The following is a 137146-nucleotide window of genomic DNA, read 5'->3' as shown; positions in this document are numbered from 1 at the left end:
CACCCCTACCCCCAGCCCACCTTGGGCCCCACCTGAGCGCCCGGCCGAAGGCAGAGAAGAGTGGGAAGGCAGGCAGGTCATCCGGCTTGTTCAGGGCCCAGTAGTAGGAGGCGAAGGCGCCAGCTAGCGTGACCTGGCCCAGCGCCAGCACGAAGTTGGCCAGCCAGAAGAACATGAAAGCATTGAAGATCTGCAGGCCCAGCAGGGCCCGGTGGTAAGTCGACTCACCACCGTAGAAGGCGAACTGGCAGTGGGCTCCAGGGCACAGGCGGGATTCATTGGAGGAGGGGAAGGTCTGTGGGAGGGACGCAGAGCCTGGTCACATCATAGGGGCTAGGGGTTCAGAGTGGGCTCTGGGCATCAGGTCAGACCTGTCAGGTAGACCACGAGATGGGACAGGAGTCATGGGGAACAGAGTTAAGTCAAGGAATTGGGGGGTTAGGATAGGGGCTCTCAAAAGGCCTTCTAGAAACAAGATTAGGGATCATCATCCCAATGGGTGTCAGAGAGGCGGGATAAGCTATCTTGGGGATCAATGGAGTGGCCATGTGGACAGATCACAAGTGGCAGAGATCAGTATGAGGACCATGGAAGGCAGGTTAGGGGCTTGTGAAAGGCAAGACGGGGCTCTAAAGGAAGAACTGACCACCACTGGGTTAAGAGAGGGGTGTCGGGGCAGGAAATGAAGTCAAGGGGTGGGGGAAGGTGGGTAGATCAGCACTTAGTGGGTGGGGGGGAGTAGGTGCCAGGCTAGATCTCTTCCTCTCCCTGCCACCCACATCTGGCACAGGACATATGGCAGGCACCAAATGTTTGCTGAATGGTCCCCAAGTGGGGATGAGAGGCCTTCAGATCAACTGTGGGCTGCTAGGGAAAGAGCCACCCCGCCACTTCCGGACACCCACCTCAGGGTTGCAGGTTTTCCCAGCAACTGAGCAAGCGGTGTCATTGAAGATCTTATAGACAGCTTCGTTGGAAGTGGACAGAAAGCTAGAGGCTCATTAAGGAACCCAACGTCTGGGATTAGGGACCACAGGGGCATGTGGAAAAGAATCCATTCCCACACCAGGTTCAGGCTTTGCCCCCAAGATGTAGGTCACCTCCAGGCAAGTGTGGCACTTAGCCCCCAGCCCCGGGGTCGGAGATCGGGGTCTGACGGTGGATACATAGCGGTGCTAGCCCAGTAGGCGATGCAAAGGCACAGCAGGAAGAAGGTGACCAGTGGGTACAGCAAGGAGCACATCACGTATCCCACAGCCCTGGGAGGAGTAGAAACACAGACATCAAGGCCCGAGCAGGCCTGGGACCACCCCAGCCTGACCCCCTGGCACCCCGGCACCCACCTGCTGGCTTCTTTAATGAGTGCAATGGCGATGAGAATTCTCTTCCGTAGAAAGACGAGCAGTAAGATGATAATAACCTCGAGGATGCTCAGAATGATCACTGCGTGGGGGGGTGGGGTGGGGCAGAGAGTGATCAAGTCTGCCACCTGCCTGAGCTCCCCACTCCCACCCAGGCCTCACTGAATGGGGAGCTGGGACTCACTGAAGGCCATCCAGGTCTGCCGCAAGTGCAGGTACACGCGGAGGTCCGTCTGGAAGCCAAGGTCCACCAGGGAGATGTCAGAGCCGGCCTCGCCACGCAGTCGAGCGTACTCCATGTAGCAATGAAATATTCCTGCATGGGGAACCACCGTGCTACGACTGACCTCAGCCCTCCGACGGCTCCCGCAACATTACAAAGCATGTACAACCACACCCATGTAACAGAAACAAAAACCAAGGCTGAGAGGGGCTGCCATCGCTTGCTGCTCCCTCAGGGCCTTTACCTGCTGTTCCTGCTGCCTGGTTCAGTCTCTCCCCAACTGGATCCTCACATCCTCTAGTCCCTGCTCAAATGTCACCTTCTCATGAGACCTTCTGGGATCTCTTCCCCCATTTAGAATCATACCCTCTTACATTCCAATTTCTTAAGGGATCTCTTCCCCCATTTAGAATCATACCCTCTTACATTCCAATTTCTTATTCCCCTTCACAGCTTTGACATCCCAGAGGTTTTCTGGTTTGTTTCTTGCCCATCTTGCCCATACCCTCTGGAATATAAGCTCCACCAAAAGTAAGGATTTGTCCTGTTTTATTCACTGCTGTAAGCCCAGGACCTAGAAGACTGCCCAGAACATAGCAGCCACTCAGTACATGATGGATGAATGAATGAGTGAATAGAAGTCAGGATGCTGTGTGGCCTGAAGCTTTCCTGACCCCTCTGCCATCCTGGAACAATGATTCATGGGTGGGGAGGGAGGACACGGGTGCTAACGTCCAGTGGGGTAGCATTAGGGATTTTCACCATTCCCCTTAGCTCTGGTAGAAGAAAGTCATAAAGTACAGGTAAAGTACAAAAAGCTAGGCACCAAAACGGCCAGCACCCAGCTAGAAACGACTATTAACGAATATTTTGGGAATTCCCTGGCAGTCCACTGGTTAGGACTCCACACTTTTACTGCAGGAGGCATGGGTTCAATCCCTGGTCGGGGAACTAAGATCCCACGTGCTGTGCGGCATGGCCAAAAAAAAAAAAAAAAAAATTTTTTTTTTCTAAATGAATATTTTAACATCTTTGTCTCCAGTGTAGGTTGCACATCCAGCATCTTTCCTCTTGGAAAGTTTAAATGAATAAACAGAACGTGAAGCATTGGCTTCTGAGCACTGCCTCTGAGTTCCACAGGCCTCAGGCCCTCCCGCATCTCATCCGCAGACTGTCTTCTTCTCATTAAGTCTCCTAACTAGTAAATACTAATTATCCCCAATTTATAGAGAAGGAAATTGAGGCATGGGGAGGTGGAGTCACTTGCCCAAGGTCACAGAGCAAGGAATTGGCAGAGCCAGCATTTGAACCCTAGGCTTTCTGGTGCCAGAGGATGTGGCCCTAGCCACTGTGCAAAACGGTATACTTTAGAATGCATTTGCTGTCGATGAAATACAGATCCAGTCCTGCTTGGGAAGATTATGATGTAATGGTTGTTTCCAAGTACCTGCTCTCATAAACAATGTTGAGATGAATATCTTCACAAATATTCCAAATAAAAGATGGAGGATGTCGGATGGCTCAGGAGAAGTTTTGTTTTGTTTTTTTTCGGCTGTGCCACACGGCTTGGAGGATCTTAGTTCTCCAACCAGGGGTCAAACCCAGGCCCCATCAGTGGAAGCGCCAAGTCCTAACCACTGGACCGCCAGGGACAGAAGATCCTTGATAGGCCGATGACAGCTCAAAGGGCATAGGCATTTTGCCGACTGTGGGGAGGGGAGGACACAGGGAGGGAGAGACATACCATAGCCTAGGACCAAAATCACCATGACAATCATCACCCAGACCATAATGCCAGCCAAGAAGCGGAGCAGGACGATGAACAGGAGGCTCAATACCATGGCGATGACCAGGCCTCTGGGGGATAAAATGGGTGCATGAGCGGACCCCACCCGCTCACCAGTCTCAGACAGGGCAGCCCAATGAGGGCTACCTTCCCTCTCAACTTACATGATAATCCAGTACCAGGAGACTGTATAATCTTCGAATATCCGCATGGCCAGCTGCCGGGCCTCCAGGACTCCATTGGCCTTCCTGGGGGAAGGCAGACAGGCTTTAGGTCGGACCCCGCTCCCTGATTGGGCCAGCCCCAGGGGATACCCTGTCCCACCCAGGAAAATGTGATGTCAGCATGGTGGGTCACAGTCCTCACTTGGCGCCTTCCACCAGCTCTGTGATGTTTTTCCGAAAGCCATGCCCATCCTCATAGGTTGTCTCGTTGCCCACCATGAGGACCCCCTTGTGGCTGTGGATGTCTGGGAAGCACCGCTGGGCCACTGCACAGAGCAGGGGATAGGACCAGTCAGGCTGAGCCCCTGAAACCTCCCCATGCCCCTCCCAAGCTCATGGGACCCCAGACTCACGGGGTTTGCTGGGGGTGAGGACGGCGGGGCAGTCGCCATCTCGGAGGACCTCAGCCACACCCTGCCAAGAGACAGGGAGGGGGTCAATCCTGTGGGCCAGCACTCTCGACCTGCCCCTGCCTGGGCAGTTACCTGCTTACCTTGTTGTTCTGGAAGCCAGGCACACAGAACTGCTTGTAGTACTCAAAGTCCTGGGATCTGTGAGCGTTCAGGTAGGTGAGGTAACGGTCAGGACATTTCTCCACGCAGATCTTGGGGGGGCAGGAGGCAGGGTTTGAGTGGGATCTGGACAGACACCTGATCGCCTCTCAAGACAGAGGTCCCGCCCCCTTCCCCCTATTCACCAGGGAGAGAGAAAGGGCTGGGAGAGAAGCTGCCACTACAGAGGGAAAAAGGACCTGATGGTGGAAGTGGGGGAAAGGAAAGAGGTGGGGAGGGGACAAGTTACCTGGGGGGTGGGACACTGGAATTCCAGCAGGACCAGGGGGCTGGCACAGTTCACAATGTTGAAATAAAACAGGAAGGGTTTGTTCCTGGGGTTGGGGAAGGGAGATGGAAACTGTCAAGACTTCTCAATCAGCCTATATAGACTATCTTAACGAAAACAACAACAACAGTAATAACCACAGCAGCAGCAACTCCATGCCAGGTGCTCTTCTAAGCACTGGACATGTGCTGGCTCATCTAACCGTCACAACAGCCCCATGAGAGTGGGACTGTCATGATCCCCATTTCAGAGATAAGGAAAATGAGACCCAGAGAGGTTGAGACACTTGCCGTAGGTCACACAGCCAGGGAATGGCACAGCTTGGATTGAACTTGCTCTTTTACCTCACCTATTCATCACCTGCGGACATCAGATCTGGGACTGTCTCCTCTCTGTCTCTCCCCTAAAATGTGGGCCACCAGAGGACAAGACTTTGAATGTCTCATTTAGTGCTGTGTCCCCAAGGCCTAGAACAGAGGCTGGGGATGGCGGGAGTTTTATAAATACTTGTTGACTGGACTAGTGGATGGATGGAGGCGAGGAAAGCCTAGAACCTTCTCCCCAGTGCTCATGAAGCTCTCCCGCACACTCCTCACCAGACCCAGCAGGCCCCAAGGAGCCAGACTCACTCATTTTTCGTGCCCTTCTGCCCGCAGAACTCTCCTCGGCTATCAGTGGGGTAGATCACTTTTCGAGGGTCCCCGTGAGTCCAAGCTGTGGAGGGATCCAGAGATGCCGAGGGGCTGCCACTCCTTAGCACCAGCCCCACTTCTGCCCCAGAGGCGGTGGCTTGCCCTTCCACCCTGGAACCCCAGTCCCATCCCCTCCTTTGCTCACCTATGATGCCTACAGCCACATAGCCCACAATGGCCAGGAGGAGGAACACACAGCAAATGACGTCTGTGCAGCCTCTGGGGAGCAAGAGACCGTGTCAGGGTGGGAGTACTGGTGCCCTGGATATCATGGACCCATCCTGCCTTGTACACATATATAGGTATGTGTTATTTGGACACATGTTCCTGAGCGGTACCAATGCTGTGCCAAAGGGCACGTGCATTTTAAATATTAATACCTTTCATTGCAGCACTATTTACAAAAGCCAAGATATGGAAGCAACCTAAGTGCCATCCATAGATCAATGGGTAAAGATGGGGTGTGTATGCATACAATAGAATATTACTCAGCCCCCCATAAAGGATGAAATCTTGCCATTTGCGGCAGCAGGGAATAGATCTGGAGGATATTCTGCTACGTGAAATAAGTCAGACAGAGAAACAAATAACGTACGCTTTCACTTATATGTGGAATCTAAAAAAATGAAACAAATGAACCAACAAACAGAAACAGACTCATAGATGCAGAGAACAAACTGGCAGTTGTCAGACTAGAGGTGGGGGGGGGATGGACGAAACAGGTAGAGGGGATTAAGAGGTACAAACTTCCAACTACAAAATAAATAAGTCATAGGGATGTAATATACACATAGGGGATACAGTCAGTAATACTGTAACAACTTTGGGGACTTCCCTTGTGGTGCAGTGGATAAGACTCCATGCTCCCAATACAGGGGCCCCGGGTTCGATCCCTGGTCAGGAAACTAGATCTCACATGCATGCCACAACTAAGAGTTTGCATGCCACAACTAAGGAACCCTGGAGCCACAACTAAGGAGCCCACATGCTGCAACTAAGGAGCCGACGAGCTGCAACTAAGGAGCCCACCTGCCATAACTAAGACCTAGCACAACCAAATAAATAAATAAATATTTTAAAAAAATATATTGTAACAACTTTGTATGGTGATGGGTGGTAACTGGTCTGATTGCAGTGATCATTTCATGATGTATAAAAATACCAAATTACTATGTTGCACACCTGAAACTAATATAACATTGTATATTAATTATAACTCAATAAAAAAAACTAAAAAATAAATTTTAATACCTCATGCTACACTGTCCTCAAAGCAGGTTGCAGCAATGTTCAGCTCTCTTTTGATTAAGTGCCCATTTCCCTACATCCTTACCAGCATAGCATATTAATGTTTTTTTTTCATATTAATGTTTTTTAAAAGTGAAGCTATTTTGTGGTGATCAGTTTGTAATTTATAGAAATACTGAATCACTATGCTGTGCACCAGGAACTAACATAGTGATGTAGGTCAATTATACTTCAAAAACTAACTGGGAAGAGATATGGGAATATATGTATAACTGATTCACTTTGTTATAAAGCAGAAACTAACACACCATTGTAAAGCAATTATACTCCAATAAAGATGTAAAAAAAATAAATAACTAACTCATAGAAAAAGATATCAGATTTGTGGCTACCAGAGGTGGCAGTTGGGGAGTGGAAGGGGGCATTGGATGAAGGTATTCAAAAGGTACAAACTTCCAATTATAAGGTAAATAAGTGATGTAATGTACACACGGTAAATATAATGTTGTATGATATACGTGAAAGTTGTTAAGAGAGGAAATTTTAAGAGTTCTCATCACAAGGAAAAGTTATTTTTTTCTTCTTTTCTTTCATATCTATATGAGATCATGGATGTTCACTAAACTTTTTGTGGTAATCATTTCATGATATATGTAAATCAAATCATTAGGCTGGGGCTTCCCTGGTGGCGCAGTGGTTGAGAATCTGCCTGCCAATGCAGGGACACAGGTTCAAGCCCCGGTCTGGGAAGATCCCACATGCTGCTGAGCAAGTAAGCCCATGCGCCACGACTACTGAGCCTGTGCTCTAGAGCCCGCGAGCCACAACTACTGAGCCCACATGCCACAACTACTGAAGCCTGTGCGCCTAGAGCCCGTGCTCCACAAGAGAAGCCCTCGCAATGAGAAGCCCGCGTGCCACAACGAAGAGTAGCCCCCACTCCGCAACCAAGAGTAGCCCCCGCTCGAGGGAACTAGAGAAAGTCCGCGCACAGCAACACAGACCCAACGCAGCCAAAAATTTTTTAAATTAAAAAATCATTATGCTGTACACCTTAAACTTATTCAGTACTGTATATCAATTATATCTCAATAAAACTGGAAGAAAAAACGAAAACAAAAACCCATAAGTTTCACCAACCATGTTAGCACTTACTAAAAAGAAAAAATTAAACTATTATCATAAGATTAAATATGAACATGATAAAATTTAAACCACACAGGAATGTACATAACCAAGAACTGTCTCCCACATAACCCTCCTCTCCAGGAGTAACCTGTGTTAATGATTTCTAGTGAGTTCTTTATTCACTGGTACAAATGTTTTCCAAAAAAACTTTTTTTGGTTAACTCAAGTATGATTATGATACACCCACTATTTGTGTCTTGTTTTTTTCACTAATATATTGAGAGGGATCCAAGTGACTATTTATAAAGGCTCTTGTACATTTTAACAGCTGTGTAATAAAATAACCTAAGGATGCACTGTAATGTATCTAACTAGTTCCAAGAGATGCAACTCAGATTGTTGGTTTTTGCCATTTTCAAAAAGGCAGCATTATCATACAATTTTGCCCATCTATGCACGGTGTACTGGGAGAATTTTTTTCATAGAATTTTAATCTCTGGAACAAACAACGGTACATCAAAAAAAAAGAAAAAGTCGTATTTCCAAATTCCCTTCAAAAAAGACTGTATCAATTAGTTTCAGAGCAGAATATGTGTCAATCTTTTTTTTTTAAATTGAGGTAACATTGATTTATAACATTATGTAAGTTTCATGTGTACAACATTATATTTCTACTTCTGTATACCCTAGTGTGTCAATCTTTTTAGCCTCTGCCAATCTGTGATGGGGAAATTCTGTTTGGTTACTGTTTTAAATTACATTCCTTTACTTTCCAGTGAGTTTGAGCATTTCTCCATAACTCCACTGTTTACAGTATTTCTTGTTCTATAAATGATCTGTTCCAGTCTTTTGCCTGAATTTTAAAAATTCATTTGTAAAGACTTTGTATATTAAGGAAATTCCTTTATCGTTCTTTTATCATTCTTTTAAGTTCTTTTATCGTTAAGTTGCAAATATTTATCACCAGGTTGTTGGAGTACAAATGTGGAGGTGTGTAAAGAAACAGGGGTGGAGGCAGTGTTAGTAGAGACCCCTCCCCTCTCAGGAACCCAGACGGCTTACCTGTTGTAAATGGGTCCTTTGAAGGTGGGGTCATACTTCTGTGGTGTTCCTGAAATTCAGCAAGATTGAGCTGAGTGATCCAAGATGAGGGTGGCAGGCCACCCTTCCCCAGATGTTCCTAGGGGTGTCTTGGCCACGGAGAAGTAAGATTCAGAGATCCTGAGGATTTTCTGTGAACAGCCCGATTTATCACCTGACGACCACTCACTGGGAGGGGGCTGGAAAAAAGGCTACCAGCGAGCCCGGTGGAGAGGGGAGAGTCCAAGGTGGGATCTGGAGATGGTTCTCACAGGAGTCCTGGGGAGGCTGCGAGGACAGACCCTTCGGATGAGGGAGTTTGGAGGGACCTCTGGGCGGGCGTTGGGGTGAAGGGTGCTGCCAGGTGACGATGGGGGGTTGGGGGGGTACAGGCAGAGATCTGCAATTCCGCTCCTCCCTCATCCCCCCATCCCGGGTCCTCCCGCTGCCCCCTCCCCCTCCAAGTTGCCAGGCCCGGGCGCGGGAGCGGGGCACTGCCTACCGTGCTTCCCGTAGTAATGCTGCCGCTCGCCCCCCATCCCTGCGGGCGCCCTGCCCCGACGACCCACTGACGGCTCGCGCTCCCTCTCTGCCCTCGGGTCCAGACGCGCAGGAGTCCCGAGGGAGGGACCGAGGGACCGACGGACGGCGGCCCCTCCCAGCAGAGCCAGGCGGGGCGGCCCAAACCGGTCAGACCGGCCCTAGCAGAGCTGCTGCCTCGGACGGACTGGACCACGGAACGGAGGGAGGGAGGAGAGGACGGGGCGGGGCGGCAGCTGCTCCAGTCACTCACCCGCAGCCCGATTTAGCCCTCTCCGCACCCCCCCCCACGCCGCCCAGCCCCCACCCGGGGAACTCTGTGGCTTCACTCTGTGGCTTCACCCTGCGGCCTGGGCTAGCCCCCTGCCCCCAACCAGGCGACACCGCCCTAGAACATCTCTCAACCCTGGAAAGCGTCTAATTACTGTCCCATTCTCCAGGTATGGAAACGGAGGCATAGGGAGGTCAGTGTCTAGCCAGGCACAGCAAAACGGGCAGCTGGCTTAACCCGAACAACCAATGACAGAGTATTTGGGCTGAAAACTCTCCAACCCGTGGATGCATTTTTTTAAAAAGTAAATGCCAACAGTTAAATATTGGGACAGTCCATATAAAAATCCACATCCCTGTCTCTGGAAAACTGCCAAATTAGGACTGACAGCCCCCAGTGCCACATCCCTTTCTGGCATTGCCCCCAGCTGGTCCCTTTGTGGCCCCCAAGGCTACACACCTCAGCTCACCACCCTTGCACACTTTCACTGTAGATAATCCTGAAGCCACTGTTTTGAAGAACACGTATTTATTGAGCGCCTATTGGGTACAGTGGCATGTGAGAGACCCAGTCTTGTGGGTCTGCTCTTGTGGAGCTGATATCCTACCAGGTGGCCCTGGATTTGAATGTTCCTGCCCCATCTGAGCCTGAGGATACTCAGGCCAGGGCCTTACCTTCTCTGAGCCTCGGCTTCCTCAACTGTGAAATGGGTCTAAAGCATAAAACCAAAACCAGCCAAAGACCAGGCATGGGATACCAAGAAGTATACAGTTGGCATGGATGCAGTATATTGTCAGTGTAGAAATACTCAGTTGATATGGATGTATACAGTAGGTATGGGGGTACTGCCAGCATGGGGTATATGGCCCACATGGAGGTATACAATTCGGGGTGTTTAATCAGTGTGGGGTGTACAGTAGGGGTAGCGGTATACAGCTGGTGTGAGGGTACACAGCATAGCATTCCCAGTCAGCTGGCTACACCCCCTACACCAACCATCCACCCCTGCGCCAGCTGTATACTCTCTTGATCACGTGCCTGTTCAAACTGCTATCTCCCAACAGCCCTTGGGGCCAGTTGTATACTTCATAGTACAACCAGCTCTACAGGTGACATGGCATGATACAGTCGGTGTCAGGGTGTAGTCAGCAGGAAGAGATATCCAGTGTGAAGCATACAGCCAGCATGGGGTTATAAGAGAACAGTTGGTGCTCAAGACTCGTACCTGCTGCCTCAGAGTCAGGCACCCCCTGATGGGACTCTGGTCACCAACTCAGCTTGTGCCTAGAGAAATGTCACACCACCCCCACAGTGGCGTCTAGCTGTGGAGGCCCCACCTACCCCCTGGCCCACAGGCTTCAGCAAACAGGCGAGGCCCAAGGCTCCAAGCCATGCCCTTGGGTGACCAGGCCTCCCAAAGTAGCCCTGTAGTTGTCACAGTCCCTGCCAGCCCAAAGGCTGGCTGGTCCCACCCCGCCCAGTGCAAGCAGTGCCCAGGCCACAGCCTCTCTCTTCCCAGATACGCTAGGTCCCCTGGGAACACTCTTGCAAACTCCGGCCTTCAGCCACCAGCTCCGCCCTGATGATGCTCAAATATGGGTCCCTGGGGAGGGCCTCACTCCTGAGCAGCTCGACCCTGTGACACCTGCCCCCCAGCACCCTACATGGGGGTCTCATGGGCACCTCCCACTCAGCATGACCCCATTGTCCCCCCAAGCTGCTCTGTCCTCCTGAGTGCTCAGGCTGGAAACCTGGGACACGTCTCTCTTTGCTTCACATCAGCTTTGCCTTCAGAATCTATTCAGGATCCAACCACTCTCACCCCATTTGGCTCCCACCCTTGTCACACAGCTGTCGTCTCCTGCCTGGACAGTGCAGGTGCCTCCACCCTGGTGTCTCAGCTCCCACACTTGTCCCCCACTGTCCACTCCCCCACAGGGACCAGAGGAGCCTGTGGACACCTGAGTCAGGGCACTCCCTCCTCTGCCCCGAACACTCTATGGCTCCCATAAGCCCAAATCCTCACCATTCCCACAAGGCCCTGCCTGCTCTACCCTGTCCCCTCCTCCCTGCCTTCACGCCTCCCACTCTCCCCTTTCCTTGCTCTGTTCCAGCCTCACTGGCACCCTGGTTATACTGTAGGTTATACTGGTTACACTGTATACTGTTTTTTAAACTTTTTCACATTTATTAAAGGTTTTGACCATGAGGGCTTCATAAAATGTCAAGAAATTCTATTTGCCATCTAACCATCTACTTCTAAATAGGGGACAAACACTAGTATAGTGACTGTTTTAACGTGGAAAACTTTTTAAATTTTTTGAGAAAAGAATGATGCATATATATATTTATTTCAACCCCCAAAATATTCCAGCAAAAAAATCGGGGGAGTTTGGGCTGGGTCTCCTTCAATGGGCATCTGTTGCCCAGGAGGATGGTGGACTTGCCCTCACCCAGGCCACCACCGGCCCATGTCCCCCCTGATTAGACTATAAACTCACCAGACACAGTCTCACCTCAGGACCTTTGCTCTGGCTGTTCCCTCTCCCCGGAAAGCTCTTCCCTGAGACAGCCACTTGGCTCCACCTCCTGCAAGCTCAAACATCACCTCCTCAGAGAGGCTTTCTCTGACCATCCTGTCTAAAACAGCACCCTTGAGGGGAAGAGGTTAAGAATCCTCCTGCCAATGAAGGGACACGGGCTCGAGCCCTGGTCTGGGAAGATCCCACATGCTGTGGAGCAACTAAGCCCGTGCGCTACAACTACTGAGCCTGTGCTCTAGAGCCCATGTGCCACATCTACTGAGCCCGCGAGCTACAACTACTGAGCCCGCAAGCCTGGAGCCCGTGCTCGGCAACGAGAGAAGCCACCACAATAAGAAGCCTGCGCACCACAACAAAGAGTAGCCCCCGCTCGCCGCAACTAGAGAAAGCCTGCGCACAGCAGCGAAGACCCAGTGCAGGCAAAAATAAAAATAAATAAAATAAATAATTTTAAAAAATAAAATAAAACAGCACCCTTTCCCCCTTCTCTCCTGTTACCCTATTTTATTTTGTTTCTGACTCATTTACACATTGACTATTGTCTGCCCCCATGTCTGTTTGCTGCACAAGGGCAGGGATTTATGTCTGTTTTGTTCATAACTTTGCCCCCAGCGCCCAGCATAGCATCTGGCACAAGACAGGCACTCAGTCAGAGTTTGTTAAATGAATAACCATGATATATAATCCATGTATAATACAGCTAAAACTGAAAATAAAAATGCAGCTTTGAGTTTTCCAGGTGCACGTATTTAAAAAATTAATTTTCGAATTTTATACATATAAGAATTGAATACATGATAAATGTGGAATTTCCAGTTGGCAGGGAAAGGATAAATCAGTCAGTAGCCTTCACTGTTCATTTGGAAGAAGATAAAGTTAACTCCACTCCCACCACATAGCAAAACAAATTCCACGTGGATTAATCATGCAAATATATAAAACTCAAAACTATGACAAGTAGGATGGGAAAACACAAGAGCATATTTCTACCATCTGATAGCAGGTGAGACAGATAAGGTGGGTGGGGGAAGAGAGAAAGGAGTGCCGGAAGTTTCTTACGTCGGCCAAACTGGCAGTGGGAACCATCAGATAAGAACAGCTGGGGCTGGGACTTCCCTGGCAGTCCAGCGGTTAAGAACCAAGGAATATCTTTCAGACACCGGCGCCGAGCTCTTTACAATACAGGTGATCCTATCAACAACCCATTTTAGGGAATTGCCTGGCGGTCCAGTGGTTAGGACTCAGCGCTTTCACTGCCGAGGGTCCAGGTTCAATCCCTGGTCGGGGATCTAAGATCCCACAAGCCGCACGGTGCAGCCAAAACACATCAATTTTACAGCGGAGGAAACCGAGGCTCACGGAGAGGAAGTGGCTCCCCCAGTCACCAAGCAACAAGTGGTCAGTCCCTACTCCAGTTTTGATGAATTAGTGGGAGCCACTGAGGGTGTCTGAACAGGAGCATGATGAGGCCGGGCTGGGGAGGGGAAGACACATGGGGAAGTTTCAGACAGCTCTCAGGGAAATTGGTGGCCGTGGATGGGACAGATGGGCTATGGCCTTCCTGTGTGAACTTGAGTTATCCCTCTTTGAGATGGAACTAAAGAAGCAGAGAGGCACCTGGTGTAGCCTTGGCTCAGGGCATTGCCTTGTGGGTGGCTCAGGAAATATAAGAGGGAACAATGGTACTGTCATCTGATGGGTTCCATTAACTCATTTTAACATTAGCCAAGTGGGGACGGAGGGAGGGGCAAGGCAAATACTAATGGTTTGATAATTGAGCCTGAGGATGGAAACTTGCTGAATCTTTGCAAAAATGCTGCAAAATAATAACAGTGGAATGCCCCAGTGCCTCCATATTTCTGACCCGTTTACTGTGTGCCAGGCACTTTTCTAAAACGTTACACGGTTTACCTCAGCTCACCCTTATAGCAACTTTGTGAGGTTGATCCCATCATTACCCCCATTTGACAGATGCAGAAACTGAGGCCCAGAGAGAAACACATGCTGGTGGCCACAAAGATGGTGAGCAACAGAGCTGGGCCACCCAGCTCCTGAGTTAGTGTTTTCTATGGCTGCTGTAAGTAATTAACACCAACTTGGTGGTTCAAAACACAAATTTATTATCTTATGGTTCTAGAGATCAGATGTCCAAAGTGAATCTCACTAGGCTAAAATCAGGGTGCTGGCCGGGCTGCGTTTCCTTGCCTATTCCAGCTTCTAGAAGCCTCCCTCATTCCTCGGCTCGTGGCCTCCTCCTCCATCCTCAAAGCCAGCATTCTCATTAAGCCCACATCCGCTTCCATTGCTACATCTTCTCCTGACTCCCCTGCCTCCCTCTTTTCTTCTTTGTGGCCACACCGCGTGGCATGCAGGATCTTAGTTCCCTGACCAAGGATCGAACACACGCCCCCTGCAGTGGAAGCGCAGAGACTTAACCACTGGACAGCCAGGGAAGTCCCCCTCTTTTCTTTATAAGGACCCTTGTCCTTGGGGCCACCTGGATAATCCAGAATAATCTCCCCACCTCATGATCCTAAATTTAGTCCCATCTGCAAAGTGCCTTATGCGTGTATGGTAACATATTCATAGGTTCCAGGAACTAGGACATGGACGTCTTTTGGGGGGACCATTATCCTGCCTACCACAGCGTCTTTTTTTTTTAAGATTTTTTTTTTCTTTTGACGTGGACCATTTTTAAAGTCTTTATTGAACTTGTTACAATATTGCTTCTGTTTTATGTTTTGGTTTTCTGGCTGCAAAGCATGTGGGATCTTAGCTCCCCGACCAGGGATCGAACCCACACCCCCTGCACTGGAAGGTGAAGTCTTAACCACTGGACAGCCAGGGAAGTCCCTACCACGGTGTCTTAACCATTTAGGCCAGGGGTTGACAAACCATCCGTCCCCTGTGGGGCAAATCCATCCACCATGCTTTCATATGGCTCAGCACTAGGAATGGTCTTTCCATTAAGTGGCTGAAAAACATCAAAGGAAGACTATTTTGTCATGTGAAACTCAAATGTCAGTGGCTATAAATCAAGCTTGCTTGGCACACAGCCAGCTCATTCGTTTTCATATTGTTTTTTTTTTTTAACAAATTTATTTTGTTTATTTTTGGCTGCATTGGGTCTTCATTGCTGTGCCCGGGCTTTCTCTAATTGTGGCAAGCAGGGGCTACTCTTCATTGCCGTGCACGTGCTTCTCATTGCGGTGGCTTCTCTTGTTGCAGAGCACGGGCTCTAAGCACGCGGGCTTCAGTAGCTGTGGCACGAGGGCTCAGTAATTGTGGCTCGCGGGCTCTAGAGAGCAGGCTCAATGGTTGTGGCGCACGGGTTTAGTTGCTCCGTGGTTTGTGGGATCTTCTCAGACCAGGGCTCGAACCCGTGTCCCCTGCATTGGCAGGCGGATTCTTAACCACTGCACCACCAGGGAAGTCCCCGTTTTCGTATTGTTGACGGCTGCTTGCTTTCATGTTGTCTGTGGTCTATGGCAGACTCGAGTAGCAGGCATAGATTGTATGTGAAAATATTGACTCTCTGGCCCTTTACAGAAGTTCGCTGCCCCCTGGTCTCTAAGCCATCAACCCACACGTGTTGAGCCCAAGTCTGTGCCAGCATGTTTCATGTGCTCTGCTTATAACAACCGGCAGTGGTAAAGGCATGTCATCCATTCCCGGTAATGTGGGTGGGGAAATTGACAAGCCCTTTCCCTCTCCAGGCTAACGTTTTCCTGTGTGGAGAATGGGACTCATCCTTGCATTTACTGGTAGCTGTTGCCAGGGCTTGGTGCTCAAAAAGCACTTAGCACAGGTCTGGGGTACAAGGCTTTAAGGAATGGTAACCAGGGGAATTCCCTGGTGGTCCAGTGGTTGGGACTCGCTTTCACTGCCGAGGGCTCGGGTTTGATCCCTGGTCAGGGAACTAAGATCCCGCAAGCCACGGCACAGCCAAAAGAAAACAAAAAAATAAGAAAAAAGAAATGCTAACCAGGAGCACGGTACCATTTGACAGAGGGGGCAAACTGAGGCCACGTGCTCAGACCACATAGCTGGTGAGGGATGGAGCTCTGAATCAAACCAAGGTCCCTCTGGCTCCAACCCAGGCCTTTTGTGGGCAGATACTGGCAGAGGCAGAGCTGAAGATGTGACAGTGGTGGGGGAGAAGGCATGGGAAAGTCGGACCGTTAGACCAGGATCGGGGAGGGGAGGCGGCCGTTGGGTCCCAGCCTTGCTGAGTACGAAGGCCGGCCCACCGGGTTCAGTGGGTGTAGGAGATAAGGAAACAGATACAAGCTACCCAGTCACAATGCTCGTGCCAGGACATCAAGTGCCACCCAGTCTGAGGCTTCTGGATACAGGCCAAGTCCCCAAAGCCTACAACAGCCAAAGGCCTCGCCCATGCAGCCAGGCCAGCTCACCACTGCCTTCCCAGAAATCTCTGCCTGGGTAATAGGCATCCCAGCTGCCCAGAAAAATCCCTTTGACAAAAGGTTGGGGTAGGAAAGCTAGAAGTGATTCTACTGGCCACCATGATAGGACCAAAGATAGAGCACCTGCTGTGTGCCGGGCACCAAAGCAGTTATTTCCTTCTAGGAATCCATTTTATCCTTTCAACGAGGCTCTGAGGACAGATGGCACAATGAAGAAATGGAGGCACAGAGATGCTTTGTGACTTGTCTGAAATCACACAGCTGGCAGGAGCTGAGATTTTGAACTCTGGTCCTGACACCATGCTCTTTTTTTTTTTTTTTTTTCCAAAAATTTTTTCAATTGTTTTTGGTCGCACTGCGAGGCTTGTGGGATCTTAGTTCCCTGACCAGGGATCGAACCCAGGCCCTCCCTTGGCAGTGAAAGCGCAGAGTCCTAACCACTGGACTGCCAGGGAATTCTCTCAATTTTTATTTTATATTGGAGTATAGTTGATTAACAATGTTGTGTTAGTTTCAGGTGTACAGCGGAATGATTCCATTATACATATACACCTATCTATTCTTTTTCAAATTCTTTTCCCATTTAGGTTATTACACAGTATTGAGCAGAGTTCCTTGTTGGTTATCTATACCATGCTCTTGAAATGTGTGCTCTGTGAATAACTCCGATTAACTAAGCATTTACTGTAGACCCAGCTCTGAGCTAAGTGCTATACCCACATGAGTTCACTGAACCCTTGAGGCAGCCCCGAGAGGGAGCTGATACTGTCATTAACCCCATTTTCTGGATGGAGAAATTGAGGCTCAGATATGCAAAAGGTACAGATATGAAAGGTTCAGGGATACTAAAGGTCTCTGCAAGTACAGAGCTAGAAGAACGGAGCTGGGACTGGAACGGAGCCAATCCTGGGTTCCAGGACCTGGCTGAGAGTCAGAACTCTGCTTAACTTTTTTGTAGATGTGTTCATTTATTTAGCACCTTGCTACAAGGCGATTCATGTCCCTTGACTAGCGCTATCACCTCTGGTCTGGTTTCCTGGCTTCTGCCATTGCACCCCAGAAAGGCCAGGGGGTACCTGTGAACCCCTGAGTCAGGCTAGGTCCCTCCTCTGCTCAGAACTCGATGACTCCCACCTCTCTCAGAACGGAAGCCCAGGGAATTCCCTGGCAGTCCAGTGGTCCAGTGGTTAGGACTTTGCGCTTTCACTGCCCAGGTTCAATCCCTGGTGGGGGAACAAAGATTCTGTAAGCCACGTGGCACGGCCAAAAAAAAAAAAGAACAGAAGCCCAAGTCCTCCCATGATCCACAAAGCCCTGTACACTCTGCCCATCCCCTCTCCGCCCCCGCCTCCTCCCATTCTACCCCCTTGATCTCTCCACTCCAGCCACACGCGCCTCTTGGCTGCTCCTCAAACACACCAGACACGCTCCAGCCCCAGGGCCTTTGCACATGCCTTGCCCACTGCCTGAAACATTCTATCCAGCTCCCTCTCTCACTCCTCTGGTCACCTCAGGATGACCTTCTCTGATCCTGTTTGAAATTTTAAACCCTGCTTCCAGGCCCTATAGATCACGCCTATCCCTCCCTGCTGCTAAACTTTTCTCCAGAGCACCTTCTCTGACATTGTGAGAATCTTCCCCATTCATCTTAGTATCTTGTCTGGGTTCCTTTCTACAATTTCAGCTTGACAAGTGCTGGATCTCCAGGGTCTAGGACAGAACCTGGCACATGGTACCTGCACAATAAATGTTTGCTGAAGGAAGTTATGAATGAACTTGCTTATGTTAAGTAAACTGTATGCTTATCAAGACTAAAACAAAAAAAAACTTCAGGCAGAACAAGCCTTTGGACTAAGAAAAATTCCTCTCCCTCTCACCCCTGGCCCAGAGCCCTCACTTCCTCTCCCTGGGGGCAGTTCCTCTCACTGGTTTCCCTTCTAGACACTGTCCACAGGGCACATACCTAAGCAGATTTCTAGATGTTTATCCCTCATCCCCCCTGTTTTGTTACCTGTTCCTCACTTTGCTATTTCACAAACTAACATAATTAGACATTGTTTTGCAACTGCAAGGCTCTTCATCTCACAAGGGAACATAGTAGCCCACCCTAGGAACAGTACCCTTTCTCATTAAACCAGCCTGAGGAGCTTTAAAAAGATACAGATGCCACACATACACACAGAAATAAATAGTCTAAGCTCTGGAAAGAGTCTTCTTGGCTGTCTTACCTCTGGGGTGAGGACAGCTAGCTGAGGGTATGTGAAGGGTTCTTTCACTTGGAAAGCTAAAATCTATGCGGTTGAGGGCTTATTTTTAATTTTCAGCCCTTACCCCCAGCCCAGCAGAGAGAATATATTACTTTTGTTATAAAAGAACTTCAAATCCTGTTTTAAAATAATCCTCCCTGGGAAATCCCTGGTTGTCCAGTGGTTAGGACTTGGCACTTTCACTGCCGTGGCCCAGGTTCAATCCCTGGTGGGGGAACTAAGATCCCGCAAGCTGCGTGGTGTGGTCAAAATAATAATAATAATTATAATTATTATTATTATTCTCCCATTGGGGATTGACTGGGAAGGGGCAGGAGGGAACTTTCTGGAGTGATGAGAAGGTTCTTACAACAGATCTACAAATTTTTTCTAAGGGCCAGGTATCAAAAATTTTAAGCTTTCTGGTTCAAATGTCATCTCTATCACATATTCTTCTAAGAACGCTTTAAAAATACAAGAGCCATTCTTAGTCCATTGGCTTTACAAAAACAGGCCACAGTGCAACAATGTAATAACAATACCTTATACTACTGAGCTATACCCTTAAAAATGGTTTAGATGGTAAATTTTATGTTATGTATTTTACCACAAAAATTTAAAAAAATATATTAATAACGATAGGCGCTCGGGCTTCCCTGGTGGCACAGTGGTTAAGAATCCGCCTGCCAATGCAGGAGATACGGGTTCGAGCCCTGGTCGGGTAAGATCCCACATGCCGCTGAGCAATGAAGCCCGTGCGCCACAACTACTGAGCCTGCACTCTAGAGCCTGCGAGCCACAACTACTGAACCTGCATGCCTAGAGCCCGTGCTCCGCAACAAGAAAAGCCACCGCAATGAGAAGCCCATGCACTGCAAGGAAGAGTAGCCCCCGCTCGCTACAACTAAAGAAAGCCCGAGTGCAGCAACGAAGACCAAACGCAGCCAAAAAGAGAAAAACAAATACCGTATGCAGCCAAAAATAAAATTAAAAAAATAAAAAAAAAATAATGATAGGCCCTCCTTGGGCATGAGGGGATTCAGGAAGCTGGTAATATTTTTTACCTGATCTAGATGCTGGTTACCTCATACATTTAGAATCTATACCCTTTTACGTATGAATTTTCTACTTCAATAAAAACTTTAGGGAGTTCTCTGGTGGCCTAGTGGTTAGGATTTGGTGCTGTCACTGCTATGGCCCAGATTTGATCCCTGGTCGGGGAACTGAGATCCTGCAAGCTACACGGCAGGGCCAAAATATATTAAATAAATAAAATGAAATTTCATCTTAAAAAAAATGTTTAAAATATTCCGCTTGATTGGTTCAATATAAGAGGGTCCACCCACAAATGCACAGCTTAATGCAACCATCAGCAAAGATTGAGGAGGGTTTCCAGGTGCTGATGTGAGAAAGGGATCATCTCTGACATATATTAAGAAAAAGGAAAAAAAAAGCAACATGATGTGAAACACCTTTTCATTCAACAAACATTTGTTGAGCACCTACTATGTGCTATGTGCCAGGCACTGTGGATACACCTTCAAACCAAACAGACATGCCTTCTTGCCTCATGAAGCTAGTACTCTAGGGATTTGCTGACATTTTTGTAAAAGGGGAAAAAAGCCACTAAATAAAGAATATGTATATAATTGCATGCAAAGGTCTAAGGCCTAGACTTTGGAAGAAAACACAAGATGTTGTAATACTGATGCATCCCAAGAATGAAGTGTGATGTTGGGAGAGGGAGCAAGAGGGAGAGTTTTCATGATAAAGCTTGTTATCTTTTGTTTTTTGAAGCATGTGAATGTATTATCTCTTCCCCTGCAAAAGTTACAATTAACAATACCCTCTTCCACAATATTTTTAACAATTCAGATGCCAGAGCCCTACTGCTGGCTGAGTTGAACTCTCTAGCGAATGAGCCATGGAATCTGCTTTTAAAACAAGCACCATGACTTTTTTCCCAGTCCCCGAACCCCATCAGAGTCTATTGTTTTAGGTTCTAGAATCTTTTTCCATACTGCTCATGCCAAGAGTGGGCTGGGAAGGATGGCAGTGCCCCTTGCTGACATCCGTCGGGGCCGGGAGCCATTTCCTGGCTTCCTCAGAGACGCTGCCTTCCTCTAGATATGGTGTCTGATAGGGAAGGAGCTTTCTGTCCTGCCCAGTCTTGTCCAAGTATGTGCCTCAACAGATAGGGCTGCTTCTCCAGCAGCTCATGGAAAAATCCATGTCCCCAGTATCACCAGTCCCAGAGCCCTCCTGAGCACATACAGCTTACCAGGCACTGTGCAAAACACTTCCCACCAGCCAGTACAGTCTGCCCAGCCCTACAGATGAGGATACAGAGTCTCAGAGAGGTCACCAACTCACACATGGCCACACAGCTTGTATGTATCAGAACCAACCAGGATTTGAGCCTATGTCTGTCTGATATCACCCACTAAATTCACAATGACTGATGGGAAGGCACTGGGGTACAGGGGAGGATTTGTGAGCCACTCTTTCCAAACCACACTGTTCCCAAAGGAAATCTTGTTATCTGATTTCACAGGGCAGAGCAAGGGCCCTAGGTTTTTGGTTCTAATGAGAATGGACTACTTACAAACTAAGCAAGACACCATCACCCCCCGCCCACTCTGAGGATTCAAGCCATGTGGCCCCTCTGGAGGAGGTGAGGGCCTGGCTGCAAGACCCAGCTGAAGTCTCCATCTCACACTCTCCAGCCTCACAGAGAGAAATAATTAAGCAACTGTGTGGTTTGTTTGCTGTTCCCTCTGCCACATTTTGCTTAAATCTTCCCATGGCTGGCTCAACCTCCAGCCCTTGGTCACCTAAAATAATCCCAGATGATCCTCCCCCCACCACACATACACACACACTCCTACCTAAAATTACGTATTTAGTCAAGAATTTTTCCACTCTGTTGACTGCTGTGTTCTCCGTGTCTAGACACTACCTGAAGGATGCTCAATACATATTTGTCGATGGAATGTGCTTCTAGTGCCCAGCACAAGGTCTGTTGGGCACATAGGTCCCCTGCCTCCTGTGTGTTCCTGGCAAGACCATGCATGGCTGGCTCCCTCTGGCCAAATTCAAGGCTGGGTGAATCATATCATTGTCCACTCTGCCCCCAGGCTTGCCTCAGGGAGACCAAAGATCCCTCAGGTGCTGCCCACAGGCAGGGAGGACCCCAGGCAGAGAATCCCAGATCAGAGACAGCCAGCCACACCGAAGGGACGCACAGCACGGGCAGCCACAGGGTCTGGGGCTTGGGCCAAAACCAAGAGCAAGGGGGTTCCCTCAGGAGGTCTGGGCTGGCAGCTTCAAGCAGAGAGGGGAGAGACTGTGCAGTTGCCAGGCCCTTGGCTGGGCTGGGCAGGGAGAACCCAGCCTCCCCTATCTGTCTCTCTTTGCAGCCTCTGAAGGCCACAGTCCCTGGGGGGAGGGAGGCACAGCTCTAACCAGCTCGTTTTTCTTGATTATTTTTGAGCGGTTTCCGGCCCCCTCCCCAAGGCCCTTCGGTCTCACAGTTTCCAGGAAGTTTCAGACACACAAGGAGGGGTGGCAGAGCGCCTTTAGCTCAAGGCAGTGCCACGTGGGCCGTGTGCCCACCTGAGCCCTGGGGACCCAAAATGGAGGAGAAAAGAGAAACTGAGGACCGCACACCCCTCCGTGGAACCCTGGGAAGGGAAGCTCTGCAGGGCGTGGGTGGGGAGGAAGCCTCATCTTTGCCCCATCCCATAGGCCCAGAGGCCGCCCTCAGAGGTTCGCGGGAGGGGGTCCCGTCGCTGGGACCCCTCGAAATGGGAGCGAGCGCCCCCGGCTCCTTGCACAGGGCGGGGAAAGTTTCTCAATTGTTTCCTGTTTCCTTCCTGTCCCTTCGCCGGTGGCGCCCTTGTTTCCGCCCTTCCCAGACGGCGGGCGAGACCCGATCGCCTCCCACCCCAGCACTGGGTCTGCCTAGTCTTGCCTCAGTTTCCCCATGTGGCCGAAAGCCCGGAACGGCTACTTCTAAGGGAGTGTGAGCAGGAGGAAGAAGTGGATAAAGGGAATTGGAAGAGGAGGATTTGGGGAGGTTGGGGCCCTGGTCCTTTTCCGAGCCCCGGTCGCCGTGCCTCCCCTCCCCCACCCTGCATCGAGCTGCCCAGATAACGGGACCTCCCCGGGCGGAGCATGCGCCGTGTGTCCCGGCCCATCAGCTGGAGGGGGAGCAGGGGCTCCCGAGAGGGGATGCAGGGCGACCTGGCGGGAGCAGGTGGGTGTGGGCTCGGCGCAGAGCAGGATGCAAGGCCGGGAAGCAGGAGGCCCCCAGCTGCAGCGCGGCTGTTTAAGATCTCGGATGTCTCCCCCCACCAAGGCCCCCGAACTCAGCAGAGGCGGCCGCGGGCCAGAGGCGGCTCCTACCGTAGGCTCCGTCCTTCCGCTCGTCCACCATGGCCGCGGCGGGCGGGGAGGGGAGTCTGAGCCAGCGCGACCCCAGCCCGGCAGGGCGAGAGGCTCCGCGGGCTGCAGCGCCCCGCCCCGGGTCCGGGCCCGCCCCTCGCACCTGGTCATCCCCTCGCGACCCCACCAATGGGAGTCCCGAGCGGGTGGGGGCGGGACCCATGGGCGGGGTCGAGCTCGGGAAGGGGTGGAGCCCCAACCTTTGTTTCCTATCTGGGTTCTCGAGAGACCCTCTAGGTTCGTTTAGTGGGCAAGGAGCAGTCGTCATTCATTCAGTCTATCCATCCACTCATTCGCTAGATAGATATTGAGTGTCGACTGTGTGCGAGTGAACAGACAAAAAGATGCTATTTTTCATTCATCAGATTGGCAAGAATTTTAGAGTTTGGTAACATCAAGCGGGGTGAGCTGATGCTGTGGGTCAGGATGTTCTCTGACAGAAAGATTAAATCCAAACCGTGTTCACCCTATACGATTCCTCTCTGCCACTGATCCTGGAGAAACCATATGCACGGCGAGTACGTGCCAAAAGGTGTTACCTGCAGTTTTGGGAGTTCTTGTAAAAAATGGTGGAGAACATGTATGTCCACCAATTGAGGGGTGCATACAACACAACACAACAAGAGAACACCATACAATGGATGAATAGAATGAAATCATTAGGGAAATGCAAATTAAAACTTGATAATAACACCACTACATACTCATTGGAATAGCTAAAACTCAAAATACTGAGGGTACCGAGTGTTAGTATCTGGACCAAATGGGGCTCTCCTACACTGCTGGTGGGAATGTAAAATGGTACAACTACTTGGAAAAAAGATCTGGTAGTTTCTTATAAACGGGCATCAACCATATGACCCAGACATTCTACTCCTATTTACCCAAGAAAAATAAAACCAAAACCACTAAAAAAAGAAAGAATAGAAAAGAAACCCGCAAAATGTGTATGCAAATGTTCATAGCAGCTCTGTAATAGCTTTATTCATAATGGCTCCTAGCTTGAAGCAACCCAAGTGTCCAGTGTCCATCAACGGGTGAATGGTTCGTCAAACTATGGTCCATCCATACCATGGAATACTCCTCGGCAAGAAGAAGGAATGAACTATTATTGGTAACTGCCACAGCATGGATGAATCTAAAAAAAAAAAAAAAAGACATTATGCCCAGTGAAAAAGGCCAGAGACTTTGATATGAAGTTCTAGAACAGGCATAGCTAATCAACCCATGGAACATGGAGCAGAGGTGGCCTTTGCTGTTGGTAGTGATTGGCAGGAAAGGCCATAGGGTGACTTCCTGCGGGGGCAGAAACAGAAACAGGGGATGTGGTTAAACAGATGGGTTCAGTTTGTCACAGTTACTTGACTTCTGCCCTTTCTTAATATGTGTTACATTTTAATAGTGGGAAATATCTCAATAGTTTAAGAAAGAAGGAGGTGGCCCTGCAGGTTAGTGCAAGAGTAAATGTTTAGGGAGATTAGTCAGCATCAGGTGAGGTATTAAGTGCTTTTCATTAAATCTTTATCACCTGTTTCCCATTGGGGAAAATGACACAGGGAGATTAAGCAATTTATTAAGTATTTTGTGTTACTCCTTGCAACCATTTTCCAGCTGCAGAAAGTGACACAGAGAGGGTGACTAATTTACCCACAAACACACAGTTAGTGAGCACTGAGCTGAACAAGAATTTGAACACGTGAAGGCTAACTTCACATTCCACATACATTCCACACCCCTCAGCCATAACCCTGCAGAGTAGCTCAGCTAGGCTTTCAGGTCCTATTGGTGAGTAATTATAGCAAGTTGTTTTTAGTCGGTTACCTTTGGTATGAGAAAGAGAAAGAAAGAGAGATACATCAAACAGACACACAGGCACACATCTGCACATAACAACAGAAAAAGATTTCAACTTTATAGGGGATGTCAGAAGGACCAGGTTGGGGGAGGGGAGGCAAAGGGGACTTTTTCCTAATCTATCATGTTCTATCGATCTTTCTCTCTGTCTCTTTAGTGGAAGAAAGTATTCATGCGTTTCTTGGGTAATGAAAACTCTATTTCAAAAAATAGATTCCAGGGGGCTTCCCTGGTGGCGCAGTGGTTGAGAGTCTGCCTGCCGATGCAGGGGACACGAGTTCGTGCCCTGGTCCGGGAAGATCCCACGTGCCGCGGAGCGGCTGGGCCCGTGAGCCATGGCCGCTGAGCCTGCGCATCCAGAGCCTGTGCTCCGCAACGGGAGAGGCCACAACAGTGAGAGGCCCGCGTACCGCAAAAACAAACAAAAACAGATTCTGGGGCTTACCTGGTGGCCCAGTGGTTAAGAATCTACCTGCCAATGCAGGGGGCACGAGTTCGAGCCCTGGTCCGGGAAGATCCCACATGCCGCGGAGCAACTAAGCCCGTGCGCCACAACTACTGAGCCTGCGCTCTAGAGCCCGCGAGCCACAACTGCTGAAGCCTGGGCGCCTAGAGCCCGTGCTCCGCAACAAGAGAAGCCACCGCAATGAGAAGCCCGCTCACCGCAACTAGAGAAAGCCCGCACACAGCAACAAAGACCCAACGCAGCCAAAAATAGATAAATAAAATTAAATTAAAAAAAGCAAAAAATAGATTCCGTGGAAATTCCCTGGCGGTCCAGCGGTGAGGACTCTGCCTTTGCACTGCAGGGGGTGAAGTTTCGATCCCTGGTTGGAGAACTAAGACCCCGCATGCCGCGGGGGATGGAGGGAGCGGGATGGGGAGTTATTGCTTACTGGGGACAGAGTTTCCGTTTCAAAAGAGAAAAAGAGTTCAGGAAATGGGTGGCAGTGTTGGTTGTGCAACAATGCGAATGTACTTAATGCTACTGGACTGGCACTTAAAATGGATAAAATGGCAGATTTTATGTGGTAAATATATATTAGCACAATAAAAGTTTTTAAAATAGCTTTTTAAAAATACGGTGCAACACAGTTGTGATGGGGGCACAGGAGACTTGGGAAAGCAAAGAGGAGGGATCTGACCAAGACAGGGGGTGGGAGGTCAGAAAGGACTTCTGAAGAGGAGGCCTGAGAGCTGAGTGAGAACCAGGTGGAGTCAGTGTGTCTGAGTCAATGGGTTCAAGCGTGCCTCCTGGGAGAGGTCATCAGGGGTCAAACTTTGTCAAGCAGGGCAGCTTGAGGGCATTGGGGAGCCCTGGGCTATGTGAGGGTGAGGGAGGGCCATAGGACTGTGAGTTTCAGGGAGATGCCTTTAGTGGTGTGGAGAAGAGATTAAGGGGGGTGTCTAGAGGCAAGGTCCCTGTAGGCATCTAGGAGGAACTGGGGCAGGGCCTCAGCCTCTAGGGACGGGGGAGGTTGCAGCTGCAGTAGGGCAGCTGGGCACACAGAGCTGCTCTGTTCTCTGATCCCACTGAAGCTTTTGGGCTCATGAATTTTTCAGCCAAACAGACCTTGAGTTTCAGATTCCAGGGCGCTGGGCCCAGGCTTTTAGGTTCTGTTTACTGCCTGAAAACATGAGGGCCCCAGGAGAAGGGCCCTTGCAATGTTCAATGATGCTGGGGCTGGGGCGAGGGACTGGCAGTGTCCTCAATCCACCCAGTTTACCTTCTGAGCAAGGGGCTGGTCGAGGCACGAAGGACACCCCTCTTTTGGGCAGAGGCAACCTAAAACCTTAGGCTTTGCAGGGCTAGAATTTCCAGCTCTGCCTCCGCTGGCTGGGTGATTTTTGTACAAATCATTCACTCTTTCTGAGCCTCAGTTTTCCTATCTGTCAAATGGAGATAACAGGTTTCCTAACTCAGAACATTGTCTCCCACATTGGAGACTTTTAGGGGAGCCCCTGAGTGTAGTGAGCACCAAATAGGGGTTAGCTATTGTTAGTAATAGTAATGCTTGTATCCTGCAATGAGACAGAAGAGGGCTGGGACCTAGCTCTCAAACTCCACAACTCAGGTTCAAATTCTGGCTCAATTGCTGTGTGGTCTTGGGCAAGTGGCTTCACCTCTCTGTGCTTCTGTTTCTTTCTCTGTAAGAGGACATGAAGGTAAGTGCTCAGCGAATGATATTAGAAGCAGTGGGTGGTTCTGATAGATGCTGTACTCTCTCCTTCCTTCCTCAGGTCCCCTGTGGGGATGCCCATCCCCCCTTCAGAGGCTGATAAAGACCTGGGGCTGGGTTTGGTGAAGGAGGGACTAAGCATGGGAGAGCTGAGTGTCTCCCCCTAGAGGCCCTGCAGGACCCTCCCTCCCTCTGTGGAGCACGATCATTCTCAGGCAGGCTGAGATTTATTTTCCCTTTCCTTTCCCCTCCCCACCACAAACTTCCCTGCCAACAATCTTGGGGTGTAACCCAGGGTCCACGGTAGCTGATGAGCTGGGAGGCTCCATCCCAGGCACAGTTCCAAGCATCGTGTTGCATGTCATAACTCAGTTGAGCTGCGCTGTAACCTAATTAGGAAAGAGCAGTGGATTTTTTTACTGTGTTTGTTTTTATTTTGTTCTGGGTTTTTTTCCTTTTTTTTCCTCTTTTCTTTTTTCATTTTGCAAGGTTTTTTAAAAAAATTTATTGGAGTATAGTTGATTTACAATGTTGTGTTAGTTTCAGGTGTACAGCAAAGTGATTCAGTTATACATATGCATACATTCATTCTTTTTCAGATTCATTTCTCATACAGGTTATCACAGAATATTGAGTAGAGTTCCCTGTGCTATACAGTAGGTCCTTGTTGGTTATCTACCTTATTATATATAGTAGTGTGTGTATGTAATCCCAAGTTCCTGATTGATCCCTCCCTATTTTTTTTTTTTTTTTTTTTTTGCGGTACACGGGCCTCTCACTGTCGTGCCCTCTCCCGTTGCGGAGCACAGGCTCCGGACGCGCAGGCTCAGCGGCCATGGCTCACGGGCCCAGCCGCTCCGCGGCATGTGGGATCCTCCCAGACCGGGACATGAACCCGTGTCCCCTGCATCGGCAGGCGGACTCTCAACCACTGCGCCACCAGGGAAGCCCCCCTATTTCTTTTTATTTTATTTGTGTGTGTGTTTTAATTGAAGTATAGTTGATTTACAATATCATATTAGTTTAAGGTGTACAGCACAGTGGTTCAGTTATGATATATATATACACACACACACACACACACACACATTATTCTTCAGATTCTTTTCCCTTATAGGTTACTACATAATATTGAATATATTCTCTGTGTTATACAGTAGGTCCTTGTTGGTTATAGTAAAGTGCAGTTTTAACTGTATCTCATAGATGTGCAAACCGAGATCCAGGGAGGGGAAGCCAGGTGCCCAAGGCCATCCAGCTGGCTGCTTGCATACCCAGGACTTGAGCCCAAGCCGTAGGGTCCAGAGCCCATGCACTCAACCAGCACACACACGAACAACAACAGAAACAATACTGTTACCAGCTTTGTGCCAGGCTCTGCAGTGGGACTTTCCCTTGGGTTGCCCCTGCTCTGAAGATCATGGTGGAAATTCAGGGATGGGAAGCCCATGAACCTCAGCACAGTTAAGGGATCGGCAAATAGTCCCTGGCAGTAATGGGATCTCATCACATTACCATTTACACTCAGGACTTTCTCAAATGTCAGCTCCTTCTCTGATCTCCCTGCCTCACAGCCCCCCATTTATTCTCCAACACACACACACACACACACACACACACACACACACACACACACGCCTCACAGCTTGTGGGATCCTAGTTCCCTGACCAAGGATGGAACCTGGGCCCTCAGCAGTGAAAGCGTGGAGTCCTAACCACTGGACCGCCAGGGAATTCTCAAGGGTCACCTTATTTTTTTTGGTTTTCAAGTTGCATACCTCTCGCCCTCCCTAGGAGGAGAGCAGTGGAGTGGCTTTGTCTGCGTCACCATCCATAGTGTCCCAGGAGCGCTCAATAAATATTCACTCACTGAATGAACCATCATCACCATAATGAAAACGGCTTCCATATATCCAGTCTAGCACACAGTAAGTGCTCAATAAGTGTTGGTTGAGTGAATAATATAATAATTATAGTCATACTAATGATGACCATTTATCTTTTCAACATTCTATCAACATCCTAATGTCACATAGTAGGACCTTATAAATACGTTGGGAATGAATAAGAGTAACATCAGGGGAGGGAATTCCCTGGTGGTCCAGTGGTTAGGACTCCACACTGTCACTGCTGAGGGCCCGGATTCGATCCCTGGTCAGGGAACTAAGATCCCACAAGCTGCGTGGCGCAGCCAAAAAAAACAAAAAAAAAGAGCTAACATTAGGGGATAAAGATGTGGTACATATATGCAATGGAATACCACTCAGCTATAAAAAAAGAATGAAATAATGCCATTTGCAGCAACATGGATGAATCTAGAGATTATCATACTAAGTGAAATAAGTCAGACAAAGACAAATATCATATGATATCACATGTGGAATCTAAAATATGACACAAATGAATTTATCTACAAAACAGAAACAGACTCACAGACACATAGAACAGACTTGTGGTTGCAAGGGGAAGGGGGGTGGGAGAGGGATGGACTGGGAGTTTGGGATTAGCAGAAGCAAACTATTATATATAGTATGGATAAACAACAAGGTCCTGGCCTTCCCTGGTGGTGCAGTGGTTAAGAATCTGCCTGCCAATGCAGGGGACATGGGTTCAGAGCCCTGGTCCAGGAAGATCCCACATGCCGCGAAGCAACTAAGCCCATGTGCCACAACTACTGAGGCTGCGCTCTAGAGCCCGTAAGCCACAACTACTGAAGCCTGCGCGCCTAGAGCCCAAGTTCTGCAACAAGAGAAGCCACCGCAATGAGAAGCCCACGCACCGCAACGAAGAGTAGCCCTGGCTCACTGCAACTAGAGAAAGCCTGCGCCCAGCAATGAAGACCCAATGCAGCCAAAAATACAATTAATTAATTAAAGAAAACCAAGGTCCTACTGTATAGCACAGGGAACTATATTCAATATCCTGTGATAAACCCATAATGGAAAAGAATATGAAAAAGAATGTATATATATGTATAACTGAATCACTTTGCTGTACAGCAGAAATTAACACATTGTAAATCAACTATACTTCAATAAAATAAATTTTATTTTATTTATGTATTTATTTATTTTTGGCCACGCCCTGTGACTTGTGGGATCTTAGTTCCCTGACTAAGGATCGAACCCACACCCTTGGCAGTGAAAGCATGGAGTCTTAACCACTGGACTTCCAGGGAATTCCCTAATAAAATAAATTAAAAAAAAAAAAGAGTAACATTAGAGTGTTGGTCAACAGATGAATGGATAAAGAAGATGTAGTATATATACACAATGGAATACTACTCAGCTGTAAAAAAGAACAAAATTTTGCTATTTGCAGCAACATGGATGGACTTGGAGGGCATTATGTTAAGTGAAATAAGTCAGACAGAGAATGACAAATACTGTATTATATCACTTATATGTGGAATCTAAAAATTACGACAAACCAGTGAACACAACAAAAAAGAACCAGACTCACAGATATAGAGGATAAACTAATGGTTACCAGTGGCAGGGGGAGGGGCAATATAGGGATGGGGGGTGAGGCACAAACTATTAGGTGTCAGATAGGCTACAGCATGTATTGTACAACACGGGGAATATAGCCAATATTTTGTAACAATTGCCAATGGAGTGTGACCTTTAAAAACGGTACAAAAAATTTTTTAATTAAAAAAAATTGAAAGAGTAACATTAGGAATAACAATAAAAGCAGCTACTTGGGGAATTCCCTGGTGGTCCAGTGATTAAGGCTCTGCGCTTCAAGAGTAGCCCCCGCTCACCACAACTAGAGAAAGCCCGCGCGCAGCAACAAAGACCCAACGCAGCCAAAAATAAATAAAAATAAAATAAATTTAAAAAAAAAAAGACTCTGAGCTTCCACGGCAGGGGCCACACTTGTTTGATCCCTGGTCGGGGAAGTAAGATCCCACATGGCTGTGGCCAAAAAAAAAAAAAAAAAAGGCAGCTACATTTGTCCTGCTAAGAGTGTAACTCATAGTTCCTGTCACTGAGTGAAAGAATAAATTATTTAGTAAATATTTATGGTAATAATTAATTAATTAGACACATATTGAGCACCCAGCACTGGGCCCTGGGGACACAGACATGAAAAGGACAAAGTCCCTGCTCTATTCGGGTGCACATGCATGTGGAAGTGACAAAAGAAACAAGATGAGTGGATGGGGACTTCCCTGGTGGCACAATGGTCAAGAATCCGCCTGCCAGTGCAGGGGACATGGGTTCAGAGCCCTGGTCCAGGAAGATCCCACATGCCGCGGAGCAACTAAGCCCGTGCGCCACAACTACTGAGCCTGCACTCGAGAGCCCGCGTGCCACAACTACTGAAGCCCACGCGCCTAGAGCCCATGCTCCGCAACAAGAGAAGCCACCGCAACGAGAAGCCCGTGCACCGCACTGAAGAGTAGCCCCTGCTCACCGCAACTAGAGAAAGCTTGCGCACAGCAACGAACGAAGACTCAACGCAGCCAAAACAATAAAATAAAATTAAAAATTAATCAATTAATTAAAAAAAAAGATGAGTGGATGGGTGGATGGATGAATGGTTGATTGGTTGGATGGATAGATGAATAGATGGATGAATGGATGGGTGGATGGTTGGTTGGATGCATAGTTGGTTGGTCTGGGGTCCCCACCCATCAGCCCTCCAGGGCGCAAAGGGAAAGTGAGGCGGGGCAGCTGTCCCATCCGAAGCTCCGCCCCTCCCCGCCCCCGCAGCGTCTTCTCGTCGGCAGACTGCGCCGCTCACCTGGTGGCCTCCCCTTTAAGACGCGCTCACCTGGGTGCTCACCTGCGCGCGGGCGCTTCCGCAGGAAGAAGGAAGCGGCGCCACCGTCGCCTCCCGGCCCTCCCTCCCCACCAGCCAGGTCCGCCGGCCGCCACCATGTCCGCCTCAGCTGTCTTCATCCTCGATGTCAAGGGCAAGGTGAGTCTGGGCGCAGGGAGTGGGGAACGGACAGGTGAGGCTGCACCCTCCCGGACCCCGAGGCGGCCCCTCCTTGCAGGCAGCGAGGCCCCGGAAAGCTCTGGGGGCGTGGGGACACCCCTCCCCCAATCCCTGGGAGTCCCGCGTCGAATCCCACCTCCACTGTTCACTAGCCGCGTGTCTGAGGCAAGGGGCTTCTCCTCTCTGAGCCTCAGTCTCCCTGTCCGTACAAATGGGAATAACAGAAGTCCCCACCCAAGAAGAACGAATACAACCTTATGCGTGTATACCACCTAGCGCAGTAGCCCTGCTGCAAACATTAGGCGTTCAGCCAATTGAAATTATTATTTCTGTCGCCATCATCATCCACAGTACTAATATTTGGGAAAGACAGCAGGGGCCGGAGAGCCTAATTCCCCTTTGGGGCTGTCTTGTCCCTTTCTGGTGCCCCCTCCCATTCATCTTGTCATTCGGTAGCCATAATAACAGTGGCGGTGAAAATAATATTTCTGATAATAATCATAGTGGGAGCTAAGGTGTGTGAGGACCTGCGGGTGCCCTCTCTGTTCTAAACACTGGACTAAACAACCTCACCAAGTAGGTATTGTTATTGCTGCTTGCCAGGCAGAGCTATATGGACTATGAGAGATGTATGAGAGATATATGGATATAATTGTTTCTTTTCTTTTTTTCTCTCTTTCTTTCCTTTCATCGTCCCTACCTCACCGATTTGGTACCTATGGAGCCTGGCTTGAGAGCAGGAATTCTGGAGCTGGGGCATCTTCGTTCAATTCCCAGCTTCCTCACTGACTATGGGCGTGGTTCATACCTCAGTTTCCTCATCTGTAAAATGGAGATACCACCTACCTCATAGGGTTGTGGTGACAGCAGAATAAATTAGCAAACAACCAGGCTTTAGTAGATGTCAGTGAGGGCTCTAGACGCTCTAGCTGTCATTATCCCGTGCCCATTTTGCAGAGGAGGAAACTGAGATGCAGAGAGGCAGAGCCTTGCCCATGCCCCCTCAGCCAGCAAGTAGGGTCAGAGCTCGGCACTCTGATGCCCCCGGGCGGACAGTCCCTGGATCCCAGCAGTGACCAGACCTTCTCTTCCCACCCTTAGCCCTTGATCAGCCGCAACTACAAGGGCGATGTGGCCATGAGTGAGATTGAGCACTTCATGCCTCTGCTCATGCAGCGGGAGGAGGAGGGCGCCCTGGCCCCACTGATGAGTCACGGCCGGGTCCACTTCCTGTGGATCAAATACAGCAACCTCTACTGTATCCGGGGCCACGGGAGGATCCCTGGGGGCCCGGAGTGGTGGGCAGGGACAAGAGGTGCACAAGACAGCAGTGGCTCAGGCTGGAGGGTGAGGGTTCAGGGTCTGTGCTCCATTGGAACCCTTCAAAACGGCACATTTTCCTTAACCTCGCTGCCTGCAGTGGTGGCCACCACACTGAAGAACGCCAACGCCTCCCTCGTGTACTCGTTCCTCTACAAGACAGTGGAGGTAGGTCCTGGCCTTCCATTGGCCGGCTGGTCTGTCTGTCTACCTGTCTTGCCCACCTCTTTCGGAATCCATCTCTCCTAGGAAGATTTCCCTGGGGGTGTCACCATCAAAGCCCCATCGCTCTGTGTTCTCATTAGCTGCTGTGGGATCATCTCTCCCTATAGGGTAGGAACCAAGGAGGTCTCCGGTGCTCAAAACTGAACCAGAGGGAACTGGGTTCCAGACCCAGCTCCCCCACTTCCCGGCTGTGTGACCTTGAACAAGTCACTTCTCTCTGTGCCTCTCAACTGGGTTTAGTCCTGCCGCAGGGTTGTTGTACAAATTAATCAAATTTGTACCTCTAAAGTGCCTAAAACAGTGCTCAGTATACAGTAAGTGCTCAATAAAGGGTTGGTATTATTGTTAGCATTACCACTAATGTTGTATCATACTATCATATGGTAATTTATTGAGCCCTTACTATATGCCATTCTCAATGACTGAGAAAGTGCTCAGTAAATACTTTTTTTTTTCCTTTGGCCGCCGTGTGGCTTATGGGATCTTAGTTCCCGACCAGGGATCAAACCCACACCCTCAGCAGTGAAAGCACAGAGTCCTGGACTTCCCTGGCCATCCAGTGGTTAAGACTCCATGCTTCCACTGCAGGGCACACGGGTTCGATCCCTGGTCAGGGACCTAAGATCCTGCATACCGCACGGTGCAGCCAAAAAAAATTCCTAGTAAATATACTATACTTCGACAAACAAGAGATCTGTATTGATTTGTCTCCTCTCTGCCAGGCAGAGGTGGGGACACAGCTGTGCATAAGACAGGCACTGTCCCTGCCTATGCTGAGGAGTTAAAGAGCAAGAAGGAGGGACTTCCCTGGTGGCGCAGTGGTTAAGAATCTGCCTGCCAATGCAGGGGACACAGGTTCAAGCCCTGGTCCGGGAATATCCCACATGCCACAGAGCAACTAAGGCTGTGCGCCACAACTACTGAAGCCCTCACGTTCTAGGGCCCATGCTCCGCAACAAGAGAAGCCACTACAAAGAGAAGCCCATGCACCACAACAAAGAATAGCCCCCGCTCCTACTCGCCGCAACTGGAGAAAGCCCATGTGCAGCAACAAAGACCCCCCCCCAAAAAATAAATAAATATGTATATAAAAAAATAAAGGGCAAGAAGGAGATTCAAAGGGACATTGTGATAACCAGTCACTGGGGTGCTAGTCTCACCCTGATACTCACAGGGGTCAAGGGATAGTGGTGGCTTCACTGAGGAGCTGAGGCCTGTCACAAGGAGGCTGCCGTGAGGAGAGTGTCCTAAGCAGTGGGCATAGCATGTGCAAAGGCCCTGAGATGGGAACAGAAAAAAGGCCAGAGAGGCTGGAGCAGGATGAAGGATGAGGTTTCCAATGCTGGGTGACTGACAGGTTCTCTGCTGTGGTGATACCTATTAATCCCAGGGACTCCCATCTTGGGGTCCCCCAAGTCCCAAGGGCCCCTGGATAGAATTCAGGGAGTCCATAAACTGAGACGTATTCCTGTGTAACAGTTTTCCTTTGCCATCTTGTGTTTCTTTTTGTTTGTTTTTTTTGTTTTTTGCTGCGCGTTGCATCTTGGCTTGTGAGATCTTAGTTCCCTAACCAGGGATGAAACCTGGGCCCTTGGCAGTGAAAGTGCAGAGTCCTAACCACTGGACCACCAGGGAATTCCCATCTTGTGTATTTTATTTCATGCATTTACAAACCTTGTTCTGAGGTGGGTCCATTCCAGGAGGGCAGAGACCCTGTTGGCTTTGTTCACCATTAATATACTGACAGTATATTGTCAGTATATATAAGCAACTAACAGTAGTTGCTTGTTGGGTGGCTGGCTGGGTGAGTGGGGACTCAGCCCACAGCTACACCAGCCACACCTCTGTGGATGTCGGTCTCCCTGCACCCGCAGGTATTCTCTGAATACTTCAAGGAGCTGGAGGAGGAAAGCATTCGAGACAACTTTGTCATCGTCTACGAGCTGCTGGATGAGCTCATGGACTTCGGCTTCCCACAGACCACGGACAGCAAAATCCTGCAGGAGTGAGTGGGCCCTGGGTCAACCACAGGGTGGGCCATGGGTAGAAGAAAGTTGGGGAGGGCTGGGGAAGTGTCCCTGGGCCTACCTGCTCATCTCCCTGCCCTGCCAGATACATCACGCAGCAGGGCAACAAGCTGGAGACGGGCAAGTCACGAGTGCCACCCACTGTCACCAATGCTGTGTCCTGGCGCTCGGAGGGCATCAAATACAAGAAGAACGAAGTCTTCATCGATGTCATAGAGTCCGTCAACCTGCTGGTGAGCCCCCATACCTCTGCCCCACCCCTGCCATGGCCTTAGGGCAGGAGAGTGGGCCCTATGCCTGTTGAACCCCCCCCCCCCCCCGCCCCGTGTGTCCATCCTCAGGTCAACGCCAACGGCAGTGTCCTGCTGAGTGAGATCGTGGGCACCATCAAGCTCAAGGTGTTTCTGTCAGGAATGCCGGAGCTGAGGCTGGGCCTCAATGACCGCGTGCTCTTCGAGCTCACTGGCCGTAAGTTTCTGGAAGGGGACGCAAGCGGGAGCCTGAGACTTCGTCCCATCAGGGGTGGATGGTACCGAGAGACTTGCAGTCAGTTCTGAAATAGCACTCGCCCGCCCTCTTCTGGTTGTGCCCAGTACTGCATTTGCTGGTTCCTTGAGCAAACAACTGCTTCATTATTGAGTGCCAGGCTCAAGGAGACCGCAGTGAAGAAAAAAATCCCTGCCCTCATGGGTCTGACATTCTAGCGGGAGTAGGGGACAGAACAGCATCATATTTAACAACCTGGCAGCAAGAGCCTGATTCCCGGAGTTCAGATCCTAGCTCCGCTCCTGGCCAGCTGGGTGACCCTGGGCAAGTTACTCATCCACTCCGGGCCTCAGTTTCCTCATCTGTTAAATGGGGGTGATCGTAGCGGTAGAAAGGGAAGACAAGGATAGGGACCATGCCCCGGGCTCCAGGGTCGCCCCAGGCTTCAGGATCACGCTGCTAACTCGGCTCCGAGTTTCAGGGAGTAAGAACAAGTCCGTGGAACTGGAGGATGTGAAATTCCACCAGTGTGTGCGGCTGTCTCGCTTCGACAACGACCGTACCATCTCCTTCATTCCGCCCGACGGTGACTTCGAGCTCATGTCCTACCGCCTCAGCACCCAGGTAAGGCAGGGTCAAGCCCCTGGCAAGGGTTAAGAGTTGACCCCAGAGCCTCGGAGAACTCCCTCTTCCTCTGTCTGTAGGTCAAGCCGCTGATCTGGATTGAATCTGTCATTGAGAAATTCTCCCACAGCCGCGTGGAGATCATGGTCAAGGTGGGCCCTGGGGAATAATTACTCACAATGCTGGATCCGCCCCTTCATACCCGCCCCCCCTCCCCCATCAGTGTAACCTCATCTCCTACCTCCCTCCCTGCCCCTCACTTCCTTCCAGCCACCTGAGTCTTCTGGCTGGTTCTCAAACACGCCAGGCATGGTCCCCGGCTGTCCCCTGGATCATTCTGCCCCCAGCCACCCATATATACACATAGCTTGCTCCTTCACCTCCTTCAGTTCTTTGCTTAAATGTCACCTCCTCAGAGAAGCCCTCCCTGATTTTCCCACCTCCCTTCTTTGCTGTAGTTTTTCCCTTATTACTTACCACCATCTGACACATGATCTGTTTTACTTATTTACTTTCATACACGTATATAAACCATATAGTGTATTTATATGGTTTAAAGATTAATAATAAGCCACACAGCTTATCTGAACGTGTCTGGCTCCACCAGCTCTTCTGAACCCCCACCTGCCCCTCCCCCAATTACTGCTCCTCTTTTGCCTGCAGGTAGCCACAATTTTGAATTTCCTGTAAATAATTTCTTTGCTTTCCTTTATAGTTTTGCCACCTGCATTTATAACCACAAATATTTCATTCTTCTGGTTTCTGACCTTTATATCCATGGACTGGAGCTGTATGACTTTCTGTATAATTTGCTTTGTTCAGGTAACGTGGATTTTTAAGAGGAATCCCAGCAGCCAGAGCTTAGTGCATCCATTTCTGTGGCTGTAGAATATTCCACCGTGAGAATCTTCTGTCCCATCTCTTGCATGGGTTGTTTTCAGTTCCTGGCTACTCTGGTTCACCTTACCATGAATACCCCTGTGCTTGTCTCCCGGTGCCCCAAGCAAGAGCTTCTCCAGAGCATATAGTTAGCCCCATTTACAGATGGGGAAACTGAGGCCCAGAAGAATTAAGATGTCATTCATCTAGGAAGGGAGGGGGCACGTTGAACTTGGGTCTGCCTGGCTCAAGAGTCTGTGTTCTCAGATTTAACTTTGTTCCCCAGTCTTAGAGTCTTCGGGGAGCTGGGTTGTGGAGTGGACGGTCACGGGGCGGGGGTGTTGACATCCCCAGTGTCCCCGTCTCTACAGGCAGGGAAAGTGGAAAGGGCCTTAAAGCTGGTGCCTTCCAGACAGCACACCCCCTGCCTTGTTTTACCTCCAGGTCCTCTGCCCCCAATCCCACCTCTCATATATTCCCCCCCACCACCAAATTCATAAATAAGAGCAGTCATCATAATGCTAGCTACTGCACATGGACACTTAGAGTCCTTGTGTTAAAAGCCAGATCTTAAAAAAGATCTGGCTATAATGTTGTAACTTATCTGTAAGGAGAACATGTGAGGATTGAGAACACAGGCTTGGGTCAAATCCCTGCTGTGCCGGTTATCAACTACGTGACTCGGGCAAAATGCTCTTTCTCTCTGGGCCTCAGTCTCCTCATCTGTAAAATGGACCTTAGGAATGGCTCCTACTTTAGAGAATTAGTGAGAGGGCTAACTGCTTGGCACAGGGCCCAGAACATGGTAGGGGGTCAGTAAATTTCAGCTTTCAAATGAAAACTCTGTGACGGGCTGAGGACCCTTCAGGCTTTGCAGTCAGAATCTTCGGCTGTGAGTCTTGGCCAGGAGCCTTTACTTTCTTGTCTGTAAAGTGGGCTGAGAGCAGAACCTGCCTTAGGGGCTGCTCAAATGAGGGATCTTTTGAACCAGACAAAGGTGTATGACACTTTCCAAACGGAAGGCACCAAAAGCAGGGCCTCTGGGGGACCTCCCTGGCAGTCCAGTGGTTAAGACTTTGCGCTTCCACTGCAGGGGGCGTGGGTTCCATCCCTGGTCGGGGAACTAAGATCTTGCATGCTCTGCATACAGCCAAAAAACAAAACAAAAAAACAAAATCAGGACCTCTGGAGTCTCTCCTGGGTGTGGACCCCGGCTCTGCCACTTGTTGGCTGTGTGTCTCCAGGCAAATGCTTTAACTTCTCTGTGCCTGTTTCCTCATCTGGAAAATAGGCTGGATTATGGTCCCCACTTCAGGGCTTTTGATGAGCTGGCACATGAAAAGGCCTTGGTGAATATTTGCCTGAATTCCTCATGCCCCATGTTCTCTCCACTGACAGGCTAAGGGGCAGTTTAAGAAGCAGTCGGTGGCCAACAGCGTGGAGATATCTGTGCCGGTACCCAGCGATGCCGACTCCCCACGCTTCAAGACCAGCGTGGGCAGTGCCAAGTACATGCCAGAGAAGAACGTCGTTATCTGGAGTATCAAGTCTTTCCCGGTGAGCACCGGGGATGGGCGGGGGATCTGGGGGACCTACCCCTGCTTCTTGAGGGCAAGGCAGAGAATAAATCAGAGAGCCACCTACGTGTGCACACGGCTATCCTTCAGGGATGATAAAGCTGGAAACCAGACCAGCATAATAGTTAAATTCTCCCAATCCCAGACAGCCTTGGGAATCCCACTTCCTCTCATGGAGCCTCAGTTTGCCCATCTGTAAAATAGGCAATATCATGTTACCCACATCCTTGGGCTGCTGGAGGGAGGATTGGTCTGTCCCTGGGATATTGGTGGGGCTGTTCATCAGGGCCTGGAAAATGGGAGGTGATCATTAGAAGGTCCCTGACCAGGCTTTGCAGTCAGAAGCTTTGGCTGTGAGTCTTGGCCAGGAGCCTTTACTTTCTGGTCTGTAAAACAGGCTGAGAGCAGAGCCTACACCTAGGGGCTGCCATGAGGATTGTCTGGGGTATAGAGGGGCCCCTCAATGTGTCTGATACCTCCATGTGCCCTCAGGGGGGCAAGGAGTACCTGATGCGCGCCCACTTTGGCCTCCCCAGCGTGGAGAAGGAGGAGGTAGAGGGCCGGCCCCCCATCGGAGTCAAGTTTGAGATCCCCTATTTCACCGTCTCCGGGATCCAGGTGAGAGAAGTGGGCAGAGTGGCTCCTCTCCTTGACCTCAGTGGGTTCCCTGCTCTCCTATCTCTTAGCTTGGATCACCTCCGTTCCCTGGCCTGGCATATCTCTCCTTTGCAATCATCCTTGTCTTTTCCTGGAACAGTGTTGCCTTTTCTGCTCTCAGCCTGGGTCCCCTCCCCCTCCCCCTCTTACTTTGCCCTGTGCCTAAACTGTGTTGTGTCTATTCCCTTATACTGAGCCATCTTTCCCACTGTCCTGGACCACCTCTCCCCTAACCACCCCCCCACACTGTCCTTGCCATATCTTTGCCCTGAGCCATGTTACTTCATTTCTCCCAGCCTGTGCTTTTTTTTTTTTTTTTTTTTTAATATTTATTTATTTATTTGGTTGCACTGGGTCTTAGTTGCGGCAGGCGGGCTCCTTAGTTGTGGCATGCGAACTCTTAGTTGCAGCATGCATGTGGGATCAAGTTCCCTGACCAGGGATCGAACCCTGGGTCCCCTGCATTGGGAGCTCAGAGTCTTAACCACTGTGCCACCAGGGAAGTCCCCAAGCCTGTGATTTCTTATTCCCCGAAGTTGTGTTATATATTTTCCCCTGGCCCCAGCCAGCTCTCTCCCCCTAGCCTGGGCCACCTCCTTTCATCCCTTTTCAGGTCCGATACATGAAGATCATCGAGAAGAGTGGTTACCAGGCCCTGCCCTGGGTCCGCTATATCACCCAGAGTGGCGGTAAGGCAGCCCAGCTCCCTGGGATGACGGAGACAAGGAGATGAAAGGGGATGGTCTTAGGGCTTTAATACATCCTGTCTCAGAGGGCTCCAAAACTCAACAGGCCTGGCCCCAAGTCTACCCTGTCTTTGTCAGTGTGCCACCCTGGGCCTCGGTCTGCTTATCTTTAAAGTGGGGACAGTTGCCAGTTCCAGGTTAGTGGTGGTGGGGTTTGGATGAGGGGCCGAACACATAGCACCCTCATCTACTGCCTGGAAGCAGGCTTGTTGCTGTGGTTACGGTCCCCATGTTTGAGCCAGTCCTTAACCTTGTTACATACCTGTAGGGTTGACCATGAGCGCTGGGGAAGGGGCTGGACTTGGGTGGGGGGCCTGTCCCTTTGTCTCCTTTCCCCAGTTCTGAGATGGTCCCTGCTCATTGTTTCCCTGCAGATTATCAACTTCGTACCAGCTAGAAGGGAGAAGAAGTGGGGGCTTGAACATAGGCCGTCCTCTCCCCAGGCCCCGACTGCGAACTCTAGAGAGAGAGAGGGAAGATGGGATGCGTGTGTGTGTGTGGGACGGCAGTCCCTGAATTAGCAGTTTCTTAAGGGCTGGCTGGCTCCCAGCCTTTTCCTTTACCCATAGGCTGGGAGGGATGGTCTCCCTGTCTCCAGGCTCCCGCCCCTCCCCCCTCCCATTTTATATGAAGAAATAGAAAAGGGGCTTGAAGTCCCCCTCATGAGTGCCTTCTTGCAGTGACCTGCCTTAGGAGGTGTGCGGAGCCCAGAGACCCCGCTGGCCCATTCTGAGTTTTAGGATGGCATTAAAAATGAATCTAGCTGCTGTTATGTGTTTCTTGGCTGGCGGCTGGGGAGTGCCAGGGCTGTCCCCTGAAGTGCTGGGATAAGCGTGAGCAACACATATCCATTTCTCATCCCGATTGCCACTCATCTGGGCCCTCGCAGTTGCCCCCACTTTGGTTCCCGGGGCTCTGGGCTTCCCTCCCCCACGACAGCCAGTTACCATCATAGCCGCCAGAGGGCGCCCGTTAACTCCTAAATCAGATCATAGCTCCATTCTTTTTAAAAAGTAAAAGTCAAGCGCTCACAGCAGCCCACAGGCCTGATCAACATTACCCCTCCCCGTCCCCTACCTGCCCTCACCTCCTGCCCCCTCTCTCCCTCTCTCCCTCACTCTTCCTGGACTTACTAGGCGTGCCCCTACCTTAGGGCCTTTACATCTGCAGCGTCTTCACCTGGTATGCTTTCCCCCAGAGATCCCACATGGCTCCTTCCCTCACCTTCAGGTCTCAAATCAAATGTCACCTCCTCAGGGTGGCCCTCTCTGACCTCTCTCTTTCAACGGCCTTCTTTTCCCAAGAGACTATTACTTATCCCGATTTGTCAGCTCCACAGTGTATACCATTCTGAAAATATGTAATTATTGTCTTCTCCAGCCCTAAACGGTAGGCGTCCTGCAGCAGGAGGCACCCAGCTTGCTCTCCACTTGGCCGCCTAGTACACAGTAGGTGCTCCGTAAATGTTTGAAGGTCTCTGTTAAGAGCCTCCGACCGCGACTCTCGCCTCCCAGGCTTACCCACGTGGCACCTGCAGCGTGAACTTTCCTCCACGCCCTTGCACTTGCTGTGCCCCGGCTGGCCCCATCTGAGCCGAATGTGATTCCTTCCTCATCCACCCCATTTCCACGTTTTATTTTCTTCACCGTGCTTAAGACTATCTAAAATTATTTAGTTGCTTGAATGTGCGCTCCCCAGCGCCGGGTTCCTGCACACAGAGAACGGTTCCTGCACACAGAGAGTGAATGAATCAAAGCGCTCAGCACAGTAAGAGCTAATAAATACTTATCGCACGGTAGAACTCCGAACAGGGCGGCCCCAGCCCTGCCTCCCTTTCCCTCGGAGGTGCCGAGGTCCCGGAGCGGCCCGTGCTGCTCTGCTCCTGACCTTTCTCCCCTGGGTCAGTTAAACCGGCCCTCTTTCCCGCCCGCCCGGCGCATTTGAAAAACCGAAAACCCCGCCATTGCCGGCGGTCTACCGGTCGCCGCAGTTCGCCCAATCAGAAGCGGACCCGCCCACGCCCGTGTGCACAGCCTCCCTGGCGACGCGTGGCCATTGGCTGCGCTGGCCGAGTGGGCGGGGCACTATAGGGTCCAGAGCCGGGCAATGCAGCTGGGCTACAACCTAGCTAGTTCTTAAGAAAACGAATCCGCGGCGTTCGGGGGCGGGCCCCTGAGCGCGTTGGCTCCGCCCCCTGGCGGCCGGCTCGGCTGCGGCGTCGGCGTCTGCTCAGAATAGACCCCGCCCGTCGAGGAGGAGGGAGGGTGAGTTGGGGGAGACCCGGCCCCCAAGGGGCGGGCGCCGGGCCGGGCGCTGTGGGCCTCGGAGGGTTGGGCCCGGGCCCACCGGCCGACAGGGGGAGGAGCCGGCCGGGAGGGCGGGGGTCGCGCAGGAGCCCCGGACTGGCGAGTCGGACCAGGAGCCTCGCGCAGGCCGGGGACGCTGTGGGAGGGTTGTTCGGGCCAGCGCCGGTGGGCTCCCCCGCACTGACCGCGTCGGGGTGGGGCGGGGGGCTTCGCAGGCCGCAAATATCGACATGCTGCTGGAGGAGGTCCGCGCCGGCGACCGGCTGAGCGGGGCGGCGGCCCGGGGAGACGTGCAGGAGGTGCGCCGCCTTCTGCACCGCGAGCTGGTGCACCCCGACGCCCTGAACCGCTTTGGCAAGACGGCGCTGCAGGTGAGGCCCGGCCCTCCCGCAGCGAGGGCGAGGCGGGGAGCGGGGCGAGGATCGGGACCCCAGATACCTTCCCTCTTCTCTCCTTGTTCCCGTTGGTAGCCGACTGGGGTCTGTTCCTCCATCGCTGGGCAGACTTGGCTCCCTGATGTCCCCTTTCTTAGGTGGGTGGTGGATGGGGTTAGGTTGGGGGAGGGGAGAACTTTCCATCTTGGGAGTATTCCTCGTTCTATGATTGCGGAGGATTCAGTTTCCCTGGAGAAGTTCGTATTCCTTGGGTGAGGGTTCAGCTTCTTTGGATCCCGGTTTCATGAGGACGGCTCCGGTTTCTTGGAGCTTGCATGGAGGATCCGACCGCAGGAAAAAAGGATTCATGTTTCCAGGGTGTCCCCATTTTCTGGAGGGTTTCTCTGAGAGGCATCCAGTTTCTGGGGGGTCGGGGAATCTCCATTCCCGCGGGATTTTCATATTGGCATATTATTGGGGGGATCCCAATAAGGGAATAGTTACAGATTGCATGGGAGTCCCTCTTCCCTTGGGGACATTTACAAAAGGGGAACCCCATTTCTTGAGAGGGTCAGGTACCTTTGGGAGCATCCTCACTATATGGGAGGGGGAAATTCCTTGGAGATGGAGTTTCAAATTCCCTGGCCATCTCCTTTCCCTTGAGGGGGCTGTTCTCTGAGGTCTGTTTCCTGGCGGGGGTTTCATATTTCCTGATGATTTCCCATCTGTGGAGAGAAGTGTCTCTGGTTCCTTGGGGGAGGGTCTCAGGTTCCTTGAAAGTTTCCATGGGGCTATACCCTAGGGGGAGTGTATTATCCTTGGGGGGGGGGGGGGTGGCCAGTTTTTTGAGGGTCCTTATTCCCAGATCATCTTCTATGGGGTCTCAACAGCTGCCTGGGAGTTTATGTTCCCTGAAGTTTCTCGTTCGCTAGAGGACCTCGTCTCTGGCATTCTGTACTCCTGAATGCCCCTCTCTGCAGTCACCCATTTTCCTGGACCTCCTCCTTCGGAGACCCCCTGACCCTCTACCCCCCGAACAGGTCATGATGTTTGGCAGCCCCACCGTCGCCCTGGAGCTCCTGAAGCAAGGTGCCAGCCCCAACGTCCAGGATGCCTCCGGCACCACTCCAGCCCATGATGCAGCACGCACTGGATTCCTTGACACCCTGAAAGTGTTGGTGGAGCATGGCGCTGATGTCAATGCACCTGATGGCACCGGGGCCCTCCCCATCCATCTGGCAGTGAGAGAGGGCCACACGGCTGTGGTCGGCTTCCTGGCTGCCGAGTCCGATCTTCAACACAGGGACGTCAGGGGGCTCACACCTCTGGAGCTGGCAAGGGGGAGAGGCGCTAAGGATCTCATGGACATACTGCAGTGGCATACGGTGGCACCACTGTGACCTGGGGCCACCCACTCCGGCAGCAGTACCCGGCTGGGTTCTGTGTCAGAAGAGGAGGGAAGAAACACTTTCTCCCTTTCTTCCTCCTGCCCACTGCCGAGGGGCACCAGTTTGTGGCTTGTTGGTGTTTGTTTCTGGGGTGTGTGTGTTTGAGGTACATTTCTCATTTTTTTTTCTCACCCCTTTTGGTGTGTTGGGCAGAGAAGGGCTCCTGCAGGCAACAGCCACCTAAACGGTTCGGTTTCCTCCACGCCCCGACTGCTGGGGCTACAGACGAGTCCCAAGGGCAGAGCGTTTAAAGCCCCAGCCCTAGAGTGAGGTCATCGCTTCCAAGGCTCCTGGAACCTGTCGACCTTGGCTGGCTGTACCCAGAGAGAGACCTCAAGTGTGCACACTGCTTTCCGGCATGGGGGAGGGGGGAGTGTTCCAAATCAATAAAAGGGTAGTATGAGTTCATTCATATTTTGTTGAAAGCTTGGTTTCCAGTCCCTTGTACAGCGTTAAAGAAAAAAAAAAGTCTATTTATTATGATTTATGGAAGAAATTGTTGTGTGTGTAATTTAATGTTTTTACCCATTAAATTAAGACTTGTGCATGATCACAGCGCCGGTGGCTTCTGATTTTTGAGGCTGCGATGGAAAGTCGCGTGTTCAGGATGTTTGTGGGGGTGGGCACCGGGGTCGCGGATCCTGGATGCTTTGGGGGAGGGGAGAGAGTGGTAATTCCCAGGGCGCCACGGTGAGTGAGCTGGGTGGGGCAGCGGTTTGCGCTGTCGGAACGGAAGGGAGGCAGGAAACCGCGAGTGGAGAAAGGGCCCCCAGATGTCAGCTGGGTGCCGGGAGCCCCGGCGGGTGGGGGAGTCGGGTGGGCGGTGGCTGCAGCCTTCCCCGCAGAGGCGTGGCCCATGGGCGGGGACTGCGGTCACAGGGCTAGGGATCCCGGAAGGACCGGGGGCGGATTAGGTGCGGCCCATGAGGTTCCGCCCCATTTAAAGGTCGCTAGTGAGTAGCCCCGCCTCCTTGGGGGGGGTGGAGCCTCTTCACACGCGTGCGCAGTGGATCGTAGAGCCGCCATGTCGGAGCCGCGCGGGTCGTCACCCCTGCGGGTGAACGCGGCGTTCGCCGCGCGGTACGGCCGCTACCGGGAGCGCGAGGAGCTGCAGCGGCGTGAGTGCGGGGCGCATGTGCGCTGGGCGCCGGCGCGTGCAGGGCGGTCGGGAAGTGGGGGTTGATCTGATCCCATCTGTGCCCCACAGTGAAAGATCGCTATGGGGATAGGGACAGCTGCGGCGACTCCAGCTCCGAGTCTGACTCCGGCGACGAGCGCGTGGTGAGCTTCCCCGCCTCCCTCCCGGACTTGCAGGAGGTGTCCAAGCCCCACACCATATCCCGGCCCCGACTTATAGGGGGCGGCTAACCTCCAACCCCATCGCGCCGTACGGGAGCGCCCATCTCCCACCCCCCATTTCCATGAGGGACAGACAGCGCCCTTCCCATCCCCAGGGAGTGGGCAGATCTCCCCTACTTCCTCTCCCCTACCTCGGATCTACCTGCCCATCTTGATCTGTGAGGTGTGAACCCTCTGTCCACATTTTCGTCCCTAACAGTTTAACCGTTTCTCCGTGTCTGCCTCTGTCCCCAGAGTGGGGCATCCCTCTGCCACATGCGGCACCCAGCTTTTCCCCATATCAGCCCTGATCTTCCCAGCCTCACTGAGCGGTCCAGCCCTTCCTCTCTGTTCTGATGTGCCCTCTGCCCACTTGCCCCTAGGTTGTCCATCCCTTGTTGATACCAGAAAGTACCACCCACCCCCTTGCCTGCTACCTTCCTCTGTCTCATATCCCGTACCTATGTGTGGCCCACCCCCAAGAGGGCCCCTCTCCTTCCTCCACCTAATTGACCACTCCCCCCAATTCAGATCCAGCTCTCCACCCCCACCTGCCTCTACCCAGCCGGATTCCCCCGCTTCCTTCCTCCTAACATATACCCCTCTATGCACACTAATTCCCACACACTCTCAGCCCACCTGCCCCTGTTGCTTACTGCCCCCATCACAGCCCCTTTCTGAAGTCTGTCCCCACCCCTTTTCCTGCCCTAGGAATTTGACACTCAGCAGGAGCGTGACTTTTACAGGACCCTCTCCTTACTGAAGAAGAAGGATCCGCGCATCTATCAGAAAGATGCCACCTTCTATCAGAGAACAGGTCTGGGGCTACTTCTACTGAGGCCCAGATTCCTCATTGCTTTATAGGCGGTTGTGACTGTTTAATGGATCTCCACACACATCAAAACTGATTAGCAAAGGGACTTCCCTGGCAGTCCAGTGGTTAAGACTCCATTCTTCTACCGCAGGGGGCACGGGTTCAATCCCTGCTGGGGGAAACTAAGATCCGGCATGCCACGCGGCAAGGCAAAAAAACCAAAACCAAAACACCGCTTAGCAGAGTGTCTTAGGTTAAGACCTGTTGTCATTAATAACGGCTGTGTGCTTGGCCCTGTTCTGAGTGTGAATTATTCACTGAATGATCACTGCCAGGTACTTCCAGGTAGTAGCAAGTGTGATGCCTCTTTGATAGCTGGGAACTAGTGGCTCGGGGATTTGAAACCTCGGTCTGACTCTGGCCCAGCATAGTCTTACTCTCTGCCTGCGGGAGGAAGGGGTTTGTGGATGTGGATGATGGCAGGTGTCTTCTGGTGTCCCCGCAGCATCGTCCTCAGACAGTAAGGAGGAGCCAGCAGCTGAAGAGAAACAAAAGAAGGTGCAGCCCATGTACCTGAAGGACTACGAGAGGAAGGTTATCTTGGAGAAGGGAGGGTAAGGAGAAAGCCTGACTCCTCTGCTCCCACCTTCCCAGGGCAGGTGGACACATCAGGCACTTAGGGGCAGGGGTGGGAAGAAGCCAGTGACTCACCAGAGTTGAGGGAACCCTGGAGAGCAGGAGCCTGCCTGCACCCCACTGCCCCCTCCACCAGCTGTTGCTCTTAACAGCCCCCTACCCCATGGGGACAGACAGGCCATGGGGAGTCTATTCTGAAGCCTTCTTCCTTCTTCACACAGCAAATATATTGATGAGGAGAATTCAGATGGGGAGGCCTCCAATCAGAGACTTCAGGTGAGTGGGGTGGAGGCTGGGTGGGGGGCTTGGGGGCGCTTGAAGCCTCAGGGCTGGGCCTGAGGCCCATGTCACTCTCTCTGCAGCAGACCTCATTGAAAAGTTATGTGGAAGAACAGAAACAGCTGAAGGAAAGGTGAGCCCTGGGGCTGGCTGAGTGGCCAGATGGAAAGGAGTTGAGGCTCTGAGGTTGGGCGGGCCTGGGTTCAAATCCAGCTCTGTCACTTAATGGCTGTGTGCCCTTGGGCACATCGCTTGCTAGCTCCGGGCCTCAGTTTCTGCATCTGTGACACGGGGTTGGTCATGGGCTCTATGTCACAGCACAGCTCTGGGCTTGTCAGGACGAGCTCAGGGATTAGTAGACGGGGCTTGTCTTGGGGCAGCGGGCAGGGCCAGCCCACCCGTCCTGAGGCTTGTTCTCTCGCACGGGCAGCTTCCGGGCATTTGTGGAGGACAGTGAGGACGAGGACAGTGCCGGCGAAGGTAGCTCCGGGTTGCTGCAGAAACGTGCTAAAAGCAGAGAGGAGAAGGTGGGTGCTGGGGCCCAGCTAGATGGGGGCTGGTGGCAGAGAGGGCCCCAGGGCTCCCACAGACCCTCAGCGCTGGCTTCCCCCCAGGCCCAGGAGGATGCTGGTTACATCGAGTGGCTGAAGGGGCAGAAGGAGATTCAGAACCCCGACACCCTGAAAGAACTGGTGAGTTCGCATTCACGGTCACTGACCCACTAAACTACCTGGTCTGCTTCCATCCAACCTTTCCCTGGAAACCGGCCCTTGAGACGGTAGCCAGGAGCACATTCTCTAAAGATGGGGTGTGTCCCCCTCTGGGCCTCAGCTTCTACATCTATAAGATGAGGATTAGCCCACCTACTTCCTAGGCTGGCCGTGAAGCTGCAGTCACCAAATCCACTGGGTGCCCACATCTGTGCTCCTTCCCTGTCGCTGATCCGGGTCCTGTTACCCCCCCTTCACCCCTAGACTCACCTCAAGGAATATTGGAACAACCCAGAGCTAGATGAGGGGGAGCGCTTCCTGCGGGATTACATCCTCAACAAACGCTACGAGGAGGAAGGAGATGAGGAGGAAGAGGAGGAAGGAGAAGAAGGGTGAGTAGCCATGTCCCCCAGGGGCCTGGAGCCAGCACTGGCCAGAAAGGAAAAGGCACCAGGCGTTTACACTTTTTCACATAGATGGTAGCAGAGTTAGCCTTTTTCTTTTCTTTTTTTTTTCTTTTTTTTTTTTTGCGGTACGCGGACCTCTCACTGTTGTGGCCTCTCCTGTTGCGGAGCACAGGCTCCGGACGCGCAGGCTCAGCGGCCATGGCTTACGGGCCCAGCCGCTCTGCGGCATGTGGGATCTTCCCGGACCGGGGCACGAACCCGTGTCCCGTGCATCGGCAGGCGGACTCTCAACCACTGCGCCACCAGGGAAGCCCTTTTATTTTTCTTTTTGGCTGCGCTGTGTGGCATGCAGGATCTTAGTTCCCCAACCAGGGATTGAACCTGTGGCCCCTGCAGTGGAAGTGTGAGTCTTAACTACTGGACCACTAGGGAATTCCCTAGAGTTAGCCTTTCTTGAGGAAAAGCTGCAGAGTGTGGGCTCTGGAGCCAGGGGGCCCTGCCACTGGATTTCCATGCCTCGGTTTTCCCATCTGTAAGTGGGGGTAACGGTGGCACCCTAGCAGAGGGTTCTTGTGAGGATTAAATGAGTTAATATGCTGGTACACAGGAGTGCAGGAGCTCGGCTGACGCCCCCAGTCCCATCCCATCTCATCCCTCAGGGTCCCTGGCCCCCCAGTCCAGCTGGCCGTGGACGACTCCTCAGACGAGGGTGAGCTGTTTCTGAAGAAACAGGAGGACTTTGAGCACAAGTACAACTTCCGCTTCGAGGAGCCAGACTCTGCCTCGGTGGGTGGCCAGTGCCAGCTCCAGGGAGGACCTGGCCCGCAGGGTCCAGGCCGGGAGAGCCTGGAATCATCTCTGCTGCCCACAGGTCAAGACCTATCCTCGGAACATCACATCCTCCGTGCGCCAAAAGGACGAGCGCAGGAAGGAGAGGAGGGAAGAGACGCGGGAGCGGAAGAGGAGGGTGAGTGTCTGTTGGGGCGGTGCGCTGTGAGGAGGCGGGGCCCAGCCTGCAGGGGGCAGGGGGGAGCCCATACCCTCCCTCTCCTGTGAGCTGCCGCCTGCAGGAGAAAGCGAGGAAGCAGGAGGAACTCAAGCAGCTGAAGAACCTGAAGAGGAAGGAGATTCTGGCCAAGCTGGAGAGGCTGCGGCAGGTCACAGGCAACGAGACACTGGGCTTTGAGGAGCAGGACCTCGAGGACGACTTTGACCCCGCCCAGCATGACCAGCTCATGCAGGTGTGGCCCCAGAGCCCCAGCCCGGCTGTGCAGCCAAGTGCTCAGAGCGTGGCTCTGGAATCAGCAGTCCCTTCCTGGCTGTGTGGCCTCAGAAAAGTGACTTGACCTCTCTGACCCTGTGTCTCTGTCTATAAAGTGGGTCTAACTGCAGCATTTATGTCAGGGCTGTTGTAAAGATAGCCTGAGAGGAATACTAAATGTTAATTAACTTGGTAAATGCTCAAGGAACTGTGGGTCCTGGTATTTCCTTTAAACTCATTTATTGAGCCGTTAGTGTTTATTGTTGTATTTGGGGAAACACAGCTTCAGGCCACTGGAACAGGCGATGAGGGCTGGATGGGAGAACAGTGGGGACCACGGGCACCGCAAAGCTGCCCCTGACTAAGCCTGGGAGGTCAAGGAAGGAGACTAAGGATGCATAGGTGGGCCAGGTGAAAACTGGAGTGGGTGGGTGCTGTGTGGTCAGCGTTCAGCCTTCACTTTCTAGAAGCTTCTCAGTCCTGAGCTTCAGCTTCTCAATATTTGGCAGTAGTTTCTGTCTCTTGGGGAGCTTGTGAGAACACAGTGAGATGCAGCCCAGCGTCCAGCATGCAGTAGGTGCTTATAAATGGCACGGTTAGCAATATCTGCCTTTGCCAGCCAGTGGAACAGGGGGCAGAGAGCAGGGGGGTCAAGGGGGCAAGATGAGCCAAAAGTGGGTGTGGAGGAGCCCAGACACACAGGGTTCCCCCGACATTAGGAGCTGAGGGGGGTGCTGCGAGGCCATTTAAGGTGCAGGAGTGCTGCCATCTGGGGGGAGTGGGCCCTGCTCACCCTCCCGGCCCCGACCCTGCAGAAGTGCTTCGGGGACAAGTACTACGGAACCATGGAGGAGGAGAAGCCCCAGTTTGAGGAAGAGGAAGGGCTTGAAGGTGAGGTCACTTGGGGCAGTGGGCTGGGGGTGGGGGCTGCTTGGCCTGACATGACCCCCCGGCCCATCCCTGCCTGCCTGTCCTCTGGAATCAGACGACTGGAACTGGGACACGTGGGCTGGGCCGGAGCAGGGTGGAGCTTGGAGCCAGCAGGAGCCGCACTGCGAGGACCCCGACTTCAATGTAGGTGCCCTGGGCGCGGGGATCTGGGGGTCCTCAGAGGGTCCCGAGGACCGCAAGGGCAGGCCTGACCTGCGCATCCCGGCAGATGGATGCCGACTATGACCCCAGCCAGCCTCAGAAGAAGCAGCGCAAGGCTCCTTCGTTGGGCAAGAAGAAGCGAAAGTCGCCCTTCGCCACAGCCGTGGAGCAGGAGAAGCCTGTGTTTGACCCTGGTGAGGCCCGGGTGGGCGGCCGTGGGCAGGCAGGGGCTCCACAGGGCCCGGCACACCCCGGCAGCCTGGCTCTGTCCCCGCTCAGGGGACAAGACATTCGAGGAGTACCTGGACGAGTATTACCAGCTGGACTACGAGGACATCATCGATGACCTGCCCTGTCGCTTCAAGTACCGCATGGTGGTGCCCTGTGACTTCGGGCTCAGCACCGAGGAGGTGGGACCCTGGGGGCACCCGCTAGGCAAGGGGGAGCCTGGAGCCATCTGTGCTGTGGCGTGGCCTGTTTTCTCATCTCGAAAACAACAGGAATAATAGTGCTAATGACAGTACTAATAACATTACCTGCCTCAAAGGGTTTCTGTGAGGCCGGGGCTCAAACAGTGCTTTGCCCACGGCAGGCCCCAGTAAATATTAGTTTTAATTCTGTTACCGTATATCGGCAGCAGGGTGACCCTTAAGACTTGACACAGGTTCAAATCCTGGCTCAGCCGTTCACCAGTTGTATAACCTTGGACATGTGACTAGAGCCTCTGTGCCTGGGTTTCCCCGTCTGTAAAATGGGCCTCATAGCAGCCCCACCTCATGGATGTGGATGTGAAAAAAATATGCTTTGAATGTCACTTGCGCCTTAGCCACAATGGCTATGGATGCTTGACAGCAAAAATAGACGATGTTTATTGAGCTTATAACATCTGCATTCACTTCATCTTCCTGATGACCTTCCAGTAGGTTCTAAGGGGGTGCCCAACTCATAAGTGAGGAACCTGGGCCTCATCTGTAATTAGCAAACCCAGTCAGTGGCATGGAGACCCCTGCCCTGGTCTGAGGCTGCTGGGACCACAGTGCATGGGGTCAGGGCTCAAGGGCCCAAATTGTAATCTGAGAGTAGCCACTTCCTGGCCATGTGACTTGGGGCAAGGATCCCCTCTCTGAGCCTCAGTTTCCCCATCTGATGCCCCCAACAACAAAAAAATCAATTAGCCTCTGCAGAAATCAGTTCTTTCTCACCATCATGACATTTCTGCTGCGTGGAACTGGCATTACCCTGCTTTGACCCATGAGGTGACTAAGGCTTAAGAGTCAGGGCCCCCTGGGGCTCACGAGCAGGACCCCACTCTCCCTGCCCTTGCAGATCCTCACTGCCGATGACAAGGAGCTGAACCGATGGTGCTCCCTGAAGAAGACCTGCATGTACAGGTGACGGGGTGGGGCTGGGCCAGGTGCCCCGGGGGGGGGGGGGCGGGCAGGCTGAAGGCAAGCATGGGCAACTCCCAGAGCACCCAGCGGCCTGCAGGTCGGAGCAGGAGGAGCTGCAGGACAGGAGGGCGTACAGCCAGAAGGCCCAGAACGTATGGAAAAAGAGGCAGATCTTCAAGTCACTCTGCCCAGAGGAGTAAGTATTGTTGGTTGTAGGGGGTGGGTGGGCTTGGGAGCCTGCCAGGCCCAGGTTTGAGTCATGCTCTGTCAGCCATCTGTCACATGACCTTGGGAATGGGGTTTCCCTTCTCTGATACCTGGGTGTCAAGTCCTGGCTGGGCTGTAGCTGTGTGACATTGGGCAAGTCACTTTCCCTCTCTGGGCCTGCTTCCTTATTTATAAAACGGGGATAAAGATGGCTCACTTCTTGTTGGGTTTTTCTTTTTTTTTTTGAGGATTAAGTGAATTAATTCACACACAGTGCTTAAAACAATAAGTTCTAGATAGGTATTAGCTCTTGTTATTATGCCTGTTATTTCCTGATCTATAAATGAGGAGTGATAAAAGCTCACGGAGCTGATGGAAAGCTAAAATGAGTTAATTTGTGTGAAGAGCTTAGTGCAGGCCCAGGCTCAACATTCAAAATTATCAGTGACACAATCCAGCCTCAGAGTTCTGTAGAAAAATCCCAGCTTGGTATTGCATTAGACCCACATTTGAGTCCCAGGCAGGCCCCTGAATTGTTTTATTTTTTTTAATTTTTGGCCGCGCCACGCGGCATGTGGGATCTCAGTTCCCCGACGAGGGACTGAACCCCTGCCCCCTGCAGTGGAGGCACGGAGTCTTAACCACTGGACCGCCAAGGAAGTCCAGGCCCCCGAATTCTGAGCCTCTCCTTTTCACATCTGTAAAAATGGGGGATGGAAAGCCTAACTGTGACTGGCCTGGGCTGAGCCGCACCTTCCTCCTCCAGGACAGAGATGCCCACAGAAGCCACAGGGAAGCCACAGAGAGACAAAGCTGGCCCGCAGGGGCAGCTGCTGGCACCCGATGGGGCCTGTGGGAAGTGGCCCCAGCCTGAGAGCCCCCCAGTACAGGAAGAGGCAGCCCCTGCGACACCCACCAAGAAACCGGCCCCCCAGAGGCAGAGGAGGGGCAAGAAGGCACGTCTCCTGGGCCCCACAGTAACACTTGGTGGATGCGAGTTCAGCCGCCAGAGACTGCAGGCCTTTGGCCTCAACCCCAAACGGCTGCACTTCCGCCAGCTGGGCCGGCAACGGAGGAAGCGGCAGGGGCCTAAGAGCCACCCCTGAGCTCAAGGGAGCCTGCAGGGGCCTTGGGGCTCCTCCCCTTCAATCAAGCCCCCTCTTATCGACTGTATAGACCCTCACATCTACCTGTGGGCAAGGGAGTCTTCCCATCTTAAGAGATGTGAAAGCTGAGGCCTACTCAGTAAGCGTCCCCGGATGACTTGGAACCTCACCTCGAGACATACCCTGAGCCCCATCCCTCAAATGCTGGGCCCAGCCATAGCCAAGGTCAAGTCAAACGGCTTTATTAGCCCCCATTGGTCACAGCCCCGCCTCCCTCCCACCAGCCCTTGGCAGGATGGGGGCGTTGGGACCGGTGAGGGGCATGGACGGTCCAGTGCAAACTACAGTACTGAGTCAGGCCCTGAGTGGGTGCCCGGGGGCCCTCCCTCCCTGCCCGGTGAGGAGGGCCCAGCTGGTGGGAGGCAGGTGTGCGGGCTCTGTTCCTGGCTGAATGGCCCTGGCCCGGAGGCTTCCTGGACTGCTCTCAGCTGCACTTGTCAGGGAGGGGAGTTCAAGCTCCCACACCCAGAGTGACATAAATAAAAAAATAAATAGGGTCGTGTCTTCTCCCTCATCCCCTCCCTTTATAAAAACACAAAGTCCTCAGAGCTTGGGCGTTTAGCCTTGAGGAGCCGGCCTGTGCGAGGAAGCCGCAGTGTGGGTTGGGAGGGCTGGGAGCAGAGGTCGTCCAGGCTGTGGTCCTGAGCATGGCCCTCAACCAGGGTGAACATGGGGTATCGCTCTGTGGCTGAGGAGGAGCTGAGGACCTGGTGGGAGGAGAGAGAAGAGCTCAGCCCCCAAGCCATGTTAATTATCCTAGTAGGTATAATTATCTTAACAGGTATATTTATCAGGTGCTTCCTGAACTCAACTCCCATCCCTCCAGGGCAGTGATGCAGGCCAGCCAATCAGCACCTTCTGTGCCCTGGCTATAGTGATTGGCTCAGTGATGAGCACATGGCAGGGTCCTACCACTTGACCCCCTGGAAGCAGCTGTCCCCTTAAATTTTTCATTTCATGCCTCTTTTTGCTCTAATTAGAGCTGGGCTTTTGCAGCTTGTGGTCAGGATAATAATCTTAACAACATAGCCTGGACGTGGCCTTGCCAGGTCTGCTGGCCTCAAAGCCTCTGTTCCTCTTCTACCCTCGCCCTGCCCTTTGCCTCCCACCCTCCAGCATGCCTTGCTCACCCTGGTCAGCTCTGAGCAGAGCGTCTCAAACTCCTTCCTGTCTCCAGCATAGAACCCCACAGTACAGCTCGGGTCCATCTTGGCAAAGGCCATCTTGCGGGGTGAGGTGCAATGGAAGGACTGGGGCAGACAAACAAGGGAGGCTCGGGGGGAACCCTCCACAGGCCTCCAACCCCACCCTGGGGATCCCAGCTCACCTCTAGGGGGAAGTCGGCCTGGCTGACATCCACAGTGGGCTGGCAGTAGTGAGGGTCCAGGTAGAGGAGGAAGTCATCTGCAGGGGAGGAAGCGTGAGCAGGGGTAGAAGAGGGTAAGGTGGGATGGGATGAAGCAGGATGGGGTGGGCCTACCCTGATAGCCAATGAAGTACAGCGAGTGGCGTGGCTTGCCCCCCATGATGCCAAGGCACAGCTCTGAACGCAGGAGCTCCTGCAGGGAAGAAAGCGGGTGAAGGTAAGGACCCACAGCAGGTGCTGTCAGTGAGCACTGTAAGCACTGTCAACAAATGCATAGCAAAGGCCCAATGTGTGCAAACCCAAGCCTGTGCTGGGCCCTGGGGGGTAGCAGTGACCAAGACAGACAAAACCCTGCCCTTATGCAGCTGATCTAGTGCGGGAGAACAAGGAACAAGATGAGCAAGTTACGTCACGTGCCACAAGGCGGTAACACTGGAGAAAGAATAAAGGCGGGAAGAAGGCTTTGCAATTTTAAACAGGGGAATCAGGAAAAGGCCTCACTGAGAGATGATGTTTTAGCAAAGAGTTAAGAGAGTTAAGAGTGCATCTTGGGATACGTATAGCTGATTCACTTTGTTATAGACCAGAAACTAACACCATTGTAAAGCAATTATACTCCAATAGAGATGTTAAAAAAAAAAAAAAAAGTGCATCTTGGGAAAGAGTGCTCCAAGTGATGGGAACAGCAAGTGCAAAGGCTCTGAGGCAGGTGTCTTCTGAGAACAGTGAAGAGGCCTGTGTGGCTGGAGCAGAATGAAGTGAGTTGGAGAGTGTGGGCAGATGGTACAGGGCCCTGTGGGCTGTGAAGGGATCTTTGGCCTTTATTCCGGGTATAAACACATCAGGGTCTTTCCAGCCTTGCTGTTCCTTTTGCCCAGAACACTCCTCTGGCTTCTCTCTTGCTTCTGGCTAGAGAGGGGCTTTCCTAGGCTGTGCAGCCACCCGCATCTGCCCCTCATCGTGTTAATTCTGGTTCCTTTAGAGTCCGAGTTGTAACACCACAGCTGTCAATTTGGTTCCACATACACTGCCTGTTATTCCCCCATTAGAAAGTCTGTTCCCAGAGGGCATCAGTTGTTGCCTGTTCACCTCTGAATCCCCAGCAGCTGGGACAGTTCTTGGCACATAATTGGCGCTCCGTAACTACTGGATAAACCGATGAAGAGATGAAGGAAGCATAAACACCTAACCCAAGCTGAAAAAGTCTGCAGGGCTCCTGGGGGGAGGCATGGTAGAATCTGGTAGAACCTACCTTCATGCAGGGCACGTACACGGGGTTGAGAGTCTCACCACCCAGCCGCACTGGCACCAGGATGACCACGGATTTCCACTCAGCTGTGGGGTCTGGCCTGGCCACCAGGCGTGCCACATCCGCCTTGTACACTGGAAGGACAGGGTAGCAGGTCACATTCTCTCCGGCCCTTCGAGCCTCAGAGTATGGTCCTCCATCCTCAGGGGACCAACCCTGCCTGAGCAACCTCTTGGGATGACACTCCTGTCATCGGCAGAAAAACACCTTTCCCGTGTCCCCCCACCCCAAGCTCCCTCAGACAATCCCTGGGCCTCCAGGCAGGTGTGGAATCCCCATTTTACAGAGAGGGCAACTGACGTCCTGAGACTGAGACAAATAGTGTAAAGCTAGGAGGAGTTGGAGAGCCTTCCCCGCAGCCCAGAGTGCCTCTAGTCCTCCCCGACTCGGCGCCTGGGTTTCTAAGATGGAAATGGGAGCGCTGAGCAATCCGCCAGTCAGCTGCAAGTTCCTGTGTGTCCCTCCTCAAGTCCCGTCTGCTGGTTTCTCCTCTCCCGCCTCCTCCCTTGTGGCTATGTGAGCCCCCTCCTGGCTCCCAGAAAAGTGCCTCCCTTTCCGGAGGCAGCTGCTACGGTCTGAATGCTTGTGCCCCCCTCTAAATTCTTATGTTGAAATCTTACCCCGCAAGGTGATGGAATTAGGAAGTGGGGCCTTTGGGAGGGGATTAGGTCAGGAGTGAAATCACTGCCCTTATAAAAGGGACCCCAGAGAGCTCGCTTGCCCCTTTTGCTACCTGAAGACACAGCAAAATGAACCAGGAAGTGGGCTCCCAACAGACACGAAAACTGCCAGTGCCTTGTTCTTGGACTTCCCAGCCTCCAGAATTATGAAAAATAAATTCCTGTTGTTCACAAGCCACCCAGTCTATGGTTTTTTGTGTGCTGTTTTGGTTTTCTGGCCATGCCGCGCAGCTTGTGGGATAGTAGTCCCTGACCGGGGATCGACCAGGGCCCCGGCAGTGAAAGCGCCGAGTCCTAACCACTGGACCGCCAGGGAAGTCCCTGGTCTATGGTATTTTTGTTACAGCAGCCCTAACAGACTAAGAAAAAGGCTCTCCTGAACTGTTTTCGAGGGAATAATAACAAGAATAGCTAAGATTTAGTGAATACTTACTAAGTGAGAAGCGCTATCCTAAGGGTTTTACTTTTATCACTGACTCACTTAATCCTCATGACAACCCTGTGAGGCAGAGACCCAACTTTCGTACATGTTGGACCTGTTTACACAGTAAGAGCGAGTTGGACCTGCGAGAGGAATTCCTTATGTCTTTTATTCTATCACTCAGGGAGAAGCCCCTGAAGTCTCCTCTCCTGGTTCCAGAGGGAGGGAAGGAATCCTGAGCACCCCGACCCAGTGTGGGCCTCAAATCCTTTCCAAGGGTCCCTCTGCCGCAGAACTTGTTTCAGCATCTGAGGAATGTGGGTCCTAAGAGGCAGCTGAGGTAGTGACTGGCTCAGGGTGAGAACCCTGTGACCTCGGCTCCCAGCCCCTTACCTGTGCAGTCCTGAGAAACGTACACCACCAGGCGGGTGACCTCTGAGCAGCTCTCCACAGCTTTCCTGGGGGTGGGAGGAAAGGCCTGAGCTCCTGGGGGTACCCAGTAGCTCCCGTGTCCCCTGCAGCGGTCCTCACCTGAGTATGTGCGCCACCAGGGACGGCCCATACCAGTCACCCGCCTTCTTGCCCGAGCTCTGCCCAAGCTCCACCAGCCGGTGTAGGCCGAAGGGGGCCCGGGGATGGTCAGCGAACCAGGATACAATCTGCCGGTGCCGGCGCTCCTGCTCCGGCTCAGGGGCAGCCTGGGCCCAGCGCGGAGGCATCCAGTGGGCAGGCCCACGATACCGGTTGGGAGAGGCCAACCTCGATGGCTCAGGGGGACCCAGGCCTGCGCCCAGGGACCACGTCCAATCTGGTAGGGATGGAGTTAAGAGTCAAATGGCAATGGTGTAGGGGGGTGGGGCACAGTTCCCACTATCCATGATTTACACACAACTCTACTGCTCCAGAGATGCCGTGTTTAACTACAATTTTCACATTCCTTCAACTTATTTTCTAAACAACTCTCACTCCCCGCCCCCCCCCACAAGCTTACTTTACACACAATTCTAACACGACTTTAAACTCTTTGTTTACAAACAGTTCTAACCCTGCTGACCTGCGGTGGGCGCTATGCTCCTACCGTGCCCCTCCCCCTCCACCGCTCACCTCTGGGCAGGAAGTGCAGCAGCAGCCCCTGAGCTAGCATCATCTGCCCGCTCCGTAACATGCATCCCCAGCCACAGTCGGAGGTCAGGCAGCCCCCGGCGAGCGGTGGGAAGTCCCGGCGGTACGTAAACCATAGGCGAGATACAAAGTCCCGCTGGAAACGCTGGATGTCACCTACAAGAGCAGGCTTGTCAGTTGCCACCAGAAACACCCCTGGGCGACTCCTCCAACCCTAGCCAGGGGCCACCAGCTCACCCTCGCCCTCGAAGCGGTAGCGGCGGCCACAGAGATGGACGCTAGAGATCTTGCTAAAGCTGGTCCGGCTTTTGACTGCCCAACCTGGGGAGACATGGGGCAGTGTCCAGCAAGATGAAGCACTTGCTTGGCAGACACGCAACCTAACAGGGCAGCAACAGCGCTTAAATTCTCCCATCTGTGTGATGGGGGTATCCTAGTTCCTATCTCAGGGAAGGCTCCGGGGAATCCGTGCTACACTTCTCCTGGATGGAGGCGGAGCCCCTAGTAACAGCCACATTCATGTCTGCCGTTAATTCGGGATGAATCAAAGCACGTCTGATTACTGTACCCATTTTACAGAGAAGGAAAATGGAGGCACAGGGAAACAGAAAACCTTGCCCAAGGTCACACGGGGAATCGACTGAGGCTTGTAAACACATTCCCCTTTGGACCTGCCAGCCAGCGGCCCGCTCTGGGCAGGGCAGGGCGGGGGACCTACCCACAGGTGACTCACGGGAGGGGAACAAAGGGTGGAATACTTGACAGGCGCAGGGTCTGGTTCTCCTTGACTCCCACCGACCTCCAAGTCCCCACCCAGCCCGCCTGAACCCTCAGCTCGCTCCCACCTCAGAACCCAACCCCGGGGCCCGCCCCCTCCTCACCGTACTTGACGTTGTTCCAGGCTGTCAGGAACTTCGCTTTAAACTTGTCCACTTCGTCCGGCTCCCCCGGGCCGGTCCCGGACGACGCAAGAGCGGGGCCGCTGGCTCCGGAGGGTCCCAGGCCGTTGGGGTCCGGGGTTCGGGGGCGCCGTGGCCTGCGGCCCTCGGGGCTGCGCGCGTCCTCCTGGCTGCCGCTCCGGTACTGAGCTGCGGCCGGCGACACGGAGTTCATGGGCCTGCCGGGAGGGCTGACTGAGGGCCACAGGGGCCGCGCTCGAGCGCCCCAGGGGCCAGGACGCGGCCAGGACGCGGGCGCCCAAGAAGGCGCTAGTGGGCCCCCAACACGGCGACTAGGCCCCCGGGCCCTGTGCGGGACGGTGTCACCGCCGCCGCCGCCGCCATTTTAGCGGCCCTGGCCCCGGGAGGGAGGCGGGCGTGACACAGCCGGACGCCCCGCCCAAGCCCGGCCCCCAGCCTGGGTCCCCAGCCCCAGTCCCGTGTGGCTGCGCTGTGACCTCCTGACGCCGCGCCTCCCTGCGGCGCCCCGCGACCCCCTCCACCGCCCGCCTTATCGCAGAGCCAGGCGCGGCCGAGCCCCTAGAGGTCCTTATCGGAGGCCCCAGAGCCGGGAAGCCCGCGCCAGGCCCCGCCCCTCGCCGGTTCCGGCCCCGCCCCTCCCGGCCCCGCCCCCTCCGTGCGCAGGGGGACTGACCCCCAGGCGGGACCCCTACGCGGTTTGCACTTGCCCACGTCCGCCACAGGATCAGAGCGCTGCTCTGCGGGCTGCGCACCCGAGACCTGCCTCGGTCGGGGGCCCGACCTGTGCGTGACACCCACTCCCCCAAACTCCCCCTTCAAGCCACACCCCTACGTGCTTTAGTTTCCCCAGGAGCAGAAGGGCTCAAGTACACGCAACAACATACACGAATCTTCCTAATTTTGCTGAGGGAAAGAAGCCAGACAAAAAAGAAGAGTATATACTCGCTGGTTCCATTTATTTAAACTCCAGAAAATGCAACCTCATCTATAGTCATAGAAAGCAGATCAGTGGTTGCCTGGGGGTGGGGGGGGGAGAGGTGGGAGCGAGGGATAAAAAAGGGCTTGGGATGTGTTAAGTATCTTGATTGTGGTGATGGTTTCCAGCATGTGAAAGCTCAACGGATTGTACACATTAAAAGCGTGTGGTTTGTTCTATGTCAGTTATACGTCAAGAAAGCTGTAAAAATTTTTCAGTGCATCTAACTCAGGGGAATGTTAGGAGGACGAGCTGAGTTCATTCTGGTAAAGCGCTTAGCGAGGCATTTGAGGCACAGTTAGGGCTCAGAGAAAGCCAATCATGACCTCAAAGGCAGGATGAGTGCCCTGGGAACCACAGAGAGGGTGCCCTCTAGTGGCCAGCCCACGGGCTCTGTCCTCAGCAGGCAGAAGGAAGTTGGATGAAGGCTTTAGACGAGGGCATGCAATGTGAAGAAGACACAAAAGTACAGTCACCTCCCTGACTTTCTCACCTTGGGTTCTCCCCTCATTCACTTCCCTTCAACCACACACCTGCCTCCTTCCTCAAATTCAACAGGTACCAATCCACCTCACCTTTGCACTTGCTGTTGCCTCTGCCTAGACCTCTCTTCCCTGAGATATCTGCATGGCTGTCCCTCAACCTCTTTCAGGACTATTCAAATGTCACCCCTGCAGTGTGACCACCTTCAAAATTCCACCCCACCCCTACCCTTGGGATCCTTCCCCCTTCCCTGCTTTTTTTTTTTTTTCCAGAGCAGTTACCATAACCTGATTGTCTGAGTCAGCTTGGACTGCTATAACATTAGTGCATGGTGAGGGCCCTATTCCTAGCGAAGTCCTCACATGGCCTTTCCTTGGTGCATTATACAGAGAGAGAGAGATCTCGTGTCTCTTCCCTCTTTTTAATCCCATTGGGGGGGCTCCACCCTCATATCCTCATCTAAACCTAATCACCTCCCAAAGGCCCCTCCTCCTAATACCATCACACTAGCGGGTTTGATTTCAACCTGTGAATTTTTGGGGGGGGGACACAAATGTTCAGACCACAGCACTGATCTTATATTTATATGTATAATTTTTATGTTTATCACCTCTGTCCCCACCACATCACTAGAGCAGGCATCTCTGTCCATCTTGGTCACTGCTGCCTCCTCAACACTCAACGTGGGGCCTGGCATATGGTAGTTGTCAAACAACTTGTGGAGTGGGAGGAGAGCTGATAGCTTCACAGGGGACAGATGGACTGGGGTGGCCCCAGGTGACCCCTTCTGTTTGATTTGCTGGCTGAACCCCGCCCCAACCATGGTCACAGCTGTTGACCGAAATCCCCCGCCTTGGTCAGGCAGGACGCTAACCACTTGCATGAGTTGTCTCACAACAGGAGCTCCCAATAAAGAATATGGTGCTGCCGCCGAAACTAACTGGGAGAATTTGGGAGGGGCCAAAAGGAGGGAGGAGATGCCAGCCCATAATATTTTCCTACAGACCTCCCAGGATCCTTCGCGCTAGGGTCCGTCTTGGCTGAGATGCACGCACCACCAGAAAGGACCCTGAGTCAGACTATATATGGGCCAAGCAAGATGACTGGCCAGAGACAACCCGGAAACTAACTCCATTACCATAAAACCTAAGACTGCGAGCCACGTGGCAGAGCAGTTCTCCTGGGTTCCCTTACCCTGCTGCTCTCCACCTGGGCGCCCCTTTCCAATAAAGTCTTTTGCTTTGTCAGTACGTGTGTCCCCTAGGACAATTCATTTCCGTGTTAGACAAGAGCCCACTCTCAGGCACTGGAAGGGGTCCCCCTTCCTGCAACAGCTCCTTCCTGGAGGAGGGCAGTGATTCACAGTGTGACCTTCAATTTCTTCCCTTCACTCGCCTTCCATACAAGTACAGCCACAATGTCAGCTCCCCACCTGGGTCTCTGTCCCCACCCAGCATCCAGCTGCCACCTGTATCCCCCCTGGGATGTCCCCCAGTTTCCCCAGTTTTGGTTTTTCACCCCCACTGGCTTTTCCTCCCATGCCCTCGGCTTCTCCCCACCCAGCCTTCATTGCCTTCCTTCCTGGGGGTCTGTCAGTCCACTTACTAATCTGTCCCCAATTGTCCTCATGTCCCCAACGGAGCACAATAGTTATGGGCAGATGCTGCAGCCAGGTGTCTTAGACAGGTGACCTTGCTTCTCTATACCTCAGTTTCTTCATCTGCCAAATGGGATAGTAATAGTGCCTAGTTCCTAGGGTTTGGGAGAAGAATTAAAGGAATATGCAAAATGTTTAAAACACAGCAACCACCACTTCACTTTGAATTGTTACTGCCATTGTCTTTCTTATTCCCACCACTGCCCTCTGAGGTCTGGCCCCCACCACCACTGTTGCATCCTTCCTGGCCTCCTGAATGCCATCTCTGACCCCTCAAATCCACACAACAGCTGGAAGAACCTATTTATAAAATTATTTTCATGAACATTTCCAGCACACACAAAAAAATCTAGAGCAGCACTGTTTAATAGAAACATAACATGAGGTACATTTTTCAATATTCTAGTAGCCATGTAAAAAAAAAATACAGCTAGTTCAATTAAAAAGTGGGCATGGGGGGGCTTCCCTGGTGGCGCAGTGGTTGAGAGTCCGCCTGCCGATGCAGGGGACACGGGTTCGTGCCCCGGTCCGGGAGGATCCCACGTGCCGCAGAGTGGCTGGGCCCGTAAGCCATGGCCGCTGAGCCTGCGCGTCCGGAGCCTGTGCCCCGCAACGGGAGAAGCCACAATGGTGAGAGGCCCACATACAGCAAAAAAAAAAAAAAAAAAAAAGTGGGCATGGGGGACTTTCCTGGTGGTCCAGTGGTTAAGAATCTGCCTTCCAGTGCAGGGGACGTGGGTTCAATCCCTGGTCGGGGAACTAAGATCCCACACGCTGTGGGGCAACAAAGCCTGTGCACAACTACTGAGCCCACGCTCTAGAGCCTGTGTGCCACAACTAGAGAGAAGCCTGTGCGCGTAAGGAAGAGCCCACGTGCCAAAACGAAGACGCCGTGTGCCGCAACTAAGACCTGACGCAGCCAAATAAATAAATAAATTTTTTTTAAAAAGTGGGCATGTAAGCAGATAGGGTAAGGGTCCCTGGAAGAAAAGAACCAGATATACCTTTTTGACATAAGAGAAGCCATTTTTTACCTAAGCCATTTTGTGATCTAAGGCCGGCCCCAGGGCTTGCGCTTGAATGAGTCTCAGTAATTAATGATCTTAAGGGAACAAAAGAATGCAGGAATGAACCACTGTTATCAGGCAAGAGAAGTAACAGTAGCAAAGATAATAAATCCGTTGTAAAGACTTCCAGTTCTGTTTCAGTGGTAAAGAGTAGCTTGAAGCACTCCCTTGAGCTGTTTTGCACAATTCAAACTCCCCTCAAGTGCTCAGTCACCAGATCAACTAGAACCTAAGGAATGATGATGTTGACCTTTTCTGACCCTCTTGATTTCATCAACTTAAGCTTGGACTCTGTCAACCTTTGTCCAAATTCTATGCTGAATTCTCCTCTGCTCAAACCCCTTCATGGATATGCATATAATCTTAGCTTAAAACGTCCCCAATTTTACTGCCTGGGGAGATACTGCTTTGGGAGAGATCCCCGGGGTTCTCCTTACTTGCTGCAAGTAATAAATCCTTCCTTCACTCGATCTTATCTTATCTTCGGCTTGGTTGTGTCTTTTGGCTTGACACCCACAAAGAGGCGGGTTTTCTGGTAACAGGCAGAGGATCTGAATAGATATTCTTCCAAAGAAGACATACAGATGGCCAACTGGTACATGAAAAGGTGCTTGACATCACTAATCATCAGAGAAATGCAAATCAAAACCACAGTGACTATGATAATAGTCGTTCTAACAGGTGTTAGAACGACTATTATCAAAAAGACAAGAGATAACAAGTGTTGGTGAGGGTGTGGAGAAAAGGGAACCCTTCAACACTGTTGGTGGGAATGTAAAACCGGTGCAGCCACTATGGAAAACTGTATGGTGGTTCTTCAAAGAATTAAAAACAGGACTATCATTTATCCAGCAATTCTACTTCTGGGTATTTATCTGAAGGAAATGATATCACTATCTCAAAAAGATATGTGCACTCCCATGTTTATTACAGGGTTACTTACAATAGCCAGGATGTGGAAGCAAGCAACCTAAATGTCTACCAGTGGATGAATGGATAAAGAAAATGTGATATAGGGGAATTCCCTGGTGGTCCAGTGGTTAGGACTCTGTGCCTCCACCGCAGGGGGCACGGGTTCGAGCCCTGGTGGGGGAACTAAGATCGTGCATGCCAAGTGGCGTGGCAAAAAAAAAAAAAGTGTGTGTGTGTGTGTGTGTATATATATATATATATAAACGTTATATATATATATAAACGTTACTCAACCACAAAAAGAAGGAACTAAGTCAGACAGAGACAGATACTGCAGGATCTCACTTATATGTGGAATCTTAAAAAAAACAAACTTGCAGATACAGAGAACAGGTAGATGGTTGCCAGAGACGGTGAGTGGTGGATGAAATCAGTGAACAGAGTCAAAGGTACAAACTTCCAATTATAAGACAAATAAGTCATGGGAATGTCATGTACAGCACGGTGATTATAGTTAATAATACTGTATTTTGCATGTGAATGTTGCTAAGAGAGCAGATCTTGAAAATTCTCATCACAAGAAAAATAAATCGAACTATGTGTGGTGATGGATGTTAAATAAACTGATTGTGGCGAACATTTCAGAGCATATACATACAGCAAATCATTCTGTTGTATACTTAAAATGAATACAATGTTATATGTCAATTCTATCTCCATAAAAAAATTACAAGAAATAGGTGACTAATTTTAATAATACTTTGTACTTAACCCACTATACACAAAATACGATCATGTAACAAGTATAAAAAATTATTAATGAGCTATTTTACCTTTTTGGGGGGTACTGTTCTCAAAATCTGATATAGTTCATGTGTTTTTTTTACAACCATAGAACGCCTCAATTTGAATTGGACACATTTCAAGAGCCACATGTGGCCAGTGGCTACTGTATTAGTGCAGGCAATGTAACCATTGCCCAGGTGAAGACAGGAGACATCCCAGATGCAGCTGGAACCCTGGGTCCTTTGCTCCATGTTCCCAGATAGTCTCTGCCTGAATTGCGGCGGACTCCTTGGAGCCTGGTGTAGGGCTGGAGCCCAGTCTGTATCTCCAAAGGTACTGACTCTGCTCTTTGAACCCCTTCTCCTCTCTTCCCTCCTCCTCCTGCAAGGTCCCACTACCTTAAACAAACCAGATGCCAGGCACCCCCACAGGGCCACCCCAGGCTTGTCTGGATTGGCCTGGGGCCACCACCTCAGATTCCAAATAACAATGACTGTCACGGGCTGTCCTGCCTTGTGGGCTGTATTGTTTCTCCACAAAAGATATGTTGAAATCCAAACCCCAGGTCCTTGAGGTTGTGACCTTATTTGGAAATAGGGTACTTTGCAGATGTAATTAGTTAAGATGAGATCATACTGAATTAGGGTGGGTCCTGAATCCAATATGACTGATGTCTTTAGAGAAGAGAGATGCAGACAGACACAGAGGAAGAAAGTCATGTGACCATGGAGGCCAAGATTGGGGTGATGCAGCTTTGTGCAAAACCAAGAAGGCCAGGGCTTCCCTGGTGGCGCAGCGGTTGAGAGTCCGCCTGCCGATGCAGGGGACACGGGTTCGTGCCCCGGTCCGGGAAGATCCCACGTGCTGCAGAGCGGCTAGGCCCGTGAGCCATGGCCGCTGAGCCTGCGCGTCCGGAGCCTGTGCTCTGCAACGGGAGAGGCCACAACAGTGACAGGCCCGTGTACCGCAAAAAAAAAAAACAAAAAAACAAACAACAAAGAAGACCAGTAACCACCAGAAGCTAGGAAAGAGACAAGGCATGATTCTCCCCTCTCCCCTAGAGCCTTCAGAGAGAGCATAGCTCTGCTGATACCTTGATGTTGGACTTTTAACTTCCAGCACTGAGAGAGAATCCATTTCTGTCTCAAGGCACCCGCTCTGCAGTAATTTATTGCAGCAGCCTTAGGAAATGAGTGCAGCCTGTTTATCCCTTCTCTTCTTCAGGTCTTGGCTTGCCAATCACCTGCTCTAAGAGGCCTGCCCTGACCTCCAGCTTGGGCCAGGCTCTCTTTATTCTCAGGCTCCTCCTGACCACAAATGAATTATTACATCTTTACAATGGTGTCATTGCTTGTTAATCCCAGTGTCCCCTGTGAGAGTAAAAGCCCCACGAAGAGAAGAGCCACAACACTCCTAACTCCATTATTCCTTCAAGAGCATCCACGGTAAAGAATGAATTACTTTTTTTTTTTTTTTGGCTGCACCACGTGGCTTGTGGGATCTTAGTTCCCCAACCAGGGATCGAGCCTGTGCCCCCTGCAGCGGAAGCGCAGAGTCTTAATCACTGGACTGCCAGGGAATTCTCAAAAAGAATGAAATTCTGCTATTTGCAACACCATGGATGGGCCTCGGGGGCATTATGCTCAGTGAAATAAGTCAGACAGGGACTTCCCTGGTGGCGACTGTGGGACTTCCCTAGATCCCACATACATGCCGCAACTAAGAGTTCGCACGCCACAACTAAGGAGCCTGCCTGTCGCAACTAAGACCCGGCACAAGCAAATAAATTAATTAATTAATATTTTTTTAAAAAATAAATAAGTCAGACAAAGACAAATACTGTATGTTGACTTACGTGGAATCCAAAAATAATACAAATAAGTGAATATAACAAAACAGAAACAAACTCACAGATACAGAGAACAAACTAAAAGTTACCAGTGGGCTGAGGAAGGAGGGAAGGGGCAACATAGGGGGAGGAGATTAAAAGGTAGAAACTACTATGTATAAAATAAATAAGCTACAGGCTACATTGTACCACACGGGGAATATAGCCAATACTTTATAATGACTTAAAATGGAGTATAATCTACAAAAATATCAATTCACTACATTGTACAGCTTAAACTAATAGAATATTTTATTTTTATATTATTATTATTTTCTTAAATAAATTTATTTATTTTATTTATTTATTTTTGGCTGCGTTGGGTCTTCATTGTGGCATGCGGGCTTTTCGTTGTGGTGGCTTCTCTTGTTGCGGAGCACGGGCTCTAGGTGCACGGGCTTCAGTAGTTGTGGCACGTGGGCTCAGTAGTTGTGGCTCGCGGGCTCTAGAGTGCAGGCTCAGTAGTTGTGGTGCACGGGCTTAGTTGCTCTGCGTCATGTGGGATCTTCCTGGACCAGGGCTCGAACCTGTGTCCCCTGCATTGGCAGGTGGATTCTTAACTACTGCTCCACCAGGGAAGTCCCTAATAGAATATTTTAAGTGAACTTTACTTCAGTTAAAAAAAAGAAGAACATCCATGGTCACTCTCAGTGTCCTGCACCGGGCCAGCGATGACAAGGAGAGAAAACCAGCCGTCCCGGCTCTCTGGTGCCTCTTGTGTTGTTACATGACAGACACACAGTAATTGTTTTTTAAATGACTAAATGAATGATTAAGGAACTTAGCTGTCCTAAGAGCCTCCTCCCAGCTTTTTAAATTTAAGTAGAGTTGATTTACAATGGCGTGTTAATTTCTGTTTACAGCAAAGTGATTCAGTTATACATTTATATAAAACCTTAAAAAATTTTATAATGATTTTTTAAATAAATTTATTTATTTAATTTATTTATTTTTGGCTGCATTGGGTCTTCGTTGTTGTGCGCGGGCTTCTCATTGCAGTGGCTTCTCTTATTGTGCAGCACGGGCTCTAGGCACGTAGGTTTCAGTAGTTGTGGCTCACGGGCTCTAGAAAGCAGGCTCAGTGGCTGTGGAGCACGGGCTTTTTTGCTCCACGGCATGTGGGATCTTCCTGGACCAGGGCTCGAACCCGAGTCCCCTGCATTGGCAGGCAGATTGTTAACCACTGTGCCACTAAGGAAGCCCTATAATGATTTTTAAACAATATTTATTTATTATTTATTTTGGCTGCACCAGGTCTTAGTTGCGCCACGCGGGCTCTTCGTGGCAGCATGCAGACTTCTTAGTTGCAGCATGCAGGCCTCTTAGTTGCAGAATGCATGTGGGATCTTAGTTCCCCGGCCAGGAATAGAACCCGTGTCCCCTGCACTGGAAGGCGGATTCTTAACCACTGGACCACCAGGGAAGTCCCAGGACCTTGTTGTTTATCCATTCTATACATAAAAGCTTCTATCTGCTAACCCCAAACCACTCCATCCCTCCCCCACACCCCCTCCGCCTTGGCAACCTCAAGTTTGTTCTCTATGTCTGTGAGTCTGTTTCTATTTCATAGATAGGTTCATTTGTGTCATATTTTGGATTCCACATATAAGTGATATCATACGGTATTTGTCTCTTTCTGACTTACTTCACTTCAATCTCTAGGTCCATCCATGTTGCTGCAAATGGCATTATTTCATTCTTTTCTATGGCTGAGTAGTATTCTACTGTATACATGTACCACATCTTCATTATCCATGCGCATGTCGATGGACATTTAGGTGGTTTCCATATCTTGGCTATTGTGAATAGTGCTGCTATGAACATAGGGGTGCATGTATCTTTTTGAATTAGAGTTTTGTCTGGATATATGCACAGGAGTGAGATTATCATATGGTAATTCTATTTTTAGTTTTCTGAGGAAACTCCATACTGTTTTCCAACGTGGCTCCTCCAATTTACATTCTTACCAACAGTGTAGGAGGGTTCCCTTTTCTCCACACCCTCTCTAGCATTTGTTATTTGTAGAGTTTTATTGATGGCCATTCTGACCAGTGTGAGGTGGTACCTCACTGTAGTTTTGACTTGCATTTCTCTAATAATTAGCATCCCCAGCTCTTTCTGAATCTCCTCAGCTGACTTCTCCAGGGTTCAAGATCAATTCCCTCAAGACTTGCCCTACTGGCTTTACCTGTCTTAAGTCATTTAACCCTCAGTACAACCCTAGAAGTTAGATCTAATTATTTTTTAAATAAATTTTTTAATTTATTTATTGGCTGCATTGGGTCTTCGTTGCAGCACACGGGCTTTCTCTAGTTGTGGAGAGCAGGGGCTACTCTTTGTTGCGGTGCGAGGGCTTCTCATTGCAGTGGCTTCTCTTGTGGCGGAGCACAGGCTCTAGGCACGTGGGCTTCAGTAGCTGTGGCATGCGGGCTCAGTAGTTGTAGCTCACGGGCTTAGTTGCTCCACGGCCTGTGGGATCTTCCCGGACGAGGGATCGAACCCGTGTCCCCTGCATTGGCAGGAGTATTCTTTTTTTGTTGTTGTTTTTTTGCTGTACGTGGGCCTCTCACCGCTGCGGCCTCTCCCATTGCGGGGCACAGGCTCTGGACGCGCAGGCTCAGCGGCCATGGCTCACGGGTCCAGCCGCTCCGCGGCATGTGGGATCCTCCCAGACCGGGGCACGAACCCGTGTCCCCTGCATCGGCAGGTGGACTCTCAACCACTGCGCCACCAGGGAAGCCCCTTGGCAGGAGTATTCTTAACCACTGCACCACCAGGGAAGTCCCTAGATACGATTTTTAAACCCATTTTACAGATGAGGAAATAAAGTATCAGAAATAGAGGTCATACAGTGGGCGAACTACTGTTATTCCCAGTGGTCATCTTCATAGTCGTCATACATTTAAAACTCAGAAAGCAACCCAATAAAAGCACAGGCAAAAGATCTATACAGTCTCTTCACAAAAGACAAATGGATGCCAAATAAGCACATGAAAAGATTCTTATCAAAAGCCATCAGGAAAATGCAAAATAACATGACAATCAGATACCACCACCAACCCACCAGAACAGCTAAAATGAAAAAGACTGACCCTGGGGCTTCCCTGGTGGCGCAGTGGTTGAGAGTCCGCCTGCCGATGCAGGGGACACGGGTTCGTGACCCGGTCCGGGAACATCCCACATGCCGCGGAGCAGCTGGGCCCGTGAACCATGGCCACTGGGCCTGCGTGTCCGGAGCCTGTGCTCCGCAACGGGAGAGGCCACAACAGTGAGAGGCCCAGGTACCAAAAAAAAAAAAAAAAAAAAAGACTGACTCTACCAAGGTGAAGATATAGAGGAACCAAACATTTAAAGGGCATGCATTTTGTTGTATGTCAATGACACCCCAATAAACTAGGCAAAACAAATCAGTATGGTAACATTAGGACACGGACACAAAATTCCATTTGAGTGGAATCCAGTGAGGTAGGATTGGTGACTGTATTCTGGTGATTGTATTTTGGCGTCAGTGCCTGAATTTCATCCTGGGTCTCTCAGCAATTTCAAGAATGTTTTGTGCTTCTCCACCCAGTTCCCATGCTCCTTAGTGAAATCATCCCTCCTAGGCTGAGCTGACTAAATTACACACTCTTGAAGGAAACACAAATATGTATAAAGATGCTTTCTCACATAGATCACTCTCCTAGTCAAACTTCCTTGCTTCCTTAGAGCCCCCTTGTCCTACCTCTCATGCCTTTATTGCACCCAGAGTTGTGTGAGAGAATGCTCTAGAAATGAACTCACATTATGACTGCCTTTTTGGCTGAAAGGATGCCAAACTCTTCTTTCATTCAACAAATGTATCCTGGGCGTAGGGATAGATTAGGAGTTTGGGATTAAAATATACACACTACTTTACATAAAATAGATAACCAACAAGGACCTACTGTATAGCACAGGAAACTATATTCAATGTCTTGTAATAACCTATAACGAAAAAGAATCTAATAGATAGATAAAGTATAGATAGATATAGATATATAACTGAATCACTTTGCTGTACACCTTAAACTAGCACAACATTGTAAATCAACTATATTTCAATAAATTTTTTTTTTTTTTGGCTGCACTGCATGGCATGTGGGATCTTATTTCCCCGACCAGCGATCTAACCCTCATCCCCTGCATTGGGAGCACAGAGTCTTAACCGCTGGACCACCAGGGAAGTCCCTCAATAAAAATTTTTTAAAGTTAAAACAATACTACTAAAAGCCAACCAGCCAAACAAACAAAACCCCACAAATTTATCCTGGGCATCTACTATGTGCCAAGCTCTATGCTGGGCACAGTGCTATAGAAAGAGGACAAATACCACGGTCTCCTCTTGGGGTCTTTGAGGTAGGATAAAGGAGATAAATGTTGAATTCATTACACAAATAATTACATAGTTATGATTGCAATAAGGGTCACATAGGAAAATGCAAGCTTACAATAACAGGAAGTAACCTAGTTTGGGGGCTGTGATCCAGGAGGACTTCCGAGGAAGCCACATTTAAGTTGGGCTCTGTATTAGTCTGAATAGGTCAAGTTTCCCTGCAATAGCAAACAAGACCAAAGTCCAATGGTTTAACACAACCAAAGTTTATTCCCCCCTCATGTTACTCATCCTACATGAGCTGGCAGAGGCTCAGCTCTACACAGTCATGAAGGGGTCCAAGCTGACCAGGTACGTACCACCTTGTGGCTGTACCATCAGGAACTCACTGCCTCAGTTGCCACAAAGGAACAAGAGAGAGACTGGAGAAGCTTGTGTGAGCTTTTTTTTGTTGTTTTTTTAAAATTATTTATTTAAGGGCTTCCTTGGTGGCACAGTGGTTGAGAGTCCGCCTGCCGATGCAGGGGACACGGGTTCGTGCCCCGGTCTGGGAGGATCCCACATGCCGCGGAGCGGCTGGACCCGTGAGCCATGGCCGCTGAGCCTGCGCGTCCGGAGCCTGTGCCCCGCAATGGGAGAGGCCGCAGCGGTGAGAGGCCCACGTACAGCAAAAAAAAAACAAAAAAAAAAAGAATTATTTAATTAATTAGTTTATTTTGGGACTGCGTTGGGTCTTCGTTGCTATGCATGGGCTTTCTCCAGTTGCGGTGAGTGGGGTCTACTCTTTGTTGCGGTGCGCATGATTCTCATTGCGGTGGCTGCTCTTGTTGCAGAGCATGGGCTCTAGGCGCTGGGGCTTCAGTAGTTGTGGCACGCGAGCTCAGTAGTTGTGGCTCTCGGGCTCTAGAGTGCAGGCTCAGTAGTTGTGGTGCACGGGCTTAGTTGCTCCGTGACATGTGGGATCTTCCTGGGCCAGGGATCAAACCCGTGTCCCCTGCATTGGCAGGCAGATTCGTAACCACTCTGCCACCAGGGAAGTCCTTGTGTGGGCTTTTTGATGCTTCCTCAGAATTGATTGACATGCAGAAGTGATGTATGTCATTGCATACATCTCATATTTCAATGGCCAAAATTAGTCAAGAGAGTCACCTAATTGAAGTAGTTTTTCATTCAATAGATAGTGATCCCCAGAAATGTTTATCGTAGCATCTAAAGGATGAGTGAGAATTAGTGAGAAAAAGAGAGGAAGGAAGGAAGTGCCTTCCTGGTAGAACAGCACATTCAAAGACATGGGAAACAAAGAGACAATGGGGGCTTCCCCGGTGGTGCAATGGTTAAGAATCCGCTTGCCAGTGTAGGGGACATGGGTTCGATCCCTGGTCCAGGAAGATCTCATATGCCATGGAGCAACTAAGCCCATGTGCCATAACTACTGAGCCTGCATGCCACAACTGCTGAAGCCCCTGTGCCCAGAGGCCATGCTCTGCAACAAGGGAAGCCACTGCAATGAGAAGCCCGTGCACCACAACGAAGAGTAGCCCCCGCTTGCCGCAATGAGAGAAAGCCCGCATGCGGCAACGAAGACCCAACGCAGTCAAAAATAAATAAATAAATAAATAAATCTATTTAAAAAAGAGAGAGAGGTTCCCCGTCCCACTCCTGCTGAGAACTTGCCTTTGCTTCCTGCCCTCAGGTATGTGAGAGGAGCATGTTTCTTTCCAATAAATACCAATACATCAAAAAGAAAAAGAGAGAGAGAGAGAGACAATGGGGATATGGATTCAAAATTCTGACAGAAAAGGATTTTCAATCCAGACAACTATTTCCAGCCAAAATATTGATCAAGTGTGAGGAGCAAGTAAACACATTTCAAAACATGGAAGGACTCAGAAATGTTATCTTTGATGCTCTTACGTTCTCAGAAATTTACTGCAGGATGCACTCCACAAAAACAGAGGGGTAAACAAAGAAAAAAAGAAGACATGAGACTGAGGAAACAGGGATTCCAGCTTAGGAAAGAGATGAAGAGAATTCCTGGGATGGCGGCAGGAGGAATACCCCAGCAAAAAGAACCCAGGAGGAAAACAGAGTGCTACCTATAGATTATCTGATGAATTTTATCATTTGGAAAGTTGGATTGAGATAAATTACCAGAACTTCTAAGAGAGACAGCTAAAGAAAAAAAGAAGGTAATTAACTCCAGGTGGAGAAATTATACATCATAATAATTACATTTCTTAATTGTATCCTTCAAAAGGAAATTACATTTTCATAAAATCAATAAAAAGAATGTGAGCCACCAAGACACCAGGTGAATGCATGTCTCATATTCAGTTGATGACTCAGTGGCACCACCCGATGGCGGGGAGGCATCTCAAACTCAACTGGCCCTAAACTGAACTCCCTGAATTTAACTTCTGCCCTTTCTGTTCCATGCCCTTCTCATCTCAGATGCCTGAAAAGCAACCCACCAAAGTTTGAGGACTCCTAATGGCCCACGTGAAGATGCTCAGACCAATTTTGGGTTGACTCCGCCCACATTCTCCAACCTGACCAATCAGAGCAGTCCACTCCCCAGACCAGGAGATTGGTTTGGTTATGACATGTGATCCTAGCTGGGCCAATGAAATTCAGTACTAGGACTTCTGGTGGAACCCTGGGGTGACTGGATATCTTTTTCCAAGTTGCTACTGAGTGGGAATAATGGATCTGTAGTGCCAGGAAGAATCTCTGCCACCCAAAGGGGAGCTTGATGAGATGAAAGCCCAGCTGAGCCAAGAGACAGAGTTAGATTCCTGGTGACACTGGAGCTTCCTGATCCAGGTATGCCTGAAGTTAACCCAACTCCTAGATCCCTAGATTTTCAGCTACGGGAGTCAATTCATTCCTAACCACTGCCCCCACGCCAGTTTGAGTTGTTTTTAAGTTGGACTTAATTTTTTTTTCCTAGAACTTTCAACTAAACACATCCTGATTAATACAGCCCCTACTCAATGTCAGGCATTGCACTAGACAGTTGACACGACCAGTCTCATTGAACCGTATGAGAGGGGAATAGTTATGATTCCCATTTAACTGATGAGGAAACTGAGGCTCACAGATGTCAGTCCATCTGCCCAAGATCATCAGAGCCAGAATTCCAACCCACGTCTCTCTGACCCCAAATCCTGCTTCTCTGACCATGAGGAACAGTTGCCAGATTTGGAGATTTAGAGACAAGAGGTATGGTATGGTAGGGGGTGGGGAGCAGGGGAAGAGCCAGTTGGCAAAGGCCTGGGCTGCCTGAGCTTGCTTTCTTTTTTTATTATTTGTTTTAATTGAAGTAGAGTTTATTTACAATGTTGTGTTTGTTTCAGATATACAGAAAAGTGATTCGGTTATACATGCATATATATCTTTTCTTTCCAGATTCTTTTCTCTTATAGGTTATTACAAAATTTTGAGTCTAGTTCCCTGTGCTATATAGTAGGTCCTTGTTGGTTACTTATTCTACATATAGTAGTGTGGATATGTTTATCCCAAACTCCTAATTTATCCCTTCTCCCCTCTGCTTGAGCTTTCTTCAAAGTGCTCCAAGGAGTTACAGGAGGGTCGTGAGTGGGGAAGGACAGGAGGAAGGATGCACTGCAGTGTGGGCATTGGGATCAATAAAAATAATAACAAAAAGTAATAACTATCAAACCACAATGAGATGCCACTTCACGCCCACCAGGATGACTGTAATAAAAAAGGACGGAAGGGACTTCACTGGTAGCACAGTGGTTAAGAATCCTCCTGCAGGGGACACGAGTTCGATCCCTGGTCCGGGAAGATCCCACATACCGCGGAGCAACTAAGCTCTTGCGCCACAACTACTGAGCCCGTGCGCCACAACTACTGAAGCCCGCGTGCCTATAGCCTGTGCTGCACAAGAAGAGAAGCCACCGCAATGAGAAGCCTGCGCACCGCAACAAAGAGGAGCCCTCGCTCCCTGCAACTAGAGAAAAGCCCGCTCACAGCAACGAAGACCCGACACAGCCAAAAATAAATAAATAAATAATAAAATTTAAAAAGGACGGAAAATAACAAGTGTTAGCAGGATGTGGGGAAATCAGAACCCCTATATATTGCTGGTGGGAATGTAAAACAGGGCAATCACTTTGGAAAAGTTTGGCAGTTCCTCAAGATGTTCAGCAGAGAATTACCACATGACACCACAGTTCCACTCCTAGATATATTCCCAATAGAAATGAAAATATATGTCCACATAAAAAAACCTGTATACAGGGACTTCCCTGGTGGTGCTGTGGATAAGACTCCACGCTCCCAGTGCAGGGGGCCCAGGTTCGATCCCTGATCAGGAAACTAGATCGCACATGCATGCCACAACTAAGGAGCACGCCTGCTGCAACTAAGACCCGGTGCAACCAAAAAACAAAACAACAACAACAACAAACCTGTACACAAAGGTTCATAGCATTTTTCAAGGTAGCCAAAAATAAAAGAAGAAAAAGAATAGAAACAAGCCAAGTGTCTGAGAATTCCTTGATGGTCCAGTGGTTAGGACTTCGTGCTTTCACTGCAGGGGCCTGGGTTCGATCCCTGGTCAGGAACTAAGATCCTACATGCTGCACGACATGGCCAAAAAAAAAAAGTCTGACATTTATCAAGTGGTTAGCTCTGGGCCGAGCAATGTGTTAGCTCTTTACACCAATGATTGCCTTCATACTCCCAAGATCACTGTGAGAACGAAAAAGACTTTCATGACTTCATTTTACAGATGAGTAGGCTGAGGTCAGAGAGGTTAAGTAAGTCACACAGCAAGATGGTGAACAGATATCACAGGCCTGATATTTGAGGTCCACCAGATCTGCCCTTGCCCCACCCCCAGCTTCACCTCCCACTCCTGCTCTTTCCTCCCACTAAGCCATAACTCTGCCCTACTGACCTGATTTCTGTTTCTTTTACCCACACATTCTTTTCAGCCTCCACACTTTTGTTTTTGTTTTTGTTTTTGCGATATGCGGTCCTCTCACTGTTGTGGCCTCTTCCGTTGCGGAGCACAGGCTCCGGATGCGCAGGCTCAGCGGCCATGGCTCATGGGCCCAGCTGCTCCGCGGCATGTGGGATCCTCCCGGACCGGGGCACGAACCCGTGTCCCCTGCATCGGCAGGCGGACTCTCAACCACTGCGCCACCAGGGAAGCCCAGCCGCCACACTTTTGCATGTGCTGATTCAATATCTCTGCCCAATTGTTCTTTCCCCTCCCCTCCCTATCTAGTCTGTGAAATGAATGTCTAAGTGTGAGGGGGAAGAGAGAGAGAGAGAGAGAGAGGAAGAGAGAGGAGGATCTGACTCCAAGTTTCCAAACCTCACTTGGAAGTGAGGGATGCAGGAAGGGGGGCACCAAGAGGGCTGCTTGGTGGGAAAGATCAGGGCCTGCCTCCTCTGCCTTCTGAGGACTTGGTCTGCCAACCATGTCTCCAGCTTTTGGAGCCCTTGGCCTGGGTTTAACCCAAGCTGTATCTGGGGACATCTGTGCAGGAAGATGAGGTCAGATTTTCCCCTGGGCAGTTCACCAGGCCCGGAGTGAGCAGGGGAGAAAAGCATAGCTCTGCCCAATTTCTGCCCAGCACCTGGGGACGAGGTGATCCCCCCCCCACACGAAGCCCCTCACTCTCCCAACTCAAAGCCTCTTCTCGGAGCCTTTTAGAATTTTTAATAAGTACATTAATACAATAGTATTATTCACTCATAAAAAGAAATGAAGTCCTGCTGCCTGCTACAACCTGGAAGAACCTCAAAACATTATGCTAAGTGAAAGAAGTCTGGTGCAAAAGGCCACATATTGTATGATTCCATTTATACGACGTATCCAGAATAGAGAAATCCATAGAGACAGAGTGCAGATCAGTGGTTGCCTTGGGCTGGGGGATGGCGATGGGGAACAACTGTTTAATGGGTGTGGGGTTTCCTTTTGGGGTGATGAAAATGTTTTGAAACTAGATAGAGGTGGTGGTTGAATACCATTGTGAATGTCCTCAATGCTACTGAATTGTTCCTTTAAGAGGATTAATTTTAGGTTACGTGACTATCACCTCCTTTTTTTTTTTTTTTTTTGGCTGCGCTGCGCAGCCTGCAGGATCTCAGTTCCCTAATCAGGGATTGAGCCCAGGCCACTGCGGTGAAAGCGCTGAGTTCGGACTTTCCTGGTGGCACGGTGGTTAACATCCGCCTACCAATGCAGGGGAAATGGGTTCAAGCCCTGATCCAGGAAGATGCCACATGCCTCGGAGCAACTAAGCCCATGCGCCACAACTACTGAGCCTGCGCTCTAGAGCCCACGAGCCACAACTACTGAGCCCATGTGCCACAACTACAGAAGCCCACGTACCTACAGCCCGTGCTCTGTGACAAGAGAAGCCACTGCAATGAAGAGTAGCCCCCGCTGGCCGCCACTACAGAAAGCCCACACACAGCAACGAAGACCCAACACAGCCAAAAATAAATTAATAAATAAATTTGTTAAAAAAAAAAACAAAAAGAAAAGCTCTGAGTCCTAACCACTAGACCACCAGGGAACTCCCTCAATTAAAAAAAAAAAAGGAAGTACAGTAAGCTAGGCCTTTGCTCATGCTGATTCCTCTTCCAGGAACACCCCTCTGCCTTCATGTTATTCTGACCTCAGCTCACTTCACCTCTACAAAGAGGCCTTGCCTGCTCTTGGATCTAAAATGGTCCCCAGGACTTCCCTGGTGGCGCAGTGGTTAAGAATCTGCCTGCCAATGGAGGGGACACAGGTTCGATCCCTGGTCCGGGAAGATCCCACATGCCGTGGAGCAACTAAGCCCATGTGCCACAAAGACTGAGCCTGCGTGCTGCAACTACTGAAGCCTGCGCGCCTAGAGCCTGTGCTCTGCAACAAGAGAAGCCACCGCAAGGAGAAGCCCGCGCACCACAACGAAGAGTATTCCCCGCTCGCCGCAACTAAAGAAAGCCCGCGCACAGCAACGAAGACCCAATGCAGCCAAAAATCAATCTATAAGTAAATAAAATTTTAAAAATAAATAAATAATTAAAAAAATTAAAAAAAATAAAGTGGTCCCCATTCCCGGAATTCCCTGGCGGTCCAGTGCACACTTTCACTGCCAAGGGCACAGGTTCAATCCCTGGTTGGGGCCTACAAGCTGCGCGGCCAAAAAAAATAAAATAAATTCCCCATTCACTCCCGTAACACATTACATTTTATTTGTTTATAGTACATGTCACTATATGGAATTCTCTTAATAACTTGTGTATGATTTTTTTTTTGTCCCCCACAAAAATGTGAGCATCTTATGGGCAGAGGACCATGGTGTTCCCATTTTCAGATGAGGAAATGGAGGTTCAGGGAAGTTTAGAAACTGAAAGTCGCCCTGCCACCTGTCTCCTCTGAAATCCATGCTCCTGGCACTGCAGCCAGAGATTTCAAGCTCAGATACTGTGAGAGGCCAGGCTGGCAATAGAAATGTCCAAAGCCTCCTGGTGGCGTGGCCTGGGAGTATATGTCTTCTCGAGGACCTCTCAGGCTGTAAAATTGCCTTTTCTAAAAAAAATTTAATTTAATTTTTTGGCTGTGTTGGGTCTTCGTTGCTGCCTGCGGGCTTTCTCTAGTTGCAGAGAGCAGGGGGCTACTCTTCGTTGTGGTGGGTGGGCTTCTCATTACGGTGACTTCTCTTCTTGCAGAGCACGGGCTCTAGGCACACGGGCTTCAGTAGTTGTGATGCACGGGCTTAGTTGCTCCGCGGCATGTGGGATCTTCCTGGACCAGGGAACAAACCTGTGTCCCCTGCATTGGCAGGCGGATTCTTAACCACTGCGCCACCAGGGAAGTCCCTAATTTTTATTTTATATTGGAGTATAGTTGATTTACAATGTGGTGTTAGTTTCAGGTGTACAGCAAAGTGAATCAGTAATACATATACATATATCTACTCTTTTTCAGATTCTTTTCCCGTATAGGTTATTACAGAATATTGAGTAGAGTTCCCTGTGCTATACAGTAGGTCCTTGTTTATTATCTATTTTACACAGAGTAGTGTGTGTATGTTAATCCCAAACTCCTAGTTTATCCCTCCCCCCACTTTTTTTTGATTAGTAAACTCTATTTTTTAGAGCAGTTTTAGGTTCACAGCAAATTGAGCAGAAAGTACAGAGATGTTCCATATACTCCCCGTGCCCCACTCCCAACCTCTCCCACTATGGACACCCCACACCACAGCAGTGTATTTAGTACCACTGATGAACCTACATGAACACATCATTATCACCCAAAGTCCATAGGCCCATAGTGGCTCCCCCACCCCCACCCCTTCCCTCCCCGGCACTGCGAGGCTGCGAGGCATGCCAGGATCTTATTTTCCGGACCAGGGATTGAAACTGTGCCCCCTGCAGTGGAAGCACGGTCTTAACCACTGGACCACGTGGAGTCCCGAAAGTCCATAGATTTTTTACATTGAGGTTCACTCTCTGTGTTACACATTCTATGGGTTTGGACAAATGTATAATGACATGTATCTACCATTACTGTATCATACAGAATAGTTTCACTGCCCTAAAAATCCCCTGTTCTCTGCCTATTCACCCCTCCCTCCTCCATAATCCCTGCCAATCACTGATCTTTTTACTGTCCCCATAGTTTTGCCTTTTCCAGAATGTCACATGGTTGGAACTATACATCATGTAGCCTTTCCACATTGGCTTCTTTCACTTAGGAATATGCATTTAAGTTTCCTTCATGTCTTTTCATGGCTTGATAGCTCATCTCTTTTTGAGCTGACTAATAGTCCATTGTCTGGATGTACCAGTTTATTTATCCATTCACCTACTGAAGGACATCTTGGTGGCTTCCAAGTTTTGACAATTATGGATAAAGCTGCTAGTAACATCCATGTGCAGGTTTTTGTGTGGACAACACTCTATTCTTTAGAAGCAAGTCTCAAAGTCCAGCTCCTTCCCTCAAGGAGGGGGGAACTTAGCTCTCCCCTTTAGAGGGAGTTTCCAAGAATTTTTGGACGAAGATTAAGGCCACCTAGGTGATTAATAAATATTTGGGAGGAGAAACTTTGAGGCCATGCGAATGTCGTCTTTCTCCTTAAAGTTTTACCCATTAATTTTCTCATTAATCTGTGGATTCTACCTGCAACAATTATCACAGTGGTATTCTAACAGTGATTTTCTATTTTCATCATTCATTATACTTTTTTTTTTTTTTTGGCTGCATCATGCAGCTTGTGGGATCTTAGTTCCCTGACCAGGGATCGAACTCTTTCCCCCTGCAGTAGAAGTGCAGAGTCCTAACCACTGGACTGCCAGGGAATCCCTCATTATACTTTTATTAATTGGAATTCTTCTGTCAGGAAGATTTGTTCCTTCTCCCTCATTTTAAAATAGATTCAACCATGTATTTAAATCGGTATGGATTTGTGGACATTTATTCTATTTATTCTATTCATATAATCCAATTCTATCGCTATTTATTTTGTTCAAATTGTTCTAGCTTTGGCCAGTGGGAGTTCTTTCAGACTGGCTCTTGTGTCTTTTTGGCATTTTTTTTTTTAAAGCACTCTGTCTAGAAGATGCTCCAGGGCCCTTGTGCTCTTTCTCTGCCCCAGCCCTAGGAGTGGTCGTTTCTCCAAGAAGCCCTGGTTCCTCATACTGGAAAATGGTATTTAGAAACCAAGATCTGGGTGCTGAGTGTACTCATTGCTACTGGGGTGTCATTGCTCTGAGCCCTCGGCAGACAGAGCTGGGAAATGTGTGTGTACTAACCCATGTGTACACTCACATCCATATTTACTTTCATATCTAACTGTTAAAATAAACACTTCATAATGATAACCCCATCCAGCACCACACTGCTTATTTGTAACTTCATTCTCCAACAGTATGAAAACTGGTTGTCAGTATCTACAACATATGTACTTATTTGTTCAGTGCTAGTACATAGCAGTTCCAAAATTAACCCGTACCCCTGTGAGAAACAAATATACCGACCAGACTAGTGTTTCTGTACAGTTCAGACAGATGTTTGAATGGGAAACCTTTGAGCCAAGCAACCAAATCTTGAGGTTGTGAGCCGGAGTTGGCCCTTCGACCTCCAGTTTGAGACAACCCCCCACCATCCCCCCCACCCCACCCCACCGAAACCATGAATGCTCTGGTCTCTGGCTGTGGGAAAGTTGTCAGTTTGCACCTCCCTGCAGCCACATTCATGCCTCAGGACTGGTCAGAGGGAGATGGAGAGGGGGGGAATGGGAAGTCCTGCTGCAGCCCTCTGACTCTGGATGGGTGGAGGTGTGAGGGTACTGTGGGAGGCATTTTGCTCTTTCAGAGATGAGGATACAGCTCAGTGAGAGTGGGCACAGATTGGGTGGGGCGGCCCCTATGGGTGAGGGCCCTGGCAGTAGAACCTGCCGGGCAGGTGTGCCGGCCCAGACATGCATCAGGCAGCGGGCTGTGGCAGGAGCTCGGAGGCCAGTGGTGCCCTTCCCCTGGGAAAGAGACCAGGCATGGCTGGGGGGCAGGGGGTGGAGGCAGGTTGGGGTGGTGGTGGTGCCTGGGGTTGATGGGGCCTGAGTTGAACCCCTTCCTAATTCCTCCTCTGGGATACAGTGGTGACCAATAGCACCTGAGCTAACATTTACTGAACTCTCACCTGTGTCTCGCAGCTCTGTTCCACTCCTTCCTCCTCAACAGCATCCCTCGGAGTGGGGACTGTCATTATCCATTTTACAAAAGAGGCCGCCAAGGCTCAGAGTGGGTGTCACTTGCCCAGAGTCCTAGATTACAAAGTAGCTGAGTCCAGCTCCACACTCCAAGCTCTTAACCTTTACTCAGTGACTGGGCAGAGGGACAGACAGGATCCCTGGCTTCCTGGAGCTGGGAGTCTAGGGCAGAGACCCACAGTATGCCAGATGAATAAGTAAATATTCAAGGTAATCTCAGATGGTGCCAACTGCCGTGTGAGCTTGGGGAGGAGGGGGACGCAGCAGGGAAGGCCTCTCTGTGGAGGTGACTGGCTGGAAGGGCTGGAAGAAGGATGTTTCAGGCAGGCTGATCCCCAAGTGCCAAGGTCTTGAAGTGTGTGAGGAACTGGGGGGAAGCCAGTGGGGCTGGAAGGGAGTATGACAGAGGAATAGCAGAGATGTAAGGAGGAAAGACTGTGCAAGGCCTTGTGGGTTTTGAAGGCCTTGTAATTAGGGTTTGGACTTTAACTCTGAGCCACATATGGAGCCATGGGAGGGTCTAGAGCAGGAGAGGGCTGTGATCTTGTGGGATCTTGTGTACGAGGTGGCATGAGTTGGGGGTGCTGGGCCTGAGACCCGTGGCAGGAAGAGCCCCCCTCCACCCTGCGGGGCCCGTGGGAGGTGAGATCGCCGCCTGGGAGGTGAGAAGCAGTCACTTTCCCACCCTGGGGTGTGGCTTCCCCTTTGCAGAATGGGGTCATTTATGGATCACATGACGTGTGCCAGGCATGGCCCCGCCGCGTCTGGGGAATCTTCAGGGCTCATCCCAGCGGGCTTGGTCGCGGGAGGCTGTGGAGCTCTGGCACCCAAACCTTAAGGCGCCCCCCTTTCGTGGGCCCCACTGGCTGCGCTGTCCCTGTGTGGGACCTGTTGGAGCAGGCAGGAGTGGTTGTATTTGGAGCCACAGGGATTCCCTAAGAGGCTACACGGGGATGCGACCTGGCCTGGGTGTCCCACGCGGTCCCTCCCCTGGCGGCACCCTTCCGATCCATCCCCAACCTCTGGCTCATGGTCCCTGGGACGCCCTCACCCCACCCGTGACCCGCAAAGCCTGAGGCAGCAGGTGCAAAGGGCACAGTCCTGGTGAAGGTCGTGGCAGCCAGGCCCAGCCCCCCTTCCCGGCTGTGGCCTCTGGTAGGAGGGAGCTTCCCAGCCTGGAGGCTCCTGGGAACTGGGGGTGTGGGCTGCGGGGCCAGTTGGGACTGGTCCGTCGGAGGAGCGGAGGCCTGGGAGAGACGTGGGAGAGGCACAAACAGAGAAAGAGAAGCGACTGAGAGAGACACAGAGAGACGGGGAGAAACAGAGACGGAGAGACCCTGACAGAACAGAAGAGAGACACACAGAGAGAAAGTGAGGGAGACAGTCATTCATTCATTCACTCAGCGGCTGCTTACTGGGCACAGGCTGTGTCCAGGCAGTGCCCACGACAGAACGCAAATTCCTACCCCTGTGGGGCTGACTGGTAGGGACACAGTCCAGAAACATGACAACCGAGTAAATCACGTTGTCCGGAGTGATAAGGGTGAGAGAGACGGGGTGGGGGAAGCGGGAGAACCAGGGGGACTTACGAGCCAGACTCTCCTTATCTGGGGAGGAAAAGGTTCCCACCAGAATCTTGACCGCGCCTGCCCCTCCCCCACTCGCCCCAGACGGGGGGTGGGAGCGGGGAAATGGGGTGGGGCCTGAGCCCGGAGGCCGACGGGACCTAGCTGCTGGGGGGAGGGGATTGAGGCTACTGCTGCCGAAGACCCCTCCTAACCCGGGTTGCCAGGGTCCCTCCGCCGGCGGGACGTCCTTGGGGTGCAGCCCAGGAGGTTCAGTTGGAAGGTAGGTGGAATACAGGGAGGGACCAGTGCCCAGAGGACAGAGAGGGCCCCTTTACTTCGGTGGGGGTGGGGTGGGCGGGGGGAGAGGCTGAAGAACCCTCCCCTTCTCATGTCTCCGGGTCCTCCCACCGCGACGGAGCGTCCCTGGGAGAGAAGCCCAGGCCCGGAGGGGGGAGCTGAGGGCTCGCCTGTGCCAGTCGCCACCAGGGCGCGTTCCGGTGCCGCGGCGGGTGGCACAGGCTGGCAGACACGGGCTGGGAGCCCGGGCCCCAAGGGAGGGGGCAACTGCTTGCGACCGCCGGCACTCGGCCTTGCGGGCCCGCCCCCTCGCCTGTCAGCTCCAGTCCCGCCCCCCGAACAGAGGCAGCTCACTCAGCTCCAGGCCGGTCGACGGCTGAGCGCACAACGCCTGGGCACAGGGGTGAGTGTACAGCACTGGGTCCTTTCGCGCGCGGGGCTCGGCCTGGCCCAGAGGGTGTTGCCCTTGTCACTACCCTTGTCCCCTTGCTTGGGTTCCTCGGCCTTTCCCGAAGGCCTCGCGGGAGAGGAAAACCGGCGACTTCGGGACTGGATGCGGGACCCGGGATGGGGGTGTTTGTGGGGCGCCCGGAATCCCCTGGCCTTGCTCCCTCCCAGCCACGCCACTGCAAGTTTCACTACCTCACTCCTGCCTCCAGGCAAGACGAGGCGAGGCAGGCGGTGCACAGGGTGTGAGCCTCTGTGCAGTGTTCCCAGCAGAGCGAATGTAACCTGTATCTGCGTGTATCTGCTGCCCCCTTCCCCCCCAGCGTGGCTGAGTCCGTGACTCCCTGTGAGTCCGTATTTGCGCCTGGTTCCCTGTGTGCAGCTGAAGCTGTCTGGGGTGCATTTGTTCCTGCCATGTCCAACTAAGTGCGTTCCCCTCCCTAGGCCTTGGTTTTCTCATCTGTTAAGTGGGACTCCCGTGATTGTGTAACTGTTTCTGCGTGGATGTGTTTGTGTGGGAGCGTGAAAACCTTTGTGCCTGCTTCTATGCAGGGTACTTTGAGCGTCAGCTTCCTCGCCTGTAAATTGGGGACGAGGGGATTATAGCGTGCAGTCACAGGTGGGAGGTATTATTATAGTTTAATGACATATATGCCCTTCTGCAAGAGTCTGTGAGATGTGGATCCTGTCTGCTGCCCTCAGGCTCTGTCGCTGCAAAATGCGTGGATAGGCTCAGCTTTCTCCCTGGGGTTTTGTGGCGGATGAAGGGGGGTTCGCAGGAAAAAGCCCTGTGTGCAGCGAGGTGTGAAGATTGTGGGGCTCTGGGTTCCAGGCTTGGTGTGGGTGGAGTTTGTGAAATTGTGGCCTGTGAGACTAGGCATAAGATCCCGTCTGCGTGTGGCGGAATCTGTATATCTTTGCCTGTGTCTCTCTGTCCATGTGTGAACGGGCATTCGTGTTTCCCTGATGGGGTGTAACTGCGCATTTTGCCCTAGTTTGTGACTACCTGTGCACACGTCCTTGTCGGTGTGTCGCTGTATTTGTGTGTCCCTTTCTGTGTGTGGCTATTTCTGTCTATGATTAATACGCCTCTGGACATCCTTGCTTGTGTGTGAATTATTAGTGTACCTTTCCTGTGGGACTTGTGTTACCCTGTCCCCTTGTGATGTTATTTGTGTGTCTTTGTGTCGGCCTGTCTCCATGGACACCCCCCTGCCATCCCAAACTCCCTCTGGGCCCCGTAGTGCGTGTGGGGTAGGGAGTAGGGGGTTAGGGCCCCCTTCGCAGGTGAGGCCCCGCCCGTGCCCGCCTCCGCAGGCCGCGGGGATGGTGCGCGCCAGGCCTGACATTGCACCCAACCTCTCTGCAGTCTTGGGGCGGGCAGCCCATGGAGCCGGGGCTGCTGCGGCCAGCGCCAGTGAGCGACGTCATCGTCCTGCATTACAACTACACCGGGAAGCTCCGCGGTGCGCGCTACCAGCCCGGCGCGGGGCTGCGCGCCGACGCCGTCGTGTGCCTGGCCGTGTGCGCGCTCATCGTACTCGAGAACTTGGCCGTGCTGATCGTGCTCGGACGCCACCCGCGCTTCCATGCGCCCATGTTCCTGCTCCTGGGTAGCCTCACGCTGTCCGACCTGCTGGCGGGCGCCGCCTATGCAGCCAACATCCTGTTGTCGGGGCCTCTCACGCTGCGCCTGTCGCCCGCGCTCTGGTTCGCTCGTGAGGGTGGCGTCTTCGTGGCGCTCGCCGCGTCCGTGCTGAGCCTCTTGGCCATCGCGCTCGAGCGCCTCCTCACCATGGAGCGCCGGGGACCCGGACCCGCTCCCTCAGCTCGTCGGGGGCGCACGCTGGCGCTGGCGGCCGCGGCCTGGGGCGTGTCGCTGCTCCTCGGGCTACTGCCCGCGCTCGGCTGGAATTGTCTCGGCCGTCTGGACGCCTGCTCCACGGTCCTGCCGCTCTACGCTAAGGCCTACGTGCTCTTCTGCGTGCTCGCCTTTGTTGGCATCCTGGCTGCCATCTGCGCACTCTACGCGCGGATCTACTGCCAAGTGCGCTCCAAAGCGCGGCGCCTGGGGGCCCACCCCGGGGCTGGCGAGGGCGCCTCGACCCGCGCACGCCGCACGCCGCGCTCGTTGGCTCTGTTGCGCACACTCAGCGTGGTGCTCCTGGCCTTCGTGGCTTGTTGGGGACCACTCTTCCTGCTGCTCTTGCTGGACGTGGCGTGCCCGGCGCGCGCCTGCCCTGTGCTCCTGCAGGCGGACCCCTTCCTGGGCCTGGCCATGGCCAACTCGCTTCTGAACCCCATCATCTACACGTTCACCAACCGCGACATGCGCCAAGCGCTCCTGCGCCTTCTCTGCTGCGGCCGCCGCTGTTGCAGCCTAGGCCCGGGTGCCTCCCAGCCGTCGGGGAGCCCCCCTGGGGCTTCGGGCGGCCTGCAGCGCTGGCTGCCTCCTGGCCTGGATGGCAGCTCCAGCCATTCCGAGCGCTCGTCACCCCAGCGGGACGGGCTGGACACCAGCGGCTCGACAGGCAGCCCTGGCGCGCTCACAGCCGCCTGGACCCTGGTACCCCCTCCAGCCGCAGACTGACGCCCTTTGGTCCGCCACTGGCCTCCCTAAGAGCTCTTTCGCAGACTTTCTTGCTAAATTAAGGAATTTATAGGAAAAGCAGCTGAAGATGGTGGAGGCAGAAAAGACGCAGGAGAATGTATTTTATTGACGCTAAACCCCACGGCAATGAACAAAACAGACAAAAATCCCTTCCCTTGTGGGATTGATGTTCTGGTGGCAGACACAGACAATAACGGAATGAAGAGGTATGGAGATAATTCCAGTGACAATACACTGATGCGATGGTGGTCAGGGGATGCCTCTCTGCAGAGGTGGTAACATGTGACGTGAGATGGACTGTCCCGGGAACTTCTGAAGGAAGATCATTTCAGGGTGGGGCTGCAAAGGCCCTGAGCCTAGAATATGCCTGTGTGTTCTCTGAAAAGCACATATGTCAATGTGGCTGGAGCGGAGGATGGAGAGGGAGAGTGGGAGGAAACAAAGGCAGGGGGATAATGGGACAGATGGGGCAGGGACTTATGAGCCCAGGGGAGGACTTTCTTTTGCTCTGAGTGAAGTGGGTTCATGGAGCGTTCTAGGCAGAGGAGGGACTTAATCTGGCTTACGTGTTTACAGATGCCTCTGGTCTCTGTGGAGGGTGAAGCTAGGAGAACAAGGTGATGGTGACTGCACTAGCCTAGGGGAGTGGTGATAAGGAATCAGACCGTGTGGATTCTCCATGGATTTGGGAGGTATTGGACAGAATTCCGGAGGAAATTGGGGGTGGGGGAGAAAGGAGTCAAGGACAGCTCTTCACTCGAGAGGAGAGACCAAAGACAGGGCACCCTAAAATTTGACTCTAGGAGACTCAGCCAATTCCTATCTGAAACAAGATTTCTTTGAATGTGGTGTCAGATCCTTCATAAAGAATAAAAATACAATCGAATAATAAAAGTGATTACAGTTTATTGTGCCTGGATAGTCGCCCCATAGTGCTAGGCCCAGGACAGGCCTTTTTCTCACCCTTACTGCAACCTTTCAAGGTAGGTTTCCTCACCCCCATTTGACAGATGAGGAAACTCCAAGGACAAAGTACCTTGTCCCAGTGTCTGAGCCAGGATACAAGACCAGGTGGTCAGGCTCCAAGGTCCGAGGAGGCGCAGGCTTGATGTCTGGTCCCTCTGGAGGGGTCTGTTAAGGCCAAGCAGACACTCCCTCCTTCAAGGGTCTGCATTTTCGGCCAGGGGCGATCCTAGGGCCCCGTTTGTTCCCATAAAAGGCTCCAGGAGCGGAGGCCGCGTCTGCCAGCTGTCCCTGGCCCCCAGGTGTCCCCAGGCGTATTCCTAACCTCTGTGCGGAGGGGCTGGCGGGAGAGGGGCGGGGTGGGTGTGGGGAAAGGATTGGGGGCTTCGGGCTCAGATTGCGGCACGCCACCTGCCGGGAAACATCGGAACTGCAGGCAGCCGTAAGTAAAGATCGCGGTGTGTTTTGGGGCGTGGAGCGGGGGCTGACCCCTGCAGACCGTACGCACGGGGAAACAACCTACTTGCTGGAACACAAACACACTCAAACCTGGGGTCGCCTCCCAGGGCACTTCGAGAACTGGACCCAATCTCCCACCTGGCCTGGTTCCCCTATCCCCAGGCTCCTGTTATCTTCCGGGGCAACCTGAGACACCCCACCCCATTGTTCAGTTGTGTGATAGTGTGATTGTACACGAGTTATTCACTTGTTCACATCTTACAAAATTCAAAAAGCACCAGTTCCCCCTCCTGGATGCATACACTATTGGGAAACTTTCAGAGCTATTCTGTGGATAAATGAGCTGAAATGTAAATACACCTCTCATTTTACACTTTAGCACTGCTCTCCACCTTGCTTTGATCACTTAATAGTATATCTTGGAAATTGTTGCACATCTAGATTTTGTACTGTGTTAATTGGCTCTGGCTGCCATAACAAATACCATAGTCTAGGTGGCTTAAACAGCCAAAATTTATTTCTCACAGTTCTGGAGGCTGGAAGTCCAAGATCAAGGTGTCAGCATGGTTGGGTTCTGGTGAGTGCTCTCTTCCTGGCTTGTAGACAGCTGCCTTCTGCTGTGTCCTCACACTGTGGAGAAAGAGAGCAAGCTCTCTGGCGTCTCCTCTGATAAGGGCACTCATGCCATCACGAGGGCCCCACCCTCAAGTCCTCATCTAAACCTGATTACCTTCCTAAATCCCCATCTCCAAATACCATCACCTTGGGGGTTAGGGCTTCAAAATATGATAATGGGGGGGGCACAATTCAGTCCATAGTACTTTTTTCTTTTTTTCCACATGAAAAAAAATCGAAGTAAACATGTCTTGCTTCTTTTCACTGGCTGCATGGTATTTCACAGCATAGACATACCACCACTTATTATACCAGGGCCCTAGGGAGGGACACGTGTTGAGTCCAACACCTTGCCTTTATACACAGTGTGGCAATAAACATCTGTGTACATACATCCTCCTGCACCTGTGCCAGTGTACCTTGGATAAATTTCTACACATGGCACTGCTGGGTCACAGGTCTTGTAGATGTTATTTTGAGATACCGGAGGTTTCTTTCGGCCTGTGGAGGAGGGTGCGGGTTTCCTCACAGTCTCAGTCACTCCCTGTACAGTATTTGCCGGCTATGCTATTGCGCCCCCTCTGGTGCTACCCAGAACTGCAGCTTCACGCAACTGGAATGGGAGGAGGGGGGGAGGAACCCCACTCCGGCCTCGGACACCGGATTAATCCCAGACCCTGAGCAGGGAGGCTGAATCTTCCAGGTTCACCCCGGAAGCGGGTGGAATCCTTTCTTAGACCAACATCTGTTCAGCCTAGTGTTTCATATAGATGGACTCTTTTTAAAAAACTTAAATACATTTACTTAAAAACTAACTTTATATCACAAACAGCATAAATGGCAAATCAGTATCACTTGCCATGAAAAATAACAATCCATATTTATTGGGCCCTAGCGTTCTCCTTTAGTTCTCCCGATAACCTAGCAGGTATTAACATTTTACAGGGAGGAAACTGAAGCATGGAGAGGTTAAATTATGGGCCCACCAGCACACAGCTAGAGAGTGGCAAAGCAGTTGTTCGAATGCCCGCCCGCGAGCTCCACGCGCCTCCAGACTGGAGATAAAAAATAAAGACAATGCAAATCCAAGTAGGTAGACAATTCTGGCTGGATCCTGCGGCCGCCTTAATGTGAGGCCTGCACTGTGTGGAGTTAAAGGGAGAACAGGTCGTGGAGCGCAGACCTGCGCTGACACGACGAAACCCGGCGGATGGAAGGGGCTGCGAAGGAGGGACGGGCCGGGTGGGCTTGGCCATGTGCCCTCGCCCGACGCCCCATTCCTCGCTCATGGGCGCCGGGCACCTGCGGGAAGGGCGGGGAATCGCGACTCCTTCCCCGCTGCGCCCTCTCCCTGCCTCCTTCCCGGGCGTCCCGAGGCTGCCCCCCATTCGACGGCCGCAATCCCGCAGGCCCCGCCGCCCCAAAGCCGAGGCCCCCCAGACGGCGGAAGCTCCCGCGGGACCCTGACAGTGAAGGTTAGGCTGGAGCCTCGCCCGACCGGGCCACGGCCCCTCGGGCTTCCCGGAAGCTCGGTGCGCGGGTGGCACCACCGTACCCGGAGCCACCGCCGCGCCCCTGGCATCCCCACCCCGCCTCGAGAGCAGCGGAGCCTACGCAGAGGCGCAGGTGAGCGCGCCGGCGGCGGCAGCGGCGGGGTGGGGTGTCCACTGATCCCTGGTGCGGGGAAGCGCTGGGCCTCGAACCTGGGGCTCATTCTCCGCGGCTCCGACCACGCGGCTGGGTGCGCTGCGGTCCTTGGCCCCGCCGCAATGATCGGCGCTGTGGTCGCCACGCTGGGGCTGCGCAACAGGGCGACAGCTAGCGTGGGCGGGTGAGGGGGGAGCGGCCCTGCCGCGGGAGGCCTGGGGCCGCGGGGACTTTTATTCTGACACGGCCGGCGCCCGGCTCTGCTTAGTCATGGTGACCTGCGCGCGTTCCGCGCCTCCCCCCTGCGCACTGCGATGGAGGCGCCCGGGCCTGGGCGACGGAGGCGGAGCCCGAGCGCGGCCATGGCGGGGTGAGTGGGGCGGCCAGCGCCCGGGCTGAGGGCGCCACGGACCGTGAGCGCCCTGCGGCCGTGCCCGGGGGCCAGAGAACCGGGAGATGCGGGACCGGTCTCGGGGTTCCCGCGGCTCCGCGGAGGGCCAGGAGGGCGCGGCTCGAGTCCTATCCTTTTGTTGGACGGCGCGACTCGCGGGGTGGCCCGGGAGCGACGCAAGCCGAGCGAGAGGCCCAGGGAGCGCCGCTCGGACGGAGGCCCGGGGACCCCGGGGCGTTGGGGGGCTTGGTTTGCGCCCTGGGGCTGGCAGTGGAGAGGCCGCGGCGGGGTCACTTCCTCCCTTCTCCAGGCCTTGGAGGCTCAGGCGGGACATGCGCAGTCCCCCACTTACCGCTTCTTGGGGGGAAGTGCCCGGTGCCCAGGGGGCACCGTTGACCCATTGGCCAAAGACCGAGAGGCAGGCCTGGGTCTCGGCTGGGGAGAGGCGGCCAAGCGGCATCCAGGGCCCGGTGGAGGAGGGTGCTCTGGCAGGGACAGTGGAGTGGGCAGTCAGCCAGCCACAGCTTACTGACCTCTGCGGGGTGCCAGGCCCCAGGCAGGATGCAGGGGAGGCACATGAGAGGGTGGGCATAACCCTGACCTACACAGGTCTACCTGCTCTCTGAAGCCTGGGGCTTAGGGCCAGAGGAACAGGCCATCCTTCAACAAGCAAGCAAAGGAGCTCCTTTCCATTCTTGACAAGTGCTGTGATGGAAATAAAACAGGGAGGAGGTGACTCTGAGTCGAGCCCAGAAAAAGATAAGATGAAGAACCCAGGGAGCCTCTTGCAGACGCCCCCCCCCCCATGCCACTCCCCACAGGACTCTTCAAAACATAATTCATGCCCTGGCCCTCCGGACTCCACAGGGTTCACCGAAAGCCTCCCTTCACTAGTCAGTCTCTCTCATTACACTCCTCCCTGATTCTCTAGATTGTCTCTCATCATTCTGCCTCTGAGCCTTTGCACTTGCTGTTCCCTCTGCCTGGAAAACTAACTCCCACCCCCAGCTTCTTCATATGTTCACCCTTCTGGTATCAGCTCCAACAGAGGCCTGGACTACCTGATTTAAAAAAAACTGCCCCCATATGACACTGTCCCAATGCTGTTGTCATTTTCTTCATAACCCCAGTTTCTGCTCCAGTCTTGCTTATTTTACTTATGGCCCTTCCCTCCCCAGTGTCAGCACCAGCGGGGCACAGTGCATTTCTGTCTTGGTCACTGCTGTGTCCTTGGTGCCTAGAACAGTGCCTGGCACACAGTAGGTGCTCAATAAACGTTGGTGAGGTGAATGAAGGAATGAGTTGGACATGTCCTAGGAAGGGAGGGGCCACCAGAGAGCTGGAACAGAATGAGCAAAGGGAAGAGGTGGACAGGAGCTGACTGTGAAGGGCTTTGCAAGCCATTGAAGAATTTGGTTTTATTCTTCATGCCACAGGGAGTTGTAGGGGGATTCTGAGCAGGGGAGGGACACCATCTGACCTATGATTTAGGCTGGACCCTCGGGCTGGTGAGGCCATGGGGCAGTTAGGGAGTGCAAGTGCACACTGCTTCACCTGTACTTAGGAAGGAAAACTGGTCTAGGAGTTACTTTATCTTAGAAAAGAAGGCCTGGCCCCAGGCCCTCCCCCCAGCCCTGTGCTCTCCCTCCTCCAGGCCCCTGAGTGCCAGTGGTGGTGTTGTCCCTTGTCACCTGGAACCCCATGCAGCTGGAACCCGGGCCTAGTGGGGCTGGGGCCCACACCCAATTCCTACCCCTGAGGTCACAGCGCCCTGAGGGGGCAGGGGACACGGTGATGTACGCCTCCACCGAGTGCAAGGCCGAGGTGACGCCCTCCCAGCACGGCAACCGCACCTTTAGCTACACCCTGGAGGATCACACCAAGCAGGCCTTCGGCATCATGAACGAACTGCGGCTCAGCCAGCAGCTGTGTGATGTCACACTGCAGGTCAAGTACCAGGACGCACCAGCCGCCCAGTTCATGGCCCACAAGGTGGTGCTGGCCTCATCCAGCCCCGTCTTCAAGGCCATGTTCACCAATGGGCTGCGGGAGCAGGGCATGGAGGTGGTGTCCATTGAGGGCATCCACCCCAAGGTCATGGAGCGCCTCATTGAGTTCGCCTACACGGCCTCCATCTCCATGGGTGAGAAGTGTGTGCTCCATGTCATGAACGGTGCCGTCATGTACCAGATTGACAGCGTGGTCCGCGCCTGCAGCGACTTCCTGGTGCAGCAGCTGGATCCCAGCAACGCCATTGGCATCGCCAACTTCGCCGAGCAGATCGGCTGTACTGAGCTGCACCAGCGTGCCCGAGAGTACATCTACATGCACTTTGGGGAGGTGAGCAAGGGGAGGGGACGTGGAGCCAGGGCTTGGGAGCAGCATCAGAAGGACCAGGGAACAGACAGGTGGTCACCACTGTCTCCCCTTAAGATGTGAAGGGTCAAGGCAAGGAGCTGGAGAAACATGGGGTTCTGGTTTCCTAGTCTACATATCTGGGGCAACTCTGGGAAACAGCGAGGAAAGTGAGGCCTTCACGGGTTTCTGGGCCCCCTGGTCTCTCTGGGGTCAAAGGTGGGGATAGGGTGCAGTGAATATGTTGGCAGTTCCATCCTGGTGTGCTGAGCAGGGCCTGACCTTTCAGTCAGTCCGCCATTATATACTGAACACCCATGGCATGCTGTTGACTGCAAGTATGACCCTTACACATGTTTTCTTTGGTCCACGGAGTGTTGTCCTTGCACTATTCTTTGTTTCGTTTTCGTTTTTAAGTGGAGGAAGTTGTGAATAGAGAAAATAAGTGCTTGTTTAGCACTTGCTGTGGGCCAGCCCCTGTTCTGATTTTCATCCTTTAAATCACTGAATCTTCCCAGCTCTCCTAGGAGGAGGTGTGCTTTGGAGTGCCTTCTTGGAAGTTTTCAAAGTCATCCTCCAGTGGCTGGGACCAGCTGGGGTGGACACTACCCTGATCCCCACTCCTCTTCTTCTCTACCACCTTGGGGGTTGTCCAGATGCTCCAAGAAGCTCTGGCATTAGTCCTAAGGCCTGTGGCTTCCAGGAAGGTGGTCCAAGAGCAAGGCTCTCCCACTGACCTGCACAGCATTGGTTTCAAGGGATTGCATGGGCTTGTGGGTACCAGAAAATTGGGAACCCGCTTATGTGGGGTGACTGAAATTATTTATATAGACCAGTGCCTGGCAAGAAATATTTACCCCAGGAGTAGCCCTGCTATGAGATAGCTACTAATTTAATCTCCTTTTTATAGAGGAAGAAAACCAAGACCTGGAATGTTTCAGATCTTTGCCCAAAGTCACACAGTTAGAAAGTAGTAGGCCGAAATTGCAACTCAGGCTGTTTTCTTCGAGCCTGAACTTTTTTTTCTTTCTAGAATATTCTATTGCTATTGCCTTTGTAGTCTGTCTGCTATTTTGAAAAGTAATTTCCTTAAAAGAAAAGGGTAACCTTATAGTTCAAATACAAAATCATACAAAAACGTACACGGTACATTGTGTCCTTGCCCATTTGCCTGAGTACTTGTGTATTACACGCTTGGCTCATGTAATGTAACTCATTTGATCCTCACAAACTGTGAGGTTTGTACTATTCAAATCCCCATTTCACACCTGAGGAAGCTGAGGTCGTCAGAGGCAGGTTGAGTGACTTGTCCAAGGTCATAGCACTGTTGAAGGGCGGGCTGGGGGGGTGGGGAGGTGGAGAGAGACATGTAAGTCAGCCCATCACACAAATGCCCTCTGCAGGTGGCCAAGCAAGAGGAGTTCTTCAACCTGTCCCACTGCCAGCTGGTGACCCTCATCAGCCGGGACGATCTGAACGTGCGCTGCGAGTCTGAGGTCTTCCACGCCTGTATCAACTGGGTCAAGTACGACTGCGAGCAGCGGCGCTTCTACGTGCAGGCGCTGCTGCGGGCTGTGCGCTGCCACTCGCTCACACCCCACTTCCTGCAGATGCAGCTGCAGAAGTGCGAGATCCTGCAGTCGGACTCCCGCTGCAAGGACTACCTGGTGAAGATCTTCCAGGAGCTCACCCTGCACAAGCCCACCCAGGTGATGCCCTGCCGGGCGCCCAAGGTGGGCCGGCTCATCTACACGGCCGGCGGTTACTTCCGCCAGTCACTCAGCTACTTGGAGGCCTACAACCCCAGTGATGGCACCTGGGTCCGGTTGGCGGACCTGCAGGTGCCAAGGAGCGGGCTGGCGGGCTGTGTGGTAGGTGGGCTGCTGTATGCCGTGGGTGGCCGGAACAACTCCCCCGATGGCAACACCGACTCCAGCGCCCTGGACTGCTACAACCCCATGACCAACCAGTGGTCGCCCTGCGCCTCCATGAGCGTACCTCGAAACCGAATCGGGGTTGGGGTCATCGATGGGCACATCTATGCAGTCGGCGGCTCCCATGGCTGTATCCACCACAACAGTGTGGAGAGGTGAGTGGCGGCGTCTGGAGGGGTGGGCTCCAAGGGTTCCACTGCTGACAGGTCCCAAGCCATTGGGATCTGGGGGTTCCCCCTGTTGTTGAGTGCTTTTCTCTGTGCCTTGCCTTCAGGGAGTGGAAGCCTCAAGGTGAAGCTAAACTCCTGGGAGATTTATGGTCGTGACCTTGGATGCTGGGTCTGGGCCTGGGAACTGTTTACAGGGCCACCACAAATGCACACAGCAACTTTATGCAGCTTTGGAAAAAGTCCCATCAGTTTGAAATTGTTGTAATATGCTGATTTTGTTAAAACGTGACACCTCACTGCCATCTGTCCACAAATTGTTGTAATAAACATATGTATGAGGCCTGCTACATGGTAGGTCCCCCCTTAGATGTGGTGCCCTTGTGCAGTACACAGTCTGCACAACTGTGCGTGGTGACCCTGTGTTTAGAGGCCAAGTATTTTGGGCTTTTGACTCTCCTATAGCCTCGTCCTCTGCCTTCTTGTTTTCCAGAGGTGTGAGCCAGAATACAGTTCTCACCTGGAACTTGTTAAAACAAACTCCCCGGCCCACGACAGGGGATGCTGGAGATCTGGCATTGGTGGGTTTGGAGTGAGGCTGGGGAGTAGGAATTTTAAACAAACACCCCAGAGGCTTCTAATGTACACGGTCTGTGAATAGGATGACGAGATGGTGCATCACCCTCAACAGGCCACTTTCGAGAAGAAAAGGGGCCCTATGAATTATTCCGGGAGCACAGGCCTGAACTGGAAGTGCCTGGGCCAACTGGGACATATGGTTACTCCGTCTTTGAGCATCATACTTTGAGAAGAACCATGCCGGGGGGTAGCCTAGTTGTTAGGACTGGGGTTCAGGTGTCCAAGAGAGCTGGATCAAACCCCAGGTCTGCCACTTCCTGGGTGACCCTGAGTATGCCATCTCACCTCTCTGTGCCTCTGTCTTGTCATCTGTGAGGTGGGGGACAATAGCGAGGACTCCTTTCCCCACCAGGCTGTGTGGGGCTTTGGTGAGATAACACACATAACACTCAGCACAGGCAGTGGTATGATGGAGCCATTGGGGTCCAACAGATGTGCGTGTGACCTTGAGCAGATGGTGGCTGTGAACCTCAGTTTCCTCATCTGGAAAATGGATCTCCTGATAACTTGTGTTTTGGGGAATCCTTGTGAGAATTAAAGAGTTCAAGTGCCTAAAGACGTAGCAGAATGTCAGTGGGGGTCAGTGTTCCAGGTCAGCTGTGGTTGCTGCTGTCATTGTTATTATGTCGTTGCAGGTATGAGCCAGAGCGGGATGAGTGGCACTTGGTGGCCCCAATGCTGACACGAAGGATCGGGGTGGGAGTGGCTGTCCTCAACCGTCTACTCTACGCGGTCGGGGGCTTTGACGGGACGAACCGCCTTAACTCAGCCGAGTGTTACTACCCAGAGAGAAACGAGTGGCGAATGATCACACCCATGAACACCATCCGAAGTGGGGCAGGTGCGCAGGGGCTGCGGGGAGGGGAGAGAAGAGGAACACCTTCCCACCCCTGGGCGTGAAACTCGGCCAGGCCTCCTGTTTCAGCCTTAAACCCCATGGCACACACAGGAGAGCTAGATTCTGATAGAGTCCATGCTCTTCTCTCCCGGCTTTGTTTCTAAAGGGTCACTCGGGAGAGGGGAGAAGGGAGAGGGGAGGGTCCCCGTGCCCAAGAAGGTGGTGGCTGAGGCCCGCAAGGCCAGGCCCCGGAGTCACCCTCTCTTTGTGGTACCACTTAGGAGTCTGCGTCCTGCACAACTGCATCTATGCTGCGGGGGGCTACGATGGTCAGGACCAGCTGAACAGCGTGGAACGCTACGATGTGGAGACAGAAACATGGACTTTCGTAGCCCCCATGAAGCATCGGCGAAGCGCTCTGGGAATTACTGTGCACCAGGGAAGAATCTATGTTCTCGGTGAGGCCCTGGGGGTGGGGGCCTGGGTGGAGAAGCCTACCTAACCCCATCTTTTAGGGGCAGGCTCCAATCCTGGCAGGAAGGCATCTTGTGGTTTCTTCTCCTCTTTTTCCCCCTGCCCTCGGAGGGAGCAACCATCCCTTCTGCTCTCCCTGCAGGAGGCTACGACGGTCACACATTCTTAGACAGCGTGGAGTGTTACGACCCAGACACGGACACCTGGAGTGAGGTGACCTGCATGACATCTGGCCGGAGTGGAGTTGGTGTCGCTGTCACCATGGAACCCTGCCGGAAGCAGATTGACCAGCAGAACTGTACCTGTTGAGCCACTTTTGTTTCTTGGGCAAAAAAATGTTCCAATCCAGAGTACTGTCGTCTTTGTACAAAAACAGGGACAAAAGAAAAGGCTACAGAGCAAATGCTTGTCCTCCAGGATGGGAGGCTGGGATGCCTCAGTGTTAAAATGACAACTCGAAAGAAAAGGCCAGAATGGGAACCCGTGAGCCCATCAGAGTAGTCCCAGGAATGTCCAAGAGAGCCTGCCCGGGAGGTGGGTGCGGGAAGGGCAGGCCCCCGAGGAGAGGCCCCTACACCTGCTACCTTGAGACCAGGCCTGGGTCCCACACCAGCAGCCACCACCTCCCTTTGGGATGAAAGCAGGTGCCGAGGACAGGCTGGTTTTTGTTCCCTGCATCTTCGTGATTGGTTCTTGGAGGCCTGGGAACGAGCCAACTGAGGCCTCAGGGGCTGAGGCCCCTCCAGAGGTGTGGACCCCGGGGATGGGCCTGTACATAGAAACCATTGGGTATCACTGCCCTGGACAGTCATTTTGTTGATAAGTAACCCTGTAACTTTCCATTGAAAATAAAGAACAAACTAACTAGTGTCTTCCACCCGGGCTCTCAGCTGGAGGTCTTGAACCAGTGGGACGGAAAGGACTCTTCTCCTGAAATGCACTCAAGCCTTCGATTTAGGGCTTGGATTTGAAACCAGTTTGTTATCTCGGCCCATTGAATTTTGATATGTAGGTTATCTTTCTCCCCATGGGCAAGCCACACAGGGCTCACTTTGTCTGTCACTTTTAGCTGCTTTGCAGACAGTGACCCAACTCCTTGACTCATCTAGGGCTCCCTGAGGTTAATTGCACACGCGAACAGTTTATATTTTAAGGAAGACTATCCCCAGCACACCTTCCAAATTCCGTGAAAGTCCATCCGTCATCTTTATACACTTCAATAATGTAGACCGAGCCTTTTATTTTATTTAGGTGTCTGGGACAAAGGGGTTCTTGAGAATTTTCTTAGGCAAAGGCTTCAACAGCCTGGTTCCTTCTCAACTATATGTGTGAACGGAGTATGTGGCCTGGATCTTTTTCTTCTGCGAGTCAACTCTGTTCGTGCTGGGGGAGTGGAGAAAAGAAGAATGAAGTATGGTCTCAACTATTGGGGATTTCACAGGTTCTTCCAAACAGCTTAGAGGAAGCATTTGATTCCTTCCCTGCCAGGAGCAACAAGAGAAGCCACCACAATGAGAAGCCCGCGCACCGCAATGAAGAGTAGCCCCCGCTCGTGGCAGCTAGAGAGAGACCGCACGCAGCAATGAAGACCTAACACAGCCAGAAAAAATAAATTTATTAAAAAATACTATACTAATATCAATAAAAATAATAATATATTTAAAAAGGTATCCAGTTGGGGAGAAAACAATTTTTATATTAGGTCTCTCTGTTCATGAACTTGGTATATCCGTCTATTTAGTGAAGACTTTGCTGTCCTTCAGGAAAGCTTTATAATTTCTCCACAAAGGGCTTGCAGTAGGTTTTATGGGAGTTTTATAGGCCTTGCTCTTGTCAATGAGATCTTTACTCACTGATCCTTTTAAATTGATATTTCTGTTACGGGGAAGTTGTTGATATAGATGTATTGGTCTTCTGCCAGCTTCTTCATCTACAAATAATGATAGTGTAATGTCATCTTCCCAATAGTTCTACAACTCATTTCTTTTCCTTGTCTTACAGCATTAGCTAAGACATCCTATACAATTTTGATTAGTAATGGTAATAGTGGGCATAGTTGTCTTACTTCTAACTATAAGGTGACTGCTTCTAATGTTCCACCATTAATTCTGATACTTGCCCAAACATTTTCTGTAATCTGTTCCTTAAGTTTTGCTGGAAACTTTATCAAGTTCAGGAAGCTCCCTCCTATACCTAGTTTGCTACATCTTTTTTAAAATCATAAATGGATGTTGAATTTTCTAGATGTCTCTCATTCACGAGGTGGGTGCCAAGAAACTGCGTTTCTAACAAGTTCCCAGTTGATGGCTGAAGCTGCTCGTCCAGGGACCACATTTTGAGACACTGGCGTAGAACAAGAATAATGGGTTAAAGGCAAATTCTGAGAAACAACATTTAAGGAGTAGAGGGATGTAAGAGAAGGCCCGATAGAAGCGCAACAGCAGCAGAAAATTACGAGAAAAACTAAGAAATGTACAGTGTCACAGAAGCCAAGTGGTGAAAAATTTGAGCACAAAAAGTTTAAAAGAATCACACTATTAAAGACAAAGCGGTTCAGAAAGAGACCTTCATATGCGCACTGGATTTGGCGATTGGAAGGTAAGCTTACTAAGAACCATTTTGGTAGAATTGTGAGGGTAAAGCAATAGCTTCTGCAGGTGCTTATCGAATGCCTCCTTAAAACAGGCACTGTGCCGAGGAGATAACACTGAATCAGTGAAGGATGCTGAAAGAAGGAATATCTCTTTTGAGACATTTGGGTGAGAAGAGGCAAAGTACGCATGACAGCTAGAGAGGAACGAAGGGTTCAGGGAGGGTTTGGGGTTTTGCTTTTAAGATTCAGAAGACAGAGCGTGTTTATAAGCTAAGGGGAAGTTCCAGTATAGAAAGAGAAAACAAAGATGAAGGCGAAAGGATGAACTTATAGTGATGATGAGCAAGTAACTTCCCACTCTTAATCAACTGGACAACGTCTAAGATAACTTTCAGCTCTGTGAAGGCCACTGTAGTTCTGGGTGCTAGAGTATCTTGCTTTGTGCAATACAACATACCTTCAATTCAAGGACTATCTTCTCCCTTGGGAGTGTATTCTGGTGCGTTTGTTTTTTAATTGGGCAAAGGAAGTATTTATTACTTGCAACAAGTAAGGAGAACACTAGGGATCCTGGTTTTAAAATAGAAATGTTAGTGAGAATATACAGTACTGCAGAAGATAGAATTTAAGAAAATTAAATTTAAAAGAAAAGAGAAAACAGACTAGGTTTGAGACCCATATCTATCACTTATTAGGTGCAAATCCTCTCTGGGCCTCATTTTCCTCCTCTGTAAAGTGGGGAATAGTAACAGTATCTAGCACCTGGCACACAGTAAGAATGCAATAAATGTAGTATTATTGACTAGGAACGAGATAAGTACTAGAAACCTGAAATGCTAACATTAATCTGAATTATTAAGGTTTTCAAAGTCAGAATGATAATGATAACATTTTATTACCTCAGAGCACTATACCTGCATTACTTAAAATTCCTCACTGGCTCTCATTACCTGTGAAAAAATCAGTGCTTCCACCAACCCACCTGTCTCATTTTATGATGGTTTTGTAGCTCCCCAAGACCCTCAGGGTTGATACAGGAAGTGTGGCCTAAAAGGAGTGCAGCACCCTCTTGTGGGCCTTTGGGTAAAAAACGGAACTATTTCCAGAGAAGAAAAGGAGCAAGATTGGAGAAGCCCGAGAGTGTAGAATGCCCTGATTTTGGCTTGTTCCTATTTTTTTTTTTTTTTTTCGGTACGCGGGCCTCTCACTGTTGTGGCCTCTCCCGTTGCGGAGCACAGGCTCCGGACGCGCAGGCTCAGCGGCCATGGCTCACGGGCCCAGCCGCTCCGCGGCACGTGGGATCTTCCCGGACCGGGGAACGAACCCGCGCCCCCTGCATCGGCAGGCGGACTCTCAACCACTGCGCCACCAGGAAAGCCCAGTTCCTATTTTTTAAAAAATCAGCATTCTTCAAAACTTCTGGGAAAATTATATTTTTATAAATAAACAAGGACTCTCCCTCATGTGAGCGCCAGCACCAAATCCACACCTCTGGGTTGTAACTTTGATTTTATTACACCAAATTGTAAGCCGGACACCCAGGAACACTTTTCAGACTACACATCCCAGGATCCCCTGGGATTTATTCAGTTGATTTAGACATTTGTGGGAAATTCGAAACTGCAGCCCGATGCTGACGTCAGCTACCTCTTTGCCTTCACTTGCCCTCACAGGAAAGATTAATAGCATTGGCCAAGGAGTTGGTGTTTCTTTCTTAAGTCTCAGCTATCGCAGGTGGATTCTCTTCCGTTTCTAGCCCGTGTCTTTCCCTTACTGATCATATATCACCGTCTCTGACCATCTCCCAGTTCCTCTGAGGATTCACCAAGTGAAGAGATGAGGCGGGAACAACAAATATTTCAGTGCCTACCATATTCCAGACCCTGTGTAGATACAACTGGGAGCAGAAGACATGGTTTCTGCCCTCCTGTAGCCCATGGTCAAGGGCGGTGAGGAGTGGACAGTTATTTGTATTTTATTAATGTACAACCAGAAACCCTGAGAAGTGCTCTAGGAAGAAGTAGCTTGCAGAAGTCATAAACAATGTATTTTTTGCCTTGTATTCATAATTATTCTTCGTCTTGTTCACCATTTTATTTACTGGCACACAGTAGGAGCTTCACCCATATTTGAACGTTGAGTAGATGAATTCTTGGTCACAGTGGATGTATGATAAACATTTGTGAGATTAAATGGAATTGGTGAGGTCACGCAGATGCTTCTCCAATGGTGTGGATTTCGCCAGCTCTGTTCAAGAGTAGAGCTACTTAGCCTGTTACGATTTTAGTTCAACCCAAGAAGCCCTTTTGACCTTTCTTTACCTGTTATCATCAGATACCTTGGAACGTCATGGAACAGAGTAATCCCTCTTTCAGGTAACAGCCTGTATATATCCAGTTGCTGAATAAGTACCTACTGATGTTGACAGGAGCTGTGAGAAGCCCTTGATAAATATTTTAAGGCAGCTTTAGATCCTTCCTCCAGCTCCCGTTTTAGGAGAAACAGCCCCAGTTCCTTAAACAATTTCTCATGTGACATGGTGAGTTCCTTTATCAGCTAGTTTCACTCCCCCGCCCCCAAACATTTTGAGGGTGATTTGAGTCTTGCCTTCTCCCTCTCCCCAGCTGGGGATAGGAGAGCGCAGGAGGGGGCTTTGGGACTTCTCATGTACGGGGACCACCGAAGCCCTTGCCGGGGTCCTTCTCGAATTGCAAGGGAGGAAGAGATTACCCTCAGAGAGAAGGGGGATGATGGGTCCTTTCAGGGTGTGGGGATGGCAATGACGACAAACCCTCAGGAAGGGAGGGGACAATGCCAGACCCCTTCTCAGGAAGGAGGAGCAATACGGGGACCCTTGAGGAAGGGGGGGAGTATGACCCTTGGGGTCCCCTTCGGAAAGGATGACATAGGAGGGGACCCCTCAAGAAGAGGGGGGTGACGCCAGGGTCGGTCTCCCTCAGGAAGGATAATGCTGGGGCCCCATCAGCAAGGGGCCTGACACCAGGGTTCCCTAAAGAAGTGGGAACGACTCTGGCGTCGCTCTCAGAAAGAAGAGACGCTACTAGGGTTCACTTCAGGAGGGCGAGAGGATGCTGGAGTCCCCCTCAGTACGGCAGGAATGACGCTAGGGTACTCTCAGGAAAGGGGGATGACGCCGGGGTCTCCCTAAGAAAATGGGAACGGCGCTGGGGTCTCTCTCAGGAAGGGAGTGACGCCAGGTCCCCTCACCCGCCTCAGGGTTCGCCGCACCTGCCTCGGTCCAAGCTCCTCGGCTCCCTCGGTCATCTGGTTCGAAAAGAGAAGCGGCCGCACCTCTCATTGGCTGCTTTATTGGCTAATGACAGCTACGATAGCCAATCGTAGCTCGCGGAAGAAAATCTCCCGCGCGACTTTGGCACGCCTTCTTCCCAGTCTACGCGCCGCGCGCCTTCATGCCTGCTGTAGTTTTTCAGATCCACTCTAGGGGGCGCACGGGGGTTCGAACGCCTAGTCCTACCTCCTTCCTCGCCTGTGACCCATTTTATAGAACAGTACCTACTTAGCAGGGCTGTTACGAGAGCTAAGTGCAATAATTTATGTAAAACAGTGCCTGGCACATGGTAATCGCCTGGCAAACCTGAGCTGTTATTATTTGCATTTTACAGCGAGGGAAACTGAAGCACAGCATGAGTAAGTAATCTGCTCAAACTAACTCAGTCATTAACTGGCAGAGTCGCGACCAGAATCCAGAGTCTGTGTGCTTATCTACTATGCTTCTGTGGCTCCCAGATAACAAATACTGGCTATGTCTTTCCTCTGATTACGAAACAACTTCCCCTTGATTATGAAAGTAATACATGTTCATTGCAAAAATTCAGAAAACATCCAAGACTGCAGAACAGAAAACACCAGTGTCTTTTAATCCATTCACTGGAGACTGTAAATATTTTGATGAACAAGCTGCTTTTTCTATGCAGATATGTAGGATGGTATAAAGCAGAACATTTAAAAAATTTTTATTTTTATTTATTTTTGGCTGCATTTGGGTCTTCATTGCTGCGCAGGGGCTTTCTCTAGTTTCTGTGAGCAGGGGCTTGTTGCGGAGCATGGGCTCTAGGCGCGTGGGCTTCAGTAGTTGTGGCTCGTGGGCTCTAGAGTGCAGGCTCAGTATTTGTGGCACACAGACTTAGTTGCTCTGCGGCATGTGGGATCTTCCCCGACCAGGGCTTGAACCCGTGTCCCTTGCATTGGCAGATGGATTCTTAACCACTGCGCCACCAGGGAAGCCCATGCAGAACGTTTTGAAGCCCGTTCTTCTCATTGTGAACATCTTGTCATTTCAATAAATACAGACCCACCTCATTGTTTTTATTTTTATTTATATTATATTTTATTTTTTTAAATTATTATTTATTTTATCTATTTATTTTGGGCTGTGTTGGGTCTTTGTTGCTGCACACGGGCTTTCTCTAGTTGCAGCGAGTGGGGGCTACTCTTCGTTGCAGTACGCAGGCTTCTCATTGCGGTGGCTTCTCTTCTTGTGGAGCATGGGCTCTAGGCGTGCAGGCTTCAGTAGTTGTGGCTCACGGGCTCTAGAGCGCAGGCTCAGTAGTTGTGGCGCATGGGCTTAGTTGCTCTGCGGCATGTGGGATCTTCCCGGGCCAGGGATCGAACCTGTGTCCCCTGCATTGGTAGGCAGATTCTTAACCACTGCGCCACCAGGGAAGTCCCACCTCATTGTTTTTAATAAGTGCATATTACTCCACCATACAGGAAGCATAATTTCATGACTACCTAGTGTTGGACATCTGGGTTCTTCACAATTCTTCACTATTCTGACCAGCACTAGAATGGGCATTTGGTACCTGCAACTTTAGGTTTTCATCCAACTGGTTCTTCTTTTTTTTCAAACTTTTTTATTGGAGTAAAATTGCTTTACAATGTTGTGTTAGTTTCTGCTGTACAATGAAGCGAATCAGCTGTATATATATCTATATCCCCTCCCTCTTGGGCCTCTCTCCCCACCCCCACCCCCATCCCATCCATCTAGGTCATCACAGAGCACTAAGCTGAGCTCCCTGTGCTATACAGCAGGTTCCTACTAGCTGTTTTGCTCCTGGTAGTGTATTTATGTCAAACCTAATCTCCCAATTCGTCCCACCCTTCCCTTCCCCCAATGTGTCCACATGTCAGTTCTCTACGTCTACGTCGCTATTCCTGCCCTACAAATAGGTTCGTCTGTACCATTTTTTCTAGATGCCACATATATGCGTTAAAATACGATATTTTTCTCTTTCTGGCTTACTTCACTCAGTATGACAGACTCTAAGTCCATCCACATCTCTACAAATGACCCAATTTCATTCCTTTTTATGGCTGAGTAATATTCCATTGTATATACATACCACATCTTCTTTATTTATCTATCATTGGACATTTTAAAAAATTATTTATTGATTGATTTTTGGCTGTGTTGGGTCTTCGTTGTGGTGCACGGGCTTCTCATTGCAGTGGCTTCTCAGCACGGGCTCTAGGCATGTGGGCTTCAGTAGTTGTGGCGCGCAAGCTCAGTAGTTGTGGCACACAGGCTTAGTTGCTCCACGGCATGTGGGATCTTACTGGACTAGGGCTCGAACCCGTGTCCCCTGCATAGGCAGGTGGATTCTTAACCCCTGGGCCACCAGGGAAGTCCCTGGACATTTTTAAAATAAATTTGTTTTTATTTTTGGCTGTGTTGGGTCTTCGTTGCTGTGCGCGGGCTTTCTCTAGTTGCTCTGGGCGGGGGCTACTATTCGTTGCGGTGCGCGGTCTTCTCATTGTCGTGGCTTCTCTTGTGGCAGAGCACGGGCTCTAGGCCCGCGGGCTTCAGTAGGTGTGGTGCATGGGCTCTAGAGCGCAGGCTCAGTAGTTGTGGTGCATGGGCTTCATTGCTCTGCGTCATGTGGGATCTTCCTGGGCCAGGACTCGAACCCGTGTCCCCTGCATTGGCAGGAGGATTCTTAACCACTGCACCACCAGGGAAGCCCCACTGGACATTTAGGTTGTTTCCATGTCCTGGCTATTGTAAATCGTGCTGCAATGAACACTGTGGTACATGTGTCCTTTTGAATTATGGTTTTCTCAGGGTATATGCCCAGTAGTGGGATTGCTTGGTCATATGGTAGTTCTATTTTTAGTTTTTTAAGGAACCTCCATACTGTTCTCCATAGTGGCTGTATCAATTTACATTCTCACCAACAGTGCAAAAGGGTTCCCTTTTCTCCACACCCTTTCCAGCATATGTTGTTCGTAGATTTTTTGATAATGGCCATTCTGACTGGTGTGAGGTGATACCTCACTGTAGTTTTGATTTGCAAAAATATGGAACGCTTCACGAATTTGCGTGTCATCCTTGTGCAGGGGCCATGCTAATCTTCTCTGTATGGTTCCAATTTTAGTATACGTGCTGCCGAAGTGAGCACCAACTGGTTCTTTAGGATAAATATTTTTAAAAGTGCAACGTCTGCGTCAAAATGCATGCACAGTTATGTTTTTGATAAATATTGTCAGACGACTCCTGGAGAGCTGTATTTGCTAATTTCTACCAGCACTAACAAACTATGAAAGTGCTTTGCCCACCCCTGGATGGTCCATCTTTTCATTATTTGCCAATAGGTGAAAAAAGAAAACTGTCTTTTCATTTTACTTCCATATATTTTGATGCTGAGAAAGAGGGAGAAATATTACCCACATCTCAGAATTTTGTGCATGTGAACTAAAATAGCGATAATAATATAAAAGTACCAGGCAGCTATCATTGTCAGACAGGCATTGGGTGAAGTGAGATCCCTGCCTTATTTCCCTGAATTTTCTCAACACTGTGAGATCACTTCTCAGCCTCAGTTTCCTCATCTGCAAAATGATGGTACATATCTCAAGAACAGCTGGAAAGTTGATAAAATAATCTGAGTAATGAGTTTAGCATAGGGCAGAGCCCTCTAAAGCCTGGGCGAGGTGGAGCCATTTGCCCCAGACCCCTGTAGCTTGCAAGTGGCTGACGTCAACTTCAAAGAATGAACTGACTCCACCCCTTCCCAGGGCCCCCTGTCCTGTTCAGATTACAGGGCTTCTCTGCCCTTGGCCACCTTTCCCTGAGGAAAGATGAACTCCCCAACAGGAGAATTTTAAAGAGCCAGCTGACGGTCACATGCCACCTCTATCCTTTGACCCACATTCTCAGACTGTCACCAAGTCCCAACTCAGGAGGCATGTGGGACATCACTCCTACCCTTTTACACTTGGGAAAACTGAGGCCCAGAGCGAGAAGGCTCACCCAGAGCCGCCCACCTAACTACTGCAGGCTGGGTTTGATACTGTCGCCTCCTGACCCCCAGCCCAACACCCTTTCCCCGACTCTGCTTCCCTTTGAAACACCCTCGGGAAAACAACTGTGTCTCCTCGTTGCTTCTTGCGCAAAATTCAGATTCCCTGGAAACTTCTACCTAGTTTTTCAGCTTTGCTCCGCCCCCCTGGGTTCAGGCTGGCCCCTGCTCCTCTGGCCCAGGATATCTACTATGAATCTTTAAGCCAAAGTTAACTCTCTCGCTTAAGTGCCAATACTGCGCAGTCAGATATAGCAGCCGTTGGCTAAACGTGGCTACTTAATGTAAAGGAAAATTAAAACTCTAGTTCAATTGCACTAGCCACATTTCAGGTGCTTAATAGCCACGTATGGCTAGTGGCTACCTTATTGGATAGCGCAGACATAGAACATTCTCATCATAGAAAGTTTCACTGGACACCCTTCTCTGGTCTGGAACTTTTGTTAACCCCATTTTATAAATGAAACAATTGCAGGTCAGAGAGATCATGCCCAAGGTCACACAGCTAGAACTGGGATCCAAACCAGTCCTTGGCCACTAGAGACAAACAGCAGAGTAGGTGGGTCGGCCTATCCTCAGATCCAGGGAAGCTGCCATCTTTTTTTTTTTTTTTCAGTATTTTTTATTTGGCTCCGTCGGGTCTTAGTTGTGGTGTGCAGGTTCTTTGTTGTGGCACGCGGGCTCTCTAGTTGCGGCTCTCGGGCCCTAAAGCACGCGGGCTTAGTTGCCTTGCGGCATGTGGGATCTTAATTCCCTGACCAGGGATCGAACCCGCATCCCCTGCATTGGAAGGCAGATTCTTAGCCACTGGACCACCAGGGAAGTCCCAAGCTGCCATCATTTTGTTTCAGAAGACACATGCGGTGAATATATACTGGTCGCACTGTGCTTAACCATTTAAGGACTGTGTGTGTACGTGTGTATCTCTGTTTATTACACACCAGAGGCAGCCCGTATTCTAGTCTGAAAACCTGCATCACAAACACTTCCTCCATCTTTATTTTTATTCACAAGGGAAGTTTTGCTCATTAGCATAATGAATGGCAGAAACGTTTTATTGGTGAAATCGGGGCTTGTTAATTAGGCTGATAAAGGTTGGAAAAATGGGCTCCCAGGGGTGGAGTTAACAGTATTCAAATAGGTGGATTGGTTAAAATACCTGAGACTCCCTAGCTCCCCGATCCTGTATGAACTCGTCGGAAAAACAGAGCTAAAATCCGAAGCTGGTCCTGTGTGAACTTGGAGGATTCAGCTTGCCTGAGATACATCGTAAGGTTCATGGGCTTTAGGATAGTCAAGTTTGTTTGTTTGTTTTGGTTTTGTTTTAATGCAGCGTGAGGGCTGCAACACTATCATGGCCAGAATTCATGGAACTTACAGATGTAAATTCTCTTGTGCTAATAAATCAAGTTTAATGTCTGCAGGGCAGAATTTGATCCAAGTGCTTTTATCATGACCTGGCAACCAGATGTTGGAGGCGGGGGGGGGGGGGGGGGCAGTCAGGTTTCCAGGAATGACTTCGTGGTACCAGGAGAACCCGAGTTGCGTCAGATATGCTCCACGTGAGAGAAACAAGGCTTACCTGGGTCTGCTGGCCTCCAAAAACTGCATGGTCTGAACCTCCACTTTACAACCTGCAGCCCCTGTGCCTGGACCTGGCCCAGGCCAGGGGGCTGCCTCCCACCAAACTATCTGTACCCCCTTCAAGTTCTATCTGCTTGGGAAGGGGCAGGGACAGAGCCCGCTCATTTTCCCCACCCCTCCCCAGACAGATAGCGAGAGAGACACACACCTTGATAAAAAGGATGGGAAACGAAGCCACATCAGCCAGGAAGATCGGTGAAAGCCTCGGTTTAATTGGAGACAAGATCGAAGGATTGAGTATCGATCAGCAGACCGACTGACTGATCATCAAAGTGGACAACACTCGAGCAGCTCAAGGGGGTCCTGACTCCTCCTCCCCCGCCCCCCGGGGTCCCTGTCCCCAGTTGCCAATCACTCCTGGCCCTGGGGCCGGGGGAGGGGCACGCTCTGCGCAGTCCTCCCTCACCCCCTCTGATGACATGACTCGCCGTTCAACAACAGCGCTGAGTCCACACTTCCGGGGTCTATGGTACAGTTTGTATAATACAGCAGGAATGGAGACTCCCATCGGGAGACCCCCAAACCCTCCTTCCCCTGAGTCAGCGGGGGAAGGGCAAGTTTATTTTCCCTTTTTGCCTCTGTAGAATAATTTACAAACCAACCTTACAGTATGTACAAAAAAAAGAAAGAAAGAAAGAAAGAGAAGAAAAGAAACAAAGAAAGAAGGAAAACCAAAACAAAACAAAACAAAAGGCCCACTCCGGTGGCCGGCTGGGACTGAAACTACTTTCGCTACAAAAATGAACCCTGTACAGCATCATGGGGGTGGGAGCGGGTGGTACTCCCCACAGGGAAGGACAGACAGATGGAAGGCTGGGGGGAGCTGGGGGCTACAGTACCGTGTGCTCCGAACTGGAGGGGAGAGAGATGAGAGAGAGAGGCCGGTCCTGCCCAGCTGCAGAGCCAGGCTGAGGGGCAGAGCGGAAGGGGAAGAGGGGGTCTTTCTTTCCAAACAGCCCCCCATGGCTTGGAGAAAAATGGCCTTGCATCTGTCTGTCGTATTGCTTGGGGGAAGAGCTAGGGGTAGAGGGGGAGGCTTGGCAAGGTGCGGGCAAAGGAGAGATTACCTTGGTTGCCAGGGTGGGAAGGGCTGCCCAGAAAGGGGACGTGGGTGTACACCGTTATTGCTTCCTCCTAGGGCAAAGAGTCGGGGAGGGGGTGCAGGAGGATGCTGGGGAGGGGGCTGTGCCCACGATGGGGGCTCCAGGCCTGGCCCTACTCCACCCAAGGTGCAGGTGGGAGCCACTGCAACCCCCCCTCCTATGGCCGTGGGAATCATTAAGGCAGAAACAAGAGGAGAAGCAGCTGGAAGGAGGGGTGCGGCTCCAAGCCATCCCCCGCCCCCGCAAACGGAGAAAATTCAAACGGAAACGAGACTGGAAGGGAAAAGGGGTGGCCGGTGGAGGGGGGAGGTGGATCACACCCTCCTCAAACCTCAGACCCCAGGTGGGTGGTGTGAATGTCCCTCCAACATCCTACCCCTGCCTCCTAAAGTCCCCCCATCTCCCCCCTGCCTGTCCCCCAAGTCAGTATTGCCAGGTTTGTGCAAAATGAGGCTGAAGACTTCTGGGGCGGGAGGGCAGAGAGCTCATGGGGCGCCCCCTCCCCGCCCCCAGAGGCCCCGCCCAGAATGGCAATTCCTGGCTGGGTTCTAGAGACCCTCCCAAATTCAGAAGAAAAGTCTGGAGGGAGACCCTACACCAGGTGAAGAGCCCGAAGAGGCCGGAAGACTGAGCCTGTAACCTGGGGCGGGGGTGGGGGGTGGGTGGGAGGGGGAAGCGGGGGTGGGTCAGAGGAGGGGGTTGGAGCTGGCCGAGGGGAGCTGGGTACAGGAGCATCTACAGTTGCTGTGTTTCATCCTGGACTTTTTTGGTTTTTTTTTTGTTTTTTTTTTCTAAAAATGTAACAATTAAAATTCCAAAAATAAAATCCCTTCCGGGACCTCAGCCCCTTGTTCCCCAGCCCCCACCTCCAAAAAGAGGCCCCATGGGAGGGGGTGGGGGGAAAGGGGAAAAAAAGAAAAGAGAAAAAACCCCACTTTTCTGTTTTCTTTTTTCTCAGGAGGCCCAAGAGTCTTTGAGGCAGTGGAGGAGGTGGGGGGGTGATGGTGGTGGCGGGAGGCAGGGAGGCCAACGGGGTGTAGAGGCTGAGGCTCAGGTAGGGCCTCCAGCTGACCCCCACCCTCCAGGAGCTGGGAGTGTGGATGGATCCTCGCCCGATGTTCCTGTGCAGGCGCAGCACGCCCTTCTGGCAGCCTGATCCTCTTTTTGGGCCCCCACCTCGGCCGCCGTGGAGGGGAGGCCCAGAAGGCCCGGGTCCTCCTCTGGAGGGGGCGGGGTCCTCAAGACAGGCAGAGGGAGGCTCTCAGGAGACAGGGCAGGGGGGCTGCTGCAGCCTACAGATGCACCTGGGGGTGTGGTTTCCTCTACCTCCACCTCCGTAGACGGGTCCTGGACATCGACCTCCAACGGTTCCTCAGCTGGGAACACGTCCTGGGCGGTGGACAATTCCCGCACTTCATTTGCACCTGGGGCAGTGGACACCTCCTCCTCTTCTTCCTCCTCCAGCGTCAGCTCAAACTGGAACTTATCCGGTGGAGGGGGGTGGCCTGGTCCCCCGGGCTCCTCCTCAGGTGGTGGCGATGGGCTCTGCCGAATGGCGCTGTAGTACCAGTCCCGGTTGTCCTCCAAAGTGTCCAGGATCTCCTGGGCATCTGGGTGAACCAAGTCGGCCCACGTCTCCCACAGCGGGTGTACAATGTAGTCGATGAAACCCACCTGAGGGAGGGAGAAGGAAGAATAAACCAGGGATCTGCTGATGCAGATGGCACCGCCGTGCTGCGGGATCTAATACAAAATTTTTTTAAAGTCTTTATTGAATTTGTTACAATATTGCCTCTGTTCTATGTCTTGGTTCCTTGGCCACAAGGCATGTGGGATCCTAGCTCCCCGACCAGGGATCGAACCCACACCAACCCCCGCATTGGAAGGTGAAGACCCAACCACTGGGCCCCAAAGATCCCGCATGCTGCATGGTGTGGCAACAAATTAAAAAAAATAAAAGATGTTGATACCCTTGGACCCAGCAATCTTGCTTCTCCAGAGCCACCCTAGAAAAACTCTTGCACAAGTAAGAAAAAAAGAAAAAAAACACGTATGAGATGCAAACAAAAAGTGGAAACACCTCCATATATACATCAGTTGGGCATTAGTTTATTTTTTTTAAGTTGTTATTATTTTTTTTGGCCACACCATGCGGCATGTGGGATCTTAGTTCCCTGACATTCCAGGGAGGAATGGTTGGAGCTTCAAGAGCGTCTGTGACCACAAGAGACATCTCTGAGGAGAGAAGCCCCAAGCTTCGCATGATAGAAGAGAAACACTGAAAGTTCTGGGGTGCCTGCCAACTATGTGGAGCCAGAGAGAGCCAAATTCCCTTTCTCCAGACTTTCCTTACATAAGAGAAAAAAAACAAACAAACCAATAAAGCTTTATCCTGTTTGAGTCACTGTGAATTCCTAACTACTAAACACTTATATGTCCACCAACAGAGCACTCACTACACAAACCATTATCCATCTGTCTCTGTGGGAATACTATACAGTTGTGAAAAAGGATAAGCTTAATCTATGTGGACAGATCTCCAAGTCATTTTTGGAAAGAAAAGGCAAGCTGTATAAAAATAGGTATACATTGGGATTCCCTGGCGGTCCAGTGGTTAGGACTCTGCACTTTCACTGCCAAGGGCACAGGTTCAATCCCTGGTCGGGGAACTAAGATCCTGCAAGCCATGCAGTGCCGCCCCCCCGCTAAAAAAGGTATATATTGATACAGTTTATGTTTTTTAAAAAAGCTAAACCCACAAACTATTGCTATTAAGTTGCTTGTGAACATAAATACATAATAAAACAAGCAAACCTGGGTTTCATCAGGGGTTTGGGGCTATGTGCATGCCCTGGGAACATTTGGAAGTGTTTGGAGACATTTTTGGTTGTTACCGCAGGAAGGGGAGGGTGTTCCTGGCATCTAGTGGGTGGAGGCCAGGGATGCTGCTCAACACCCTACAATGCACAGGACGGTCCCACCACAAAGAATGATCCAGCGCCAAATGCCAACAGTGTTGAGACTGCATAAACCTGGATGGGAAAAGCATACACACCGGGAAGAGGAGGTCTCACCAGGGAGGAGGCTGGAAGCAGGGAGAGCGAGAAAGTCTCATATTCACACTTCAGTGCTGTCTTTTATGAGACTGTGTTTCTGTCCCTCTCGTTAAATTAAAAAGGCACGTGATGAAGACGAGTCATTTAACTTCACTTCAAAATCCACCAAGGGACTTCCCTGGTGGTCCAGTGGTTAAGACTCCGCACTTCCACTGCAGGGGGGCACGGGTTCAATCCCTGGTCAGGGAACTAAGATCCCGCATGCCACGTGGCGTGGCCAAACAACAACAAACAACAAACTCCACCAAAACTCAGGCACAAAATGAGTGGCCAGGTTATAGGGAAACCGAGAGGCTGAAAGGACAGGAAGTCTGTAACTAAGGGCCGGATAAGTGTTATTACTGACGTTACAGCAGTTGCTACAAATGAGTTACAACTGTCTGGGTGCAAAACTACAACTTATGAGTCCAGAGGCTCAGTTCAATTGTTTTGTGGAGGAGAAAGTGTTGCCTATTTCCCATCAGGATAGAGAAGGAAAAAACAGACAAAGACAAACTTGACACTGTGTACGGGCAGGTTAGGACCTCTTGGGCCTTTGGAGCTCCAGGCCGGTGTGGGGTAAGGAGGCCCGCCCTGCTCTCTTCCAGTGGTGCCGAGACTGTACCTGAGACTTCTCCACCGAGGCCGTGTGCTTGTCGCACATGGGGCTGATCTCCATGCCACGCTCGCGTTCACGGTCGCCCTGCTGGAAGAACTCGGCCATGATGCGGTCGGTCCACTGGCGGTACAGCTCCAGCGGCTTGGTGGGGTTGCTGAGATCTGCACAGTGCACCATGTTCCGTAGGACCTGCATGGGGTGGGGGACCTTCAGAGGCCGTGTCCCCGTCCTAGTCTGAGGCCTCAGGCTTCCTTACTTCCCCTTTGGAAGGAGAGTAGGGGAGAATAGGTAGCGGGGAGATGGAGAAAGGTAGAATAGGTGAGGGAAGAGGGTCGATGAGTGGGGGAAAGAAGGGGAGAGATGAGACGAGGTTGATGAGCAAAGGGCAGAGGGAGGGAAGGGAAAAGAGGCGGTGGGGAGACAGGGGTGTGGGGGACATGGAAACGGGTTGATGAGCAAAGGGAAGAGCGAACTGGAGGAGATGGGGGGAGATGGGATGGAGAGGTGGGAGTTGGAAAGGGTTAGATGGAATAGAGAAAGAGAGACAGGAAGATGGGCAACCAGGGAGCTGGAGCAGAGGGAGGGGCAGCAACCCAGACCTCAGGGGGGAGGGGAGGGTCCAATCTCCCTATACGGTGTGGGGAGGGGGGCACCTGGATGCGGTCGGCATAGTTATCCAGCAAGAGGACCCCCGAGCTGGTCACTTTCTTGGTCTCCACCATGGTCTTCAGGTCAGCCAGGAGGGTCATGTGCTTGGACATGTCCGTGGCCAGCACCTGTGGGCAAGAAGTTGTCACAGGGGCCATCGAAGCCTGGCTGCCCGCTGTACTGACCTGGGCAGGGCCTCTGAAGTTTTCACTCCGGACAATCAGCCGCCACGACCCACTCCCAAAGGACGCCTCCCCCACTAGGGGCCTTTCTGTCCCAGACTCAGACCTGGCCCTCCCCAATGCCCCCTTGCTCCAAAGGTGACCTTTCCCGCTCTGTCCCCGCCCCTCGCCCCGCCCACCATGTCGATGACCATCTTGCGCAGGCTTTGCCGCTGGCGCTTGCTGAGGTTCTGGAAAATGTCGCAGTTGTCTTCCTGCAGCAGCTTGAAGCCCACGGCCAGGTGGTGATTCTCCAGCACCGACTCGTCATTGTACATGAGCGCCAGTTCAGAATCTGTAGCCCAGGCAGGGTCGGGCAGTCAGGGGAGGGGAGGACACACCCAGGGCGCACCCCCGCTCGGAGGGGCCCCGCAGGCCCCGCCTCTAGCCCAGCAGGCCCCGCCCCCGTGGCGGGCCACTTACTGGTGTTGATGAGGAACTGGTTGGAGACCCCAGGGTGGTCCACATCATGGATGGAAGCTGCGAAGAGGGCAGCGAGAATCTCCAGGTCCGTGAATACGGCCTGGGGGCAGAGGGAGATGGGTTTGAAAGATGGCGAGTCAGAGAGACAGGATAAGAGAGAGATGGGGAGTCAAGAAAGATGGGGAGGGCTTCCCTGGTGGCGCAGTGGTTAAGAATCCGCCTGCTAATGCAGGGGCCACGGGTTTGATCCTTGGTCCGGGAAGATCCCACATGCCACTAAGCCCTTGCGCCACAACTACTGAGCCTGCTCTCTAGAGCCCGCAAGCCACAACTACTGAAGCCCGCACACCTAGAGCCCGTGCTCCACAACAAGAGAAGCCACCGCAATGAGAAGCCTGCGCACCGCAACGAAGGGTAGCCCCCGCTCGCCGCAACTAGAGAAAGCCCGCACGCAGCAACGAAGACCCAACGCAGCCAAATATAAATAAATAAATTTATAGAAAAAAAAAGAAAGATGGGGAGTCAGGAGAGAGAGGAACGGGGTCAGAGAGAGATGGATGTCAGAGACTCAGGGTCAGAGAGATAAACAGAAGATTGGAGATGGATAGTGTGGGGGGCAGCTGGGGAGACATGGGGGCCAGGCGATGCTCACATCCAGTGCAGGTGTGGCCAGCAGCACGTGGGTGGACTGCAGCACGTCAGCCGCGTGCAGGCTGTTGTGGTAGGCCACATCGGGGTGGTAGTGGTCCTCCAGGGTCAGCATGTATGTAACCATCGTGTCCACCGGGATGCGGAACTTCTTCAGCAGGTCCCGCTCCTGAGGGCAAGAGTAGGGGGCGGTGACCCCCACACCGGCCCTCTGATCCCCGCCCCGCCCCCTCCCTTGCATCCAGCCCCACTCAGCCCGCCCTACCTGGAATATCGTGTACATGATGCAGCTGAGGGAACGGCCCCCCGCATAATCCGACACGCAAAAGATGTTCAGGCCCCACTTGTTCAGATTTTCCAATTCCTGGTGGAGATGGAGGCCAGAGGTCAGGAGCCCCCAAGGCCCAGGGCCCTCTAGACTCTTTTCTAGGAGTTCAGAACCCTGGTCTGAATAGTGGCACCATTATCGGTCACCCAGTAGGTGGCATGCTCAGCAGTATAGAATTTACTGCCCAGGTCCTACTGGGCCAGAAAATAACAAAGCAACCCCAGAGTCTACTGAGTGTGTATTATCCACCAAGCACTGCACTAAGCGCTTGATTTCACATGGCAGGTGACGGAACCAAAACTCAGAGCAGCGACGTGACTTACCCGAGACCTTGCATCTCACAAGTGGCAAAGCTAGGATGTGAACCCAGCGTGGCTGACCCCAAAGCACAGCTCAGCCTCAGTTAAACTGCTCTTGAGCGCTGAGAGGAAAGGAACATGGGCTAATTTTCCATGTCTCCCCAGAATTCAGAACAGCACCAGCACATAGTAGGTGCTCAATAAACACTGAATGACTGAATATAGCCCTGGCCAGTACTGGCACGCAGAGGGTTACAATACATGTCAGCTGAGGGAGCCACTGAGCTTGCAACAAGTCCACTGTACAAATCATCGTGGGAGCCCCTTGGCTTAAGATTTCGTGGAAAAGCCAGGAGGCGAATCCAGGTCTGGTCTGTAGTGGATGCTGTTTGGGTTCTGCCCAGATTCCCTTCACTGGTCTCAATGCACCCATCACCCAGCTGCTGGGGCTGTTGCTTACAAAGACTCACAGCTGCCCCTTGTCAAAAGTCTGCTCTTCCCTCACAGGAGCTATGTGGAGGGGGTGATGCCATCCACCCTGGGGACAGCCCCCAGCCAATGACTGACACAAGGGTATAAAATGTCAGCACACTTGCCTCAAGGTGGGCTCCACTCAGTGCTGTTGTTCACATTCCAGAGCCCCCTGTGGACACCAGCTGAGACCACTCCCTCTCTCCTGAGAGTCACATAAAGCAGGTACACCCAAATCCTCATCTCAGGCTGATCCAAAGCCCAGTCCTTCTTTGGGCCCCAGGAGAACCCTGCCCCTCTCCAGCCCAGCCCCCGCCCTGAGGCCCCACCCACTTGGGCCAGGAGTTCCTCTTGATCAGTCTTCACCCCAAAGCGGGGGATGCTGGAATCGTTCAGGCTGCTGCTATGCACCAGCTTCTTCACCCCGGTGATCTGAGACATGGGTTGGAACCGTGGCCCGGGGGGCGGAGGCTGCTGGGAAGGTCTCTGCCGTGGCACTTGCTGTTTTTCTCGATCCTTCATTGCGGGTGATGGGATCTCCACTTCATTCTGCTTGTCTGCAGAAGATAGAGGAGAAGCCAGCATGAGAACCTCACAGAGGCTCCCTCATCTGGCTCTCAGACACCCCCCCCCCACCAACCCCTCAAGCCCTGGGAAGTCTCACTCAGGAGGGCAGACCTATTCTGGGTGTCATGCTGTTGGTTACTTATGGACTGGAAACCAGAGAGGAGGTAGGAACTCTTCTGGGAGGTGGTGGGCTGGAGTGGGGACCCTGGGGCCAGCCCGGAGCTATGGGGTAGCCCCAGTCCAATCACCAAGTTTGGATGGGGGTGGTGTGGGAAGTCAGGAAGCAGGGTGGGGATGCTAGAGAGAGCCACCGCCTGCCTGGAATAGGCAGGGAACCTTCTCCAGCAGGCAGGGAAGACACCCCCATGGTGACCCAGAGGGCGGGTGGAGGTGGACAGCGCTGGGAGGCGGGAGGGAAGGGTGGTCTCTGGCTCCATGGACCCCCACCCCCACCCCCTGGACACCAGGCTTTCTGGGGACCAGCCCCAGAAGCCCCTTTCCTGAGCTCTTTAGGGTTTCCAGAGCCCAGCCAGGGCCACCCATTGTGACCTGGGGACCTCCAGTCAATGACAGGGCCTAAGAGGGCTCATTTGCATGCCGTGCTCTTATTGGCTGGATCTCAGGCACACCACACCCCCATTGGCGGGAGTGTTTGAAACTCTGAAACCTTCTTTCCAGCTTGGTGGGGGGGTACCCTGAATTCGGGGACCTTTGGTGATAAATTCTGAGGGTGAAATTATCCTGAGTTTGTGGGGGATATCCTCAGCTAGGTCTCTTGGGTTCAGGATGAGGTTAGGATGAGTTGGAGATCCCCATGAGCTTGAGGGTTCCAATGAATTTGGGGTATTCTACTGTCTTCAGGGTTCCACTGAGTTAGGAAATTCTCCTAAGTTTGGGGAATCACAGGTTCTTAAGCGGCAGAATCCTATTAAATTTGGGTATCTAAAGTTTGGGGGGTCTACTGAATTTGGGGGGTCATACCAAGTTTGGGGATTCTACTGAATTTGGGAGACTTTTCAGCTTGGTGGAAAGGTTTAGGGGTCTTTTATGGGCTCTTAAGGGCAGGGTTTCCCTTAAGTTTGAGAACCCTACTGAGTTTGGGCATCTCTCTTGAGTTTGAGGGGTCTTCTGAATTTGGAGGGGCCGAAATCCAAGTTTGGAGATTCTAGTGAATTTTGGGAGACTTTTCAGCCTGGAGGCATTTTAAAGTTTAGGAATTCTATTTGAGTTTGGGAGTTTCTTGGGGTCTTGAGTTTAAGAGTTCCAATGGGGTTCCCCTGAGTTTGGAGGAGCTTTGCAGCTTGGAGAGATTTTTAAATGTGGGTGTTCTATAGAAGTTGGGGTCCCACTAAATTTGGGGGCATCGCGATATAGTAGCTCTTGAGCGTGGTGACTTTGACCTTTGGGGAGTTGAGTCAGGGTTCCCTGGGCAAATGTGGGCAACAGGACCCAGGGTCTGCGGTGGCCCCCTGCAGTTCAGTTATGCAATGCCTCCCCCCACACACCCACCCACACACAAGTGCCACCCTTCACTCACCTAGGAATGTGGTGGAGATGTACTCAGAGACCTGGTTTCCTGACCTGCTCATCTCTGACAGGTGTGTGAGTTCACGGTTTAGCATCCTCTTGAACTAAGGTGAAGGAGGCAAGAAGGAAGGAATGATGGGGTCATGGCATGTGTGGGTGGGGGGGGTGAGGCCAGGCCCTCTCAAGAAACTTCTGAAGAACCCGTGAGTCCCTCTCACTTCTCTGCTCAGCCAACAGAGTCCTCAGCAGGCTGCTAGAGGGGAGGGGTCAGTCCTTCCTCTCCTTCCAGCTCTGGATGGGGGTCCCCAGGCTTGGGGAGTCAGGACTCAGCATACCCCTCCCTGTCTGAGGAGGCGGGGCTCCTCTCACCATACTCCCTCCTTCTCCCCCCCAAGGAGGAGCCAGAGAGGCACCTGTGGAAGGGAGGGGCTCCTACCTAACAGGGAGCCAATGGGGTGTCAGGAGAATCCCGTCACCATGGTGATGGGAGTCTCCTTAGCAACTCCCCCTCCAACCAGCTGCTGAGCTGGGGGAAGGGGGGGCAGCCGGCGGGCCCTTTAACCCCTGCCTTCCCAGAGCTACCCCTGGCCCAGGTCTTCCCAGACAGGGACCCCACTCCCTAGGGTCCCGGCCCCCAGCCCACAGCCTGGTTTGGAAGGAGGGAATGTAGTCCTGAAGTTCTGAGTGGAGAGGTTTGACCGGGGCAGGGAGAATAGTGAGCTGAGGAAACCCTAGTTCAGTCACCCAGGGGAGGGGGTTCCCATCATAGCCCCCTCTCCCCCAACCTCAGAGTGGTGGACAGATGCACAGATGGACGGAGTATACCCAGAACCAGGCTGGTCCCCCCACAGCACTTCACACAAGCATCTGCTGTGACATTGTGCGTGAGGAGAAAGGGCATCGGCTCCCCGCCCCCAAGCTCCACCAAAGCACCCCCAAAGCAGGAGCAGACTCTGTCCAGAGAGGCAAGAGGGACATTCAGCAGGAAGGGTGAGCCCGCACGGCCCACATCAGGACGAGCGCTCCCTCCTCCCACTGCTGCCAGAGGCCTGGGCACACATAGAGAGTCACACACACACACACACACACACACACACACACACACACACGATGGACCCACAAAGTCACACAACCGCACACAGACTCCCATATTACACAATGCTACACAGCCCCAGACACACAAACCAAGGAGCACACACAATAAGGCAGTCACTGACACTCGGGGTCACATGCCCCAGAAAATCACGCCGCTCTGGGCTCATAAACATGGCCCCAAACACAACACCACAATCAGAGCCACGTGATTTCAGCCAGGGCCACCCCCTGGTCCCTGACCCAGGCAAACAAGCATATAGTCAGGCAGCCCCCCACCACTGCAGACACACACGTGTGTGCACTGGCAGTCACACCCAGAGAAAGACTCACACCCCCAGCCACCCGCCATCCACGCCCAGCCCTGGGCCACACACAGAGAGACCCAGTCACAAGGCTTCACGTCCAGGCCGCACACGTGCACAGCCGCACACACAAGCCTAGACCGGGGGCTGGAGGGTCTGAGGTGGGAGGACCAGACCCGGGGCTCCTGCCCATCCTCCACCCCGAGTTCCCCTACCTGGTCCCACCAGCCCACCAGCCATGGCTTGGAGCAGGTCTCGCAGAAGAAATCCACCAAGGGCATCCTGGAGTCTTAGCCCTGCTCAGGGCTGCCGCACACAGAGGCTGGGCTTGGGGAGTCCCGGGATTAGCAGCTACTGTGCGGGAGGGCGGGGGGGCAGGGTGCTGGGCAGGTGGGCAGTGGAAGGGGGAGCCGCGGAGGGGCCCGGGCCGGCCCAGCAGGGCTGGGGGCTCCCTTCCCCTCCGCGCTCCCGGCAGCAGACCCGGTTACATGGTCCGCCAGCCCCTGGCCCCGATGGGCACTCGCGCGGCAGCGGCTGGAGGCGGCCAGGGACCCCTGCCCATGGGGGGGGTGGCAGGGTAAGGGTCCCAGAAGGAGGCTTCGGAGGCTCTGGGCTCCGTGTGTTCGCCTGTGTGTGTGCGTGTGCGTGCTCACTGCAGCACTGGCAGGCTGCACTCGATGTCAGGTGGTGCTGGAGGTGGGGGGGGGCGTTAAAGGGGCATTGGAGCCCACGGGCCTCAGGCAGGACCCAGCTGGGGCTGCTGGGGAGAGGCAGGGAGGCACGCACACCCTGGAGAGGACGTGCCCCCTCCGTGGACACACCCAGAGACAGACACACACCCACATGCTCCACACACAGACACACCCACACTCAGACACACCTTCCACACCAATACAGCCAGACACCTGACACACTCATGCACTTGAATACACTCCAACACCCAAATGCTCTCCGTCCTTTGCTGACCACACACACACACACAGAGTCACAACTCTGTTGTTCAACACATTTATAGGTATATAGTTGACCTCACAGAAATACAAATGCCTTCAGACACACCCCTTCCAAGAACGCAGACTCACACTCAGATGTGGAGACACACACTAAGGGATAAACACCCAGATACTGGACACACTTACAGACACACTCAACACACCCACAGACACACTTGTAAACAAACACAAATACCCATGTGTCCTTAGACACATATGTGCCCTGACAAATCCATAAAGGGATACTCACACTCACAGATACACACGCACACACCCCATCGTAGAAATACACCCACAGACCTACATTCAGAGACACAGTCACATTCTCGGATGCTCAACACACCCTCAGGGACACAAGCGCCCTCAGACTCACATGTTCCCAGACAAACCTCCACCCATGGGTGTATGCACCCCACAACACAGACACCTCTACCTGCACATTCATTTCCTGATAGGCATCCTCCCACAAGGGCTGCTACCATGCTGCACAACTCCAGGAGGTGTCATTCACATTGCCTGCTTTCTGAATGGCGTCCCCTGGAGTTGTGCAGTGCACAGTCTGCACAGCTGTACATGGAAGCCTGGCACCCTCTCCCACAGCCCTGCAAGCGTGCACACACACACACAGAGTTACAAACACATGGAGATATACACTCAGATTCACATCTGGACCAACTCACACCTCTAGGCATACACACCCCTCTGCCACAGCCCCCCACACTTACAGCCCCACGTAATCAGCTGTGCACACCCATACACACTCCATAGATACACACGTGCATGCCACTCCTGCCGGATCCTATTGGAACACACCTTCCCGCGCTGCAAATGTGTAGCCAACAAATCAACAGCCACATAGACCCATAGCCACAGATACACATTCATAAACCATACAAACATACAACCCACTCCCCAGGAGAGATGGTCACCTACGGACACACACACACACACACACACACACACACAAACACGCACACACATACACCCCAGGGCCCCCCAGCCCTGGGAGAAGTCAGCATCTATAGGCGCTACAAAGTCCGCCCAGGGATTGACCCCACCCCATAGGCTCTAGCCACAGGCTGACCCCGCCCACCAGCCACGCCCCACAGTTAACCCCACCCCAGCAGTCGGCCCCACCCCACAGGCCTTGCCCACCTTGTGGGATGCCATCTCGCTGACAGAGCGGTAGGTCTGCATGGTCTCCAGCTGCTCCAGACACCAGTCGAGCTCCTCCAGCGTCTCCCGGGCCAACTGCTGACACGTCTCTTCTGGAGAAGGGGCGGCCAGGGCAGTGACTGAGAGGGTCCACATGCAGACCCCCAGAGGTGATGGGGGCCCACCAGGTGAGGAGGGTGCAGGGAGAGGGGGATGAGACAGCCTCCACGGGTGAGGGACCCCCCACTGGGGCAGCAAGAGGGGTCTTTCCCATCCCCCGGGGCTTAGTTACCTGATAGCGTGGCCTTGCAGACGGGGGTTGGGCCACCCAGCGGGGACCGCCTGCAAAGAAATGGGGCTCCAACAACAGCCTGGTCCTCCCCCATCTCTGCTTCCCCCTGTCCATGAAGAGTGCTGATTTTCCTTTTTCTGAGCCCTCTCTGTGTCCCAGGCATGCTGCCATGTACTCTGCCCGCAGCCTCTCACAGAGCCCCACAGGAACCCATTTTACAGATGAGGAAACTGACGCTCCAGGAGGTGAACTGACTTCCTCAAGACTACACGGCTGGTAGGGTCAGGTCCTGTGTCTCCAAAGTCCCTGCTTCCCTGACCATCCCTCCCCCCAGCTCCTTGAACATGAGGATGGCTCTGTCCCCCACTCCCAGAGGGACCAGCAGCTCTCAGCCACACCTCTGCCCCCAAATAATAACAACTACTTCTATTTAGTGAGCACTTACTATGTGCTGGGCAATATTCAAGCACTTTCTATATATCACCTTCTGAACTCCTCATAGCAGCTCTCTAATGGAGACACTATGAAATTCCCATATTATGGAGGGGAAACAGAGGCACCAGAGGATGCTATTTGCCCAGCAAGTTGGCATCAGGGCTAGGAGTGGCCCAGAGGCTGGGGTGGCTGGCCACCTAAGAACTCTGTCCAGACCCCTCCGTCTTTATTTATAAAAGTTTCTGCGTCTTAGGCATTCAAATCACAATGATTTACTGGCTCAGAGGGAGCTGTCACTTGAACAGAGGCTCAGAGAGGTCAAGTGCCTGCTTGAGGTCACACAGCAGCACGGGGAGTTGAACCCAGGTGTGCTGAGCCTCATGATCATGGGGCATTGGGGCCCAGCCTCCACTTACTTGTTGCTGGGAATGGGCACATTGGTCAGGAGGGAGAAGTTGCTGCGAACGCTCCGGAGACTGGCCAGCACCTGAGTTGGGGAGCCACAGTGAGGAAAGTGGTCCACCCAGAGGGGCAGCGGGGGCTGGGCCCCTGTCCCCAAGTGTGGTGTAAGGTTAGAGCCCCTCCCTCCTTAGGGGAGGGGTCTTACCTGGGCGAACGGTGTCACGATGAGGTCCTCTGCATGCCTACAAGGACAGTGGCAGGTCAGGGGTCCTCACAGTGGGACCCCCAAGGGCCCGGGGTGGAGAGGGGCTGGGATGCAGGGGAGCAAGTCTCTGGGGGGGGTCACTCTGGGGGGGGGGCTGGGCCCAGGGAGGCTGGGGGGCAGGAAGGGGGCTCTGTGGGTTGGTGGGGGGAGGACACTTACACCTCACAAGGGTGGCCATGCTGCAGGGGGCCGGGCAGGGAGAAGGGCTCAGGGGTGTGGGTGGGGCGGGGGGGCAGTGGGCGCAGAGACAAAAGGAGGGCGATGAACACACCGTAGGGGCTGGGCTTGGGGAGACCAGCGGCGGGGAGGGGGCGGAGGGCCGGAAGGAGCCGCGGGGAGGTGAGATGGATGCCTCGATGGGTAGGGGCAGGGCTGGAGGACTGGGTGAGAGGGAAGGGGGCTGAAGAGATCAGGAGTGCTCACACCTCCACAGGTGGTCATGATAAGGGGGGCTGGCTTTGGGAAGCCCGGAGTGGGGGAGGAAGAGGGGGTCAGCCAAGGTGGACACACCGGAAGCAAGTGGTGGCCAGGAGGGGCTGGCTCCCTTCTTGCTGGAGAGACGGGATGAGGTGGGCCAGGTCCCCAAAAACCAAGGGGTAGTAGTGGGCTTGGGCAGGTTGGGTAGGCGGGTACTATATGGACTTGAGTCTAGGCTGGGCCTGAGGGAGGGGTTCAGCGTGGCTGGGCAGGGGGCAGAGATAGGGTGGGCGCTCATACGCCACTGGGTGGACATGCTACAGAGGGACTGAGCCCTCGACAGGGGATAAGGGTGCTGTTTACTTTTCACTAGGGAGGACGGGTGTGCAGGTGGACGGGGACTTGGGCAGTGTCCCCCTCCTTGCTGGGAAGGGCAGCTTGTGCTGGGGCCAGGCCTGGAAGAGGTGGCGGGTAGGGATCGGGGGTGCTCACGCCTCGCTGGTGACCGACGAGTTCCGGGACATGGTCTTGGGTGACATGTCATAGTCGCTGTCTGAGCGGTAAAGAAAGGATTCTCGGCGCTGGCTGGTGGCCGCCCCAGCGTGTAGCACGAGTCCCGGGCTCGCCTGCGAGTCCAGGGGGCTGCGGCCTGGCGATGGCGTCGGCCCATTCTCCGCCTCCAAGCTGCAAGGGGCAGGCAGGAAGAGGGGTCAGGGGGGCTGAGATGGCATTGGGGGGGTGGGTCAAGAGGAATAAGGGGACCAAGGAAATTCCTGGCAGAGAGACAGGTACCCCAAAAGAGATGGGAGACAGGAAATGACAGAGATCAGTGACTGAGCGCCTTTGTGGGCCAGGTCCTGTTGCAGGAGCTGGAGACACAGCAGGGACCAAGACAGACCATGATCTGCCCTCACAGAGATGACACGGGGAGGGCTAGACTATCAAAAGGTTAACCTAGCAGCAACACACCCCCCCAAAAGTCGTGGGGTCTTCCTTGGCTCTGTTTTTTCCTTTGCACCTCAAATCAACCAAATTTGTTCAGAATCTGTCCGCTTTGCACCCCCTTCCTCCGCCAGCCCCACCTTATCACTTGCCTGGACCAGTACATTTGCCTCTGCCCTGGTCCCCAGCTCCTGTCTTTGCCCCTCAGTCTGCTCTCCTACAGCAGCCAGAGGGAGGCTGTGAACACCTGCGTCAGGTCACATCGCTCCCCTTCTCAGAACCTTCTATGGCTCCCAGCTCACTCAAAGCAAAAGCCAAAGTCCTCGCTGTGCCCACAGACCCTGCCCCACGACCTCCCAGTCTACCCCTCACGTACTCTGCTCCAGCCATGATGGCCGCCTTACTGTTCCTTAACATTCCAGATACATTCCTGCCTCAGGGCCTTTGAACATCCCTTTGCCCAGATCTCCATTGGCGCCTCCTTCACTTCCTTCAGGCTCCTTCTCAAATGTTGCCTCCTCAGGAAGGCCTCTCCTGACCAACACATCTAAAATGTCAACCCCTGCCCTTATATTTCACATTTCCCTTCCTTAAAATAAATACTACTTACCTGACACATTCTATATTTTACTCTTCACTGTTTGCCTTCCCTTCTAGAACTAAGCTCTGCAGGGCAAGGACTTTTGTCTGCTTTGTTCACTACTGTATACTTTAGGCCAAGAACATGGCCTGACATGCAGTGGATGGCCAAGAGATGTCAATCGCATGAATCAATGTACGAGTGAATGAATGAATATATGGACTGCCATGCAGAGAATTAAAATGAGGTGGGTAGGGCTTCCCTGGTGGCGCAGTGGTTGAGAGTCCGCCTGCCGATGCAGGGGACACGGGTTCGCGCCCCGGTCCGGGAGGATCCCACATGCCGCGGAGCGGCTGGGCCCGTGAGCCATGGCCGCTGAGCCTGCGCGTCCGGAGCCTGTGCTCCACAGCGGGAGAGGCCACAGCAGTGAGAGGCCCGTGTACCGCAGAAAAAAGAAAAATGAGGTGGGTGACTGGAGAGGTGATTTTAGCTGATATGGTTGAGACGGGCCTCTCTGAGGAAGTGATATCTGCAGGATATCTTTCAGGAGCAGGTCCTGAAAGATGAGAAGGTGTAGGCCACAGGTCAGGAGGTAGGAGAAAGTACTCCAGGGTGAGGAAACAGCAAGTGCAAACGCCCGCTGGCAGGATTTGGTTTTTGTTGGAGGACCAGCAAGGAAACTGGTGTGGCTTGAGCAGAAATACAGACAGATGACAGAGACAGGACACAGCCTGGTGGCACTGGCAAGACAGACCCTCAGGATGAGTCAGGGAAAAGCTGGCTGTGCCACTTCCCGGCTGTGAAAGATGGAATTTCAGTTTCCTCATCTACAAAATTGGGACAACCACCATCTGCCTCAGGCCATCCAGGTGACCAGTGTCAACACAGGCAAAACGCTCAGAATGGTGCCTAACAAAGAGCTCAGAAAACACTGGCAACTATAAGTCTATCAGCCTCATATATGCCACCTGGGGAGTGAACTCAGCAAGGCAATCAGTATGAAGATTTGAGGATGAGAGTGGGGAGCTGTGTGCCTGTGACATGCTGTGTGACTTCAAGAAGGTCACTGCCTCCTCTGGTCTGTTACTCTTCAAGTCAGGGGGTTAGTAGACTGGTCAGCCGACTTCACGCAGTGCTTTGGTGGGTACAAGGGGGTAGGGGGAAGAAATAGAACCCTCCCTCCCTTTCTGGTCCTACTACTGAATGTCAGCCTAAGATTTTATTTGAATGTTCCCTCTGCCAAGAAATAAATCTGAAATCTCCTAGGCCAGGACAGTGATATCAATTTCCATATATTGGGCCTTTCTTCCGGGCCAGTCCTGGGGTGAGGGAATGGGGAAGGACTTCATTGCCTCCATTTTACAGATGAAGAAACTAAGGTTCAGAGAGGAGAATGACTGGCTCTGCGTCACACAGCAAGGTCATGGTGGGGTCAGAATTCAAACCAAAGTCTTGTGATTCCTCAGACCAAAATGTTAACTGCTGCCCTCTGCCGACTTGACCCCCATCAGAGCACATTCCTCCACTTAGAGCAAATGTTTCCAGGGGTCAGGTGGCCAACATAAAAAGCAGAGTGGAGCTGGGGACCCTGACCAACCAGATGTTCCAATTTTAGTAAAGAAACCAGAAATTTTAAATAGTCAAAAATTCCAACTTCTTTTAAAAACAAACTTCAAAAAACGTTTTAAAAACACTGAAAACTGCTCTGCAAAAGACACTGTCAAGAGAATAAAAAGACAAGCTATAGACTGGGAGAAAATATCCGACAAAGGACTTGTGGCCAGCGTACATGATGAACTCTGAAAACTCAATAATAAGAAGACAAATAACTCAGTGAAAAAATGAGCAAAAGCATGGTCAGTTCACCAAAGAAGATATACAGATGGCAAATCAGCACAGGAAACATCATTCCTCCTTAGGGAAATGCAAATTAAAACCATGGACTATCACTTCACACCTACTAGGATGCTAAAAAAATGAAAACTGACAACGATATCAAGTGATGATAAGGATTCAGAGCAACTGGAACTCCCATTCATTGCTGATGGGAATGCAAAGTGGTACAGCCACTCTGGAAGACACTTGGTCAGTTTCTTATGAAATTAAACACACGCTTATTGTACAAGCCAACGAATCCACTCCTATATATTTACCCAAGAGAAATAAAAACATACTTCTACTCAAAAACCTGCTGACTGACGTTTAGAGCAGTTCTGTTCATAGTCACCAAAAACTAGAAACAACCAAATCAAGTGTGCGTCAATTGGTGGATGGATAAACTGTAGCAGAGCCATGCCATGGAATACTATTCAGCAATTTCAGAAACACAAACATGAACTACAGATCTTCCTTGACTTATGACAGGGTTATGTCCTGATAAACCCACCATAAATTGAAAATATCGATAGCTGAAAACGCATTTAATACACCTAAACTACCTACATCACAGTGTAGCCTAGCCTACCTGAAACGTGCTCAGAGCACTTACATGAGCCTACGGTTGGGCAAAATAATCTAACACAAAGCATATTTTATAATAAAGTGCCGAATATCTCATGTAATTTATGGAGTACTGTACTGAAACTGAAAAACAGAGCGGTTGTATGGGTCTAGAACGGTTGTAAGTGTATCAATTGTTTACCCTCGTGATCGCGTGGCTGGCTGGGAGCTGCGGCTTGCTGCCGCTGCCCAGGATCACAAGAGAGAATCAGACCACATGTTACTAACCCAGGAAAATATCAAAATTTGAGGTACGGTTTCTACTGAATGCGTATTGCTTTCACATCATTATGAAGTTGAAAAATCATAAGTCGAACTGTCGTAAGTCGGGGACCATAAGTACTGTGAAAGAATAAATATATATATTTGGCCTCAGCCTTGGTTTCCTGGTACACAGTTCCTAAAACCCTGGAAATCTCCACAGTAATAGGTATCTTTTTGTATGCTAACGAGATGACGGACTGCTAGGGACTCCTGGACAGCCTCCGGATGGGGGCTGGTTGCCAGGAGAGCCAACCATGTGATTAGAGAGGCTGGACCAGTTCAGGGACCAGGACTGGAGGTTGAGTTAATCACCAGTGGAATGGCCAATGGTTTAGTCAATCGTGGCTACATAATGAAGCCACCATCAAAATCCCTAAATGACACGGTTTGGAGAGCTGCTGGGTTGCTGAACATATCAAGGTGCTGGGAAGGTGGCACACCCGGGGAAGCTCCAAGTCCCTCCCCCAATTCCTTTTTCTATGTATCACTTCCATCTGGCTGTTCCTGAGTTGTATCTTTTAAAATAAACCAGGAGGGGCTTCCCTGGTGGCGCGGTGGTTGAGAGTCTGCCCGCCGAAGCAGGGGACACGGGTTCGAGCCCTGGTCCGGGAAGATCCCACATGCCACGGAGCAACTAAGCCCGTGTGCCACAACTACTGAGCCTGCGCTCTAGAGCCCGCGAGCCACAACTAGTGAGCCCGCATGCCATAACTACTGAAGCCTATGCACCTAGAACCCATGCTGCACACTAAGAGAAGCCACCACAATGAGAAGCCCACGCACTGCAATGAAGAGTAGCCCCCGATCACCACAACTAGAGAAAGCCCGCGTGCAGCAACGACGACCCAACGCAGCCAAATATAAATAAACTTATATAAAAAGAAATCCCGGGGCTTCCCTCGTGGCGCAGTGATTGAGAGTCTGCCTGCCGATGCAGGGGACACGGGTTCGTGCCCCGGTCCGGGAAGATCCCACATGCCGCGGAGCAGCTGGGTCTGTGAGCCATGGCCGCTGGGCCTGCGCGTCCGGAGCCTGTGCTCCGCAACGGGAGAGGCCACAACAGTGAGAGGCCTGCGTACCGCAGAAGGAAAAAAAAAAAAAAAAGAAATCCCAGTGAGATACCACTGCATACCCATCAGGATAGCTATTATTAAAAAAAAAAAAAAAAAGGAAAATAACAAGTGTTGGGGAGCACGTGGAGGAATCAGAATACTTGTGCGCTGCTGGTGGGAATACAAAATGGTGAAGCCAGTGCGGAAAAGAGTTTGGCAGCTCCTCAAAAACTTAAGTACAGAATTACCACGTGATCCAGCAAAGCTAACTCCTCAGTATGTACACCCCAAGGAACTGAATGGCAGGACTCCAACAGATACCTGTACACCAATGTTCCTAGCGGCATTATTTACAACAGCCAAAAGGTAGAAACAACTCAAATGCCCATTAATGGGTGAATAAAGAAAATGTGGTATATATATACAATAAAATATTACTCAGCCTTAAAAAGAAAGGAAATTCTGCATGTTTCAACATGAATGAATCTTGAAAACATTACGCTAAATGAAATACGCCAGACACAAAAGGACAAATATTGTACAATTCCACTTACATGAGGTCCCTAGAGGAGTCAAATTCATAGAAACAGAAAGTAGAATGGTGGGTGCCAGGGGCTGAGGGAGTGGGGAATGGGGAGTTAGTGTTTAATGGGGACAGAGTTTCAGCTTAGGAAGATGAAAAAATCCTGGAAATGGATGGTGGTGATGGTTGCAGAATATGCATATTTTACACAATTAAAAAAAAACCCTTATGCAATATATACTAAAAAGGCTGAATTTTGGGAATTCCCTGGCAGTCCAGTGGTTAGGACTCTGTGCTTACACTGCCAGGGCCCTGGTTTGATCCCTGGTCGCAGAACTAAGATCCCACAAGCTGCAGCACAGCCAAAAACAAGGTGAATTTTACTTTATGTTAATTTTTTAAAATAAATTTAAAAAAAACACAAAACACTCAGGGACTTCCCTGGTGGCGCAGTGGTTAAGAATCCGCCTGCCAATGCAGGGAACACGGGTTCGAGCCCTGGTCCGCGAAGATACCACATGCCATGGAGCAACTAAGCCCGTGCGCCACAACTACTGAGCCTGCGTGCCTAGAGCTTGTGCTCCATAACAAGAGAAGCCACCACAGTGAGAAGCCCCTGCACTGCAACGAAGAGTAGCCCCCACTCGCCGCAACTAGAGAGAAAGCCCGCACGCAGCAATGAGGACCAAATGCAGCCAAAAAAAAAAAAAAAAAAAAACCACGCTCAGGAATGAAAATACTCTTAGATCATGAGCTTGGGCCTTTGATGATAATGCCCATTTATTAAGCACCTGCTGTGTACTGGGTGCCAGGTTAGATCCTTTAAGCTTATAGTAATAATAATAAGATATTTATTCAGTATCTGCTGTGTGCCTAGCACTATCAAAGTGCTTTGTACACGTGAACCCAATGAGGTCTCCCACTAACTCTGTGAGTTGGGTTCTGTTAACGTCCTGGGTCAACGAGGAGGCGGAGGTGCAGAGAGGCAGCGAGGGGTTGGTGGCTTTGCTGCCTGCGAACCATGTCCTGTCTCCCAAGGCCCAGCCTGGGCGTTTTGGCTCTGCTGAGTGCCCCTGTGGAGGGGAGAGGAACATAGTTCCATACTGAGGACCTCAACCCCGCCCCAGGAACTGAAGCCACAGTTCGTTGGGGGAAGGTGAGACCCAAGTCCAGAGGGCGCCCGACTAGCCTTGCGGGCAGATCCTGCAGCCCCAGGGGACTCAGCTCACGTAAGCAGGAGCCCAGAGGCCGGGATGGGAAGAGGAGGCTCCCTGGGGCCCTGCTGTTTGTGCTTCCAGGAGCGAATGTCCCCTGGGCTGTGGAAGGGCAGAGGAGAATCGGGCCTGTTGAACTGCAGCCTGAGTGTGTGTCTTTGTGTGTGTGTGTGTGTGTGTGTGTCTGTGTGTGTATGGGGGTGGGGTCTCAGCTACCCCTCAGAACCAAACCCCAGAGCTGTGGGAACTCACCCCTCCCTGACATGCCACTGCTCAGCGTGGCCAAAGTCAGGCTGGAGGCTGTTCCAGCAATGTCCCAATGGGACCTGAAGCCACAAATCAGAGTCAAGGGCAGCCGACAGGCCCTGACATCACAGCCACACACCCAGACACTTCATCACAAAGGAAACGACTTGCCCAAGGCTCCCCTTTGGACAGGCTGACCACTTGATGGCATTCTCAGTTGAAGCTGCTACCTGCCTCCACCCCTCTGGGGCCCCGAGGCCTGCCCACCTGGGCTCCCAGAGCATCAGATTGGGCCTCTGCAGGGCTGTGCAGCCTAGGGGCAGATCCAGGCTTCAGAGAGTTCTGGGAAAGAAACAAGCAGGGGAGTGGGGGTGGCCAGGAAAGGGGACACATCCCAGTTGGTAAAGATCGTAACAATGAGAGTAGCCAGCTGCTACTGATGGTCACATGCTAGGCACTCTGCTATCCCTGGGTGTGTACTGATGCCCCATTTTCCAGAGAAAGAAACTGAGGCACAAACGGGATGAGTAACTTGGCTAGTGGTAAAGCCAGGATTTGAACCAGGGCAGCCGGGCTACAAGGCTGCCCAGTAAATCACTGGGTGTCCGTCTCCCCCAGGCAGGCCTGGCATCTCCCTGGGCTCCCTGCCCCACTCCACCTGACTGCCTTGTAGGAGGTGCCAAGCAGGCTTCATGGAAAGGCCTGGCATTTGCTTTGTGAAGGTCACACGGAGGTTGGGGGCGGGCGCTGGTGTGTGTCTGCCAGGAGGGTGCAGGGTGCCAGGTGACACGGCAGTTTGTGGGGCTGGGGGTGCAAGGGGGGTCTGTGTGTGTGTGAGTCGGGGTGTGTGTGCACACTCAGGAGCCCCTGTGTGCATATAGTGTGGATTTGTATGTGTGTGTGTGTGAGCGGGGTCTGGGTGTTGGTGGTGCCTGTGTGTATCTGTGTATCTATGTCTGTGTCTGTGGTCTGTATGACTTTGGGAGAGGGTACCTGTGTGCTGCACATGGGCCCTGACTCCTCAGTGGGTATGAGGTTGAAAGCTCCTGTGTGTGGCCATGTGCAGGTGGGAATCGGGCCTGGGTGTGTGTTGCAGTGACAGTGTGCACCTGGGGTCAGCACAGTGTACACGAGGCTGTGTGAGACCAGGGTTTCTGTGGTGTTTGTCACCATGGCCATGGGTCACCTGTGGGGTTCTCTTTTTGGCCCCGTCAGCCAGAAGACCCATGCCTAGCACAGCACACACCAGGTGATCTCGATTACCCTGTGTGTGGGTGTGTCTGTGTTTGTGTCCTGTGTAGCTGCATATGTGGAGTGCGTGTATCCACGTGGGAGAGCATGTGCATGTCTGGGTGTCTGAAGGGGTTGGTGCAGGGGAGCAGGTACAAGGCTGGAGCACCCTGAGAATTCTGAGAACCTAAAGACCACTTCTCTGCCTCAGCGCTGTCCAGCTGATTCTAAATACCCCCCAGGAGTTCCAGCAGGAACCTCCTCCCCACCCCCACCCCAGCTTGGTTTTCATCCTGGCAGCCCCAGCAAGGAAGAAGGGAGGGTAAGGCTGGAGGCACTGAGCAGAGCAGGGCCGGAGGGACGTGGCTTGAGGCCAGTAGCCCGGGAGTGGAGCCTGGGTGATGCAGGACACCCATATTTGCTGCTACGGTGAATGCCAGAAGCCCAGATTTGAGGCACAAAGAGGGTTAAGGGATCCCATCTTGGGTAAGCAGGAAGGGGGCAGGACCCAGCACCCATTCTGGGGGGCACCACCTGCAGGAAGCCCTCAGCAGCATCCAGACAGTTTAGGGCCAGGGAAGGGGGTGAGGCTCCAGACCAGACAGACCCTGTAAACCACTTTGGGGACTCCCCGCAAGGCAGAATGCTCCCCCCCCCCCCCCCCCCCCCCCCACACACAGAGCAGCCAGAGCCCTCCGGTGGCAAAGGAAGGGACTGGCCGGGGGCCACCCACCTGACAAATCTGCCTGGAGGGTACCAACAGGTGTCCTCGTCGCTGAAGGAGAAGTGGACCAGGGACTCAGGGCCCGCGGGGGGCAGTGCCAGGGCAGGGGGCCGGGGTCGGGCCCGGCGTGCTGCACTGGAGCGCATGAGTGCCAAGCACCGTCGGGGCGCGCATGGGGACGGCTGCACGGTGGTGTGGCGCGCACTGCTCTCCAGGCCCTAGGTGTCTACAGCCGTCGCCGGCGCCGCCTCCACACCCGCCCTCCCGGTGACCCTCCGCCCCCAGGGACGGCCCCGGGCGTTCGGGCACCACCCCCCCACCCCCGTCCGCAGCGGCTGGGCGGGCTCCGCGCCTGCCTCCTCCTGCGGGGGCCCTGCGGAACTCTGCGCATACTTCCCGCCTGCCTCCCTTCCCCCGGGCCTCGGAGGGTGCCCCGGGCTCCGGTTTCCCGGGTTCCGAGCCCTCCCCTGGCCCCGCCTTTTCCACCCCTTCCCTGACGTCGAGCTGGGCCCCCTGGAGGTCTCCGAACGCCGTGCGTCCTGCGTGGGGGAACGACTTGCCAGCGGGCGCAGTGCGGGGTCCGGTGACAAAAACCCGGGGGAGGGATGATGGATGCGGGGGAGGTGGAGTTGGGGGCGTGGGGGCGGCGTAACAGAGACAGCAGAGGCAGAGGTGAAGACAGCGACACCGAGAGAAACCGGAGACAGGCACTGATTTCCCCACACACACACTCTTCCTGACCCCACGCGGGCCTCCCAGGGGCCTCGACCCCTCCTCCTTATCTCTTCCCGCCCCGATCTCGTCCCCAAATCCGGACGCGGGCCCGCGAACTGTCCCTGCAGTGCCCTCTCTCAGCCTGTGTCTCCGGACTCAGGTTCTAAACAAGTGCACGCGGAGAGTATCGAGGAGAAGGGCAACCAGAGGACCTCTCCGGGCTCCGGAGAAGCCCCCGAAGCCAGCCCGTGCCTACCTCCGGGCCGCCAACCTCCGTTTCCAAGATAAACGGACACTGGAAAGCCAGACCGGATGTGGCCTCCAGGCTCCTCACCCCCAAGCTGCCCGCCCCCGCGGCCCACCCCGGGTCTGGCCAGGAAGGGAACTTCCATTTGCCCTCCTTGCTCGGTGCACGCGGTAATATTCCAGTGCCTCCTGGCAAGGCAACCCCCAGAGGGCAGCGCTGGCCCCATTTCACAGGCCTGTGGACTAAGGATAACACAACTGAACACACGTCCCCACATCACCCTGCCTGGCAGGTTGGCTTCACTCCCCCAAAGCCTGACCGCAGCTTCAGGTCTGCACAGGAAGTGGGAGGAACATAGCGTTTATTGAGCGCCTACTGCATGCCTTATCAGATGTCTCCACAGCAACCCTGGCGAGCAGACTTGATTTTTATCGCTGCCCTGTGACGGAAGAAAAAAAGTGAGGCTGACAGAGCCAGCTATGAACCCCAGACCCTGGCGCGCGCCTGATGGCCAGGGGGTACTCGAACCCACAGCCACCAGCGCGCACTTACCCGGCCCACGCCAGGCGACCGAAATCCTGAAAGCCACGCAGAAGCCGAAGGCGCCTGCGGAAAGTTGGGGACGGGCTGGCAAAGAAGACAGGCGAGGAAGGTGGCGAACGTGGGCGGCGGGGCGCGCGCGGGGCCGGGGGCTCGCGCAGGAACGCCTCGTCCTCGGTGGCCGCCGCTGCCGCCGCCGGGAAGGCCTCCAGCTGCAGTTCGGGTATGCGGCCCAGGCCGCGCGGCCGCGCCATGACTTCGGCGCAAGGCGCGGGTGGGGGCGCCGCAGGGCGGCCCAGTCTCGGCGGGCGCTGGGGAACAGCGCCGCCCGCCCCGCGCGGCCCACACAGGCCGGCCGCCCTACCCGCGGGCCCACGGGCCCCTCCCCTCCCGGCCGCCTCGGCCCTTCCGGCTACGCGCTGGGGCCGCCCCTGGGGCGGGGCGGGCCGGGGCCCCCACGCGCCGCGGTGGGGACACCCCACAGACGCCAGGGGCCCCCAGCAGTCCCTCTGCCGTCTTCACAATCGCCGGAAGCATCTCTACAAACACCTGGAATGCCCCCAGATCTCTGGGGTGCTCTCACACACACACAGCCTCCACGATGTTGAGAGGTACTACAGACCTCAGGGTCATCCCCAGAGTCCCTCAGACTTAGATCTCCACAATCCTAAGGAGTGCCCCTACTATCCCTGACCTGTCCTCACACAACCCAGAGGTACCCCCCAAATCCATGGGTTCCCCCACAAAACCCAAAGGTGCTCTGAGAGGCTCCCATAGACACCGGACACTCTCACAGCTCCCCAGATGTCCCCTCATTGTTACTGAAACATGCCCACAGACTCCAGGGGCACCCCAACAATCCCAGGATGCACCCACAAATGCCAGAGGTGCTCTGAGAGTCCACGAGAAACCCCTTCAGATCCCAGGACAACCACTATGTTTCCTCAGATGTCCGCCAAATCCCCTGGGGCAGTCCCACCATCTCTGAGTCATGCGGAGACCCTCCAAACACCCCAAGAATCCCCCACAGCCACAGAGCATTCCCACAGATCTCCGTGAGGGCCCCCCCAAATCCTAGGATCCCTTAGAGGCCTCAGGAAGTCTTCCACAATCCCTCAGATCCCCTCCCCTAGTAGTTCCACAGCATTCCTGAGATGCCCCCAGAAGTGCAGAGAACCCAACATTACCTCAGGGGTGCCTTAGGACTCAGGGGACATTCCCATAACCATGGGGATGCCACCAAAATCCTGGGGTGCCCCCCATAGATCCCAGGGGCACAACTAGATTCCTCCACAGGAGGAGGCTACCCCCAGAATCCAAGATGTACTCACAATCCTTGGGGCACCCCCAGAATGCCCCCCACAGGCTCTGAGACATGCCTTATAAGTCT

General features: G+C 52.2%; 8 protein-coding genes and 1 non-coding gene across 21 annotated transcripts in view; 5 read left to right on the top strand and 4 right to left on the bottom strand.

The window, feature by feature from the left end:
• Positions 1–23132, bottom strand: part of SLC44A2 (solute carrier family 44 member 2) — a 28397-nt gene extending 5265 nt beyond the window's left edge. For 2 of the 4 annotated variants that reach the window (XM_029216377.1, XM_029216374.1), the window contains exons 1-15: positions 23017–23132; positions 8565–8613; positions 5272–5345; positions 5064–5148; positions 4396–4480; positions 4088–4198; positions 3948–4008; positions 3737–3860; positions 3535–3618; positions 3329–3441; positions 1546–1677; positions 1344–1443; positions 1167–1259; positions 906–990; positions 33–295 (exon numbers count right to left, since the gene is read on the bottom strand). In XM_029216377.1, the coding sequence (XP_029072210.1) occupies positions 33–295; positions 906–990; positions 1167–1259; positions 1344–1443; positions 1546–1677; positions 3329–3441; positions 3535–3618; positions 3737–3860; positions 3948–4008; positions 4088–4198; positions 4396–4480; positions 5064–5148; positions 5272–5345; positions 8565–8613; positions 23017–23047 (1490 nt within the window). In that variant the 5' untranslated portion in view covers positions 23048–23132. Of the gene's footprint in view, positions 1–32; positions 296–905; positions 991–1166; positions 1260–1343; positions 1444–1545; positions 1678–3328; positions 3442–3534; positions 3619–3736; positions 3861–3947; positions 4009–4087; positions 4199–4395; positions 4481–5063; positions 5149–5271; positions 5346–8564; positions 8614–9084; positions 9294–23016 lie in introns of those variants that run through there. The other 2 variants (XM_029216373.1, XM_029216376.1) reach the window with 2 other exon arrangements.
• An 8766-nt stretch (positions 23133–31898) lies between these two features.
• Positions 31899–41342, top strand: AP1M2 (adaptor related protein complex 1 subunit mu 2). Of its 2 annotated transcripts, none has more exons than XM_029215694.1 (12): positions 31899–32018; positions 33141–33297; positions 33460–33527; positions 35459–35589; positions 35697–35844; positions 35953–36079; positions 36579–36721; positions 36802–36873; positions 38999–39157; positions 39670–39795; positions 40448–40523; positions 40955–41342. In XM_029215694.1, exons 1-12 carry the CDS (start codon positions 31977–31979, stop codon positions 40975–40977), a joined length of 1272 nt encoding a protein of 423 aa, XP_029071527.1. In that variant the 5' UTR covers positions 31899–31976; the 3' UTR covers positions 40978–41342. The 2 variants fall into 2 exon arrangements, with proteins under 2 accessions (XP_029071527.1, XP_029071528.1); XM_029215695.1 differs by having other exon boundaries at positions 36573–36721; positions 40955–41341.
• Positions 41343–42823: 1481 nt separating this feature from the next.
• On the top strand, positions 42824–45261 carry CDKN2D (cyclin dependent kinase inhibitor 2D). Its single transcript, XM_029217653.1, has 2 exons — positions 42824–43257; positions 44301–45261. Exons 1-2 carry the CDS (start codon positions 43117–43119, stop codon positions 44658–44660), a joined length of 501 nt encoding a protein of 166 aa, XP_029073486.1. The 5' UTR covers positions 42824–43116; the 3' UTR covers positions 44661–45261.
• Positions 45262–45720: 459 nt separating this feature from the next.
• KRI1 (KRI1 homolog) lies at positions 45721–54489 on the top strand. 5 transcript variants are annotated; one of them, XM_029217021.1, is made up of 19 exons: positions 45721–45826; positions 45916–45989; positions 46758–46863; positions 47366–47474; positions 47718–47772; positions 47862–47908; positions 48206–48302; positions 48390–48467; positions 48750–48877; positions 49552–49678; positions 49764–49859; positions 49963–50133; positions 50969–51044; positions 51139–51227; positions 51313–51439; positions 51525–51655; positions 52572–52636; positions 52734–52832; positions 53610–54489. In XM_029217021.1, the coding sequence occupies exons 1-19, from the start codon at positions 45733–45735 to the stop codon at positions 53947–53949; spliced, it is 2109 nt and encodes a 702-aa protein (XP_029072854.1). In that variant the 5' UTR covers positions 45721–45732; the 3' UTR covers positions 53950–54489. The 5 variants fall into 5 exon arrangements, with proteins under 5 accessions (XP_029072854.1, XP_029072853.1, XP_029072856.1 ...); XM_029217020.1 differs by having other exon boundaries at positions 47859–47908; XM_029217023.1 differs by having other exon boundaries at positions 47859–47908; positions 52724–52832.
• Positions 54176–60228, bottom strand: ATG4D (autophagy related 4D cysteine peptidase). 2 transcript variants are annotated; one of them, XM_029217025.1, is made up of 10 exons: positions 59789–60224; positions 59145–59228; positions 58890–59063; positions 58317–58593; positions 58179–58243; positions 56628–56758; positions 55490–55568; positions 55337–55413; positions 55140–55259; positions 54176–54716 (listed from the first exon to the last, which is right to left on the bottom strand). In XM_029217025.1, exons 1-10 carry the CDS (start codon positions 60018–60020, stop codon positions 54534–54536), a joined length of 1422 nt encoding a protein of 473 aa, XP_029072858.1. In that variant the 5' UTR covers positions 60021–60224; the 3' UTR covers positions 54176–54533. The 2 variants fall into 2 exon arrangements, with proteins under 2 accessions (XP_029072858.1, XP_029072859.1); XM_029217026.1 differs by lacking the exon at positions 55140–55259 and having other exon boundaries at positions 54480–54716; positions 59789–60228.
• A 24423-nt stretch (positions 60229–84651) lies between these two features.
• Positions 84652–88496, top strand: S1PR5 (sphingosine-1-phosphate receptor 5). Its single transcript, XM_029217741.1, has 2 exons — positions 84652–84963; positions 86377–88496. The coding sequence occupies exons 1-2, from the start codon at positions 84652–84654 to the stop codon at positions 87595–87597; spliced, it is 1533 nt and encodes a 510-aa protein (XP_029073574.1). The 3' UTR covers positions 87598–88496.
• A 3065-nt stretch (positions 88497–91561) lies between these two features.
• On the top strand, positions 91562–98977 carry KEAP1 (kelch like ECH associated protein 1). Of its 2 annotated transcripts, XM_029218218.1 has the most exons (6): positions 91562–91672; positions 93348–94033; positions 95452–96137; positions 97424–97629; positions 97908–98084; positions 98243–98977. In XM_029218218.1, the coding sequence occupies exons 2-6, from the start codon at positions 93395–93397 to the stop codon at positions 98407–98409; spliced, it is 1875 nt and encodes a 624-aa protein (XP_029074051.1). In that variant the 5' UTR covers positions 91562–91672; positions 93348–93394; the 3' UTR covers positions 98410–98977. The 2 variants fall into 2 exon arrangements, with proteins under 2 accessions (XP_029074051.1, XP_029074052.1); XM_029218219.1 differs by lacking the exon at positions 91562–91672 and having other exon boundaries at positions 91686–94033.
• An 8049-nt stretch (positions 98978–107026) lies between these two features.
• LOC114893534 lies at positions 107027–107133 on the bottom strand. The gene has a single exon (XR_003792949.1). It is a non-coding gene; the product is annotated as a U6 spliceosomal RNA (small nuclear RNA).
• A 4319-nt stretch (positions 107134–111452) lies between these two features.
• On the bottom strand, positions 111453–136091 carry PDE4A (phosphodiesterase 4A). Of its 3 annotated transcripts, none has more exons than XM_029217981.1 (15): positions 135769–136091; positions 125474–125665; positions 124505–124541; positions 124314–124384; positions 123463–123512; positions 123171–123283; positions 119637–119730; positions 117866–118089; positions 116700–116798; positions 116439–116603; positions 115787–115886; positions 115504–115658; positions 115148–115270; positions 114501–114683; positions 111453–112454 (listed from the first exon to the last, which is right to left on the bottom strand). In XM_029217981.1, the coding sequence occupies exons 1-15, from the start codon at positions 136008–136010 to the stop codon at positions 111831–111833; spliced, it is 2472 nt and encodes an 823-aa protein (XP_029073814.1). In that variant the 5' UTR covers positions 136011–136091; the 3' UTR covers positions 111453–111830. The 3 variants fall into 3 exon arrangements, with proteins under 3 accessions (XP_029073814.1, XP_029073816.1, XP_029073815.1); XM_029217982.1 differs by lacking the exon at positions 135769–136091 and adding an exon at positions 134265–134430 and having other exon boundaries at positions 111831–112454; XM_029217983.1 differs by lacking the exons at positions 123171–123283; positions 123463–123512; positions 124314–124384; ... (1 more) ...; positions 125474–125665; positions 135769–136091 and adding an exon at positions 121239–121304.
• Between the last annotated feature and the right edge of the window lie 1055 nt (positions 136092–137146).

This window comes from Monodon monoceros, unplaced genomic scaffold (genome assembly GCF_005190385.1).
Source record: "Monodon monoceros isolate NGI ecotype Baffin Bay Population unplaced genomic scaffold, NGI_Narwhal_1 Super_Scaffold_12, whole genome shotgun sequence".
Taxonomy (NCBI): Eukaryota; Metazoa; Chordata; class Mammalia; order Artiodactyla; family Monodontidae; genus Monodon; species Monodon monoceros.
Note: the sequence above shows the minus strand (reverse complement) of the source record. Positions and strands in the feature narration are given on the sequence as shown.

What these genes read in the sequence shown, in the direction of transcription:
- KRI1 (XM_029217020.1), top strand. Translation starts at nt 45,733, where the DNA reads ATGTCGGAGCCGCGCGGGTCGTCACCCCTGCGGGTGAACGCGGCGTTC. An exon ending in CACCTTCTATCAGAGAACAG is followed by an intron (nt 46,864 to 47,365) that starts GTCTGGGGCTAC and finishes GTGTCCCCGCAG; the next exon opens with CATCGTCCTCAGACAGTAAG. An exon ending in CGCGGGAGCGGAAGAGGAGG is followed by an intron (nt 49,860 to 49,962) that starts GTGAGTGTCTGT and finishes TGCCGCCTGCAG; the next exon opens with GAGAAAGCGAGGAAGCAGGA.
- AP1M2 (XM_029215695.1), top strand. Translation starts at nt 31,977, where the DNA reads ATGTCCGCCTCAGCTGTCTTCATCCTCGATGTCAAGGGCAAG. An exon ending in GCGTGGAGATCATGGTCAAG is followed by an intron (nt 36,874 to 38,998) that starts GTGGGCCCTGGG and finishes CTCCACTGACAG; the next exon opens with GCTAAGGGGCAGTTTAAGAA. An exon ending in CTATATCACCCAGAGTGGCG is followed by an intron (nt 40,524 to 40,954) that starts GTAAGGCAGCCC and finishes GTTTCCCTGCAG; the next exon opens with ATTATCAACTTCGTACCAGC.
- CDKN2D (XM_029217653.1), top strand. Translation starts at nt 43,117, where the DNA reads ATGCTGCTGGAGGAGGTCCGCGCCGGCGACCGGCTGAGCGGGGCGGCG. An exon ending in TTGGCAAGACGGCGCTGCAG is followed by an intron (nt 43,258 to 44,300) that starts GTGAGGCCCGGC and finishes CCCCCCGAACAG; the next exon opens with GTCATGATGTTTGGCAGCCC.
- S1PR5 (XM_029217741.1), top strand. Translation starts at nt 84,652, where the DNA reads ATGTCTCCGGGTCCTCCCACCGCGACGGAGCGTCCCTGGGAGAGAAGC. An exon ending in CACAACGCCTGGGCACAGGG is followed by an intron (nt 84,964 to 86,376) that starts GTGAGTGTACAG and finishes ACCTCTCTGCAG; the next exon opens with TCTTGGGGCGGGCAGCCCAT.
- PDE4A (XM_029217981.1), bottom strand. Translation starts at nt 136,010, where the DNA reads ATGGCGCGGCCGCGCGGCCTGGGCCGCATACCCGAACTGCAGCTGGAG. An exon ending in GGTCGCCTGGCGTGGGCCGG is followed by an intron (nt 125,666 to 135,768) that starts GTAAGTGCGCGC and finishes TGCCCCTTGCAG; the next exon opens with CTTGGAGGCGGAGAATGGGC. An exon ending in TCATGTACACGATATTCCAG is followed by an intron (nt 116,604 to 116,699) that starts GTAGGGCGGGCT and finishes TCTTGCCCTCAG; the next exon opens with GAGCGGGACCTGCTGAAGAA.
- KEAP1 (XM_029218218.1), top strand. Translation starts at nt 93,395, where the DNA reads ATGCAGCTGGAACCCGGGCCTAGTGGGGCTGGGGCCCACACCCAATTC. An exon ending in TCTACATGCACTTTGGGGAG is followed by an intron (nt 94,034 to 95,451) that starts GTGAGCAAGGGG and finishes TGCCCTCTGCAG; the next exon opens with GTGGCCAAGCAAGAGGAGTT. An exon ending in CACCACAACAGTGTGGAGAG is followed by an intron (nt 96,138 to 97,423) that starts GTGAGTGGCGGC and finishes ATGTCGTTGCAG; the next exon opens with GTATGAGCCAGAGCGGGATG.
- ATG4D (XM_029217025.1), bottom strand. Translation starts at nt 60,020, where the DNA reads ATGAACTCCGTGTCGCCGGCCGCAGCTCAGTACCGGAGCGGCAGCCAG. An exon ending in CTGGAACAACGTCAAGTACG is followed by an intron (nt 59,229 to 59,788) that starts GTGAGGAGGGGG and finishes ATGTCTCCCCAG; the next exon opens with GTTGGGCAGTCAAAAGCCGG. An exon ending in TGTACGTGCCCTGCATGAAG is followed by an intron (nt 55,569 to 56,627) that starts GTAGGTTCTACC and finishes TCTTCCCTGCAG; the next exon opens with GAGCTCCTGCGTTCAGAGCT.